Source organism: Anguilla rostrata, chromosome 6, assembly GCF_018555375.3.
Source record: "Anguilla rostrata isolate EN2019 chromosome 6, ASM1855537v3, whole genome shotgun sequence".
Lineage (NCBI taxonomy): Eukaryota > Metazoa > Chordata > Actinopteri > Anguilliformes > Anguillidae > Anguilla > Anguilla rostrata.
The window spans coordinates 11,523,486-11,664,485 of record NC_057938.1 but is presented as its reverse complement, the minus strand read 5'-3'; the positions used below and the strand labels follow the sequence as shown (position 1 = coordinate 11,664,485).

Genomic DNA, 141,000 nt, shown 5'->3' with positions numbered 1-141,000 from the left:
GAGGGTTGCCGGTTCAAACCCCACCCTGGGTGTGTCAAAGTGTCCTTGAGCAAGACACCTAACCCCTAACTGCTCTGGCGAATGAGAGGCATCAATTGTAAAGCGCTTTGGATAAAAGCGCTATATAAATGCAGTCCATTTACCATTTAAATACATTAACCATTTTAGAACATAGACATTTATTAAATGTCAGAGATATTAGATTAAGGTCAAATATGTGAACTTTTGAAAAAACACAAATGTGTGTTTGTATGGAGTGACATGTGGGTGTGTTTGGATTCAGTGTCAGGGGGGTATATTTGGATGCACTGTCTGCTGATTAATTCTGGCAGAGCCTGGGCTCTACTCTACCCATCTGCTTCAGTGCACAACAGTTCACCTCCTCAACAAAACACAAACTTAGTGAGAGCATAAGCCGCTCTAATTTACTGCTGGATAACCTTTTTACCATCAGAATGAATATTAACTCTTCCAGTGACTCCAGTGGCTGTCGGCTCATCTGGGCTCAACATATGGCTCTGAAATATAGTCTGCCAGAAATGGACTAATATCCCCCCTCTACCCACTACATGCACACATGCACGAATGCACAACACGGTAATAGGCAGGCATTGATTCCAACAGTGAACATTTAAAAAATAATGGAGGCTATAATGAATCTTGAATCTGTCATTTAGTTTATAGGTGTAAAGTAAATAGGAATCATTACTATTTTTGTTGTTTGGTTTCAGTCATAATTAGGAGTATTAAATGCAAAATGAGTTTGGCTGGTTTTCCATATGACATGAAGGAGCTTCAGCATAATCCCAGTTTTACACATTGCCATACAGTACGTCACTGTTGGACAGGGTGACCAGACTGACTAGAAGGTATAATAAACAATGATATTTTTATGTATTATGCAGTGATAGGGTGACATTACATTAGTATTTAAATCAGCACATTTAATACTGGTGTTTCAGCACCCTTGCTTTAGGGGTTAGTGTATTTTTTAATAATTTGCCTTTGCCTAGCCTGGTCTTTAACATCCCAATGGACTCTATTTCTCCTGCTGAGATATCCAATGTGTTGTGGGGGAAAAAAAATGTTTCAGAGTGTGGCGGTTTGTAAAATAGGGCAAGGAATCTCATGGAAAAAAGTTGTAAATTGAGTTTGTGATTTTTTCTTTTCTTTTCAGAAACCTCAAACTACAAGGTCTTGTCTCAGAGGGATTAAATATGGCACAGTAGGAAACCATTCAGATGCTAATTTGGTCTCCAACCTGCTGTGTTCATTGAGTCCTGAGTGGGTGTGATGCAGGATGGCAAGGTCATACAAACTGTTCTATGATGAGACCACTGCTCATCTTTTTCGCATTACCAGGTACAGTGTGTGTGTGCACCAGCGAACACACGTACTATTGGCAAAATGGCATGTCCATCACCACATTCCCTGAGGACCTGAGCCTGCGTTTCTTTTGAGATATAATCAGTTATATAATGTGTTTGTCTTGCAGTATTCTGTGTGACCCTACATCTTTAAAAGTATCTTTTTAAAATGTGGAAGGGAATCTCATCCTGTCATATTCTGAGGTGAGAATCTAGCTGGAGTACATTAACTAGGGCACAGCGATGTGCAATTGTATACCGATGTTACCATGTGTCATGGAGTGCAGTGTGTTTGGATGCAGTTTTATGACTAGGGGTATGATTTTTGGTAGGGAGGGAGGCCATCCCTGTCACATTTTGCGCCATCAACTGCCCTGCTCTGAATTACCTCCATTTCTGGTGGCTTATTATCTTAGGAGTTGTACTGTACTTTTGTATAAAAATAATCTAGTTCAGGATGTATTTTCTGTTATACATACTGTTGATAAATGAGGCCCTGGGACATACTTTAGTCCTTAAAACTCAAAGAGAAAAACACTCATCTTAGCTTAATGTACGAAATAATGGCAGATATAATCTCTCTACTGTCTTCCAATTTTCACATTTTCATTGCACTTATGCACACATTTTCATCTCGATGAACGAAGTGAAATTAAATGATCAAAATACGCATTTTAAAGAAGAGACGATGCATCCTGGAGAAGTAGTAGCCGTTTGGAAAGGTTACGTTTTGGCTGCGCGTGTTTGTTTCCGCAGATTGATCTGGGCCCTTCCGCGTAATTACCCGCGCCGCTCTGTTCTCGCGGCGGCGCGAGCAGTCGCCGTTACTGTGTTTTCCCAACGGCTCATAACTCAGTTAAGGTATAATGGTTCCGCAGTGACAGAGGAAGCGGCGAGAGAGAGGGAAAGCAGGTGCTGAGTCTGGTGTTTCGGTATTCCTGTCAGTCCCTCTGTGATTTCCCTGCGCCTCCTGAGATGCCTTGCGCTCGTAAGATCTATTGCACTGCATTACAGTAAAAGCTCATGCTAACTCCCGCCGGAAAAGCAAAGCTTTAACACAACTTAATCCTGCAGGAGGACTCACAGAACCGGAACTTTCACCTCCAGCAGTATTGGCACAAGATAAACATCTTTCCTGTGTCATGTCTTTCTTTTATCTGTGAGGTAAAAACCAGATTATTATACGTGCTGTTGTTTAAATGTTCCTGTTAGATATTGTTATTGCACATTCTTGCGCAAATATGAATTCACTATAACAAACACTTTTTCGTACACTTCCAGTATAAATTCTGCCTGTAATAATTATACAAATGGCTAGTAAGATTTTTCTTTGTTAGACCTGCGTTGCTGGAAGAGTACATAGTACTGCAAATATTGGCTGGGACAAAAGATGACCTCTAGTGAGCCTGTTTGATTTCTCACTGACAGGAAGAAGACTTCTCTTCTTTACATTCCTTATGTACCCGAGCTTGTGACATGAAAGATTAAATCAGTTTGGTAGTGCGTTCGTTTAGTTTTGCCTTAGTTTTGACCTCACATTTATCAGTCAGTTTGAATTAGCATAAGTAATGAAAGAAAGGCTGGCAGAAGCTGAGGGCTTGGCCCTGGCCCTGGGACTCTGCGTGCATCAGCGTTGCTGTTCATAACGCTCGCCCGTCTCTCTGTATCTCTCCATATGCCGCACCAGCAGCGACATGGAGGGCGGAGGCTGCTAATTGTGTGTTTTTATTTCTCTGGGGTTGTAAGTAGGTGTTTGTTGAGAAGGTGAGGCGAGACAGATGTTGGGGTAATTACTTACTGCTCTTCGAGGGAACCTGAGCCAGTTTGGCATTTAGACACCCAAACTCCCTCCCCTCACTCCCCCCCTCCCCTGCAGAGTAACACATCCAAGTTCCTCCCCAAATTGGCCAGATTGCAGGCTGAGGCCAGTTGATACAATAATATTGATGAGGAGCCAGTGGAGCAGGGTTGCCAGATTTCAGGCTGAGTGTTAAGGGCTGTATAACATTAATAATGGGCCGGTTGGGGGGGATGCACTTAAGGATTGATCTCTATGGCCTGTAGCAGTCCAATGTTTTAAATGTGATGTGTCATATTTTGCCTGGTTTTTAATTGAACTTTAAAACAACATTCCTGAAAAGGCAACAAAGGTATTCAATCCAAATCAATTTATTAATCCAATATTAATTATGAGGAAATAATTTTGGTTTTGTCTAAGGCATCCAGAAACATTAATTCTAACTAAAATGATTTCACTGATTAAATGATTTAAAATGATGTCAATGAGATCACCGTCAATACTTATGAAACAGTGGAGAATTAAATAAACCAAACAGCTGCATAAAGCATCCTGATGCAGAAATTGTGCTGACTAATGTGCACAACTTTTTGCAAAGTTGCAAAATACCACCAGTAAACCTGAGCATGCATTTGCCTTTAGTTTATTGTTTCACCGTGTGTTGGAACCAGCTGCACTTACAGTATGTGTGAAAATGTTATGTGATTGACACTTCCGGCTGAGGAGCCTGTTCTTTGCGCAGTGATGTGACCTGCAGTGCAGTCAAATCCTGACAGCAGCCCATGGAGCGTGTGCAGCTCCACTGTCTGGAATCAGACTGCAAACAGAGGAGAGCGTGTGCTCGTCTTTCCTTTCTGTAAACAGAGGGGAGTGTGTGCTCGTCTTTCCTTTCTGTAAATGGAGGAGACTGTGCTGGTCTTTCCTTTCTGTAAATGGAGGAGACTGTGCTCGTCTTTCCTTTCTGTAAACGGGGGTGACTGTGCTAGTCTTTCCTTTCTGTAAACAAAGGAGGCTGTGCTGGTCTTTCCTTTCTGTAAACAAAGGAGACTGTGCTGGTCTTTCCTTTCTGTAAATGGAGGAGACTGTGCTAGTCTTTCCTTTCTGTAAACAAAGGAGACTGTGCTGGTCTTTCCTTTCTGTAAATGGAGAAGATTGTGTGCTTGTCTTTCCTTTCTCTAAACGGAGGAGACTGCTAGTCTTTCCTTTCTGTAAACAAAGGAGACTGTGCTAGTCTTTCCTTTCTGTAAACAAAGGAGACTGTGCTAGTCTTTCCTTTCTGTGAAGAAAGGAGACTATGCTAGTCTTTCTTTTCTGTAAATGGAGAAGAGCTTGCAGTACTATACATAATAAGACTGCAATAAACACGACGGTAATGGGTTTCTGACGGCGCGGTTTCCGTGAAAACTGGCCGTAATCCCGGCAAAATAAGCCTGCAGACACGGAGCGACGCCGCACGCGGAGAAGTCCGCCGGCAGGAATGCGATTTCTGCGCGCCACGGATCCCCGCCGCGGTCAGTGCGCCGATTGTGAAATCGGACATTAGCGGCCCTGTCCGGGCCCCTGAAGGGCCCCCTTCATCCCGCGGGGCCGGAGCGGCACCGTGCATTTGCATGAGCGACACGGCGCAGGAAGGCGCGGCGGTGGACGGCCGGAGCGGATAGAATGGCTCCACACAGCCGGGCCAGCTGGGGGGGGACCGCACCTGCTTCTCCCCGACGCCGCGGCCCGCGCCAGCTGCAGCCACACAGGGTAGTGCTCGCCTCCGCGCATAAAGCCCTCCCTCAAAAGGCAGATACGCCGCCGGTCGCCCCCTCCCCCCCGCGCACAGCTGGGGCGCGCGTACAGTGTGAATGATGACGCCGGAGCGAATGAGAGAGGCTCTTTAAAAGATGGTCGGGCTCGCCCCCCTCTCAGGAAATCAGAATATTTTATATTCTTTCATCTGAAACAGGGGTTTTTTATCACAGTGCAGGCGGTATGACTGATGATAGCACTACTTCATTTTTTAATAGAACTGTGCAGCCTCTTAGCAAGACGTCTCACTCAAATATTTATCATTTTCTTAAAAGATTTCATTCGCCAACACAACCGATGCCAAATTATACAAGTAACTTCTGTGGGCGTGGTGCACGTGTTTGTTTAGACAGGTAAATATTATCCAGAGAATTATATTCTCAAATCATTAAGTGATGACATTGCTTCTTGTCTTCAGTGGAAAATCAATGCAAATCAGAAGCGACTATGCTGCCTACAACCTCAGACAGAATGACAGATAGTATGATGGAATGAAATCACAGATATGTAAAGACAGACCGTGCAATCATGTAATGATAGATGTCGTAGCAGTAGCAGTAGCAGCAGCAGCATTTGTTGTAGTTTTAACAGCATGATGAAAGCTGAGTGCTTGCCGCTTGCATTGGCCATACATCCAGAAACATTAGCTTTGCCCAGAAACATTAGATCAGTTTTATATTAACAGCTGAACCAGTGACTTAAATAGCTAAATATTGATCACATCTATTCTGTTCAACATGTTCTAGCGCGATATGAAATAATATTCTCTCCATTAGACACAAAGGGGAAGAATAAATTGTGTCCACAGTTAACTGTCTGTAAAGTTTTTTTTTCATTGCATCATGAATGAATCAATAACGTTCACAATGCCTACAGTGTCTGCACACGGTTTTAGAGAGTCTACAAATGATGAAAAACACAGGGAGAACCAGAGGATGACACTGGCCACATGTAAACCCCAGTGGGGCGGGGGGGTTGTGGGGGGCATGAGGTGCATTACATCCTCAGCTGCATCGTTGTGTTTATTTCCCCCTGTAATTTATGTCTGATAACATGCTGTTAAAATGCACAAATGCGTTTGGATTCAGCCGTGATTCAGGAGATTTCCCAAAGCAATGTCTTCATTGACTTGTTTAGCTACCTAATAGGCCTAATTATTTTTTAATCCTGAAGGCGGAATCTATTTGGCTTGGTTCCTGAGTCCTCCTGCTTTCTAGCCGCTGAATGATTTGTGGGAGGTTAACGACAATAGCCTGGTAATCGGAGCGCGCGCCGCTATTGCGAAATAAATAAATAAATGAATAAAATAAAACAGCTGGTTGCGTGAAAAAAAAATCTTTCCCCGTTCATTGCCACGACCCGGTAGAGCATGTGGCGTGATTGCAAAGCAGTGTGAAGCTGAAAGCTGTGTCAACCTGCAGCGTAGTCAGTTGTGCCCCCTCCCCGTCCCCCCTCCCCGTCCCCCTGCCCGTATTTCACAGACCCTCCTGTTGATTTCCTCCTGGCACAGGGTTTGGCCACATGTGGCGGCTCAACATCCCATTAAGAAACGTCGCATTGGTGCTTCCTTTTTTTTTTTGGATGACCTGCGTCTCTTGTGTCTTGCTGCTTGCGTGCCTTGTGATAGAATCTAGAAGCGCGTTGGCTTTAAGACCCTTTGGATAAGGGCTCTCGTTAATGGACCCTGATGAGTCCTCACGGACCCTGATCACTCTACGGCGGTGTGTCAGAATGGCAACACCGTCCAAGTGAGTCAATAGCTTCCATTACTGGCCCCTGTGTGGGGGTGTTTTCTTGTAATCATGCTACGTAATTACCAGAGACAGTTACGGACAAACTGTCTCAGGTAATTACGTGATTATGAATACATAAAAAATTATAATTTGTACAAAGTAAGCACTTGCTACTTGTTGCTTAGTTCTAAATGGACTCATGATGAGATAGTGAAGTCAGAAAGTATTTTAAATTGAAAGGTGGAAACGTTCAGGAATCGCATCAAAAATTAATCAGATTTAAATATTTCCCTCTGAATTATACATTTAATTGTGTTCTTTTTGAAAATCTCTTTATACAGTCGCTCTGCAATTACAGGTAGTACCTTTAGGCTGATTGAATGAATGGTAGCACTGTGTAGCGAATATGTACTTATAGCTTATATTTATTTAGGTCTACAGTGTACAGAGGAAGTGGTCTGTGTGGTGGAGGCCTATATGTAGTGCAGTGAGATAGAATACTGTGAATCCCACCCTGTGAGCATGTTGCTCTTACCTACTGCCCTCAACTGCACACACTTTACTCACCTTAGTACCCTCACCTGAACACACAACCCTGACCTGCACATTCTTCACTCACCTAAACACACTCAGCTAAACACACAACCCTAACCTGCACTCTTTTCACTCACCTGAACACACTGACCCAAATACACTCCCCTACCCTGACACACTTCACTCACCTTAACACCGTCACCCAAACACACAACCCTGACCTGCACACACTTCACTCACCTTAACACCATCAACCGAACACACTACCCTAACCTGCACACACTTTGCTCACCTTAACACCATCACCCAAACACACAACCCTGACCTGCACACACTTCACTCACCTTAACACCATCACCCGAACACACTACCCTAACCTGCACACTCTTCACTCCTGAATGCTCTTCACTCACCTTAACACCTTCATCCAAACACACTTCCCTAACCTGCACATTCTTCACTCGCCTTAACACACTCACCCAAACACACAGTCCTAACCTGCACACACGTCACTCACCTTAACACCCTCACCCAAACACACTCCCCTAACCTGCGCACACTGCACTCACATTAACACCCTCTCCTGAACACTTCCCTAACCTGCACCCTCACTTACACTCAATCCCCTCACTTGAATCCCCTAACCTGAACACCCTTGCTTCATAAACTTCCCCTGACTTGAGTTGCACGCATGTCTTTGCTTGACTCACCTTCACGAGCGGAACTTTATTTCAGGACAATAATGAACAAACTGCACCATTCATCACTTCTGCACAACCAAAATGTACATAAAGTGCCCAATAAACGGCAATGATCTGGAAGAGAACAGCTGAACTGGAACCCCGTGTTAAAATGTACCAGCCATCTGGGAGCATGTCCTCAGACGGAGGGAAAGTATTACTCGGCGCACACGACCACGTACTTCCCATTACACGAGCTACGCAGGTCCCTCTCTCAGGTCAGAATATACGCCTCCGATTCACTTAAAAACCATCGCAGCGAGATGTGTGACACTTTCGCTCAGCGCCCCTCGTCAGAAGAGCTCCCCTTAAACTCCTCTGATTTTATTGATCTGCCTGCCGTTCGATGTCAGTCCCCGTCACACGCGCGCGCGACCCTAAAACCACGACGGGAGGATTGGCGCCTTTAATCAAAAGGACCTTTTGGCGGATAATGATCCGGAGCCGGCGGCGTCTGGAGCCGATGTTAAAGCTGATAAAATGGAGCGGGTCGGGACGCCCGCCGAGCGCTTCCAATCCTCGTCTCGCCTCGAACTGCGTCTCGTCTCGTCCCCGACGCTCGCTCCGGCCCGCTGTCTCTCGGCCCCGCTGTCTCTCGGCCCCGCCGTCTCTCGGCCCCGCTGTCAGGCGTGTGAATATGAATCAGGTCCATTTGGCTCGGTGTGCGCTCGAGCGCCGCGTCGGAGGGCGAGATGGACCGACGGAGGCCATTAAAGGATTCTGCTGCCGGGAGCTCGGCCGGCGCGGCACGTCCTGAAGCTCAAAGGTGATTTTCCACATGCAGCAGGGCAGAATTGGGCAGTTTCTACTGTAGCTTCTGACTATCACTGTTTATTCCTCATTTAGCTCCCCTTTGCAAAGGATGAAAAAGATTATTTATGTAATGTTGGCCACAAAAATAAATAGGTGACAGCTACATCTGTATAGATACATACATACATACTGTACATACATACATACATATGTACATACTGTGCATACATGCAGTATTGCATACATACATGTACATACATACATACGTACATACTGTGGATACATACAGTAATACGTACATACATACTGTACATACATATGTACATACTGTGCATACATACAGTAATATGTACATACGTACTGTACATACATACATGGCTGCATGAATACACACACTCGCACACACTATTGTTAGTGGAGTGATCGTAACTGCCGAAGGGGTGTGGTGTAATGAAGTGGACATCTGGAGCATACCAGATGAATGGAGAGAACCCCTAAAGTATATATCATTACAAACTTCCACAATCCGAGACATGGAAAAATGGACTCCCCTCAGCTATAAGAAACAGTTTTCATGTCTACACCAGCCTGGCCTTCAGGCTTCTTCCAGGTTTTTTCCATTTTGCTGGTTTCCTCCTGTTTTTGTGCAGCCAAAAAAAAAAATCTTTTCAACATGGAGAAACAGTTTTGTTATCCTCAGACAACGCGAAGTAGTTTAATATTCAGTAGAAATTCTACTGTCCACAAAAAGGTGTTCACCAAAATGACACTACATCTTGGTGGATGACCATAATAAACTAAATCACTCCTGTTTTGTTGTAGACCCAAAACACACTACTGTGCAACAATTAGGCTACACAGGTGCTCAGAACTTAAGTTGGCAAAAAATGCATGACTGTTGAACATTATTCACAATTTTCTTTTGATCACTGCACAACCTGCTCTTCTGGCATGCGAAACAATATACAATAATCCCTTTGGAAGATATGTGTGCACACATCTTACTTTGCCATATGTACACACAATAAAACATAAATTATGTTTATGTGACACATGTCAGATCCCGCCTATGGAGCTAGATTAGGTCAGAGGTTTCGTTAATTCAAAACAAACAAGTGTTTATCCAAGTTAACAAAGTACATACTGTCATGATTACATATCAAGATAACATATTACAATGCAATGTTATATTTAGCATTAGCTATGTTGCACTGCAAATAACATAGTAGCTACCTTGTAGCTGATGATGATGTAATGTTAGTCCTAGCTAACGTTACATGTCCCCGGATCACAGCTCTGCATTGTTTACTGTAGGGCCATTCTGCCGCGGATGCAGGCAACACAGGGAGCCCATTTGGAGAGCTACGGCTGACATCCCTAGCTTGGCATACACAAAAGACAAGTTGGACCTCCATCTGGCGACGGAATGTACCAGATGTTTAACTGGTACTAATGTCCTCTTGACTTGTTCGAGTCTAATTTTTGAATGTATTTATCATTTGTTATTTTGGAATTAATATGTATTACTGTAATCAGCAAACTTCAGTGATTCATGGGACTTGATTAAAAAGATTATTGTTGAAATCTTTTATGTAATTTTCTGGACACAAGACCTTGACTTTCATTGGCACAGCTATGGTCCTCATGTCGACTAACGCCAATAACAAAGGCAATCAAAGGTCTAGATTCAAAACTAGATACCGAAAGCCCTCTTGTAGACGCACTAAGGAAGCAATTGAAAACACCTGACTAATCAGAAACACCTGTGAAGTCATTTGTTCTAAACATCATGACACTCTGAAATGGAAGGAACGATTTATAAAAAGTGATGTAATTTCTACATGATTAAACCAAAATGTATAAAAATACCCTTTACGAAAAATGAGCTGAAAATGAGGACTTGTGAATTGTTTGATGACAATCTAAAATTGTGGAGTACAGAGCCAAATCATGCTCAAATGTCTTTGTCTCAGATGTGTGTGTATGTATGTATGTATATATATATACCGATCAGCCACAACATTAAAACCACCTGTCTAATATTGTGTAGGTCCCCCTCGTGCTGCCAAAACAGCTCTGACCCGTCAAGAGTTTTTTGAATCATGTGGAAATAATTCACCCTCTACAATATCTTAGCTTGTTATAGCCCTGTAGCAACTAATAATGTAATAAACTACCAATAGTGTAATAACTCACAATAATGTAATCCCTTCAAATTTTTTTATGTAATAAAAACCAATAATGTAATAAGTAGTAGTAGTAGTAGTAGTAGTGACTTTATTGATCCCGGGGGGGGATTTGCACTGTTGCAGCATCAAAGACAACAAAGTAACACAATCAGATACAAATATACAGTAGATACAAATATATACAGAAATCCAAATATACCAGAGGAAACCTTCAGAGGTGGAGTCCATGCCTCGACGGGTCAGAGCTGTTTTGGCGGCACGAGGGGGACCTACACAACATTAGGTAGGTGGTTTTAATTTTGTGGCTGATCGGTATATATATATATATATATATACATATTCAATGGTTAGTAGCTATATACATTGTTTTCTTATCTTGAAGGGTACATGTCTTGGCATTTCACCACAGCAACATTAAAACTGTACAGTGTTCCTCCATCCCAAAAACAAAGCAAGAGAAAGCATGCACCTGCCCATTCTCCCACTGCCATCCCCAGGAGAACGAGGACAGGTGGATTGTGAGCAGACGGATCATTTAGGGTGAAATGAGTTTGAATAACGATGGGGATTCGGTGCTGTGCCTTTGTGCGATAAGGCAATGCGGGGGGAGTGCAGGTGGTGATTTGTATGGTCATATTCATTCCCAGGTGAGTGAAAGCTATGGTCACGCATGCATGTACAGCCACGGTTTTTGTTTCAATGCGCAATCCCTCCCAAAACCATTGCAGTAAACCACCGGTGTGATTTATATATAGCCTACAAATATAAACAATAGAATATGCTAAATGCTAAAATGCATTTTAACAAGGGAAAATAAAAGAATAAAAGGACAGGCAAGTTAATATAAAAGACAAAAAAAAACATGACCAAAAGTATATAAAATACACACAACAAAATAAAAACCAACATCGCTAACCTAATAACAGGTGAGCCACAAAAATGATATATTTTAATGGGCCACTAGTGAAGTAAAAAATCAAAAGCTATAAACCTTAAATCAAGCTTACAGCTGTATAGAAGCTCATACAGAGAAATGCCATAAAAAGAGTGAAGAATTGGCCAAATGCCACAACTGCCCTCCAAACTAAAGGGGGAAATGAATCTGTGTTACTCCCGTCATAGTTTCATAAGTCCAGTTAACTAAAACACACCCATATGGCCAGTAAGGGAAATAAAGAAAAAGGAAAAAATAATGTTGCAGGGAAATGTTGATTGATTTGTCTGTGGATAAGAAAAAAAACATCCAGATTTTGATTTATACAACCACAATTCCCCAGCCAGAAGACATTATTTACATTTGCATTTATCTGGTGCTTTAAGAAATCTATTTGAATTGAAGTATTACAGCTGACGAGCTCTAAATTATGTGTTTGAGGTATGTCATTTTTACACATTTTCATCCGAAATGAACAGATGACTGATTTCACCTCTTTAAAAACATGAAGAATAAAACATATTTTACATATATAGAAAAGTTGTTTTCCTTGATGTTCAATCAGCAGTTTTATCAGCCCCCTTGACCTATCCATTTAGTTTTTAACAATATTCTGTTCTGTTCCTCATATAAAAGCAAAGTAAAAAAAAAAAAAAAAACCATCGTATACCATTGTTCATTAATGATGGTTTAAATAAAGTTGAGTTTTGTATTCGAGGAAACAATCGGGCTAAGTTATCTGGCCTTTCGTAGGGTTGTGCCCCTCTACAGGAAGACTCTGAAAGCACTATGCACTCTGTATATGACCAAGCTGCTTTTCTGTATGTGGACTGTGATGAGAACACCCGCATATTTAACAGTTTATGAATATGAATGATATGTATATGAATGATACCAGTACAGATTCAACTGAAAAATGTCCAGTATGATAACATATTATAATTGGACAAGCTGGTTCGTTGATGGATATTTTTTAATATGTTGGATGACAGCACACTGGAAAAATGGGCGGCAGTGTAGTATAATGGCTAAGGAGTTGGTCTTGTAACCTAAAGGTCGCAGGTTCGATTCCCCAGTAGGACACTGCCGTTGTACCCTTGAGCAAGGTACTTAACCTGCATTGCTCCAGTATATATCCAGCTGTATAACTGGATACAATGTAAGTCGCTCTGGATAAGAGCGTCTGCTAAATGCCTGTAATGTTATGTAATGAAAAACCTGGCTCATCTCTAATACTCTGTAGCAACCTACAGGCTGAGAACACCACCCACATAAAAGTTAGTAATGTGTTCCCAGGTTGATTCTGGTTCACAACTTTTAATTACTTAGATCATTCTGGTAGGAAAAGTAAGAATGGGGGAAGTACTGTATATTTTCATTAGGTGGCTATTGAAATGGATCTGCAGTTCAGCTGGTGAAATCTGAATAAAGCACTGGGCTTGTATGAAACCTTTCACTCGTTAAATTAATTTTGGCCTTCCGCTTCCTGAAGAGGAGAGACCTAACCGTGGCGCAGTGCATTTATCAGCTACTTAGACATTTATACCGGCCAAAATAAGAAATGATACTTTAAATGTATAAATAACACGAGCACGTACGGGATATATAAATAATACCGGCCTAAATGTTTTGAGGTTTCCCCTAAAGAAACCAGAGAGGTAAGTGCTTCAGTAAAATGCAAATCACCTTTGATGATAGTCATCAAATGAAACTTTACCGGAGAAATACACACTGACTGTTGGGCAAGTTTTCAGAAGTGTGCGCGCACTTCAAAGGTAGCGCTGCCAGTGCAGGTGTGGGCGGCTCAGCCGTCACTTGAAAGGGAAACTTGGCATTTTCGAGCTGAAGAAAGGAGGAAAAAAAGACTGTCGGATTTGTTTTTTTAAGAATCCAAATATATCAGTAGTGTCTCACTCTATGAGCCTGATGTCTCTTCATAAGCCTCCAGCTGCTTCTCTGCTCCTTAACAATATCCCTCTCAGCAGTCAGTTAGTCAGTCGGTCATCAGCGTCACGGTCCCGAGTAACATTAAGGTCCTAAAAAACAACATGGTGCCAGCCAGCCCCCTTCCCTCCCACTGTGGTTAACTAAAGTGGGGTGATAATAGTTCCAGTTTGCCTGACAGCCGAATACTTCTAGTTTTGGAACACTGTTGGCTACCCTGTATTTGCCAACTGATCAGTCGTTTTTCCTCAGACAGTTTTGTCTTCTTTTGGGTTATGTAATATCACCCAACAGTTGTCCACATTGGCCTTTATAATGGTGCTTTTTCATGTCAACGATTAGTGTTGTGTTGATTGTCAGGCTAACTACTTAGCAATGAATGACAGTATTCCCATTGCAACATCTGAATCAACCCACTTATTCCATTAGAGGTCTGACTTGATGTACAGGCTTGACATCGGATGTAGAATTACTTAAGTGCTTCAGGATGTGTGTATTCTGACTAATCCTGTGACAGATTCAGATTATAAAAGTGCAGTCTTCGTGACAACGACATTGATTTTAGAGAAAGAGAAAGCTACAGTGAGGGACAAAAAATAATTCTCTGCCAATTGTCACCGATAATAGGAAAATACATATAAAGCGTTTGAAAATTTCAGCATCAGTTATGACTCTCAAGGGCAACATGCATATTTAAAAAGCTTCCTATATAACAGTCTGCACATTAAATGCTGCTGCATCATTAAACAATGATCCCCACCCACACCCATCTGCAAAATAGTATATACCTATAAAAAATACATGCCTTGTTAATTCTGCAGTCAGCAAAATAGTGACGGAGTCCAAGGAGGCAAAAGTCGCAGAGAACCTGGAAGCGTTGGTGCTAAACCAAACTAGATGCTTAGCTCTTTTGGGTGGGCTCACATTAGTGGGAGCATGGCAATAAAATAACTCTGGGTCAATAAGTCAATAAGGGATAAGCAATAAAGAAAGATAAGGAGCACTTTGGTGAGAAAACATATATAAGTATACAGTATGTGCAAAAAAAACCTTTAAAAAACATGTACAGCTTCCATTACTGAGCAAGGAGAATCATAAACCTATAAGTGCTATGCAAGCAATATAATAAATGAAGAATGTTATGGAGTTATGGAATGTTTCATAACATTTAACACTACTACTACTACTACTACTACTAATAATAATAATAATAATAATAATACTAATAAATAGTCATTTAAACTAGAATAATATAAAAACAATTAATTAGAATGAATTACTGAAAAAGGTGCGCTGACCTTTTTCAGTAAAACCAACTGATAAAATCTGTACAGTGACAGCTTTTATCAAGTACACTCATACAGTATCTCTAGAAAAGCACTGAAAGCATTCTGCACTAGAAAAACAATAGAGCACAATAACATCACATATGTAAATCTTGTCAGAATAGAGCCCTAGTAATGTAATACTTAATTCATGATTATTTTGACTTTTTATTACAGTATTAGGAGAACAGAATTCCTGAATCAGGATACGCATTGACATGTTTAAATATTAAACAAGATTATTTATTCATTAAAATGCCTATACATAATGAGTAAATCGTATTTCATTTAACTATTCTAAACTTTCAAAATGTCTAGATAGTACAAAAAGTTTCTTACAAAAGAGAAAATCTCAAAAACCTTAAACTGCTTGTTCCTTCATTACAGCCTTCATGCTTCCCCATCATTCACAATGCTTTTTAATATTTCTTCTTAAACTTTTTTTCACAAATAAGCCCTCGAGCTCAAAGTGATTGGAGTGGGTCCAGAAACACTGTACTGGCTGCTCGGGAAGTAGACAAGCATAAATACGCAGTCTCCGGCACGCTGGTATAGAAGTAGTCAGAAATGCAGCTCACAGCATTTCGATCCTTTATTTTACAATGGTGTTAATGGATGGCTGTTTCAGTTAGAATAATCCCCAGTCGCTGAGCCATGGCCATGATATCCTGTGGCAAAGATGGCAGTAAACACCTTCATCTCCATGATCTCTCTAGGCTATGTAAAGATAGGACATTTAAACACCAGAGAACACTCAAGATGACACAAAAAATGGGCAGTCCTTATTTACAGATGGTAAGATGAGGAAACAAATGGGCAAATTATAAATGAACAAATACGGGGAAATGTTGGTGGCATTCTTTCAGAATAATGCTTGTTTAAATTTGGGAAACAGTGGTGAACGTTTAGTTTTAATTTGCCGTCATATTTATGTCAAAATTGTTCTGCAAAAAGATTTAAGGAATTGTGTATTTTACGGATGCATGGAAAGTATGTGCTTTCTGTAGATGAGTACTTTTTTCATGTTAGAAATGCTATGTCAGTGTCTGAAAATGCTTGACTCTATAGCAATATCCAGATTTTATTAGCTACGGCTGAATTTTGATTCCTACAGGTTTTCTATGCCTCCTACATACCAAGTCAGCAGGTGTAACACACAGACGCATGTGCAGCACATACCTACACCCCCATGAGCATGGAAACACACACATTCACCACAGTCACACACAATGTCCTCCATGGTTATATTACACACAAATACACAGATGTTATATTACACGCACGTGCGCCATGCATGCGCAGAAGCATGCGCGCGCTCAAACAGATGCGCACATTCAGGCAGGCGTACTCACGCATTTGTGAAATGAAGGCCCTTCGAGATAAAGAGGGGCACGCTCGGGAGAGGAGGAGGAGAATAATCAATGTTGTGTCAGTCTGTATGAAGATTGAAGGAGCTTTTATCAAAATAATGTAAAGTCTTAACTGAAGGACCCTGGGGACACCCACGAATGTAAATAAGAGCAGGCATATACCGAGGAGAACATCTAACCTGACTTTGCTAATTTTCTCCCTCACTAACAAGGGTGGCTCTGTCATCAATCACCATCAAATTCACCTCAGCTAGAAAAAGGGGCAATTTATCCATTACTGCGTTCAGCCACAACTGAAACTTTCCACAACATGGAAATAAAGTGCAAGGTAATCAAAGTCTCCGGAAGATGCACTGGATCACTGCAAATGTTTGCCTCTCTTACCGAGGACGCAGATTTTAGGCTGCGGTACGAGGAACAGATGTTGGCCTGGACAGAAAACCATGTATCCATTTGACAGGTTCCATAATGAATGTACTTGTTTTTACTGCTGTGTGACGGACAGCAAAATAAGACGATCCTGTTTTTTTTGCTCAACAGAACATTATTGAGCAAAGTTTGTTGTACAATAAATTTGTTGTTGTGCAATAAAAGTCTGCGTTTGATACTTAAAAGTCGCAGTAAAACTTGATGAATGTTCAAACTGTCTGTCTCGCCGTGAAGGGCCCCCGATTCTCACTAGGTCTCCACAGGAGAATGTCACCTTCTGTGTCCTTCTCTGTTCCACCCCATCATTCAACTCTTCACTCATGTCCAATACTTCCAGCAAAATGTATTTGACATATTAAATTCAATGGAATAAGAAGTTTCTAAAAATAGGAAATAATGAACATTTATATAGTCTGGTACCCTGTAGAAAAATTAATTTCTGGAGAGTGTATAATATCATGTTGAGAGTTAGGGTAACGCAACCAACACTGGTGCCTGACAAAATGGTGCTGATGTATAGGCTAGCCAAAGCGTAGTTCAGAAGTTGAGAAAGCAAGGGGTTCCCTAGGGTCACCTGAGGATTCTTTGCCGTTTTTTTTATTTTTAATTTTTATATTTACATATTTCAAGATATAACAGATTTTTGACATTCAGATAGGAAAAACACTCAGATGAACTGTCTTGTGTACATATCCTTGGCAATGCTGTTATGATTGTAAATATTTATATTATGTTAAACGGCAAAATGTAAATCCATGATATAACGACATCACAATTTAAACATGCTTTCACACAGCAGTGTGTTAAAAACCACTGCATTGCAGCTTGTAGTGCAGATATACAATTTCCAATTGCTGTAGTATAAATGTAGCACACTGGTGTGAATGTACCAAACACCCACTCGCCAGCTTAATTGAGAAAGGAGAAATTAATTTCCGCCTACCAGGTAACAACAGCCAGACAGCCACAGCTGTCAAACAGATAAAAGAGACAAACCTTTGAATATGTAAGCCTCAAATAAAGATTAATAGCAAAATAGAGCACTACTTCTTATTGGTCCACAGGTTATGTATGTCCCTTAAAACTGTACATATCAATAGTTGGATACTAAAAGATAACCTCTCAAACTGGGGACCAGTCAATTAATCAGATCAGTAAAATGTATATATTTTTTATCTTTATAATGCAGTTGCACCTATTCTACGCCCGTCTGATAAAATATTCATGTTATGGACAGTGACAAACTTTAACAATTTAAAAGACTTAGGACATTAATTCTGAGCACTTAACCAGGCTCACAAGTAAAAAATAACAGATAGTCCTGGCTAGGGTTTGGAGCATTGTTCTTGGAAACCCCAGGCCTTTTAAAAATCATTCTTGACTGGTCTCTGGAAATGAAAAGCTATTTAATTTGGACTGTTTTCAAATACTTTTTCTGGTCATTATAAAAAGTTATAAGGCCTGTTTTCCTTTAAATGTTGAGCCAGACCCTATCCTGCAAATGAATTTAATTTTATGCCCTTTTCCATTTATTTCATTCCAGGAAAGCTGATTGGTCAAACAGCAGGCCACTGCACCAAATGGCCAAACAGCAAAGAAGGCTGTTTATCATGCTTCACGGGTCTAGCAGTATATGGCACTAATACATATTCTCACTCTTTTAAAAACAGGACCACAGGCCATCCTCTTACCAGAGATAATGAGACTCCCTCCCATGCACTTTTTAAGGGAAATTTAAGCAATGCCTTGGAGAAGCAGGCGAGAGGGGAGTGAGGTTATATCAGGCTACAGAGTCTGTAAAACACAAGTATAATTAAGAGGCATGAAGTGTCATGTTTTTTTCCGCGCATAGTGCTTAATAAGAAGTGAGCTGTTGAAGGAGGTCCTTTGACTTGATCTGAATTTCAATTTTCTCTAATCTGGGCGGTCAAATGCCACACAGGGTCTCGTAGACCGGAACAACTCAACTCTCGTTGACTTTGCCAATTATTGTGGTCTCCGTCCTGCGGAACCAATCTTTAAATGAAAGTATATATCGCATTACCCTTAAAATTAACAACGCATTTGACATTTAAATTGAACCTTTACAACGAACAGGCTTTTTCCTCACAATTATATTTTTAATGCAAATACTGTATTTTGATAATAGTTTTTAAATTAGGATACTTTGAGATCATTTAGGCTCATCTATTTACGTAGTATTTTTTAAATTATATTTATTACACGTTTATAGTATATTTGCATCATGTTGCTGTAGCTATTCCTATCAGCATTTATAATTTAACTCCCCCTTGAGAACTGAGCTCCGTCTCCACGCATTATCACTAGCAAAGCTAGTAAATTCTTAAGCCTGGAGGTGAGCCAGCGCATGAACCGCCGCTGCTCTCCGAGCTTGCCGGAGGTGGATGACAGGCTGTGCGTTTCGCGGGGAGCCGTGCGAAAAGCACAATGAAACAGGAGGACGTGTAGCCTGTTCCCTGTTTGTTGGTTTAATCGAGTGGATAAGGATCAAAAGATTATTGCTTTATTAATATCATGATAGTAAATTCAATAGCATAAATTACAGTATTAGAACATAAGGACAGCTTGCTGTTCACAGTAAGCTACACCCTCTATTTAGTTTGCCGAACAGAAAAAACTGAGACTCAGGATTAAATTGAAATGATTTGCTGTATCAAACTATGGATAGAGCGGGTTAAAAGTGTGGTTTGAGCAGAAGTGTGGCTTTGCAGGACCATCGTGACTGTCACGCACGGTTAGCTCTGAAAGTGGGGTCTTTGCAGCGCGAGGCTTGCATCCAAATATTTCGCAAAGAACAGTATTGGTGACAGGCGGGGAGGAGGAAGGTGGGGGCGCGTTTTTACGCCTTTCCTCGAGATGCTACCGGCGTCCGTTCAGCGAAATGTATTATCGCGGTGCAAAGTTTCACCTCTGAAAACTTGCCAGTGAAGAGCAGCATTTCTTTCCATTCAAAATGTTTGATACACGGGAGCAACCTGCGCTACGAGTCTGCCGGGGCTATGATCCATTCCATGGCGTTATGGGCGATATATTTTCCAAGTGAAACATTGCAAGTAGCCTACTTCAGAATTTGTGCGTTGGGATTCGGGGCTCGCCCCTCAACAGTCCGCAGTCGCCCCTGAAGAGTCGATTGACGCTGCGCTGTGAAATAAGCCTCGTCGAAAGGAGATTGTTTGATCGTCCACATTTAAATGAACTTGTAGGCATCGACGCATTCTGCCAACACTCAGGTAACATCACTAATTATCATCCATTGTAAATTGTTTGCTCGACACAGGTGAAATAAATTAAATAATTCCAAAATTGATTATCGTTTCTCAGTTTAAATGTAGATGCTCACAGTTTTTCAGGACTTCTTGGTGTCCCTTTGAATCGGCGAAATGCACGTTGGTTCATAGCGCAGTAAAAGGATATGCTCTTGAAATGCCCATGCCATAGTCTATGAATCGGGACCGGGCTGACTTCACATTCAGCATTTCTTACTCAACCTAAACATTTTTCAAGTAAATTAATTTTATGTACCCTGTACCTTTATGTGCCGATAACTGGTGATTGAGAATCATTTGGTCCTTCTTTGAAGTTCCACAATTCACAATAGTTTTATTAATTCGATTAGGTTGTGCATGGGATCACTGGGCTTTATGCAATTTTAATAGAAAAGCTGCATTTGTACGCGATATTACTATATATCTATATTGATATGTTTAGTTCTACGTTTTATTTTATAGTGGTGAAAGGGGCGCATGCTTACAGATCTTTTGGATACAAGACTGAGAGCGTACAACACATGTAATGATTTGTGCGGTTAGAATGTATCAGGTGATGACGATTTTCTGTTCAGGAGGCTTCCACGTGAGTGAAATGATGTAAGACATCTGTTAGTTCGGCTGACCTGGAAAGTGTTAAAAAAAAAAAAACTCAGATTCATTTCATTTTCAACTCTGTGATTGTGAAGTCAAATTCAGGACAAGTAGTGGACTGAATTGCTAACTGGAAAAGTGCCAGTCTTGTCTGAGGTGCACAACCTGAAATTGGCTTCGGTTATGCTACAGCTCCAAGAGTGAAAAGCAAACTCCCCCCCAATATGTTGCTATTTTGTCCGATGCTGTTTGAATGAATGATGTGCGATGCTAAGTGTGTTTCAGTATCATATCCAGTAATGCTGGTTAACTGTAAATTCCGCATTTTTTGAACGCTGTGCCTAGACGTAATCAATTACAATATTTATAATGTATATGACTGGAACATAAGATCTAATACCTATTTAAATACATGCATGTTATGATTATTTACATATTAATATTCATATATAAAGCTGTATAGTTCAATGTAGAAGTGACTGTTTCAGTCAGACATCTCGTATCTCTTTCCTTTGTCTTACACATCAGTAGCCTAAAATATTATTTCAGGAAATTGCCAGTTTAGTTATAATATTATAATTATAATAATAACAGATTCAGATTAATCTGTAAGCATGTATATAAGGTTTGACATGGTATACAAAAGGGGCAATCAGAATACAGAATGATATGCGTTATATGTTAAAAATCACAATAACAAAATGAAAACCTGACAGACAAATGTAGTAATGATAAAAACAATTGCAATATAAAAAGAATGACTGTATGTTCACTAAAAGCTAAAACAGAATCATATAAATGAAATGTACAATACCAACAGGAAAAACCACAGTAAACAGCAACAACTTTCAGTTGTAACAGTATATTATAAGTACAGTCAGAGCATACCATTCAAACAGTGAATTCAGTTTGGCCAGATATTGTATTACAATTAAATGTATACTGAACTTTAATTTTTTAAAAGACTTGTGTAATATTTCTAAATAGGCTGCATTTTGATAGCCTAAATTGTAATCATGTTTAAAAATGATACACATAACTCTATTATATTTGTTACATCAAAATCGAGAAGTTGGCAGAAAGCTGCTAAATGACCTTCAGAAGAGGGTGGAAACCTGGCCAACAACATTCAGTATAGATAAATTTACCGTTCTGCACTTGGGTGATAAAAATTAAGACAGGATTATTTAAAAAAACAAAAAAAAATTAGTACTTGTTCAATGTTAAAAATATGGGAGTAGTAGTTGATCAAAGTCTGTCCGGGTCCAGGAATGGTGCTGTGGCATTATAAAAAAAGGTGAACAGGATGATCTGATGTGAGATTAAAAAAGTTACACATAAATCAAAGGACAATATATTTATCTTTCTTGATACCTTTGTCAGACCATATGGGTAGTTCTGGGCCCCAGACTGTAAGTAAGATAGGGAAGCTCTTGAAAAAGTACCAAGAAGGGCAACTAAATTGGTTCCTAGTATGAAAAGTCCTGGTATTAAAAGACCTAAAGGGCCCTTAATTGATTTGTTAATTCCACACAGATGCAGTATCAGGAAGCATTTATTTACACTGATAACTGTCAATGTGTGGAACAGCTGGCCAGGTGATTTAGCAGAGGCAGAGAACCTTTGTTGTGTTCAAGTTCAGGCTTGACACAGCACTGGATACCATTGAGACCAGGTGTGCCTTATACATTGATTGCGATTGACCTGTCGATTGCTGGTAGTTCACGTATCTTTTTTAAAAATGCATCAGTTAAAATATTGATTCCTCCTGTTTTCATCCCTCTTCCCTATGGCTTTGGCCTGACAGACAGGTACACACGATTGACATGAAATGCGGCCAATCTGCTGTTGATGCCCATTCATGATATAGACACAATTGTCCACTCAAATTTCTCTGGTATGGTCAAGTAAACGTCCAATATTACTATATGTGATCGTGACACAATAACTTTGCCAATGCATTTTGTGGGGAAGAGCAGTCATGGAGGTGACACAATAAATCTGGTTCATTTTTAGGCAGGGAATTTCACTTTCAATATATGATACTAGCCTAATGATTTTACTTTCATGCCAGTACAGTTACAATTCTACTTATTTTGGAAATAGTTAAACTACACACATGCTACTGGAAAATGTAGTTAAGGTACTAGCTCTGCCCAACACATAGAAATAGAACACTACACTAAAGAAATGTTGGATAGTGGTTGTACGCAATATTATTAAGTAGACTCAAAAATAAATCACTGGATTTACAAGCTATGGGCTTGTAATGTCAGGTCGGAGTAATTGATGAGAGAAATTTACTGGTACTTTGTAATTTGTAATGAATTGTCAATGACTCCCTGGTACGACATCGGTTCCATCTGGTTGATAGATCACGTCGGTCTGGCCATTCTGAAATTAGATCGCAAGCAAAAAAAGTGTGGGCACCCCTGCTTTAGACTGACTGGTACTGACAAACTTACCTGGGTTGAGTGGACTGTTCTTATATTTAGTTATGTGTATTGACCTCATGTATTCTTTTATGTGTTCAGTTTATTAACATTCTGTTCTTCTTTTCAACCTTTGAATTCTATTATTTATCAGGAGTTCAATCATCTGTTAAGGATCAGTGAATGTGTTTTGACATTGGCACAAATGGGATTTTCCCTGTTATTTTGTTTGACAGTGGTATTATAAATGGTGCTGTAAAAATAAATATCAATGGATAAAAAGATCAGGACTGTTCAAGGCAGTATTGTGATGATGAATTGTTTACTTCAGTGTGCAGGTACTGCAGGTAAAAGCATATGAGTTAAGGATTTCCAGTATTATGTGCGTGAATACTCTCGCCCAATGCACGCTGGGATAGGCTCCAGCACCCCCTGCGACCCTGCTCAGGATAAGCGGGTATAGATAATGGATGGATGTGCATGAATATCATGCTCATAATAAATACTAAGCTTAACACTGTAAAAGCATTAACAAGATTTAAGGAAATGTTGAATGGTTTTGTTTTACACATTGTAGGAGTAGGATCTTGGTGTTTATGATGCTATTGAGTCTTGTTAATCTTTATAAATTTTAGCAGATGTCCTTGTGTCATGGACTTGTTGGAAATGAATGCAAACTTTTTGGGTTAAGAAACATATCTTGAAAGGTGCTTGATTTGCAGTGTCTTCAGCTAATATGTTTAATGGCAATTATAGGGCATTAAAAGCCCAGTACCCTAATGACTTAAGTCTTCGCTTGAATGTGGCCTTAAGGGAGCATCATTTGTGATGTGTTGCGTGAAATGCATTAGAGGAAGAGCAACTTCCACATTATAGAGATGGTATAGGCAACCCGGTCCTGAACTGGCAGTGATGTTTCTGCTTTTTGTTCAATCAGAAGTCAAAAGTGTCATTACTTGTGAGGTTTAGTGAACACAGACGTGCATATTCTGGAGGTACAGTACTCAGCATATTCAAACTAGTGTGAATAGCCTGTTTTAAGCTTAGAATAATAGGTAAAACCGAACCGTCATGCTTGGAAGGAACAAACACAAGTACAGTAACATATCTGTCTCTCCAGGACCAGGGTTGCTTACCGCTGGTGTGGATTCCCTGCTGGGGTTTCTTGAACATGTCTTTTTAATTAAGTTTTTGTATTGGAGTGTGTCTGCTTACTCTAGAGACTCTTTAGTGACTAGCTTGGCTGGTAAGTCAGTAGGAAGCCCGGTAGGGGTAGTGAATGCTCACAACAAAAGAGATCTTGTATTATGATAAAATATATTTAGATAATTTTTTCTTAAAATAGTTATGGTAGTGCCATTCTTTATTCTGGTCTGCACTATATTGCTACATGGCTATTTAATAGCCTAACTCAGTGAAGCTCATCTGTAAAATGTTTCCAAAAATTATGAGAAAGATTTTTTTTTTTGCTTATCAACCTTGCATTTATTGGTAACTTCAAATGATTTTGTGAATTAACTTGTCAATACAGTATGTCCGTACATCACAATATACACTTTATGGTTATTGCAGAAGAGATTGCCTTTGTAAATTTGTTATTCTGTTCTGGAGATGTTCGGTTTAGATTTATCTTTGTGCAGGTAATTATGTTGATTTACTATTGTGCAGGTGATGGCTGCTGGTGTAGATTACTCTGTGTTCATAATGGCTGGCTTACATTTCTGTATACTTGTAATGGCTGGTGTTGATTTCTCTGGACTTGTAATGGCTGGCATAGATTTTTCTCTATGTTGATAACTGGTATACATTTCTCTATGTGCTGGTATTTGGTGCACATTTCTCTATATGCTAGTATTTGATGTAGATTTCTCGATGTGTTGGTCCTGATTATTCCTGGCTATCAGAACATGCAGTGCCTCAGGTGTGGCAGACAGAAGTGTGCAGGTGTAGACAGCATGCCTAACAGGAAACAAGTGATTATCATGTAATATGACCTTATGAGAGATGCAGGAGAGAGCGAGAACTGAACAGGCCCAGACTCGTATGAATTATACATTTGCTGGAAGTGCAACAGCTTTAGAACCTTCAGTTCTCTGCAGCATGTATGTCATGACAGTTGTTCATGAGCTGTTCAGACTTTTGCAAAATATGACTGACAAAATCTGCTTCTAAGTCTGATTGTGTGTTTTGTGCAGACTGTGATTTTTCTGACCTTTGTAACATTTTCCACTCCTGAAAAGCCTTAACAAAGCAATGTCAGGATGATCAGCTCCTCCACTTCATTGCTTTACAAATCAACAACTGTATAGCACTTGAGGGAAAAACTACAGGATATAGTTCCAGTACAGGCAGCATATGTTTGGCCAAAATACAACTTTTAGCATGAGTCCTCAAATGCTGCAATAGGCTTGAGTCACCTTTTGTTGAGGGACAGTGAGGAGGCATTTCAAGGATGGACCTGGCCAAAATCTGCAGTCTTCTAACAGCAGCCAAACCAGGGCTGAAGTGAAGCATGACATTGACTGGCCTGGGGTGGGTGGGGAAGGACCTTCATATTAATTGCCTGAATCCCACCCTAAGAAGAGAAGTTACCACCAAACTTTAGGCTGCGTTCTGATATATCTGTCATAAATGGAAGCCATGCCACACAGATGCCTTCTCTCTGGAAACTTAGTTCTGCTTGCATGCTTATTCAGAAGAGCTGATTTGTCAGCATTTGGTTTTAAAGAAATGTATGCGAAAATACAGCCACCTTATCAGCATTAATTTTATCAGAGTGTTTGAAGAGGCTGATGTTAACCAACATGGGTGAATACAACTGAAATGCAGATGGGATTAGCTAAGTAGCTCTTCAAAAGCTTAACTGATTTCCAACTTTGCATTCTAGTGACACTCCGAAGTGGTGGATTAGATATTTAGCCAGGCAATTACACAGTTATCATATTCAATAATGTTGCAGTCAAAACATTGCAATGTTATCAGTGTTTATATTACAGAACCTTTAGTATTATGTTAGCGTTGTTTCCATGCAACGCTACTTTTTAGCTGCATTTTCAAACAATATTTTTTAAGATGCTATGCTATCCTGCAAGAATATCAGAATCATAATGTGAGTTTCAGTAATCATAGTAATGCAAGAAGCCTATTAAAAAGCAAATCCATATATTTATTTCTTTGGCAGACCATTTTGTTCAAAGTGCTTGATGAGTCAATATAGCAAAGGGCAAGTGCAAACACCTAGGGTAACTACAGGCACCAGAACACAGAGGAGGCAGTAACACAATAGGCATTTAGTGCAAAGCAGATCATCCTCAGTCCCTACTTTAGGGAATGAAATGAGATATTAAGCGCAAGTACGTGTCATGGTGCTCTTAGTACAAATCAATATCGCCATAAAAACGGAAGGAGCTTAAGTCAGATAGATAAAGCGGTGCGGTTGTAGCTGTAGCTGGCAACTTGATTTCCAGGGCTGCTGTGAATAAAGGAGGACAGGACGTGTCTGTAGAGGTGTGCTTCAGCCCACGCCAGCAGACCGCCGGGCGCTCTCCAGGGAGCCGAGAAGCAGAGGAGCTGCCTCATCCTGGACGAGCAGGATACGTTTAATGGCTCTGAGACCCACCAGTGAGCTGCATTAGTCCAGGAGACGTGGCGCAGAGCCCTGGACTAGGAGCGAGGTGGATACTGTTAAGGCTTAGTGATGATACGGGCTCCTTATCTTTTGCCACGGAAATTGCTAGATTGACTGGACGCCATTCATATTCACGGCCTATTAGGAAATATTAAATTACCCTTGCTACCAAAATGAACATTTCATGTGTTCTGGGAATGCCCTCTTATTATGTTTATCTGTGTAATTTATATAATATTTGCTGTGCTTTTCTGGTTGCTATCTGCGGATGTCCCCAAGTGCTCCTTTTATGGGGTGACAAACAGATTTTTATAAGAGACCTTTCTTTTGTCAACTTTATTTCCACAAAATCAATCCTGAAGGGCTGGGCGGCCATTCCTTTAAAATGTGCTTTTCTTATGTCCTTGATATTTTAGCTTTTCGAGAGGCTCATGGTGAGGCAACACAAGGCTATAGAGTTTGGGCATGTCAGACATTCCCAGGGTCGAGTCCTCTGTCAGAATCACAATAATGCCATTCTACAAAGTGAATGTTTCACACTGTGAGCTTATACCCTGGGAGATAAACCTGAACGACATGTGTTCTGCTTATCCTCGTGTGTCCAGGTTTTTATGCATTCACACATTCAGGTAAATACACATCCTGCTGTGCAGATCTTAGACAGCAGCATCCTCAGTCTTACTTCAGCTCCAAAAGTTCATATGAGTCCAACGGGGACCGCATGTACTCTATGAGAATTCAAATTTCCCTGTCAGAGGATATTTAATGCTGAACATTTGCTGTCTAACCACCACCCTGATGCGATGAGCTTTTAGAAGCAGCACAGCTGGAGTTCTGTCTGTAATCATACTAACAAAAGATCATCGGAATACCTAATTAACTGGCCATCCCGCCCACCCAGACCTGGCATTTACCTACAGTATGTGGACAGATAAACTTGCATACTCGATCAGTCGTATCATATGCATGTGTGCAAAACAGATTTGTGAACAAACGCAAATTTATCTTGGGAAAGGTCATTTCCCCCCGATCGCTGGCAGTGCCCTGCAGGGTTATGAAGGATATTTCCCTTGATTCCTGGCAATGCCCTTCAGGCTAAGGAGGGATTTTCCCCTTGATTGCTGGTAGTGCCCCGCAGTGTGATTTAAGATGTTTCCCCTCCACAGGTGCGGGATTGTCAGGAGAATGAAGGAGTTGGGGCCTGAGCTGAAGCATGTTCTGGTCGTGGAGAGGCCCTCCCGCTCCTAGATGGCTGGCCCTCATGGTGCTGTCCGAGTGGGCCACCCTGAGCCTGCACTGCTGGGTCCTGGCCGTCCACGGCTCCGCCGGTCTGCATGAGCCCCTGGACTGGCTCCTGTCGGAGAGGGGCCCCTTCCATCAGTCCCAGGAGTACACCGAGTTCGTCCAGCGCCACCAGCAGGGCTTCACCACACGCTACAAGATCTACAGGTGGGTACTGCCTGCCCATATCAGCTACACACTACTATATCTACACGTGGGTACTGCCTACCCATATCAGCTACACACTACTATATCTACAGGTGGATACTGCCTACCCATATCAGCTACACACTACTATATCTACAGGTGGGTAGTGCCTGCCTATATCAGCTACACACTACTATATCTACAGGTGGGTACTGCCTGCCCATATCAGCTACACACTACTATATCTAAAGGTGGGTACTGCCTGCCCATATCAGCTACACACTACTATATCTACAGGTGGGTACTGCCTGCCTATATCAGCTACACACTACTATATCTACAGGTGGGTACTGCCTGCCCATATCAGCTACACACTACTATATCTACAGGTGGGTACTGCCTGCCCATATCAGCTACACACTACTATATCTACAGGTGGGTACTGCCTGCCCATATCAGCTACACACTACTATATCTACAGGTGGGTACTGCCTGCCCAAATCAGCTACACACTACTATATCTACATGTCGGTACTCACTGCCTATGCCAACTACATGCTACAAAATCTACAGGTGGGTACTGCCTGTCTGTATTAACTACATGCTATAAGATTTCTAGGTGGATACTGCTTGTTTGTTTCAACTACATGCTAACAAGATCTATAGGTGGGTAGTCACTTCCTATGTCAATTACATATGACAAGATCTACAGGCGGGTCCTGCTTGCCCATATAAACTACATGCTACAAGATCTGCAGGTGGGTACTGACTGCCTCTGCCTATGTCCCTGCATCCACCACCTGTACACTACAAGATTTAGGTGTACTGTATGCCATGTTTTTCACTACAGTTGTATCATCTGAAATAATCCCATACTATTATAATATGTAGTTTTGGAAAAAAAATCTCATTTGTTTTGGGGCTGGTAAAACTGTTCAAAATGAATTTTCAGGCCATTCAGCCACAGTGTGTCAGAACTGTAGAAGGTTGTAGGTATTTGGCTCTGTACCCTCTACTCCATGCGTATCTTAAAAGCTCCTCTTTTATCTCTTCCTTACACTTGCCACACAAGACTGATGGCATCAGTGCGCGTGTGCATCAGGTCAAGATTGAATCTTGGCAGGACCATTAAGATGTTTATCCAATTAGATTGCACTCTGAAAGGTGGAGTGTCTATCACTTATCCCTTTGTTGTGAAGGTTGCAGATGTTTAAAGCTAAGCTAGATGGATGAGTTGTGTATGTGTCAAGTACTTGCAGCTTACTTACACTTTTTATTTGTAGCACATCTCACTGGAAGCAGCCTACTGCAGGAGCCAGTTCATACAATTTAGGGAGAATTATGTCAGTGGTTGGTTCTCTGGCAGTCTGCACTATACTGTGATCACTTTCCAATTAACTCAGTTTGCAGCAAGTTCAAAATTGCTGATGCATGTGTTTGAAATGATTCATAAAACTTTGTAAAAAAATACCTTGAAAATTATGGTTGAAGCACATTGTGGTTAGACTGAAGTTCGTTTGAGCTGAAAGTAATTAAATATGTTCTGTGAATTGTATAGAGTCTGTTCTTTGATACAAAAGTATTTGGACACCTGACATTCAACATCTCATCCAAAATTATGGGCATTAATATGGCGTTGGTCCACTCTTTGCTGCTATAACAATGTCCACTCTTCTGGGTTGACTTTATACTAGATGCTGGAGTATTGCTGCAGGGATTTGCTTCCATTCAGCCAGAAGAGCATTAGCGAGGTCAGGCACTTTATGGGCAATTAGGCCTGGTTCGCAGTGTGCTTTCCAATTAATCTCAGGCCAGTCAAGTTCTTCCACACCTTTCTGAACAAAACCATTTCTATGTAGACCTCGCTGTGTGCCCGAGGGCATTGCCATGCTGAAACAGGAAAGGGCCTTCCCGAAACTGTTGGGGAAGCACAGAATTGTCTCAAATGTGATTGTATTCTGTAGCATTAAGGTTTGCCTTCACTGGAACTAAGGGGTCTAGCCCAAACCATGAAAAACAGTCCCAGACCAAGGAGTGTCCAGGTACTTTTGGTGATATAGTGTATGTGTTCTATGCATAATGTGAATCTTGTGGAACTGTCATTTTTATTTGGTTGGTCAAAAACAGCTTCCATTTTGTTTACCAGTTTAGCAGCATGTTTTGTTATAAAAGGTGTGTGTGTGTACGTGTACATGTGTGTGTATGCACGTGTGTGTGTGTGTGTGTGTGTTTGTGGTTTTTTTTTTTTACAGGGAGTTTGGGCGATGGAAGGTGAACAGTCTGGCGGTGGAGAGACAGGACTTCTTGGATGCTCCCCTCCCCCTCGCCCCAGAGTTTGTGAGCAGCGTCCGGCTCCTGGGCCGCCGCCCCACCATGCAGCAAATCACAGAGAACATCATCAAGAAGTTTGGGACACACTTCCTGCTGTCTGCCACCCTGGGGGGTAAGGAACCGTGGAGTTAAGACATCCATCTATGTCGCACATGCTTTCACAATGTGTGAAAGTATAAGATCACGACTGTCTAATTAGGGATATATCTATGGTACATGACCTGTGGCCATGACAACGTAGTGGTGAGCTCATACTTTCACAATGTGTGAAAAAATTAATGACTACTGTCTAATTTGGGATATATTTATGGCACATGACCTGTGGCCATGACAACGTAGTAGTGCGAACACACAATATCAGAGTGCTATGCTCATAGACGGTTAAAACAGCATTCATTAGGACTGGCTGAATTGAACGAGGGTACATGTGAACATTCAGGACCTGCACTCAGCCTTGTCGAGGCTCCTTTGAATTCTCACCCCTGCTGGTGGAACAGGTTTCCAGCGAATGCTGGCCCAGCAGGGTCGCTCAAATAGCAACCTTTTCAGACTGCGTCTCGGTGCCTGTGCCCAGACCCTGCTCATCCCTGTAGCACTAACTAATAAACTGCAACCGCTGTGCTTACTGATGCACTTTTTGATTGCTGTAATAGCACTTTTACTGCTGGCTTCTTTTCGCTCTTCCCTATTCAGTGGCACTTGCGTGTGACAGTGTGTTTATCACAGCAATTCCTCATTATGATGACACTCACTTTCTATCCTCTACACCCCTGTGTTCGGTTTGGGTCAAATTGACCCATTTTAAACATTTAGGAAAGGAGTCATGACGCTTTTGAGAGACGTATTTCAAAACCGGTGACTGAAACAGTGTAAATTTGGTTTGTGTTACTAGTTTATATTGATTGGAATTGAGATAAAGATAATATACTTTGAGTATTTTTACATACATTTTATTTTTGTATAAATAAATTCCAATTATGTCCCTAGTATATTTGACCGGGTAAATTATTGCTGTCGATCTATAATTGGCTGCTATTTTACGAAATGTAAATGTCGATGTACTGACAGTAGGCTGTGTCCAGAGGGGCAGCTAAATAAACTGTAAGTTAGAATGGGAAATAAAAATGAGAAATTAGCTTTCAAGTGTGTTGTACCTTACAGCATACAGTGTATTATAAGAATCATTCCTGTGGTATTCTATGAATTACTTTTCCTTTAGGAAAACAAAGGGGGCAACGTTACTTCCCTATATTTAACTGGTAACTCTTTATTTTAACCTAGCTGCTAGCTATCGGTATGAATAGCACTGCATAGTTCAGCTGTCAGGTCCAAGTGGAATTGGATGATTGAGGCGGATGTGGACTGGGTGAGGTCTGCGCAAATAGGAAGGGTGAGTTGTGGGAGTAGTTGAAAGTTCAGGAAGTGGAGGCTGAGGATTAATGAGGGGACCAGCCAGTCCATACAGACCCCCCAGAGACTCAGAGCGAGGAGGTCTGAGAGAAATATGCTGACAGGTATGTGTCAGTGGCAAGCGTGGGCCAGGTGTAATTTAGTGGTAGGCAGAGGGTGACCTCGCTGTGTTTCCCCCGTATGAATCAAAATGGGCTCCAGACTGATGGCGTTTTTCTCTTTCCGTGCTTGTGTCTCCTTCAGTACCTCCACCTGTTCACTGACCATCTCGAGCTCGTGAAAGTAATTAATATGCTTAATTTAAAAAAATAAAGCTTCAAGCTTGAATGAGTTTAAAACTTTCACCCTGGTACGACACGGAATAGCTATCAGAAAAGAGGCCATTACTGTGATGTGCACATTATTTTACACGGAGTGAAGGAGGAACAGATAGATAAGATTGATGTGGAGCTGTTCGCCAGACTGGACAGCCTGGATTGATGGTTTTGAAGCGATAGCTGGAGGATAGGCTGTTTTTTAATTCCAGAAAAATAGAATGAAATGATTTATTACCACAGTAGGCACTCGCAATATTATGGTGACAGAGATGAATGAAGCAAACATGTCTCATGTTTGTTTCCTTTCTACGTTTTACATATATGCGCATGCCATGACAATGTCAGAATTATCTAACCACACTATATGATTACAACCGAATTTTGTAGTGCCTGTTTGGCTATGCCTTCTCTTGTTCAATGGTACGTCTTACACTTACTAATATGGTTTATCTGGAACTAATTTTCTTCTGGACAATTGTTGGTAAACCATCTCACACTGACTGAACTTTGACCTCTTGAAGGCTGTATAAGAAACCGATGCCATTGTGTAAGCTTAGCCTTTTAAAGGTTTTTTAAAAAAGAATAATTTGTAACTTCTTTATAACATCCTTATTTTGGAACTTTTTCCCCCGTATCAACTGAAAGCCTTAAAAACACTGTCTGTGTTAACAGATAAATGAACAAATGACAAATTAACACTGAAAGTTTTTAATTCAGCAATAAACTTATATACACAGGGTGTGACTATTCTGGGTAATTTATTACTTTTGATCCATTATTAGAGCCTGTAATCATATGTCAATCGTGAGTGATTGGTTTCTTGCATGTAATATCAGCATTACCTAATTATACATAATGAAGTGCAAACAGTTTATAGCAGGTTAAACTACGGTTTGCACACAGTTAATTACGGGTTGCACACAGTTAATTAACGTTTTCCTTTACTGAGGTACATTTAAACTTTGAGTTTAAAGGTACCTTACTAAAGGAAATAATAATAACCCTGGCTACACATTAATATAATTTTTCCAACTTTAATAGGTGATGTAAAAAATATTTATACACCGTTTATTATGAGGATCTGTAAAACACATAAATAATGAACATGTGTATTTATTCATGTTAATAAATGTTTACATAAGTATTCTCACATTAAATATGCCTTAAATAAATATGCTTGCATTATTATTTCTATATTTGGGCAGTGAACAGAACTTTATTTTATCGTGGTTATTTTTGACCTTCATTTATATGGTACATTTGTCTCAACAATAACCTCCTCTAACTTTAACCCAGTTCCCAATAAACTCAAGTCCTTGCCAAGTGCAGATTTATCAAAACGCTGAGAATGTGATCTAAGTCGTTGTTCTTGAAATGCGGTTACATGCATTAACAGACTTTTAAATGAGCAGCATATGGCTGGATACATAGGTTGCGTCATTCATCTCTGCCAGTACACTGTTGTGTGTAAGCCTGCTAAAGTAATCAATCATTTCATTCTATTTTTCTGAAATTAAAAAAACTGCCTATCCTCCAGCTATCGCTTCACAGCCATCAATCCAAACTGTCCGTGTTTGGCATGTAGCTGCACATCAATCTTATCCATCTGTTTCTCCCCTGCCTTGTGTAAAACAATGTGCAGAGAACCTCTGTTCTAATAACCGAGGCCTGCTGTATAAGGATATTGACACCCTTCTTGTGGGGTCATGGGAATGGTATTTCCCAACAGAACAGTCTGAAGGCCTTTCAGGTAATAGTATTTTTAGTTGCAATTTTCAGTGGCAATTGTTAATTATGATCATTATTAATATATGCAGTTTATTATTATTATGCCTTTTTATTAAAACTTTGTTGGCTTACAGTTTACTGCCAATTCATAAGGAATTAAAAAATGTTCCATCATATATTTTTCCTATACTACTAAATCACTCTATGCACTGTATTCTATATTTATCCAAATATGTTCATTAATGCTTTTATGCATTCAATAGTTTTCTCCCCAAGTCAGAATGCTCATTCGTAGTTTTAAGTGTATCCCATCAGTGCTGGTGTCCTCTGTCAGTTTGGGAAGGTTCTCACAAACACACACATCCTCCAAAATGCATGTAGCCATGCTGCAGCAATGCTGAAGCTTAGGCAGACTGTGAACCGCAGTGATGAGGGGAGGGTGCATTAAACTGCCACTGGCAACATGAAGGCTTACTGTGCATCACTACAAACACTACAGCCAGCTATGCATCAGAACAAACACTACAGCCAGCTATGCATCAGAACAAACACTACAGCCAGCTATGCATCAGAACAAACACTGTGGCCAGCTATGCATCGGAACAAACACTACAGCCAGCTATGCATCAGAACAAACACTACAACCAACTATACATCAGAACAAACACTACAGCCAGCTATGCATCAGAACAAACACTACAGCCAGTTATGCATCAGAACAAACACTACAGCCAGCTATGCATCAGAACAAACACTGTGGCCAGCTATGCATCAGAACAAACACTACAGCCAGTTATGCATCAGAACAAACACTACAGCCAGTTATGCATCAGTACAAACACTACATCTAGCTATGCATCAGAACAAACACTACAGCCAGCTATGCATCAGAACAAACACTACAGCCGGTTATGCATCAGTACAAACACTACATCTAGCTATGCATCAGTACAAACACTACAGCCAGTTATGCATCAGTACAAACACTACATCTAGCTATGCATCAGAACAAACACTACAGCCAGTTATGCATCAGAACAAACACTACAGCCAGCTATGCATCAGAACAAACACTACAGCCAGTTATGCATCAGTACAAACACTACATCTAGCTATGCATCAGAACAAACACTACAGCCAGCTACAGTATGCATAAGAACAAACACTACAGCCAGCTATGCATCAGAACAAACACTACAACTAGCTTTGCATCAGAACAAACACTAAACACTACAACCAGCTATGCACTTCCTGACCCTGACCCCTGCTCTGTTGCTCCCTCCTCCAGGGGAGGAGTCTCTCACAATCTTTGTGAATAAGAGGAAGCTGAGCCGGGAGGGCGTGGTGAAGGAGGGGGACGGAAACCGCACTGTGACCACGCTGGAGACCCTACACCAGCTCGCTGCTTCCTACTTCATAGACCGGGAGAGCACCCTTCGAAGACTGCACCACCTGCAGATAACCACCTCTGCTATCAAGGTAAATATTCACTCCTCCTATTCTATTTCACATTGCCCCATTCCTCATTCACTCCTGTTCCATTTCACACTGCCCCACTCCTCATTCACTCCTGTTCCATTTCACACTGCCCCACTCCTCATTCACTCCGGTTCCATTTCACACTGCCCCACTCCTCATTCACTCCTGTTCCATTTCACACTGCCCCACTCCTCATTCACTCCTGTTCCATTTCACGCCACCCCACTCCTCATTCACTCCGGTTCCATTTCACACTGCCCCAGTCCTCATTCACTCCGGTTCCATTTCACACTGCCCCACTCCTCATTCACTCCTGTTCCATTTCACACGGCTGTTATCTTTGTGTTACTCACTACATAGTGGTCTTGTGCTTCAGCTACCCAATGGCTGTGTAAGTTTATTTTGTGCACCATCCCTGTGTCTTATATTCAGGCCAGTGCTTGATGTCAAAAATAAATGTTTTTAGTAAATTATGACATAGCCTCTTTGCAGTCTAGTGTCTAATACCATCATTTTTTACCCTCTGAATGTCAAAGTAGATAAAGCAGGCCCTCCCAATCAAGAACATGCTGCAGAAAAGATCATTCACTCATACGCAAAGAGATGAACTGTGCTGTCAGGAGGATTGTGAGACCAGTCATGTCTGATAAGCAGCTTGTCTGAAAAAATTAATCTACATGAATGAAGGGTACACTGGAAGAAGTGCTGAGGTGTACTTCTGCTTCCCCCCCCCAAACTCCTGCTTACTCGCGTCCATTTGTCAGGGGCTGGTCCCTGCACATTTACTGCATCAACAGTTTTCTATCTTCTGTCTCTATAGCAACTGTAGTGTCTGCATGTTTGTGTGTATGCCTGTGGGTGTGCGTGTGTATGTGTGTATTTGTGTGTGTGCGTGTATGTGTGTGTGTGTTTTTTTTCTGCACCTCTGCGCCTTGAACGGATGCACTTGTTGTGCGTCTGCTAAATGCCTGTAATGTAATAATGTAATGTAATGTGTGTGTGTGTGTGTGTGTGGTAGAGAGAGAGAGAGAGAGTGTATGTGTGTGTTTGTGTGTATTCGTGTGTGCATGTGACAGACAGAGTTATATCTGACTGATTGGTGCATAATCTAAAAGGAGGGCAATGGAGAAATGCTCTGAATCAAATCTCCTCTGTTTTAAAAATATCCAGTTTGTACATTTGGAGAATGTCCAGTGAAAGAACGTGTTCAAAAGCAGAACAATTAAAGGATACCATGTCTGTACAGACTGTACTTGTTGTCCTGTGAGGATTGATACTGTACTCAGTACAACCTTGTGGGGAAGAGATCCACCATGAGCACATCACTTACACTGATGCTAATCCCCGGGGTGCACACTGCACTTGTTCTGGTACCACTTGTTCAGACATCACTTATGCCGGGCAGTGGTCTCATTTTATAGCCATCATCTACAGCCACAACCCAGTTATTTCAAATGGAGGATTTTTCCGGAGTGTTCTAACACACGGCGCTGCCGGTGTTCCTGCCTCTTGTTGCTGCAGCGGCTTAAGATCGGAACGCGGAGTGCTTGTAGGTGCAGGGTTCAGGCCGGCAGAGAAAGCGGGGCTTGGAGCAGGGGCCGGCAGCCGGAGGGTGGGTTGGCCGGTTACAGGCCGCTGATCACAGGCTGAATGAAAATGGATTTTGGGCAAAGGTCAGAACTCCAGGCAAACAGTATGCGCGGGTTTAAAGCGAGAGGTTAAATAGCATTTTATATGAGAGCCTTTGTGCCCCGTGCCATCAGTGAAATGATCCCGGCTCCTTGATTAATTTTAGCGGCGGCGAGATTGAGTTTAAAAGGGCTGTGACCTCAGTGCAGTAATGTGATTAAAATTACATCTGATAAAAAGGCCTGAACCACCATAGCTCAAAGCGAGGTTTCCATAGCCGCCATCCGTCAAATCAACACGAGGTTCCCATAACCGCATTCTTCAGCTCAACGCAAGGTTCCCATAACCGCATTCTTCAGCTCAACATGGGGTTCTCAACACCATCCATCTTTTCAGCACAGGGTTCCCATAAACCACATCCAACTGCTGAACGCAGGGTTCCCATAACTGCCATCTATCAGCTCAACACAAGGTTTTTTGTTGGATTATGGTTATGGGAACCCCATGTAGAATGTATATTGTGTTAAAGCAATATGTTTCGGTACCTCTTTAGATTCCTTTGATACTCTTCTTGCCTAGGTAACAGAAACAAGGACTGGTCCTCTTGGATGCAGCAACTACGACAACCTCGACTCTGTCAGTTCCGTCCTCGTACAGAGTCCTGAAAACAAAGTCCATTTACAAGGTATGTATAGTTCAAGCTGCTGTGTTTTTAGCGGCTAGGCTTTATGGCCTGCAGCTCATTCATCATGGTGAAAGATGGCACAACAGCCTCCTCATCAAGCCACCCTTTGTGCAATCACAAAAGTCATCACTTGATCCTTACCTGGATCATGCCCATTTATTCTAACTTCATAATAATTAAATACTCACATTTCCTGTAACAGCAGTATTCATAATGTGGCAACAACGTGATGTTTACCAGTAACAGAATATGATTTATCAGCTTTTTGTTTGTTAATAAAATATTCTTAATCAAAAATGCCCATTGACACTTGAATGCTTTGAAAATGTTTTGCTCTTACTAATAAGCAACAGTAAGACATTTCTGAGTTTGTCTATAAAGCAACTGAAAAACCATCTAACATCTAATGAAAATCTAACATCTCCTCTTCATGTACTTATCTCTCCCACATGCACAGCTCTCTCACATGCAAACATGCACACACACACACACACAAATGCTTGCAACACTGACAGGAGGGAAGCGGGCTTTGAGTTGGACAGATTAACGGTCACTAATGTGTCCTCTGTGGGGCTGTGGCAGAGAGCGTGTAGTATTCATGCTCATGTTGTTCCCTGTCTGTTTGGGAATTGGGTGTCAGTTCATCTAGAAACATGACACTATCTGCTTCATGGGCAGCATCGTGGTGGCCATTTTGGAATAAAATGTGGGCTAATTTGTTAACAGAGCAGCAGCAGTAAGTCTCTGGGCTGTATTTTTTATCACTGGGGTGGGCATATTGTGTGGGAGGACTGCAGCTGTAAATTTGCCCTCGTTCATTAGATTCACTGGAGAGGTTCACAAGCGGGCATTAAATCTCCCAGTGGCGTCTTCCTGACATTAGATTCCATTATCGCTAGGAGCCGTCACACAACGCGCTATGGCCGGTGTTAATCGTTCCGTCCTGTCACGGTGCTCAGTACATAGGGCATATTCCCACCTTTAAAAGCACTGTGTGTTGGGATACAATGTGTTTCTTGAATTTCTCTGCTTTTTCAGCTTTGTTAACTCTTAGGACTTGGTAGTGTATGCTTCTGAATTGCATTGCAGTACCATCATTTTTGGGGTTTGTGTCATTTTTACATTTGTTTGCGCAGGTCTGCAGCTGATTCTCCCTCTTTACCTGCGAGACAGCTTCATCAAAGCCGCCCTCAGCTACATCACCTGCAACTCTGCTGGGGACTTTGTGTGCAAGGACAATGACTGCTGGTGCCACTGCTCCCCCAACTTCCCAGAATGCAACTGTCCTTACACAGACATCCAGACCATAGAGTATAAGCTGTCCCAGCTGAGAGAGATGTGGGAAAGTCACAATACGGAGTTTGAGGGCTCAGGTGAGGACTTAACTGTGCTCAGATTACTGGTCACTTGGCTGTTGCAGTAACCAGTGCATTTGTTTTTTAATAGATTCAGAAAGGAAGCGACTAAGCAGCATTTATACTGAAATTTGTGGATTCCATCTTTTCAGAAGGAAGGTTCCACAGGACTCAAACACATGCTTATAACATTGTTCTCTTGGAGTGCTTTTTTTAGGTTTAAATGGCTGAAGTCACGTTTCATTTTACTATTTAAAGAACTGCTTCATTTGTGTGTGGCTTTATTATCTTGTTTGACTCTTGCTGCCCTCCCCATGTGAATCTACTGTTAATAAAGCTAGTTCTCACCTGTACCCACTGTTGGTAAATGGATGCAGATCAGGTCTATGTGTATCTCTTCTATGAAAGCCTACTGCAGATCCCACCTGAATCTGAAAGCTTTTTGTAATCTTTATAATGATGTACTGGAGTCTTTAACATTAACTAATACTATCAATATTGGATTAAATTTTAAAGAATTACACATTTAAAACTTAATCACATGAAAATTATGATTACATTTTATTGTCTGCACATTCTCTGTACTTGTTATTAAAATGAAAGTTCAATGGATCATGGTATAAACTTAATTGCAGAGGGAAGATTAACAGCGAACGGTGTATCTGTCTGTGGGGAAAAGAGATCATTGAGAATGTTTGTTTATGTTCTCATTCATCTGATGACATAATATTTTATCTTGGTGACTCACCCTGCCAGTGCTCTTCTATGATGTGGCTGTGCAGTTGGGTAACCAATCCTGACTTTATGGCATAATTGGCCATACATTTATTGCTGTAATAATTGACCTGGGAGCACAGGTTTCAGTCGATGAATAAACTGTCTCATCACACACCAGCGACCCCTTGTGGTGCAACGGATGCATGCAATCTGTCTGCACAAGCAGCAGAGGTGGAAAGTCCAGGGGTTAGAAGATGACAGTCCTGCCATGCATTTCTTCCACCCATGAACTCACTAATGATTTCACTAATTAGTCCTACCTAATCCTGGGGAGGACTTTAACTTTCTGAACCTGGAGTTTCCACCTCTGACAAGCAGAACATAAAGTGCACTTCACCAAAGCAGTTACTGTGCTCCTCTGGTGGACTGCAGAGTGAAAAGAAGCACCTTCTAAAATCAAGCTTTGATGGAGAGCAAGTGCTTGTCCATGCCCGCTAGATTGACTGAGGAGGTTGCAACAATGAGACTGGCTTATGTGTGGAAAGCGGTCTCTTGCAGCCTCTACGATTGCTGTCACTTTTTCCCCCAGATGAGTTCCGGGCCTTCGTGAAGAGACTGCCCCAGGACCACCTGCTCAACATGTCCGCCATTTTCCAGCTGTGGAATAAAGACATACATCTGCAGCGCCTCTACAAACAGCTCGAGGGCAACCTACAGCAGGTCTACAGCAAGACCCAGAGCATGATCCAGAAACTCTTCAGCATGAGCAAGCGCTGTGACAAGCAGCCCCAGTACCGGCTACCCAGAGAAAGGTGGGTGAAACCAACCAACCAGCTTATCAGTTGCTCTCAACATTACTGCTTGTTACCCAATCTGTATAACATATAGTACCCTGAAAAAACAGATCTGTGATGTGTGTATGTGTACTGGTGGTAGCAGTAGCACCAGTAGTAATTGTACTGGCAGCAGCAACAGTAGCTGAGGTAGAGGTGGTAGTATTCATGTTAGTAGTACCAGTAGTAGCAAGTGTATGTACTCTGCTGGTGTCTGATTTTCACAGGCCTCTGGCCTACTGGCTGAAGCTGGTTCAGTCCCTGCTGTACTGTAATAAGAATGGGCTGCTGGGCACATTTAACGAGGAACTGCAGACGTGCGCCTGCCCCTTGGAGCAGGAGTGCCAGGGACCGCTGCCCTGTCTGGTGGGCGAGGGACCCGGCTGCGCGGCGTGCACCCTGGACAGCCCAGCCACCTGCAGCGGCTGCAACCCGGGCTACGTGCTGGTCTCGGGGGCCTGCCGCCCCCAGGTGTCCCAGTCCCCGGAGCTCTACCTGGGCCTGGAGACGGACTTCCAGGACCTGGAGCTCCGGTACCTGCTGCAGAAGCACGACAGCCGCCTGGAGGTGCGGGCCATATTCATCAGCAACGACATGCGCCTGGGCAGCTGGTTCGACCCGTCCTGGAGGAAGCGCATGCTGCTCACGCTCAAGAGCAATAAGTACCGCACCAGCCTGGTGCACATGCTGCTGGGTCTGACCGTGCAGGTGTGCCTGACCCGCAACAGCACCCTGGAGCCTCTGCTCTCCATCTACATCAACCCGTTCGGGGGGAGCCACTCGGAGAGCTGGCTGGTCCCCGTGGGCCAGGGTTCCTTTCCGGACTGGGAGAGGACTAACCTGGACGGGGCCCCCCAGTGCACCAACTGGACCCTGACCCTGGGCAACCAGTGGAAAAGCTTCTTCGAGACGGTGCACATCTACCTGCGCAGCCGAATCAAGTCCACCAACGCCCTGGGCAACGAGACGGTGTACTACGAGCCGCTGGAGTTCACCGACCCGTCGCGCAACCTGGGCTACATGAGGATCAGCGGGGTGCAGTCGCTGGGCTACAGCATGCCCTTCGACCCCGAGGCCATCCACGAACTGATCCTGCAGCTGGACTACCCGTACACGCAGGGCTCCCAGCACTCGGCGCTGCTGCAGCTGCTGGACATGCGCGACCGCGTCAACATGCTGTCGCCGCCCGGCCCGCAGCGCCTCGACCTCTTCTCCTGCCTGCTCCGCCACCGGCTCAAGCTCTCCGCCAGCGAGGTGGCGCGCATTCGCGACGCCCTGCGCGGCTTCGCCAGGCAGCTGCCCCACGGCATGGACTACGAGACCGCCAAGCTGTGCAGCTAGCCGCGAGACCGCCAAGTTCTGCGGCAGACTGCCTGCTGGGATACAGTACTGGGGCTTGAGGACTCCTGCAAGTGTCTGTTAGAGTCTGAATGGGAACAAAATATTTTCACTTGACAATACATGGGATATATGGAAACCAGCCTCTGATTTCCATATTAAACAGGAGGTTTGTTGCCACTGCTTCTTTTGGATAAGAATGCCTTTGTGGTAGTACTCTGTGGGGCTACTTGGATGCCGTACAATAAAAAAAGATCCTGTCTGTCTGTAGCACTGGGCAGATTTGACCATTGCATAGTGAAAGTGCTATATGGTTCCGAAAAGCAGAATGCGAAGAACTACTACTTCAGTATTCTAACATGCATTGCGTGCGCAATAGTGTCAGCTTGCCCTGCATTTTTCTGAGTTGGTTTAATGTCCTAACAGTCTTTCAAAGGTATTACAGTGGTGTTTTATGCTGACGGCAGCTTTCCAGCAGTCGTTGTGTTTGGAAAGTTGTCAATTTATTTGTGTTGTCTTCATTCAGAGCACATTCCCTCAGTCTGGATTTTTTGCTACGAGATCACCCGTTAGAAACAAAGGCACCACATGCTGCAATGCTATGCTAATGCATTCATTTTGAGCTAGTTAGGCATTCTAAATAAAATGTGCAGAACCTTTAGAAGTCATGTTGTATGTGTTGATGCTAGAGTTATGATCTGCTGCTCATCAGATGCTGTTCCAGGACAGAATTGCTCCAGCTTTGAATAGCCGTCATGCTAATCGTTCTGTGTGAACACTGTTGCATCCTTCCAATAGGAGCTCAGTTCATCAGCCCTGGGAATTTTGACTTGATTTATATGGTTTATGGAGCGAACTAATTCAATAAAGTACATTCTTACAAAGTGTGTTGGTTCTGCTTTTTCACACTTCCACACACCTGACAGACATGACACAGGTCCAGGGTGTGGCTTTTTCTTCATTATGACATGTTTAACTTATCTGCCATCATGACATCATGCACAATGCATTGCTTTAAACAGATTGGATGGGTACCTTTGTTTTTAGTTTTTTTAGTTTTTTTTTTTGGGGGGGGTTCAATTGCAGCACACAGCAGACATGATTGATGACAATATAAGTAGGGATTTCATGTACCATGAACACTAAAGTATCACAACTTACAAAATATTTGAGGGAATATTCATGGTCCACACATAATGTACACAAAAATATTAAAAATAAAGTGACATAATCTATTTGCTCTACAGTTTATTTAACAAAATCCACATCCGCTTATGGCAAAATTATTGTACATAGCTAATTTCCATTCTCCATATATCTACAAGCCCTCAAATTCAAAAAGAGTTTTCAAGGAAAGATTAGGCTATTTCTCCTCGAAAATTCACTTTTGTTGAGTTCTCAATAACTTGGCCACAATAGAAACACATCTGAAGTGAGAACTGAAGAAAACTTACCACGTATTGATTGACAAGCACCAAACACACCACAGCCTGTTGGATCATTAGCTTACAAATAAAAGACTAGAGGGGTTGCCAAACAAATAAAACACATTTAACATAACGGGTAGCCTATACAGTGTACATCCTAAGTCAGTGTCCTAAATCAGTGTTTGAGAACTTCATTTCTTTCAGTGACCAGTACTGATTGTTAAATTAGCAAGAATGGTCAGTAAAGAACACTCTAATTAGTGGGCTTGCTTCCGGGCCAGCCCACTCTTGCTATCTTGCATATTTCTTTAAATTTTTTATTATCTGCACTTTATGCCCAATTTTTCTAGCTCTATCTACTCCTACAGTTTTTGCACTACATTCAAACTTTTTACACCAAAATGACCGGCTAGTTCCAGACATTGTTACTTTTATTCAGATTTTTAGAATATTTAAAACTTTTTGAAATATTCAACTTTTTTGTGGTTACTCCATAGAGAGTCACTCGGGACGTTTAGTCAAACGCTGTAGTAGGACGCATGCGCAGGTGGTCACTCTCATCGACGGTGCTGGCAGGTGTGGGCGCAAAGAATTGCGTGTTATTAGTCATATTATGGCATGCCATAGCGACAACCCGCGTACGGATGCTATCCTGCACGCATGAGTAGGAGCTAATGACACACAGCTACAACCACTGATACAGATGTATGGACACACGGACGCTACAACCACCGATACAGATGTATGGACACATGGAGGATAACAAATAACGTTACAGAGGTGAGGACATGCCATAGCTTGCTAGCTATATAGTTAGCCAAGTTTTACCCATGACACTTTTACGATATGACTAATCCCTGGAACATAATCGCTACTTGCTGATCCCCGGCTGTATATGTAACGCTACGGTGCGCCGTGGGTCTGGACCCAAGCGGCCTTCGTTTTTGAAGCTCATTTCCTGGTCTTGTTGTTCCTGGTTGCTCACTAGCGCCACTACGGTTGGCTCCAGTATAGGTGTTTTCATATCCGGTTTCCATGTTATTAACCGAATTAATCCGTTTGAATGTTTTAGTACGTAATATGCTGTCCCAGCACGAATGCTTAGCATTTTATAAAACGAATACTAAAGCAAGAAAAGAGCAGAAGAGCACACGTTATAATTCCAAGACGTTGGCAGGCTATAACCAAAAGTAGGCTACTGCGCCGCATAACATACAAGTTTGATTTGAAGTTATTATGACGGGTAATGGCGGAAAATAAATACAACACAAATTCTGCGAGTACTCGACCAATCAGAAATGTTCAGCGCTGCAAGCTCCACCCAAAAGGTTCCTGTACTTTCGGAAAGTACTACCCCCCGAGCAGGAACCTTTTGGGGGGTAAAAACAAAGCCCCAGGAACTAAATTTATACCCTAGTTCCTGCGGTGGAAACGCACTGAGTTCCTCAAAAGGTTCCTAGTTCCGGGGTATAGTTCCTGCGGTGGAAACGCGGCTTATGTCTACGGTACAAATGCGGTCAAAATACAAAGTCAATAATTTTTTCTCATGAGTACAAATAGTCACAATATGTGTATTTTATTCGTTTTATGACTGTCCATGGGTCGATTTCATGATTTATTGTGTCATTTGAGCACTGTTATTATATTTGTTGTGGACCAATGAGGTACAGTTTGCGTCACTTTCTGATTACTGCAACAGTAGGGGGCTACAGTCTATTGTCACTGGGGTGGGAGGTGGCGCCTCTTGGCCTTGACATTGTGGCTCCGACCATGGTCCACCTGTGCGAAGTCAGAAAATGCAGGCATCCCATTTCGTAGTGATTTCATTATGGCGTGTGCTATTTACAGCTGCAGTAGACGACCATAAAATAATCATCCTCTGAAGTTTTTCGGTAGGCGAGTCATTTTTACTATTTCCTTTAGCCTACTTAACCAAATAATTCGTTGGCAGAAAGCGTAATCAGCTTGCTATATTTGGTAGTCCAGTAGCCTATGCTAAAACTTCGCAACTTCGGCTACCAAGCTATTTGACTAGCTAGCTAACCCTAACCGGCAAATATTCAATCTGTCAAACGTGTTTGACGGCTTGTCAGTCGTGTACATTCCGTAAATGTCTACCTGGGCCATGCTTCACGCATGTGGCAAAGCTACTATAATCCCGATTTTGGGATAAACATTGCAAAATTTTCAGTTTCACGAAGCGAATTAAGAGTCTTAAGGTTTATTTGCTGAATAACATACAACACACGATGAAATCACACACACACAATTTAACGAAATTAACCATCTTTGTAAGACTGGCATTTAGAAAGGAACACGTTTTTAACATGTAAGAGACCGACAAGAGCATTTAAGACAGTGGTTCTCAGAATCGGTCCTGGGGGCTCCTTGTGTATATTGGCTTTTCTCCATTGGTTTTGATGATTTACAAGAAAAAAATAGCCTAATATAATAATTAGAAATTCAATTTACATTATTTTTGTCTTCATGCACCAGGTGGAAAACTTGCTGTGCAAATTGCGTTGTTATATTTACACGCCTGCAGATCAGTTATTAAAATACTTGGTAGATTTGTTAATCACCGCTGACAGTGTTAATTTTTATTCGGTAGAAAGCGAACGATCGGTCAGCTAGCGTCACCCAGCAAGGGAACACCACAAACGGCGATGCAGTAGCTAGTAGCAGTTACTGGCTCATTAACTGACTGTGGCGAAAACCTACGACGATAACTTGCTCGGTTAACAGCAGGTCTACCAGACAGTTATATGAAAATTAGCCTAGTCAAATCACCAGTAGCCTACACATCTCTGATTGATTGACCATCAGTGTAGTCGATGCTCTTCCCCTGTGGTTCATATTGCTAATGCGTGAGCTAACCACAGATAGCCTACCTAGCTCACTGGCAAGCTGATATGCTAGCTAAGCATATTCGTTTTGCTGAGAAACATAAATTGAAGATAACTGAACATAATTGTATTATTAATGTTATACATATAACGTGATTACATGACACAGTACAGTCACGGATGGAAATTAAACTCCGTAAACATTTGATAATATATTTTAAAACATAACGGCAGATAGTCAGCTAGCCTCAAGTTCGTTCTGCAATCGTTCGTTCAGGTTGATGAGCTTTTCCACACCGGACTGTCAATCACATTGTAAAAATCACAAGACTGCTTAACTCTATGGTTTTGGCTCCAAATCGAGAAAATGCCCGCGCCCGCCATTGAGCTCAAAACGTGTTATATAGAGACCCACGGAGAGGCAATGGGTGACGTCACAGTGGCTTTGTCCTTATTTTTTACAGTCTCTGGTCTAGACTCAGAAAAAAAAAAAACATGGACTGGATTTTTTTTAAAAACTGGACTGGACTAAAAAAAAACCTGGACTGGATTTTTTTTTAAAAACTGGACTGGACTCAAAAAAAAACCTGGACTGGATTTTTTTTTAAAAAACTGGACTGGACTCAAAAAAAAACCTGGACTGGATTTTTTTTTAAAACTGGACTGGACTCAAAAAAAACCTGGACTGGATTTTTTTAAAAAACTGGACTGGACTAAAAAAAAACCTGGACTGGATTTTTTAAAAAAAACTGGACTGGACTCAAAAAAAACCTGGACTGGATTTTTTTAAAAAACTGGACTGGACTCAAAAAAAACCTGGACTGGATTTTTTTAAAAAACTGGACTGGACTAAAAAAAACCTGGACTGGATTTTTTTTTAAAAAACTGGACTGGACTCAAAAAAAAACCTGGACTGGATTTTTGAAAAAAACTGGACTGGACTCGAAAAAAAAACCTGGACTGGATTTTTGAAAAAAACTGGACTGGACTCGGGGGGAAAAAAACCTGGACTGGACTTTTGAAAAAAAACTGGACTGGACTCGGCAAAAAAAACCTGGACTGGACTTTTGAAAAAAACTGGACTGGACTCCCAAAAAAAAACCTGGACTGGATTTTTGAAAAAAACTGGACTGGACTCGGGGGGAAAAAACCTGGACTGGATTTTTGAAAAAAAACTGGACTGGGCTCGGGGGAAAACAACCTGGACTGGATTTAAAAAAAAAAAAACTGGACTGGACCTATTTTTTACAGTCTCTGGACTGGACGGTTTCCTGCTTCTTCTGAGCTATGCGCCCTCATTGAAATGCATTGAGGCTTGAGGACAGTGCCAGTTAAAATTTGAAGCAAGCCCACACATTTCTAGTTACACGTTGTACACATACTGCTGGATATATTACTCTGGAGTAATGGAGTAATGGAGTAATACTCTAGCTTATTCTTCTGCCTAGTTTGGCTTTGCAGATGTTAGACCAGGATAGTGTTCTTTGTTCTCGGCTAGAAATAGCTTTACAAAATAAGTAATTGTACCTTACTGAACCCGTGTTCAGCAGTTGTCTACGATCATGAAAATGCACTTTTGTACGTCGCTTTGGATAAAAGCGTCTGCTAAATGAATGTAATGTAAATGTAATGCTGGATCGACTCACCACAGTAGACACCCCAGCACAGTAGATGGCGCTGCACACCTTTTAGTAAAGGGTACTCTGGCCACTCATCCACTGAAGAAGAAAATAAAATCTGCGGCCGACAGTCAGCCATCTTATGGGCTGTGTGTGCAGTGCGCCGGTTCATCACTGTTGAATACCTGGAGGTTACAGGTTAGTTCAGCAGTAATTTCCCCATACGCTATTTGTTATTATTTTTGTTGTGCATTCGTTTGTTAATTATCTTAGCCTGATTATCGCAGCCACTCATGCGAATGTTAGGCAGCAACACAGAATTTGAGATGTAACGTACCTAACTATAGCTTAGCTCACCCAGTGAACAAGAATGCTCACAGGCAAACCGTTTTATTCATAGACATCTGTGGTTTTATTAACCAGCCGTCGATAGCTATCTATGTTGCATGCTAACATTAGTCGTGTTAAATGACCCGCGACTCTGAAATGCCAAACGGGCTAAATAAATAAAAGCTTGCGGTCCTGCAGTGCTGGTGTCAAATAAACTATTTACAATATCTGTGGCCATAAGGTGTAGATGAAGCGTAGCCAGCTACTAAAAGTAAAGCTAGTAGACCTGAGCTGCAGGAAAAAACATGAAATTATCGTACTGATCTCAGTACCATGTATTTCAAGAACGTGAAATACTGTTAGACATCTGACGACATCTGATACTATTAGCGTGTACAAATTGTCCACAGCCAGCTTGTATTTTCCCTGTTGCTAGCATCATGTTCTGCATCTGTGTACCAATAATTAAAACAAGTCTGCAGCGCCGGCTTGCTTTTTTTACTCAATATATTTTTAATACTGTTATAGTCCATTATTGTTTAATAGGTTAAATTACTGATTTGACAGGTGAACCTCATCCAGAATGGGGGATATTAAGAATTTCCTTTATGCCTGGTGTGGGAAAAAGAAACTCACGCCTAACTATGATATCCGAGCTGCTGGAAACAAAAACAGACAGAAGTTCATGTGTGAGGTGAGTACGGTTAGTTTGTCTGTTTGTCAGTCATCCTCCGTTAGTCATTTAAAAACTTTTTTAAACCTTTAAGATTAAGAGTTTTATTATTGCAACATGGTGGGAAATTTCTCTGCATATTGTCAGTATCTGCGATACTATATGTTTAATGGTGTTTTCCATACCCTCAGGTTCGTGTGGAAGGTTTCAGCTACACTGGAATGGGAAATTCCACTAACAAGAAGGATGCCCAAGCCAACGCTGCCCGTGACTTCATCAATTACCTTGTCCGTGTTGGGCAAGTCAACCCCTCTGAGGTTCCTGCTTTAGGGGTTAGTTCTCAGTTACCTCATCTGTGGTGCTTGGAGATTCTGTAGCAATAACAATTCTGTGAATAAAAATGAAAAGTGTTAGGATTCTCCTTCTCAGTGTCTAATCTCCCAGCAGGCAAGTGTACCTGAGGCTGACGTAGCTGACAGCGGTGGGGGATTTGGCTCACTTCCTGAAAATGGCCCTGTTCCTCCACACTTGATGGTGAAAGCTGAGCAAGGTGAGTTCCCCTCACAATATTCAAAGGCTTTTGATGCTTGCTGACCAACTTTAACACTTATCCCACACTCTGGTTTTGCATTAATCCCAGTCAGTGCACTCATTTTCTCTGGTTAATTTCAGTTATGCAGAATGAGGAGGAACATATGAAAGAGCTCACTTTGAGCTTATTGCTGAATTATACCCTGTAATGACTTAATTGACAACAATGACTGACTTTATTTACATTTCCACAGCTATAATTAACCTACCAGTGGATTGTGTTTGGGCCCCAGGCCAGCACTTAATGCATTGTTGTTAACAATATGTGTTAACAATTATTCGTCAGTTTCTCATGTTGCCGTGTTACAGTCCCCTTTTCCCTTCTTTTTTTTCCCAGAGAGTGCTGATAGTGAGTCCAGCTCTGGGCCTGTTCCAGGAGTCACCGGATTGGGTTACTCTGGCTTCCCCGGTGCCCAGTGGGACCGTGGGGCCAACCTTAAGGACTATTATTCAAAGAAAGAAGAGCAGGAGGCACAGGCAGTGAGTCACAGTTCGTGCCTATCTGTATAAGTGTTTTAAACTGTTCAAATGGTGAGACTTTTACAGAGACATCCCTGTATATTTAAAAACTGTCATATTATCAATCTTTTTCTGTTAAAAAAACTCAATTGAGTGAACATATTTTGTTATTGTTGTTTTTTTCTGAAGACCTTGGAGTCTGAAGAGGTTGATTTAAATGCTGGTCTTCATGGGAACTGGACTTTGGAGAATGCAAAAGCTCGCCTGAACCAGTTCTTCCAGAAGGAGAGGAACCAGACCGATTACAAGTACAGCCAAGTTGGGCCTGAACACAACAGGTCAGGAAGAGTCTGGCAATGTTCTGTACCATGCCTCGCTGTACCACTTCCTGTTTCCTGCATGCTGTGCATTTCATGGGCATTTGTTTGCAACACATTTTTCCCCCTGTTCTCCTTTTATCCTGGTTGTATTTCTTAGCTTATTTTGTAGCCCAGTCTCATAGCTGCAGGATCCTGAGTGAGTCTGGGCCGGTGATCACAGAGGAACCTCATCTGCACAGCGTATATCCAGCCGGCGCTTTGTCTTTGCTCCGCAGCCCTCCCTCTGTAAAGCCATCGTGCCGGAGGATTTGGGGCTCATCGCTGCACAAAGCACAATATGGAAGGGGAACACTGTAGAGCCGCTCACTGGATAAAGTGGCCGTTGATTGTATCTATCTAGGCCGTAGATTCTATGGTGTCAACACTCTGAAGATTGATTCGGCAGCAGTGTGTTTCTCGGCCAGACTGATATGGAGACAGAGCCCTCCTGGGTGTGCTGATAGACCCTAGGAGATCTCGCTGGACACTTCCTGAAAATTCAACGTAGTTTTACAAAAAAACATCTGTTTGTAGTCCAGGCTTCGGTTGAGTAATTAGCAGCTGGACAATACAATCGAAGCATATGTGTAGGGAAATTTGGGGGAACCTCTACTGAGGCTGATGCGCTGGTAAACTTCAAAAGCATCAGCTGTGCTTAAGGATTTGCAGATAATCTCCATTAAACTGCTGGAGTACATATTCTGCGATAATAGACTGCCGTCACCAGATATCACAACCTTCCTGTTGGAAAACCTTGGGAAACATGTGGCGTCCCTTAGGCTGGTCTAAGCTGTCACATGGTTGCATCCGAAGTGGGGTGGGGGAGAGCAGTACTGTGTGGTTGTGATTTCTGGTGTCGCTGTTCCACTTAGGTGTAGGAGGAGCCTTCATGCCCCGAGCGGACTAAAGGCCAATAAGTCTGGCAGAGAAACTCACTGCTGTCCAGGGTTAAGATGAGACGAGTGGAGAATAGCCCTGTGTGTCACAGAGGCTCACTTCACTGTCTCAGGGCCACTGTGCTTCACAGGTTAGTTTCCCTTCAAAATGGTTCCCTTTTGAAAGTAGGCCTTTGGCGTCTGCTCAATATTTGTGTCCTTTTATCCAGTTTAACTCATTAGTTAAAGCTTGTACGTGTTTTTGCAGGGCTTTTTTCCGCTCTTGTAATTCTGTGCGCTCAAGGTGCTAATCTCTGCCCCTTCTCTTTCAGGAGTTTTATTGCCGAAATGAGTATTTTTGTAAGACAGCTCGGTAGAAGTAAGTACGGTTTTGGTATATCTTCAATAGTTCAGAAATTCTACTGTGAAGTTTTTCTGTTAATTAGCCTAATTGGTGGAGCTGCCACATCCTTGAGGGAGACAATAATTGTTAAAATGGTTCGTAAGCTGCTGGGGCTCGTGTTATTTTCATGTTTGTGCTTGGGCCGCATTCATTTACAAGAGCTGAATCGGTACGCTAAATGACACTCAGGCGTAATAATAATGCAACAACAACCATAATAAAACTAAAATCCCAGTACAGCAGTATTCACTAAGTGTAGAAGTCTGTGGCTGGCTCTGTATTGACCCCCCCAAAACAGTATTTTCATTCTAACAATAAAAAATTATAATTATAACCAGAAGTATACCGGCTTATACAAACAATAACGTAGTGATTGCAAAGTTAATTTGTGAGGGGAAAAGACTCATAAGATCAGGATTATCAGAAGGTAACGATGTGTTCAGTGTATCTATATTGATGAATATTTGATTGAAAATATGACATTAATCATTGTGGGCGGCATTATATTAACCCTTTGAATAGTAGGCTTTTTGGAATGTTTACATCAGAATTCAAAGTCAGTGTTCTAGAACTCCATTGCTTCAGTTACCAGTAATGATTGTTACATCAGCTTTAGAATGTTTAGGTAAGAACATTCCAATCGCGTATCTTACACCTTTAAAGGGTCCGTTGCTAACAATATCTGATTAAGCACCATGCCTGAATTTTGTAGAGATCTTTGCCCGTGAACACGGCTCCAACAAGAAGCTGGCCGCGCAGTCCTGCGCCCTGTCCACCGTGCGCCAGCTGTACCATCTCGGGGTGATCGAGGCCTACACGGGCCTGACCAAGAAGAAGGAAGGAGAGACCGTGAGTTTGAGATCGATTTAGCACACTGTGCCATTCTGAGGGACGTCTTCCTGTTTGCGGATTTGTCATTCTCTGTCTAACCTCGCTAGCCCTTCCCCTCTGGCTGTTGCTGACTGATCAGGGTACCCAGAGGTTGCTGGGCTGGGCCCGGCCGGGCCCTGCGGTCAGAGCTGACGAAGCCACGATTCTCTCTCCCGCAGCTGGAGGCGTTCGAGGTGAACGTGGCCCAGGACTTGAAGCAGCAGCTGCTGAGCGTGACCCAGGAGCTGGGGATTAGTGTTCCTCCTGTTGTGAGTGTTTGATGCTGGGGATCAGTTTCCTTTCGTCTGTACGTCTCTGTCGCTGGCGTCAGTGTTCCAGCGCCTGCTAGCTTCTCTAGAGCTGGGGATTAGTGTTCCTCCTGTTGTGAGTGTTTGATGCAGGGGATCAGTTTCATTTTGTCTCTACATCTGTATCGCTGGCGTCAGTGTTCCTGCACCTGATAGCTTCTCTAGTGCTGGGGATTAGTGTTCCTCCACCACTAAGTCAGTAAAATCTTCCCCCTCTATGGAAATGCTTCAGACTACTGGTCAGTACATCCCAATCGCAATGTGAAATCCCCTACTTTTCAGTGACCAGGAAATTACATATACACTTTTTGGCCTGGTTTGGAGTATTGGGGTGTTGTAACACTCTCATCCCCCCATAAATTGCACCCTGATTTGCACTGCACCTTATATTTTACATAGAGAAAGGATGTTGGGCAGATTAAAGTGACACACTTTTTCTCTCTGTTTTTTCCTCCCTCTCTCCTCCAGGATCCCAGCGGCCCTGTATCTCTGGTCCAGCCAAAGATGGCCCACTTTGAGCCGTCGCAGAAGCAGAGCATTGATGGGGTGGTGCCCTGGTCCCCCCCACAGGTCAACTGGAACCCTTGGACAAGTGCCAACATCGACGAGGGCCCTCTGGCCTTTGTGAGTCATTTTCCAAGCCATGCTTCTGCTCTTAAGCCTTATGTGCCAACCTGTTAGTAAGTGCTCTTATCCGTGAGTGACTTACACAGCTTATGTTCTTCATATCTGATGAGCTGTGAAAACCAGCTATTTTCTGTATTATAGTGGCCCCACTACATTAATCCTTTGTGCTTGTGTGAAACCGCTTGCTTGGTGCTCAGGATTGCTGCTTGCCGGTACATGAGTGTCGTCCTGGCTGAAATATGGACCCAAAGGTTTGAAACAAAGATCTTCTGTCTCCGCAGTGCACTCCAGAACAGATCAGTTCAGACCTCCAGAATGAACTGATGTATCAAATGAAAGAGGATCAGAATCTGCAAAAGGTGTGGAAGAGCCCCATGGTCCATTTGATCTGTGTCTAGCTGTTCAGTATTTACCAATTGTACTGAGCTCTCCGACTGCAGTATTTATCATTAGTACTGAGCTCTCCGATTGCTGTATTTATCATTAGTACTGAGCTCTCCGACTGCAGTATGTATCATTAGTACTGAGCTCTCCGACTGCAGTATTTATCATTAGTACTGAGCTCTCTGACTGCAGTATTTATCATTAGTACTGAGCTCTCAGACTGCAGTATTTATCATTAGTACTGAGCCCTCAAACTGCAGTATGTATCATTAGTACTGAGCTCTCAGACTGCAGTATTTATCATTAGTACTGAGCTCTCAGACTGCAGTATTTATCATTAGTACTGAGCTCTCAAACTGCAGTATGTATCATTAGTACTGAGCCCTCAAACTGCAGTATGTATCATTAGTACTGAGCGCTCAGACTGCAGTATTTATTATTAGTACTGCAGTATGTATCATTAGTACTGAGCTCCGTGTCTCTGTTGGCTCGTAGATCATAGAGGACCGTGATCAGCTGCCAGTGAAGAAGTTTGAGGATGAAATCCTGAGGGCCATAGGCAGCAGCCCGGTGGTGATCATCCGCGGTGCCACGGGCTGCGGCAAGACCACCCAGGTGCCGCAGTACATCCTGGACCAGTTCATCACCACCGGGAGGGCCTCCGACTGCAACATCGTCGTCACCCAGGTGAGATTTTATCTGCGAAGCGGGGGCCCTCTGGTCCTTAAGCGCCCGATTAGCGCCATCGCGGCTCCACAGTTTAAAGGGGAAAGGCATTTGTCTGCCTGCGAGCGGTTGTCACACACTGCCGCGGTTCTAGCGGCGCGATGGTTAATCATATTTCTATCCCCGAACAGTCCTATAAATTTCAGTTAATGTTGCTTCATAATGTAGCACTGCAGTATATTATTTATTGATGCGTACAGATGCCTTGCCAAATGAAATTAAGTGATGACTGTAAGGATTTATGAAGCGTAATTGTAGTATTAGCTTTTTTATGTTCGTTTGGCACGGTGACCGGTTTTTTCCTGCGGCAGCAGAAGTTGCTTCAGAAGAGGAGCCAGTTCCTTGCTGGTTTATTTCGTAGGGTTGTTCTTGTTTCTCTGAGACGTCGCGCACGCGGTTTGCGCGCGCATGTTCGTATGTCGTGTGCGTTTGTTGCTTGGCGCGTTTAACGGTGCTCTGCGTTCTCTCCGCTCTGCGTTGGACAGCCGCGGCGCATCAGCGCGGTGTCGGTGGCGGAGCGCGTGGCCTACGAGAGGGGCGAGGAGGTGGGGAAGTGCTGCGGGTACAGCGTGCGCTTCGAGTCGGTCCTGCCCCGCCCGCACGCCAGCGTGCTCTTCTGCACCGTGGGTGAGCGCGCCCTTCCTAAACGTGGGCCCGGTCTGCTCTCGTTTCCTCTGCTGCACCGTCTGGCCTTCGTTGAATTTGCTTCGAAATCAGAGCGAGTCTCTCCCTGCTCATGTACTCAGAGCTACTGCACTCACTGAAATGCTACCGTACTCACTGAAATGCTACTGCACTCACTGAAATGCTACCGTACTCACTGAAATGCTACTGCACTCACTGAAATGCTACCGTACTCACTGAAATGCTACTGCACTCACTGAAATGCTACCGTACTCACTGAAATGCTACTGTACTCACTGAAATGCTACCGTACTCACTGAAATGCTACTGTACTCACTGAAATGCTACTGTACTCACTGAAATGCTACTGTACTCACTGAAATGCTACCGTACTCACTGAAATGCTACTGTACTCACTGAAATGCTACCGTACTCACTGAAATGCACTTCAGTGCTGCTTTACACTACAGGCTTTCTGCTTTACACTTCATGCCCGCCGCCGAAACATTCTGTGCCGTTGGAATCCTGCATTCGCTGGTGTATATTTGCGAAAAGTTGGCTGCTTTTGTAACGATATGAAAGGTGTTTTACTAATGTCTTGTTCCTGTAGGCGTTCTTCTGAGGAAGTTGGAATCTGGCATCCGGGGAATTAGCCACGTGATCGTGGATGAAATCCACGAGAGAGACATCAACGTAAGTGCTGTGTGCCCGAAGCGAGCCGATCTTTCCTGCGATGTTTTGCGGGAGCGTCCCGTTTGTTTGCCTTCAAGGTCACTCTTAGGCTAAGGGCACTTAGCCTTTGGTAAAGCCAAAATGTAATCAAATATGTCATAAAACAAAACTAATTTAAAAAATTCATTTGCTGAGAAGCTCGTTCCCATCTGTTGTCAGACTACATGAGTGTGTGGGAACGTATTAGAATGATTAAGGGCGTGCGTCTTGTGTTGAGCACAGCGGTGTGCGTGTGCAGACAGCGATAGCATGCCGGGAGACGCTGGACTAACGGCCATTTTGCGGCTCCCCAGACGGACTTCCTCATGGTGGTGCTGCGAGACGTGGTCCAGGCCTACCCGGAGGTGCGCGTCATCCTCATGTCGGCCACCATCGACACCAGCATGTTCCGCGAGTACTTCTTCAACTGCCCCGTGATCGAGGTGTTCGGCCGCACCTTCCCCGTGCAGGGTAGGGGCTCAGCCTTGCCCACTTGGCTACCGAAGCCGTTCAGCGTTAGCGTCCTCTGTCCCTGTTTTACTCCAGACGGCGTGATGCGCAATGCCAGTGGAACGCTAGTATACATGAAGAAGTAGGAGCTGGGGACAGAGTGGAAACATTTTCATTTTTTGAATTGTGCACCGGTCTGCATTTTTACTCCAAAGTTGCAGTGGGAGCCATTGATGCTGCTATAGTTCACAGCAAATAGTATTGACACCAGCCTGTTCCAGGAGTACTTTTTCAACTGCCCCGTGATCAAGGTGGTGGGCTGCACGTTCCCTGTGGAGCTCCTTTCTCTGAGCCTGTTAGCCACTCGTTGGCCTGAAGCACAGCGTGCGTTTTGTATGGGACTGCAACCTCGGCCCCGCATCGCAGTAACAACCGATTCATTCAGGGTCCGCTGTTCAGCATTCCAGACGTCGCACACACAGTAAATCTGAAACATTTGCACCAAGTATGGGGCTGCTGTGATTCTGTAGTCAGATCACTGTTTTCTGGTATAAATCTAATTCCGTAACGTAAAGGATTTTGGCGGTTATGTGTTCAGATGCACATGAAAATGCAGCTCCTTTGTGATTTAGGATTCACGCCGGGCTTTCGGTGCTGTAAAGCTCCCGGTCCCGGGTGCGTGCGAGATGAAAGCTGAGCGGTAATTATTAGGAGCACGTACGCTTGACTGATCGCTTGTCTCGCGGCCAGTCCAGTGGCAGCAGGTGGTGTTGTTTGTTTCTTCAATGTGTGTGCGCGTGTGTGTGACTGTGTGTGTGTGTGTGTGTGTGCGCGTTTGTGTTTGTCTGCGTGTTTGTTCATGTCTGTGTGTGTGTGCGTGTGTGTGTGTGTGAGCGTGTCTGTGTGTGTGAGTGTTTATGTGTGTGCGTGCGTGTGTGTGTGCGTGTGTACGCGCGTTTGTGTGTGTCTTGTACGTGTGAGTTAATGTATCCTATATTTATTACTTGGTTTCAGAGGTTTGAGATGATTGATGTGTTAGCGACTGGGATATGATGCCCTTATTCTTGTGCTAATGGATGCTGCTGCGATGATGTACAGTCTAGTGAAGGGCTCCGTGTCCATTATGTTCAGAAATGCTGTAAAACATCACTCACCTCCCACCCCCCTCCTCCCCCAGAGTACTTCCTGGAGGACTGCATTCAGATGACCAAGTTCACTCCTCCCCCCATGGAGAAGAAGAGAAAGGACAAGGAAGAAGAGGGGGAAGGAGGAGACGAGGAGGTACTGCGACTTTGTTTTTGCGTGACTGACAGCCCACCAAACCAATGAGAATTATTCATTCCACCTCAACCCCCAAAAAACATTGCCTATGCACATATCTCATAAATGTGCTGGTGCTCTGAAACATGGTATCCTTATATCTACAGAACTTTGTCTCCCCCTATATTTAGCAGTCTTGTGGTGTAATGGTTGCTCATACAGCACACTTGTATTGTGCTGGGTAAGCAGTAGATTCGCCTCAAGCCCAGTGTTCAGGCTGCAGCGGGGTTAAGTCGCATTCCCGTCTCTCTGTTTTGCCGTGTTGCAGACTAACTGTAACACCATTTGCGGGCCTGAGTACGGCCCTCAGACCAAGAGCACTATGGGGCAGATGAATGAGAAGGAGACGTCCTTCGAGCTGATCGAGGCGCTGCTCAAGTACATCGAGACGCTGGGGGTCCCCGGGGCCGTGCTGGTGTTCCTGCCCGGCTGGAACCTCATCTACTCCATGCAGAAGCACCTGGAGATGAACCCTCACTTCAGTACGTCGCCCACGCGCAACGCACACACGCACGCACGCACACGCACATACTCGCACACACTCATATGTGCAGGGCACTCTGTCTCACACACACACACACACATACGTGCACACTCACACATGAACTCTCACGTGCACTCGCGCACACACACTCGTGTGTACACATGCACGCGTACACGCATAAACGTGCACGCACACGCGCAGCACTGCAACCTCCATACAAACCTACATCTGTGTTGTGCTACATACGGTCACGGGCCTGTGTTCTGTGATTTGTGTTGCAGGCAGCCATCGGTACAAAGTTCTTCCACTTCATTCCCAAATTCCCAGAGAAGAGCAGCGCAGGGTCTTTGAAAGCTTGCCAGAGAACATGACTAAAGTAAGAGTCTTCACAGCAGTGCCTGACAATATCACTAAGGGGATTACCTTCAAGCCCTCGAATGAAAGTGTAGCTTGTGTCTGTGCTTGTGCTTGCGGCAGAACTGGGGCTACTGTCTTTTAAATGGAGACGCTACCGAAGCTGTTTAACATTAGCGTCCTCTGTCCTCGTGATGCAGTATGCCAGTGGAATGCTAGTAGACATTCCTTATGTGGGGGAGTAGTAGCTGGGGACAGAGTGCAGCCATTTTCATTTTTTGAATTGTGCACTTGTCTGCATTGTTACACCAAAGTTGCAGTGGGAGCCATTGATGCTGCAGTAGTTTATAGCAAATAATACGGAGGACTTGCTATAATTGGCTTAGAGACGCCCCTAACAAGTGTTATGAGCCGGGTTGTACGATTCCCTTGCTATAAGAAATGAAAGCTGGCTACGTGGCTAATGTTCGTTTGCTATAGTTATTTAGCCATCTGTAAGTCGGCGAGCTGTGGTGCATCAAGATATCACGGATAGCTTTGGAGCCTTTGTGCTGTGGAGCTTGCCTTTCGTTTGTGTGGAATTCTTGTCTTAAAAATGATTTCTCTCTTTTGCTTGGTAAGCTTACGTTCTACAATTCAACTTTATAGGTTATCCTGTCAACCAATATTGCTGAGACAAGTATTACCATCAACGATGTTGTTTATGTCATTGACTCTTGCAAGTAAGTACTTTTCTCATTTCCACAGGCCTGTAAGGCTTGCTATTGATGGGCCTCGTTGTGCCATTCCTAGTAAATCTACCATTTGGACTTCCACCAAATCTAATTTGGAGCTTTTATGCCTTGCAATAACCGTAGGATTTGTTTTACCTCCAAAGGCAGAAGGTCAAGCTTTTCACGTCTCATAACAACATGACAAACTACGCCACTGTCTGGGCGTCCAAGACCAACCTGGAGCAGAGGAAGGGTCGGGCGGGCAGGGTGCGGCCTGGATTCTGCTTCCACCTGTGCAGCCGGGCCCGCTTCGACAAGTGAGCTGCCGCCAGGGGGCGGGGGGGGGTGTCGGTCACGATGAACGCAGCACCGGCGGTCGCTAATCTGTGCGCGTCGCCCCCTGCAGGCTGGAGACCCACATGACGCCGGAGATCTTCCGCACCCCCCTGCACGAGATCGCGCTGAGCATCAAGCTACTGCGCCTGGGTGCCATCGGCCACTTCCTGTCCAAAGCCATCGAGCCGCCGCCGCTGGACGCCGTCATCGAGGCCGAGCACACGCTGAGAGGTGCGCGCGGAGACTGCGACTGATTCGCTGCCTTAGCAACCAGAGATGAAAGGAGAAACTGTACCTATCATTGATCGATTGAGTTTTATTTGATGCTCATCTGAAAAATACAAGAGGAATTTCAAGTAGGAAGATCATCAAGTAGCAATCTTAAAACTATCAAGGAGAACATTGGAAAGCTTATTTTCATTGTGGGCCTTAAATACCTTAAAAACCTACGACTCAGCGATTATCTTGCAGATGTGAACGGTGAAATGGTTTGTGCGAATAACCTTTGATTTGTGTCTAGATCTGGATGCGCTGGACTCCAGTGATGAGTTGACTCCTCTGGGCCGAATCCTAGCCAAGCTGCCCATCGAACCCCGGCTCGGCAAGATGATGATTATGGGCTGCACTTTCAAGTGAGTCCCGTTGTGCTTCCCCAGCAGAGAGACTAATGGGGAGTGTTGCATCCTGCTGTCTCTAAGTGTGTATGAACTCCATAATTGGTGGCGCTACAGTGAGCTACTGCTTGAAAAGATGACTGATAAAACCAGTGGGATGCTAATAGCATGTGGTAGCTGTGCCAGTTCTCGGTTTCATTAAACCAGACTTTAGTCTCATTGCAAGCAGATGGATGTGAACATGGGAATGGTGATATTTAGGAAGGGAGCAGCATTTTCCATTTGTCTATATGCCAGAATTTTCTTGAGTGGTTCTTCGCTACACAGTGTGATTTAAGGTGTGAGAATTTTAGGCTATTTCTCCTGTGTTTATTCTATTCAGTGTAATAAATTCGATCCACAATTCCATTTCAGTACAAATCAAACACTGTCTCTGAAATCTGATTTAACTGTATTGTTCAATTGTGATAAAAGCAGCCACTAATTGAAAATGTGCTATGCTGGCTAGCAGGCTAAGTGCTGGTAGGTTGTAGGTCGGTAGTTGTACCGTGTATTCATTCATGCTAATCTTTACTCGGTAATATTGTACTAAACGGTCTGGTTTGTTGGCTTTAAATGTGAGTTTGTCATGCCTGACTAAGATTAACTAGATAATGTATAGACTGTGAGGGAGCATCTTGTGGTTTGTGTGTTGGTAGTTAATGTGGCAGCGATGTGGGAGGTTACATTTGGGTTAAGTTGCCAGTTGGTTAGCTTGTAATATTGTGTACAGTCCTCCTGAGGACATTCCCCCAGCGCTGACTGAATGTTGAGGTTCACTCTAATCAGGTGTGCTTGTTCCGTGTGCGTGTTCAGTCCAAGCCGAAAAGCAGGCAGCGTGAAATTGGCTCATTAATCACCGCTGTTGCCGCTGTTGTGTGGACAGCGATGTCATTTTTTATGTGCGTTTTCTATTTGGTATGATGCTCGCCATGTCAGTGTTAGCCAGCTGATTGTTCACTGAATATTACAAATACGTGCAGGTTTTGTGACCCAACAGATATATCGCAGCTGGAAACTGAATTGAACATTAGTCCTATCTGCATTTTCAATGTGCAGAACATTTGTTCCTGCATTCATTAAATGTGTTCTGTGTGAGAACTGCAGAATTCTTAATACAACCTCTGCAGTAGTTTAGCACAGTAGCTGTTACCCTCTAACGGTGGCTTGTGCGCTTCACTCGCGTATGTTTGCCCTGCAGTGTTGGGGACGCCATGTGCACCATCTCCGCCGCCTCCTGCTTCCCCGAGCCCTTTCTCAACGAGGGCAGGCGCCTGGGCTTCGTCCACAGGAACTTCGCAGGGTCGCGGTTCTCCGACCACGTGGCTCTCCTCTCAGTCTTCCAGGCCTGGGACGATGCACGGTAAGAGACTGAACCAAGCTCTGCTGTCTCATGCTTATTGTACTTACAGACAGTACAGGAGTGTACCATCTTGTGCTTTTACATAGGTCTACTGTCTCATGTTTATACACACAGAGATGTCTACTGTCTCATACTCATTATTAGGATGGTACAGGGATGTAGTCTGATGCTTATTATAATTACAGATGGGTCTGTCATCTCATTATTAATCATACAGTGGAGAGGTCTACTGACTTCCCACTATTAATAGGTCTACTGTCTCACCTTTATTAATACACTTACAGAGGAGACGATGATCTCACCACACTTACAGTTTTAATACTTTTACGCAGATTTACAGAGCAAAAGCACATACAGGGCCCATAAACCTACTTTGTTGTAAAACAATAAACATCCTGATAGGATGGATTATTTAAGGAGCTGCAGATGGAGTACGAGAGCAGTTTGACAGTGTGCTGTGTCCTCTGCTTTAGAATGGGAGGTGAAGATTCAGAAATCTCATTCTGCGAGCACAAGCGTCTCAACATGTCCACCCTGCGCATGACCTGGGAGGCCAAAGTCCAGCTCAAAGACATTCTCATCAACTCCGGCTTCCCCGAAGGTCCGCCCCTCCATTACCTCAGCCGCCACTTCCTCCTCTGTGAAGGAGAAACGGACCCCACGGCACGAGCACCCCATTAATTGAACTGGGTCCTATTAATCCCTCCTCGGAAAACTCATTCATTTATCTTCCCGCCGCTGTTTGTTTTTAAATTACATTTTCTACAAATGCAGATTTAATTATCCGTTTGGCGGCCTTTGATTAAATGCATAAATATTCCCGCGAGGAGGTTTTAGCTTCCTTAGTTTCACTCTGTCATAAAATCTTAAGATTATAAAGAATATGTGTGCAACGGGGTGTGGAGGTATCCTCTCTCAAGCACGTAACCGTACGAAATCTATGGTCTTGTTTCAGTTTGGCCATCGCTAGGCCCTGGCAAATTTCTGTTGGAATTGCCAGCGGCCTAACCATGGCAGCCTAAGACCTAACCATGTCTTAGCGGTACATGTCATCTGTCATAATGCGTTTTAAGACTGCGCCTTCACTTTGGATGACAGAATGCCTGATGACGCAAATGTTCAACAACGTCGGGCCGGATAACAACCTGGACGTGGTGATCTCTCTCCTGGCCTTCGGCTCCTACCCCAACGTGTGCTACCACAAGGAGAAGAGGAAGATCCTCACCACGGAGGGCCGCAACGCCCTCATCCACAAGTCCTCCGTCAACTGCCCCTTCAGCAGCCATGACATGAAGTACCCGTCGCCGTTCTTTGTGTTTGGGGAGAAGGCGAGTGAGCTGTGTCCATACCCACTGCCTGCGCAGAAACTTTCCTGTGTTTCCTTATTGTATGCTTTAAGATCAGGAAAATTAGCATGGGTGCCCAAATATGATACAGAAGTAGGCTTTGGCATGCTTAAATATAAAAGCTAATCATTATGTAAATTATTGAAGAGACTTTGATTTTGTGAGCACAAAATTCAAATGACAAGTTATCCGAGTAGTGAATGTGTGGGTATTGTGATGGATACATTAGTGTAGTGTTACCTACAGCTAAAAAGTAATTTGAAGATGTAATAACAGCATTTTTTTTTCAACTGAATTCATTATCAGATCCGGACTCGAGCCGTCTCTGCTAAAGGAATGACCTTGGTCAGCCCCCTGCAGCTGCTGCTTTTTGCTACAAAGAAAATCATGTCAGACGGTGAAATTGTTACACTGGATGACTGGTATGTTTCCGTAACACTGGGTGACTGGTATGTGTCTGTCACACTGGATGACTGGTATGTGTCTGTCACACTGGATGACTGGTATTTGTCTGTCACACTGGATGACTGGTATGTGTCTGTCACACTGGATGACTGGTATTTGTCCGTCACACTGGATGACTGGTATGTCCGTAACACTGGATGACTGGTATTTGTCTGTGACCCTGGATGACTGGTATTTGTCTGTGACACTGGATGACTGGTATGTGTCCGCAACACTGGATGACTGGTATGTGTCCATAACACTGGATGACTGGCGTGTCCATGACACTGGCTGACTGGTATGTGTCCATAGTACTGGTTGTGGTTTAGGCATGTGTGGCTTTCTCCAGTGTTTTTCCATTACAGAAAGGATGTGCATGTTTAAATTTGTTTTTGTTTAAGGATCAAACTGAAGATTGACCACGATGTGGCAGGCTGCATAGCTGGCCTAAGAGCCGGAATGGAGGCTCTAGTGGTGGAGGTGACTAAAGACCCAGAGTACATCCGTCAGATGGACCCTTTGAACGAGCGCATGCTCAATGTCATCCGCCTCATCTCCAAACCCTCTGCAGCCGGCCTGAACCTGATGGTCAACAACCCGCGGTAAGTATATGACTGCATCTCATAAGCCCAAAAAAACATTGCTCCAGACTGCGTTAAGACTGAAAAATACAAGTTCATGTCAGTTGCTCTCCTCATTGCATCTCGCTCCAAGAGCCAGTTGTAGATCATCTTTGACTTCCTGGTCTTGGGAGGCCTGTCTAACGATCTAGAGTTAGTCCAGTTTAAATGCAGACAATACTCAAAATATTATGAATACTTTAAAATGATTCTGTATTGTGTTTTGCATGCACTGATAACAAATTTCTCAGAATTAATCCTGTTTATATTCAAATAGAAAATATAGCAACGTCTTTTTTACATGAAAATGTGCCAACATTTCGGTTGTCTGCCAGTATTCCAGTTGCAACGTGTTGTAATTTTGACTTGTATTCTCAGCAGACCTTCAGCCATGATTATAATAACCGTGCTTCAAATGGGAAGATGGCGAGATGAAGCCATGCCAGAGCGTGCTTCATGGTAATGTGCCCTTTCCTGTATAGGCCATTCTCTTGGCTAAAAGGGTCTGTTCTTCCTCCTCAGGTTTGGAGACGGTCCACGGCCTCCCAAAATGCCGAGGTTTGATGGGGGAGGCGGAGGGTTCCAGGGGCGGGGAGGCTATCGTGGTGGAGGCGGCCTGGGGTACCAAGGAGGAGGAGGAGGATACAGGGGAGGTGGTGGGGGAGGCTACAGAGGAGGCGGTGGGGGAGGTTACAGGGGAGGTGGTGGGGGAGGCTACAGGGGAGGTGGTGGAGGAGGTTACAGGGGAGGTGGAGGGGGTGGTTACAGGGGAGGTGGAGGCTTTGGGGGGGGCGGTGGTTATGGAGGTGGAGGCAGGGGTGGGTATGGAGGTGGGGGCAGGGGCGGTTATGGAGGTGGAGACAGAGGTGGATTTTAGTTTTAAAAAAGAAAAAAACAGTAGGGTTTTTCACGAAGTATGTCTTGCCATTCGTCATGATTTAATAAATATTTTAGATGTTCAGTATTTGTTTATTTTTGATTCAGGGGTATAAGGGCAACTGAAACTGATGGCAAAAAGTACTCCTAATTTGACCCGTTAAAAGGAACAAGGTTCAGTAAATCGGGGCTTAAATTGAAAATGTAAAAATTACTTGCCTTTAAACCAAAGTTGTGCGTTTTTGCAATTAATGTGGTATCCCTTTTTTGAAGACTTGTGTTACTGAAGTTTGGCTAAATATGAATATGTGTAGATGTATAATAAACAAATGTCATTTGTACTACTTTTTTCTGACTGAATGCTCACAGTGCTTTCCACCAAAGGTCAGTGGGTAGCAAAAATAAAAGCATGGTTATAAAAGTACCTCTACAAAATTTATACATGTTGAATAAAAGAAATGCTGTTGCATAAATAACATTTATATTTTGTATTAAAATTGAATTAAACATTTCTATATTGATCCCCACAAATGTTAAATCGAAACGTAATTGAATTATTTACTAGTACTTCCACAAGAGGGCGGCAGACACCATTGAGAGATCACCACGATAAAAAGAATCACATTTTGCTGAAAGAGCCATTCCTACCATTTCCAACATGAGCTGAATACAGGTTTGTGCTGGATCCAAGACTCCCCTGTTGTGATGGTATGCAATTACTTGTTTGGAAAGGAAGGCACCATTATGATACACAGCACACCATGCAGTGTTCTTCAGCAGTGGGACAGGGAAACGAGAATAAGGAGACAGAAGGGCTTTGGGTACAGCTCCAAATAAATGTCCACAATTTCAGTACACTGATGTCTGGGTAATCACATTCCTATGCTGTTTCACATAGGGCTTACAGTATGCAGAAAAGCCATGGTCTCTGGTCACCTCTGATCAGACAAGTCTTTTGTTTTTCTTTTTAGGCCAGTTCATAAACTGTATGCAAAATTACTCCATAGTATATATCTCAATTCCAAACAATATAAACGAATATATACTATATGGTTAATGCTTGCCATGTACCCCTGCTAGATAACCATTAAAAAAGGATCGTTCATTCTTTGTGAAGTTGATTTATATTAAAAATCCACCATACTGAAGGCATGGGGGGCATAAATCATATTTATATGAAAAATTAAAATTTCATGCAGCAGATTGTTTATATTTATTGTTTGAACTGACATTCTCCATTTTTCATCTTCCATTCAAAGGAAAAAGACAAAGCAAATAATACATGATGAACAACAAATGGAAACAAAATCAAGAACCACATTTACACTGGTTTAGTCACTCGTTGTGAAATGAGTCTCAAAAAGTGTCATTCCTCTTACTAAAAGTTAAATGGGTAAATTTCAGACACACCAAACACAAGTGTTAATGGCCTGCTGGAGAAGTCATTGCATTTTCCCAGATAATCAGTGTTTCCTGGTTTTAGTTGTAGCTTCAGCTGAAAAACAAAATAACAGTTAAGCGATTGGGTGTAACTGCAGTGTTAGCATTCTAATTATTAGAGTAGAATGATTATGAAGCGATAACATCTCAGATCAACCAAAATGTGGGGAAAGGTGCATATTGCTCTGTGATACCAATTGTTTTTCTTGTCCAAAATGCTGTATTATGAAACTTGCATTTATTTCCATTTGACAGCTACATTGTGAAGTATTGAACTGGTGAAGATTCATCAAGCAACTTGATTATTCCAATTGGTATACCCAGAGTGAGATTGATGTTTTATTGCCATCTATCTGCCAGCTGTGCTTAATTTACTCTATAATCAATTGAATCGCCCCATTCTTTGGGCAGTTAGAGTAAAATATTACATCTGGTGACTAATGGAACCTGATTCTGATGATGGTCTGTCTGGAGAAAAATGTTTGTTGTATTTTGCTCATTTGCACTTTATCATATAGCCTGAAAAACATGCATTTTTTACAAGCTCCTGTTTAGCATTTGCTTTCCATTTTTTATAAAGGTGTGCAGGTCTGTCTTGTATTTAACATTTTGACTGACCTGTTTTGATATCTGAAGACAGGTCTACCCTGCAGTAACTTACACCTATATCTGAAAATGACTTGGAATGCAGAAATTAAATGTTACGGGAATTGTTCATATCAATGGATGAGGGATATGTGGTAACAGCTTGAAGTGTACCTGTAATAAAATGGGAGTTTGTTCATCACTGGTAGAACAACCAAATGGAAAAAATGAGAGCACTCACATGGAGCTGTGAGCTTAGCAAGAAGAGGGCTAAGAATGTTTTCCAGGTGCTTCTTTTGCTCAGTGAAATCTTGTACTGATGGATTTTTTGCATTCTGAATCCAATCTGCCTTTACTGAGCAGGAACTCATGAATAGGTTCTGAAATGTGAGAAATATGAAATATGTTCAACATAACTCAAATTCAGGGGCGTCAACCTACGAATGAAAATAAGGATATACTGAAACTTTTTGTGATGGTCACCATTAGTGACTAACCTGGAATAGTGTACACATTCAAAATTATATTTAAAAAATAGTTCATATAGTGAAAGTATTGAGAGGTGACAATAACATAAGGGTTTATGTAAAGGTGTAAAGTGGTTAATGGAAACAATTAGTAGTGTTTTGTGTCTTGGTAACTAGTATAGAACTAGCTTTAGAGTTATTTTAAAATTAAATTTGAAGGATTTGTGTACATATTCTGATACTAATCTACATTTAGTAACATTATTTCGTCACAATTTTATATGCGCCTAAGAGCATACTACTGGCATAGCGTGAACCCATGAACATATGCAGTATTTTTGTTTTCTTTTTAATAAACCACATAGTGGAGACATTTCAACGAATTAGCTTTGTTCCCTACAGTAGCCTACGTTGCTCTGCATACCTTGAAAGCCGCTAAAAGGCTCACGCAGTATTAGCTCCACTAACCCCTGAAAAGGATTGAAGTTAGAGAAGGGCTGGGCTCCGATAACAGGGAAGGACTAGTGAAATCAAAGAATATTTAAATTGATAATTTAATAAATACAATATACGTTTTCATTTGTGTAGCCTACAGGTTTTCATTTCAGAATTAATAAAATATTACATTTTCTCAAGATATAATCATTTAAAAGCCATTATTTACTTTGAGGGGGTACGTAAAAATGTGTTTGCAATATTTCGTTTATGCCAGAATGCAATACTACATACTGTTCTGTTTGAGAATATGTCAAACGAATCGATTACCTTTTCTTCTTTGTTGAGTTTGCCTTGAGCTTTCTCGTCACAAAATGCATCTCTTGCTTGAGTGATGTATTCTTCCAAGTTCTGCTTGGCTTCTAAAGAATGAGAAAGTAGTGTATCTTGTCAAAGTGCGTAATTACATTATTTCAGTAGGCACTAGTGACAACCTGTTTAAGGTGTATTTCGGATGTCATCCCCACTCTTACCTGCCCAAGAGAGATACTCGGCACAAGCGATCTTGGAATAGCGGCACGCGACCTCATTAGCCCTCTCCCCGCGGAAGTTTTGTGCATGCAAGTTGGCACCAAGTTCCACCAATGTTTTCACGGTGTCAAGATGACCCCAGAGAGCAGCATAATGTAATGGGGAGTAACCTGCATACAGATAGCAGTAGCGTTAACAGGTGAATATTCGGTTTTGCTACCAAGCAGTGTAAACCATAGTCTTATTAAATGAGTGAGGAGTTTAATTGCGTTTACCCCGGACCGTGAGTTCATTTACACTGGCTCCATATCTAAGTAGTTCTCGTATGATATCGCTTCTGCCAAGCATGCAGGATACAAACAAGGCATTTCTTCCAAATTCATCCTTTTCCTGGAACACGTCAAGCGTTTCACCCACATTTGAATTGCTTTTACACTCCAACAATTCTTGAAGAGCTTCGATATCTCCTGATAAAGAGCAGGTGAATATTGAGTTTTCTCCGTCCAATTCCATTGACTTTGAATGATGATTTACGTTTGTTTGTAGCAAGGTAATTTAGTAATGGTCGTTAAAGTTAGCTCAAAACAAACAAACAAAAAAACATTTTTTTCAGAAGTCCCCGTTGCGCTTTTAGCTGCCTGAACGTTTAGCAGTCTAGTGCAAGTAACGTTAACGTCTCGTGCGGTAGGCTACGTTATTCTACTGACATCTCATTTATTGAAACTTTCTAGTAATTGTCTTCAGTGGTTACCCACAACAACTTAGCTACCAAACAAGCTAATAATGGAACCAAATGTCCATTATTAACGATAGCTTCTCACTGAATCAAATTCGAAAGCCAGCTGGGTTTTGTTTGAACTGCTCCCTGCAGTCTCTGTTGTGTTGCTATAGTTACTGGTTGGTCCTTGTCGGTATTCTTCAGTCATGCAGTTCATTCGTCTAGCGTTGAGATATACTAACAGTGGTAGGTTAAGCTGATCTAGTTATTAAACGTAGCGCTACGTGGCTAAATTATTAATTACTGCATGCTTAATAAAACTGAAACACTTGTCATCAATGTTACTCCTTCGGAGCTATTTTTCAATGTAGATCTAACCGATTGATCAATATAACTAGCTCTTTTTAGTTTAGTTTAGTTTAGTTTAGTTTATTTATTTGACGATTCACTTTAAAAGGACAATTACATGGTTGCAAACACCAACTATCTACTCTTCTATATACATAATGGATTTTTCTGTATTACATACGAGTTATTTAGTTTACTAATAAAAAAAAGTATTATTATTGTTTTTTTGTTTTTTTTTTACGAATCGTGGCTTTGCAAGATCGTTTTGCTGTGTGCATATAGCAACTTGGTTTTAGTTGACTAGTGACGAATTTGATGTGGAACCATAAGTAGTAACTGGATGTGTGGTAGGGGGACTTTTCGCGTGCACGTTTCCTGTTTATAGGAATTTTCAATATGTGGTGGTTTTAGCACTTCTTTGTGCTTAATATTTCGTCGAAGCGTCAGAAAATAAAAATAAGCTTCGTTTTTACTCGTATAGATGGAAATATAAGGTGAGTGTACGTATTTATCTGTATAACCATTTCTATATAAGTACTGGAGCTTGCTTTGGCAATCCGCAAGAAGCGAAGTATGCCACTTAGCTAGCTACCGCTATCAAAACGTTCACAAGCCACTGCCGAGGACCAAATATGTCAAACAGTTTTCGTACATAGCAGTTAGCTAGATAAATACCTAAACGAAGTTCCTACGGCATCATTGACTCTATCTGCAATTTCTTCACAAACTGAAGTTAGCTAGTAAACTACCACCATTCACCTGCTTGTATGCATTTCAATGTTTCCATGTTAAAATCAAGGCCTTTTCATTGGAGGCCATATGCGGCTTGCTAAATTTCTAAATGGAGCTCGGTATTGAGAATTTTAATATAGAATTAAGGAGAAAGTCAGGTCATTTTTCTCATCCTGACGTGTCCATACAGCTGGATAAGTTAATTAAATACATGTTTGTGTTGCTGATTGCACCGCCTGGAATTTGCTGCCGAGCAAACGAACGTTAAGGAGCTCGCTCTAGATTTACATCGCTCAAGTTTAAGTTTATGTTAGCTATCGATATGAATTTGTCCAGCGAGTTGTTAACTAAAATTCATTTTGGCGCACGTTTAGCTGACTGTATCAGGAACGGAGAACGATGTGCATCTTAGATGGAAAGATTTATTTTTGACTAGTTCCTACTGTTGGTTTCGTAATTATGGTTCAGTAAATTTGGTGAACTAAGAGAATCAAAGCTGACAGTTTAAGTTCCAGTCGGCTACATTGACGTCCAGGAGATTCATTACCATTGTACCGTAATTACCAGTGGAATACCATTGAAATTTTTAAAATGGAATAATTCGCAACCTGTGTATAGATTAAAGTACGCTTTGAAAGTACTTTAATCTATACATAGATTGAAATAAATTGCATAGGCCGAAATTTTTCTTTGTAGGTTAAAAAACTCTCCAGATGTGCGTTGCATTTTAGGAAGAGCGAAAACAGCAATATAATAGCCGTTGAAAATCCATAAAAAGAATGTAATTAGTATATATTCACGAACAAGCAAATGATTACAATGACTTCACGTTTAGCTGACTGTATCAGGAACGGAGAACGATGTGCATCTTAGATGGAAAGATTTATTTTTGACTAGTTCCTACTGTTGGTTTCGTAATTATGGTTCCGTAAATTTGGTGAACTAAGAGAATCAAAGCTGACAGTTTAAGTTCCAGTCGGCTACATTGACGTCCAGGAGATTCATTACCATTGTACCATAATTACCAGTGGAATACCATTGAAATTTTTAAAATGAAATAATTCGCAACCTGTGTATAGATTAAAGTACGCTTTGAAAGTACTTTAATCTATACATAGATTGAAATAAATTGCATAGGCCGAAATTTTTCTTTGTAGGTTAAAAAACTCTCCAGATGTGCGTTGCATTTTAGGAAGAGCGAAAACAGCAATATAATAGCCGTTGAAAATCCATAAAAAATGTAATTAGTATATATTCACGAACAAGCAAATGATTACAATGGCTTTGAATGAAGATAGATGTATTATGCTTAAACAGGGCCTCTAGATGAGAGCATGTGAGCTAAAGTTTCGGTTTTCTGGCTGAATTGGCAGAAAAGATATGAATTGACCTGTCCATGCAACCAATGAAGAGATGTGCAGTGCTGCTACCGGAGATCCTTCAGTATATCACAATAAAAAATGTATATGTACAACTTCAGATTCAAATATTTATTTAAAGCCTGTATACATTTTAAGTAAAGAAACACAATACCTTAAGTATAGTCTGCTCCCTGTCCGTGCACTTGTCTCAGATATACAAATGGTGAAATGAATATATTTCACATCTGTGCTTATCAGTTCTTTTTATTTTCCGGTCATGTTTACCAAAACACTGCCAGTTGGAGAACAAAAGTATGTTCCACCTCTTGGCTCGACCTCTCAGTAATCAAACTAGAGACCAATGGGCTGCCCCAAAAACTGCAATGTTCTGAGGCCTGTTTCTGCTTTCTCTTTCGTTCCTTACAGTCTAACTGGGAGGTGCGACTGCAGGTTGTATTTTCTGTGCATGGATGCAAAACTAATGCGCAGGTAGGGTATTTAATTCTCCTTATATCTGGTTAACCTTGTAGGAAAGCTGAATGTTGTATACCATATTTATTGAAATATTACTTTCTGTCTCTATCCCATTCTTGAGTGACATTGTTTTATATGATATTTATTGATGTTGCTTGGCAACTACAGGCAATGGGAGTTTAACGATTAAAAATGATATAGCTTGGAGCGCTTCGGGGGTGGCAATTGAAAGAGTGCTCGGCCTTAAGTCATACAATACAAATATCACTTCCTGATCCTTCAGTCATTGAGTTTGTCTCACTTGCAGTAGTACAAGGCAGCTGCTGTGTCTGTTTACCTCAGTTTAATGCAACCATTTTTCAAGGCCAACACCTCTGCAGTCTCCCAAGTGTAATGGAATATAATGCACACCTCCTTGTCTTTTGATGCATGGTGAGCATCTTTATAATTACAGTAGTGGTGGTTAATTTCACTGTAACGCACTTTGATATCATGAAATGTGCAATATACATGCAGTCCATTGTTTGGCATTAGCTTGATGGCTTAGGCCTATCAGCTGCAGTGACTCATTTTGTTTTCATATGGTTTGAAAACTGGGACTGTGCCATGGGCTTTGGGCAGTTGTCTTATATGGACTGGGTCACTTAGTCTTTCTGAAGTGGTTGTAAAAAAAAAATAAAATAAAAGAAAGGGCTCTGTGTAGATCTATCTTCTCTCTGTCAGCTTTGGTATGTGCTTCTCAAAGGCTGTGCTAGCATATAGCCTACCTTTCAGTGACAGTTATAATTAGAACAACTGTCTGCAGTTAGATGAGAAAATTTATGCGGCCAAGTCGCTTAACTCCAGTCCAAGTAGAAGTTGCTGACTGCAGCTCTTGGACGGCTTGCAGGGGAATGAGAAGTCCCACTGGACCGTAGACAAGTGCGGGGCTTGCTATTTGTCGAGATGCCAGGGGTAGAGGTCAGGGATTGTGCTCTGGGCCAGGGAACCTGTCGGTACTGGTTTGTTTGATCAGAGTGAACAACTGTATTATGTTGGTGTGCTGTGACTGCATTGTGTCGAAGCCTGTCTGCTTGGCTGCGGTGCTATCCCCCAACACAGCATGATGCTCATTACTTCACCAGTTTATATTTGACATTTTGGTGTTTAGGGTGTTGGCAAGACAGATTTGGTTTTGTATTATTTTGAAAAGTTCATCAGACTCTTCTGTCTTGTAATATTAGCAAGACTTTTTATCTCTTAATGAAAATGCAATATCTTTAATTGGTACCATGTCACTGCGATTGAAATTTAATGTATTAGAACATTAGCATGACTTTGTCACTGTAAGCTAAATGTAATGCCTTGCAATATTAAGTCTTTGTCATTGTAATGGAATCGTAATATTTTAGAATATTAGCATGGCTTTGTTTTGGGAATGGGATGGAAATGTTGTCTTTGATAAACAATAGAATTTTGGAAACGTATTAATTGTATGACTGTCTTACCCCCCCGCCCCCCGCCCCCCCACCAAAGGGGTACCAGTGCTCGCCCAGACACCACCGGAATGGACATCACCAGTCGTTGCACCCTGGGTGACCCCAACAAGCTCCCGGAGGGCGTTCCCCAGCCGGCGCGGATGCCCTACGTGTCGGACAAGCACCCCCGGCAGACCCTGGAGGTGATCAACCTGCTGCGCAAGCACCGGGAGCTCTGCGACGTGGTGCTGGTGGTGGGAGCCAAGAAGATCTACGCCCACCGGGTGATCCTGTCGGCCTGCAGCCCCTACTTCCGCGCCATGTTCACGGGCGAGCTGGCCGAGAGCCGGCAGACGGAGGTGGTGATCCGCGACATCGACGAGCGGGCCATGGAGCTGCTCATCGACTTCGCCTACACGTCGCAGGTGACGGTGGAGGAGGGCAACGTGCAGACCCTGCTGCCCGCCGCCTGCCTGCTGCAGCTGGCCGAGATCCAGGAGGCGTGCTGCGAGTTCCTCAAGCGCCAGCTGGACCCCTCCAACTGCCTGGGCATCCGCGCCTTTGCCGACACGCACTCCTGCCGGGAGCTGCTGCGCATCGCTGACAAGTTCACCCAGCACAACTTCCAGGAGGTGAGCCTCTGCTCCAGGGCTGCCCAGCGATGGTCCTGGAGATTTTGCATCCTTTGGATCAGTGGTAGCCAACCCTGTTCCTGGAGATTTACCATCCTGTATATCAGTGGTAACCAACCCAGTTCCTGGAGATTTACCGCCCTGTAGGTTTTCACTACACCCCGTACAAAGGACACCTCATTCCACAGCTAGAGAGCTTGTTGAGCTGCTAATTAGTAGATTCAGGTGTGCCAAATTGGGGTGTTAGAGGTGTAACTCATTGCTCAGTGTGTGTGAGCATGGTGTGTTAGTGCTGTTACAGATGTAATGAGTGCTCATTGCTCAGTGTGAGTTATGTTTTGGCCTCTGGTTGCTTGGTGACCCATTTGTTGCTCTCTAAGGTGATGGAGAGCGAGGAGTTTATGCTGCTGCCGGCCAATCAGCTGATCGATATCATCTCCAGTGACGAATTGAACGTACGCAGTGAAGAGCAGGTGTTCAACGCTGTCATGGCCTGGGTCAAATACAGCATACAGGAACGCCGGCCACAGCTGCCGCAGGTATGACCCAAATCCATGTCTGTCGCCTACGTGTGCTGCAAAGCCCAACCCTCCACAGATCCACATCTATCACCTATATTTGGCACGGGTTCAACCCAACTCCACCACACCCACATCTGTTATGACCTACACCTTCCACAGTTACGGCCCAGCCCCAAAACCTACATCTGTCACCTACATATTTCATAAATACAACCCCAACACTATAACTTTCATCTATCACCCACCCGAACCCACCACTGCTACAGCTCAACCTTGTCAAACCCACATTTATCACCCACACCTTCCACAGATAAACCCAAACCCACACCATCCATAGCCTTGTGAATCCTGCGCGGTGTTTTTCTGGTTTCTGCTCCACTAGTCTGAGTGATGACACCTCTCTCTGATCTGCAGGTACTTCAGCACGTCCGCCTGCCTCTTCTAAGCCCCAAGTTCCTGGTGGGGACTGTGGGGTCTGACCCCCTCATCAAGAGCGACGAGGAGTGCAGGTGAGTTCATGAAGAGCAGTGCTGGTGAGTGAAGAGCAGTGTATGTGAGTGTAGAGCTGTACAGGAGTGAAGAGCAGTGTATGTGAGTGTAGAGCTGTACAGGTGAGTGAAGAGCAGTGTATGTGAGCAGTGCAGGTGAGTGAAGATCAGTACAGGTGAGTGAAGAGCAGTGTATGTGAGCAGTGCAGGTGAGTGAAGATCAGTACAGGTGAGTGAAGAGCAGTGTGAGTGTAGAGCTGTACAGGTGAGTGAAGATCAGTGCAGGTGAGTGAAGATCAGTGCAGGTGAGCAGTGCAAGGATCCTTCATTTGTCAAATGCTTTGTGGTTTTATTCAGAGACTTAGTTGATGAAGCCAAGAACTACCTCCTCTTGCCACAAGAGCGCCCCCTAATGCAAGGACCACGCACTCGTCCCCGCAAGCCAATCCGTTGCGGAGAGGTCCTGTTTGCAGGTGGGACCCATCTTCCATCCCTTCAACCATTATTTTCAGCACACAGAAAATTTGCACCAGATTATTCGCATGTCACACTGCACATCACTTTCTATTGTAAAGAATGCCCCCTTTAAAGGGTCTTTTAAAGAGACAGACACGCGCACACACACACACACACACACACACACACACCTCTGGCTTATAAAGGGACACGCCCTCTAAAGCGGTACGTGGCTTTGCAGTTGGAGGGTGGTGCAGCGGTGACGCCATCTCCAGCGTGGAGCGCTACGACCCCCAGACCAACGAGTGGCGCATGGTGGCCTCCATGAGCAAGAGGCGCTGCGGCGTGGGCGTGAGCGTCCTGGACGACCTCCTGTACGCCGTGGGGGGTCACGACGGATCCTCGTACCTCAACAGCGTGGAGAGGTGGGTTTGCCCCCCAACACTCAAATAACATTTATTAACAGTCCCTTTAAGGTGTATTTGTTGTGTTTGATCAGGGGTTGGAAAAAGTGTGTCCCCACCTTGTACACATGATGGTTTAAAATGTGAAATGCACACCTGCTTTTTGACAGGTACGACCCCAAAACCAACCAGTGGAGCAGCGATGTGGCCCCCACCAGCACCTGCAGGACTAGTGTTGGGGTGGCAGTGCTGGGAGGGTACCTGTATGCGGTCGGAGGCCAGGATGGAGTCTCCTGCCTCAACATTGTGGAAAGGTGCTGACCCATCATTTTCTAATGCCGCTAGAGCCATTCAACAGTGGCCAGGCAGCGGCACAAATAATCATTGGCCGCACATTTCAAAGTAGTCTGTTCAGTAGGAAAGGACTCGTGCTGGGAAAGCCAGGTGGGATTTGGCTCGAGCGCTAACGTGCTAACGTTTCCCGTCCCGCAGATACGACCCCAAGGAGAACAAGTGGACCCGAGTGGCATCCATGAGCACCCGGCGGCTGGGCGTGGCCGTAGCTGTGCTGGGGGGGTTTCTCTATGCAGTGGGGGGCTCGGACGGAACCTCCCCCCTCAACACAGGTAAAGAAAAGAAAAAAACTGCCATCGCGTCCGCTTCAATTTACTGTACATGTGGCGCATGTCTGTATCTTAACGTGTCCGTTCGTACGCAGTGGAGAGGTACAACCCCCAGGAGAACCGCTGGCACACGGTGGCGCCGATGGGCACGCGACGGAAGCACCTGGGCTGTGCCGTGTACCAGGACATGATCTACTCCGTGGGCGGCCGCGACGACACCACCGAGCTGAGCAGCGCCGAGCGCTACAACCCCAGGACCAACCAGTGGTCCCCCGTGGTCGCCATGACGTCTCGGCGGAGCGGGGTGGGTCCAGCCTGTAGACATGACTCAACGGTCTTGACGTGGTGCTGGGTGTTCTGAGTACTGAGTCATGACATAAGCCTAAATGGGAAGTGTCTTCTCATAAAACAGCACATTCATTTGATAGGTATCAGTATTTGTATATGAAATTGGCTTTTTTATATACATTTTTCAGGCAAAAGTAGCACTGACCAAACATATAAGAGTGTGCTAACTATACAGTGACTTTCATGGAGTTTAAGCAGTTGAAATGGTATTGAGCTTTTCTGTTTCAGCCACAGAGCTACGGCTGTATTGAATGGTGTGACGAGTTGGTTCAACTGTGGAAAATGCTTTTCTTTGGCAGGTTGGTTTAGCTGTGGTAAATGGACAGTTAATGGCTGTGGGAGGCTTTGATGGAACAACGTACCTGAAAACTATTGAGGTCTACGATCCCGATGCAAATACATGGAGGTGAGTTGTCAACGCTGTTATACTGGTATTTGTCTATACTCTTATACTATGCAGTGGAAAATGGGTATGGTTTGCTGATATTAACGTATGCTGTGCGCTGGTATAACCTGTTCTTGCACTTGGCAGTACATATACATACGGTATGTGTAGGAACAGGTTTGGTACCTGCCAGCGTTCAGGTATGGTATCTGCACATGTTCTGCTATGCGTGGGGTAGAGGTAGATGTATGTTTTTATACTTTCTACAGTAATGCTGGTATATATAGTACTATGGGATTGTATATTCACAGGAAGGTGCATTACTATTTCATACAGTCCTGCCCAATGTTAACCCTGCATTCTCTCTTCCTTCTCTAAGGCTGTATGGCGGTATGAACTATCGGAGGCTGGGAGGAGGTGTCGGAGTTATCAAAATGACGCACTGTGAATCGCATATATGGTAACCATGGTAACTCCCCAGGTGCCTCCCTGTAGCCTGTGCTTCCTCCAAAGACATTTGTGCGTCATGCAAGAATGAACTTATACTCCAACCATCAGCAACCATCCAGCCAGCAGTCTGAGAAGAATGTGAGGATCCTCCCTGAGAGGTTAACATGCAGGCAGTTTCTCATCACCTTCTGCTCGCTTTGGGACCTTGGGACCTGTAGTTCTTCTCATCATTGCTCTGCCTGTACTAAATGGATGGTCTGACACTTTGATCTCCATGGCTGGATGCTGCAGCTGTTATGCATTCACTCAGTGCTGCGTTTCTGCATGGCTGCAGTGACTCGCAGGAACGCAGCACAATGTCTTGCTTTTCCGATTCCGGCACTGTGCCCAACAGGAAAGTTCTCTGGGAAGGAAGACACTCAATGTTACTGGACATATAAAGAGCACATTGGGTTCCATGACGGTCACTTAGACTCTTAGGAGATGGATCATTAGTTACTCATGGTTGGATTCCGTTAATTTGTATTCCTTATGCCATTTATAGTTTGTATACAGAGCAGTCCAGGAAGACATTTCACCAATCGGCCATACATGTGGCCTGCTGTAACATTGGTATATGGGCAGTGATAATGATATAATATAGGCTGTGGCAACATTAGCATTTGGGCCTGGGTAACATTGGCCTGTGGGCAGTGGTAATGTTATCATATAGGCTATGGGCTGTGGCAACATTAGCATTTGAGCCTGTGTAACATTGGCCTGTGGGCAGTGGTAATGTTATCATATAGGCTGTGGCTACATTAGCATTTGGGCCTGGGTAACATTGGCCTGTGGGCAGTGGTAATGTTGTCATATAGGCTATAGGCTGTAGCAACATTAGTATTTGAGCCTCTGTAACACTGGCCTGTTGGCAGTGGTAATGTTGGCCTATGAGTATCAGAAACATTGGTCTATGGACAGTGGTAATGTGGACATCTTGGTACTGTAGAGCTCTTGAGGTCTTGGATGCATCGCTCCCTGAATGGGAGCGCTAAATGGGCAAATTAAGCCTGGAGGAAAGCCTTTGATCATATTTTACTGCTCTCGGTTCACTTTGAAAAGGTTAAGGTGTGTTTAACTTATTTTTTTAAATTTCATACTATCATTTTTGAAGAATAGGTGCACTTTATTGCCAATTTGGAAATGAAAGTACAAGGTGAGCCAATAGCAATTCGCGTTCAGTGAGTCTTTGGCCTGGTACTTCTGACGGCGATGAGAATATTAAATGTATTCATTGTATATTTTGGATACGTGTCAATCATGGACATGATGCATCGTGACCGTAATTACTACTTTCAATTTAAACATTGCCATTTTGAATAACTAGTAGTGTATCCATTCTTCAAACTCCTAATGCAAAAATTAGTGGACGGGTTATTTTGTGGACTTCATATGCATTTGAATGTCCATTTAATTAGAAAATGTACTGCCAGCTTTTATTGGATTGGCTCTAATTGGCATTACATCCACAGATGTTACTTCAAGTGTTGGCTGTATCATGAAGATGTAATCCCATGATTCTGCAAATGTGAGCTTATTTCTATTAAATCTAACCATTATTTAGTCCTTTATTGTACGATGACTGGAACTGGGAACGAGTTAGTTTGATTCAAAAGGTTTTTAGGTGAAATCAATTGGCTTGGAATCTCCTAGCTGGTTTTAAGGAATCTCTGTGCAGTTTATTGCTGGGGATGTTGTATTTTGCGGTTTTGTTGGCCAATGGAGCAATATTTGCACCTTTTATTCCTGGATATTTGTCAAACCAAACAATGCATTTCAATCTGCTTTCAACACAGACCAGTCAAAGCTGGTTGGCTGAAATGTTATTTTTTCCAAGCGTGCAAAGTCAGAGGGAAATGGGCTATAAGAGACTAATCTGTTGGCTATTCCAGTGTGCATGAAAGCCTGGGAATCCAGGAATCATTTCACCCACTTCAACACCAGAGCAATGTCTGCACTCTAACCTATGCAGTCAATAAACTGTTTTCAGTATTTGCTTTCATTTTTTTCCCCAAACACTTAAAAAGGAAGGGAGACTAGTATTCAGACTATAATTCAGATTTGCTAGTTTGATCATCTGAACTAGCATACAGGCCCTCTACATTCCCAAACATGTGCATCCTTGTGGTATGCAAGAGCTCGAGTCCCTGGGCACTATCGCATACTCTGGAGACTAACTCAACAGTTCATCAGTGACACTGATCCTAGAGGAGAGAATGACTCCTGGGATAACAAGGACTCCTGTGGTGCAGCTGCTACTGTTGATCAGAAAGGAAAAATGTCATAGAACTAAATCATCACTACATAAAATAAATTCTAAAGATTGGGTACATAAAAGAATAAGTATTCACCTATAAAAGTGCTTGTCATGCAGGTGAATAAATGGATTGCATTAAGTGTCTCAGGTCCATCTACTATTGATGTAATACAGAAGTTACTATTGAAGGTGTGACCTGTGTGATTATGGATGTGTGTATAATGTATAAATGCAAAGAACCATTTGGCAATTGTTTGAAATGGAATTGCATGTTTCCCTCAACCACAAATGCACACAAACAAAATCACAAGACAGGTTTCTGATTTATTTAATATAAATACACAAATATAGGTCAGGTGTCTCAAGAATTATAGAGAACATTGCCATTTTGGATTTAATACAAAACTGCCAAATATTTGCATTAGTCTGATGTACTAGAACCAAGCTGGGAATGATAGATCTCTAGGAATAGGGTTGGGCTGTGTTACAGAGTTACATAAGGGCTGTCTAATATTATCCAAAAAGCACTGGTGTGCGTGCAGCACTATGACACCCGATTCAACTAATCATGGTATAAAATGAAGAACTTGACAAGTAGAATCAGGTGTCTTTGTGCTAGGCCTGAACAAAAACCTGCACCCACACCAACACTGATGTAACTCAACACTCCCCAAAAGCCCAACCCTTTTCCTTGAGATCTATCATCCTGTAGGTTTTCATTCCAACCCCACCAAAGCACACCATTTAACAGCTAGATATTTTGATGGGCTGCTAATTAGAACCAGATGTGCTGAATTAGGGTTGAAATGAAAATCTACAGGACGGTAGATCTCCAGGAACAGGGCTGAGCAACCCTGTCCTAGAGGAAGTAGAATGGGCTAAAACCCTTGGTCTAGTCATCGGTGATTTAAGTTTAGATTGGTTCCTGAACTGCGGGAACCAAGAACTCCTGGGATAGGCTGCAGTATGAGAGTTCTCATTAATAGATGTTAATGTTGGTGTAATACACGCATACATGCAGACACATACAAAGGAAAGGTTCTAACCAACGTGAACTTTAATAACTAACTGCAGCATGTAGCCTTCTTTCCCAGTTACCATATGTAGTATATCACAGTTAAAAGCAGGACCCCTATTGCGTAGCTTAATTAGTATGTTGACATTAAAAGTTATGAAGAAATTTTGTACATATAAAATGCTATTTACAAACGCTGGGAAGACTTCCTAGGGTCAGATGGGCATTTTCAGAAGCGCACATTCAGTCAGCAGGGCAAGGACCGAGGTCATCATGTCACTGCTTGCAATCTGAAAGAGGGATAAAAGAATAAACATCACCGCTTTGCACACCTGCCTTATGTATTCAGCACATCAGAATACTTTATCACAGTCTACTGAGACATTTTCCCTTTAAAGGCATAATATGCAAGATTTTTTAGCCTTGCTGTGGTCCGGTGTTTACAATCAAGGAAGTTTTCTCCTCCGTCTTCAACCCCGCCCACTCACCCAGAATACCCCATCTAACGTAGGAAGCTGGATAGCTAGAGTGAACATTTGTACAGTGAAACGAGCGACCGTGAACAACAGTAAGAAGCAGATTAGATTGTAGCTTAATGCCATTATACTGAACGGATAGCTTAATTCATTCTGTTATGTTACAAGCAATAGTGGTTTTATCGTTGGGACTTATTTTGAAAATGTCAGACCCTCACGAAAGACGCTGTCGCTGGCGTCACACTGTAGATATCGTTTCTTACAGGTCCAACAGAAAACAAGCTAACTCAGTGTCACTTTTCATCCCCTTCATGAACTTCAGCTGAGGAAAAGCAATTCCAAGGTTAGCCTAACTGGTTTTTGAACGAGCTATATCACTGTGCCTTTTTTCCTTGCTGTATCTGGGCTTTTTCTGAAATCTGATCCCAAACCACAGACTTTGTACTAGCCACATCCACCCCTTGCCTCAGAAAAGAGCACCTCACCCAGAAATGTCCTGAACACATTTTAGAAAAACAAATGCAGGGAAAGGTGCATGAATTTAGTGAAAATGCATAATGCCAGACTGCTAAAGCATATCTGTGATGCACTGGCATTGTTATTTTATAATATTTTTAAGGTAAAAATCAAGCATAGTATGACTTTAATCTTCTAGCAAGGCTCTTCTAAAGGCTGCATTATTTTTCACTGAAATAAATAATGGCTCTTTGCTATCAGCAACACTTATATGCTTGCCTTCAAGTCTTGGGAATTATCTGCTCTCCCTCTCTCATGTCTTTGTCTCATATGATTTCCATGTTGTGAACATCACTAACCCATCAAGTAGTTACATTGTTGTTTCGGGTCTCCTGGGAGACTTCCTAGAGGACACCAGATGTATATCTAAGCTCCATCTCGAAGAAAGGAACCACTGTGTTCCTGTTGGGTGATTTCAGCTTTCACCTGTATTGCCCTCAGGTATCTGGCTTCCTACCCCACTTCCACTCTCCATGTCACAAGGCAGGCAATTGACTAGACCAGGACTTCTTAAGAGTCTGCCACAGTATTACATTTTTACTTTTAAAAGGATTAAAGCGTGAACGTACCCTGATTTTTCCGTCCTTGTGAGCAGAGCCCAGAGATGTGGCCACCTTAGTTAAGGTCCCAGCTGACAGGTAGATTCTGAAATGGCGAAAAAAATGGGATTCCAGCCCTCGGATGAAACAGTTGACCTCCTCAATGTCCACTGTGTCCCTCAGGCCACTCTCTTGCCGAATGCTGTCCCAGAGTTCCCAGGCGTCCTGTGGGTGAACGGTGTAAGAGACATCCAGAGGGGGTTGAGCTGGGACCGTCCATGCTAACTTCAGGTAGCGGATGTTGGTGTCAGAGTGGCACCCAGTCCATAGGGCAGCTAGCCACTCGAGGTTAGTGGAATTGATGCCCAAAGGGCCAAAGTAACAGTCAAATGTCCTCTCAAACCAGGACATGACCAAGGTGGTGAGGGACTCTGCCCCACTGGTGCCAAACAGAGGCAGGCAGGTGAAGTCGGGGGGCAGGGCCTTTAGGTACTCCACATCACCACTGACACAGCTCAGCCACCCGCTCCACACCACCTTGGCAGTTTCCCCCTCGGCAGGAAAAGCAGATTTTGACTGGATCTAACAGTAAATGACACATGCAGAAAAGGACTGTCAGTTTTCAAGAAACCATCACACTGCACTGTAGCATTAGATTAACTGAGGAAACCATCATACATCACTGTAGCATTAGAGCAGTGGTAGCCAACACTGTTCCCGGAGATCTACCATCCTGCAGGTTTTTTATTTCAACCCTAATTTGGCACACCTGACTCTACTAATTAGCAGCTGAACAAGATCTTTAGCTGTCAAATACGGGGGGTGCTTTGTTAGGGGTGGAGTGAAAACCTACAGGGCGGTAGATCACCAGGAACAGGGTTGGTTACCACTGCATTAGAATATTTGACAAAAATATAATTTGCATTGTGGTTTTAGAACAGTTCAAGAAAATATAATGGTACGGTCCAGTTGGCTGGTCAAAATCAAACCAAGATGGACTGATCCAAGTGCAATTTTTCTTTTTGATCGCTTCAGTACGTTTTTTAAATTATTTTTTTACAGTAATCAAAGCATATGTGCTTGTTCGATATAGAGAATATTCTTCGAATTCTCATCAGTGTGCCGAATGTGGCAGTCAGGTCATCTTATACAATCTTTTATTTCATGTTATTCAGCAGGTGGGCTGAATGACATGAGCAGTTTTTAAATAGGACGATATGAAAATGAATGATCATTACAGAATTTGGACTGCTTCTACCTGTATTAAAACCGTCTCGGCATCATCTTCAGTCTCTGCCAGTCCAAGAGCTGCGGTGAAGACCACTTTGAAGCCAAGCTCTTGACCAACTTCCACAGCAACTCCCTGCTGCTTTTCAGCCACTAAGAACGAGGCTAGTTGTTTTGAGTAAGACTGAAGCTGAGTATGTCTAAACTGATATAAAGGTGTAACGTAGGAAAGCTTCCATTCTTTCTTCACAATGAGAGCGACGTGTTCTGGGTCAACTTGTTCCTGCAAAGCAAACCAGGAAGATCATGTAATGATTATCACTAGCTAAGACAATAAAAAACATGAATACTGCCAAATAAAATACGTATGGCACCGACTGGCTACCTGTTATTTCCCTATTACCAGCAACCAAAATATTACCACAGCTTTATTAAGCATTTTATATGTAGCACCCGGGTGTAATTAAGTGCTAATACAAAGTTGCATTTCAAAAATGGCCAGCTCAACAGTGGGTATCACAGTTTGGTATATTCAGCAAGCAACATAGTTTATTTGTTCGGGACGTAAAACGTTGTACTTACTGTAAGGTTGCGTGGTTTGGGAATCCCTCTGCTTGTTGGTATTCGTACAGCAGTAAGTTGACCTGGTGTACACCCGAAATGAGATGTCAATTCAACACCAAGACTTCGGCGTGAAAACCCATAACTTTTGGTCCTTCTGTGTGGCGCGGTCTCATTTATAGGGGTCGTGATTGCGCTAAAACAAGAAATTGACATAATTCTGTTAGATGATACCTTCAAGATGAAGTCGCAAGATAAAAACAAGCTAACCTAATAACATTTGTACGAATATAAATCTAGATAAATACAGCCATATTGCTAGCTAAAATAAACTAGAAAGAAGGTTTAAAAGTTAAGATTAGCGGTTAGAGAGTAACACCTTAAATGACTAGTCTAATTAAGATAACGTTAGTTTGCTAGATTCATCTTGATATAGTCTAGTAGAAATTCGCTATCTGTATATGTCATCAAGCAGCAAACTCGTTTGTGATTAGCAGCGTTAGCTAGTAAATCGACGTTTATGCATGCTTTTTTCCCCACAGTTCGCGTTGATACCAAGCTATCAATTAATTAACGTTATCTTACTAGAGTATTTCTAGACATCAAGTTTAAAAAGCCACTCCTGTTGTTACCTTACTCGCGTCTCCATGACTGACAAAAAACAGCACAAGTAAAACAGGAAACAAATTTGAACGACGCGCGTTCCCATCAGGCATTGGGAAACAAGCAGGCCACACCAGCTAAGTACCGAGTGAATTATCTCGATTATCGTACAGCCGACGTTGATAATGTACTAATTTCAACAGTCGTGATTTCAACGGCTATGCCCACTCTTACAGCTAAGTACACATAGATACATGTATACTTAACGTTAATTTATAGCATATAATATATATATTTAGTCTAAAGAATCTATGTTGTGACATCCAATTGATTCTTTCTAGGTTTGACATATATAGTCTAGGTAGATTTGGTAAGGTTGTCCGTGTCTCCAGGAAGGACCTCTACACATGTTCTTGAAAATGCATGCAATTTATAGTTAGTTTATAAAGCTATTGTGAAATGTATTTTATTGCCAGCTTGCGCATTAACATTTTCATTAAGAAAATGTACACGTTGCTTAGGTGTCGTTGCGTTGTAATTAAATTACCTTCTCACTGAGTATTTCTGTTTCAGTTCGCCATATCAATAAGTACTTAGCAGCTGACGCCAGTGTTGTATGTTTTCCCTGGATATAGCAAAACAAACTACAATGGCAGCTTGGTAACTTAAGTTATTGGTCAAATATACTTCACAGCATCTTGGGAGAACCATGTCCTCGAAATTCGGAATGTTCCTTCAGCGGTTTGTAAACGCTGCCAGGTTGTCGCTGCCTCTAAGGTTGTCTTCGAAAGGGATGCATGTTCGTGTCACCAAAAATCCGGTATCTTTCGCAAAACATAGAAGCATTCCCTGGATTTTCACTCGCTACAGATTTTACAGCACTTGCACAGGTATCAATTCAGCTATAAACATGTATTTAATGAACTTGCCTATGAAACACGTTGGAAAGCTTTGGTAACACTAACAAGTATAGTGAGCTAAATCTAATCTTTAGTTCAGGATACCATGATTTTAGAAGAGGAACAAGACTAACGTCAATTATCCAACGTTCCACGTATACAATGTCAGACGAGTGGACCTAGTTGCTGATGACAGGCCGCAGTTTTACCATAGACACGACAGAGAAAGGAACGTACGGAGCAACCTGCTCTACTCAACTTGATGAACCCTCAGTGTTTTCTGCCCTTTTTAACAGGACAGAGCAGTTTCTCGCCCAGGACTCACGCCTGTGCGGAAATCCGCCCCAAACACGTTGGCGAGGAGGTGACCCTATGTGGGTGGATCCAGTACCGTAGGTAAAGATGGACGCACAGAGAGCTTTCGTCTGCTATAACTTGTTATAACATAACATACCATAATGACGAGAACAGGCCATTCAGCCCAACAATGCTCGACATTTTCCTAACTAAATTGTTCCTAGTGTTTGTATTACCTATTGACTAAATAGTACCTGACACCATAGGTCTGCAGTTTCTGTGTACAGCAGAAGTTACAGCTGCTGCCTAGTAAACTAACCAGGGAAAGGAGACAAGTCCTGCCAAAGTTCATCTGACCTGTTCTGGAAGACTGTGTGACAAGTCTGGGAAATCCATTTGTGTCTTTGTACTTCTTCACTTAGACATGACTTGTTTGTCATCCTGAGAGACTTCAGTGGTCTGATACAGCTCCTTATCCCACAAGATGAGGTATTGTAAATAATCTTGTTTCCCCCAAATGTACATGTATGATTTTTACTTTAATTGTTAATTATTTAAACTTACTATGTTAAAATAGTTATTTACTGCTATTTTTGTTACTGATTTGACTAGTTCTAAACCTCAGTAAATGGCAGCAATAAAATGTGTTGTTATTGTTGGACAAATGCCCTATTCTTATCAGTAAAATATTATGTTATGTGTTTTTCTGTAGTCTTTAGTGCATTTGAAGAACACTCTCTGTGGTCTACCACTTGAGTCTGTCATCAAGGTAACCGGAAAGGTCATCCATCGTCCACCAGGGCAGGAGAACAAGGTCAGTCTGAATCTGCCAGTCTGAATATGTCATTCAGCATTGTTCCAATGGACTGACTGCCTTGTTTGGGCAGTCAGTCTATTTTAATAATTTTTTAATTGAAAATCATTCTCAATATAAACTATCTTATCTCTAAATATGAATGTACAAATATGAGAAATTTCCAAATATTTTAATATTGGTCTGAAAATGGAGAAGGGCTGCTTTTCACTTCTGAATACTGGTTCATCTTTCAGTCTGATTATTTAGTGAAAGTAAATTGAATACTTGTTTTTTTCCCAATTTCTTATGATTCGTTGACTTTCTTCATCTGTTCCGCTTTCTGGCGTGATACTGCTACTCAGGAGATGCCCACTGGAGCGATTGAAGTCTGTGTTGGGAGTCTCAAGGTCTTAAATGTCTGCAAAAAGTTGCCCTTTGAAATCAAAGACTTTGTAAAAGTGAGTCATGAATATTCACTGTACATAAAGAAATGTTACTTTATGCAGATGTGACATGCACTGAAAGGATTCGGTAACTAAATCATACTGCGAGTGTGCAAATGTAAAAAGCTGCAACAATGGTCCAATGGTACCTTTTTAATAAATGCCTTCACCCAAATGTTAAAGTGTTAGGTTGTCTGCTTGCTAACTTGTTAATGATTTTGCATTGGATATTTCAGCATTGTACTCCGCAGCACGTTCACACATGTCTTAATTTGTATTTCGCAGAAGTCTGAGTCCCTGCGTATGCAGTACCGCTACCTGGACCTCCGTTCTGCTCAAATGCAGTCCAACCTTAGGCTGAGGTCTCAGCTTGTGATGAAAATGAGAGAGTTTCTTTGCAATATACACGGTATGTACATAGTATATTGTAAAACACTTTGAATGCCATTTTGTCAAGTCTAGTTAATATTTTCTTTTTTTTATCTTCGTATTGTAGGGTTCGTTGATGTTGAAACCCCCACCTTATTTAAGCGGACCCCTGGAGTAAGTGTCAACGCATTTCAGTGTGTGCTCTGAAGCCACTGCATTGACAGGTGTAGTGGGTACAATTACTCACTGCTGGTTGTTTCTGCCTTTACTATTTGGAGTTTTTGTGGTCATTTCCTATTTTTTTTAAGAGTTTTGAGGAGTGATGTCTATACTGAAATTATGTTTTTAGGGTGCAAAGGAGTTTTTGGTGCCCTCTCGGGATCCTGGTCGATTTTACTCACTCCCGCAGAGTCCACAGCAGTTTAAACAGCTGCTAATGGTGGCTGGCCTCGACAGGTAAACACGTCAGCTGTCATCAACTAGCAGATATTTTTTCTGATTAAAATAAAATTAATTTGTTCTGCTCTGTTGGTACATTTTATATTTTCTGCTTATTTTGAAATTTTTTATTTTTAGAAAATCTTTCAAGACTTATTTCTGTTATTTTTACTTATTTTAATTTAGTTTCCCCTGTGAAACATTGGGGCCTAGATCTTTGTGGTACTAGTAAAAATGATAATAGCAGTTGTTGTTTTGTTTAAGAGAACTTCTGTCCGTGTTCGAAGTATTGAATCTCTGGGGCTAAATAAAATATGAGCTTGAGACGAGTGCATTTATTTCATGTTACGATATTTTTCCTGGTGAATGTATTCAACTTAAAAAATAATGCAGATTTAAAAAAAAATAAAAAAAATTTTATTCAGACATATTGCTGGATTGCTCTTTTTAAACCCGGCAGATGCTCACTTGTCTATTCTGTGTCAGGTATTTCCAGGTGGCTCGCTGCTACAGAGATGAGGGTTCCAAGCCTGACAGACAGCCTGAATTCACACAGGTTATTCACTCATTCACTCAGTGTAATTCGAACAATGTGACTCTTTGGTTATTGCAATGATTCTGTAATGTGGTAGCTGCTGGGTTCTACTTGTCAAGTTTTGCAGCCAGTCAGACTGAGCCACCTGCACAGCTGCAGTGGTGCTGCAGGCGAGTGAGCCCCAGTTACGGTCGGCCTGGCTCTTTCGCAGGTGGACATAGAAATGTCCTTTGTGGATCAGACGGGGATCCAGACTCTGGTAGAGGGTCTAATTCAGCACTGCTGGCCGGAGGCGATGTGCCCTGTCTCTGTGCCCTTCCCCTCCCTCACCTACGCTGATGCGATGAGGGAGTACGGGGTGGATAAACCTGACACCCGATTCGGAATGAAGGTACGTTATGGTCATTATTACAATGGCCCTAACATCCTTGTTGTTTCCGTCCAGTGATTCTCTCTGGACAAGACCAGCTTCTTTCAAAACTTTAACTTTAACTAAGGCCTCTTGTAAAACTTTGCTCTCTTAAGTGTGGTACTGTGCATACTGTTGATGGGTAGATATCGCCATGCCCTCTTACAGATATCCAGTCTTTGCTTTTTGGAAGCGTTGGCCTTTGTGACAGGTTGTTAATGTTTCCTATGAATGCAGCTTGTGGATGTGAGTGAGACATTCCGTGGCACAGAGGTGGGGTTCCTGAGGGAAGCTGTCAATCACCCTGAGGGGTGTGTCCAGGCAATCTGTGTGCCTGGTGGGGCGGTAAGTACATGAAATATCAGGTGTGGGGTGACCCTCACAATTAGAGCAGCCAGTCAGCAAGAGATGTGTGTATGCATGAAATGAGTGTTCAGAAGTTCACAGTTTTTCTTCTTTGTTGTCAGACACATTTGAAGAATAAGGATTTGGAATCCATTAAACAAACAGCCCAGGCCCAGTTCAACCAGGCAAGTGTTCTTCCGACACATGTTAAAAACAGACACGCAACTTCTAAACGCATTGTTACAGTTCAAAAATGCACCTCCAATGAGACTGCTGGGCGGAACTGCCTCTTAGGGTACGGCCCTAGTGCATGGATGAGCCTTACGGTCTGGTGTCAAATCAGGACCATGACAGTGCCAGCTGTGCCTGGCTGTGCTACAGGGTGACAACATCAACCAAGAACGGGAGCATTCCAGTTGGCATTGTGATGGTGTCCAGTCACAAACAAGCAACACACGCTTGTTGATCGGACTTCCAAAAAACTGTGTGTTGAGCTGCATATGAAGCATCCTCTTCCCACTCATGTCTGCACAGGCCTTGCACACTAGAGTTGCACACTACTGTCTGATTAAAAAGTGGCTGCTGACATCACATGATTCGGAGGATAATGCATCCGTGCCTGTGCTTTCCTGAATTGATAACAGAGGTGGCACCGATGAAAGAAATGAAAAAAGTGGGAAAAGCACTGAAAAACATATTATTGATCATCCATACTGATAATTGAAAATAAATACACCTTAATTTACAGATGGCTCTGGAAACTCATGCTTAAGACAGAAAAATAAGGTAACTCGGGGAACGGAAGTAAATGTAAGTGTAGGCAACATCATTAAAAACTAGATAAAGCATTATGGTCTGTTTAATCCAACAGTTCTGTTTCATTATTTATCATGTCAAATTTTTTTTTCCCTGCTCTACAGTCACCTCACTTCTGTATGTTCACCTCGGATGCCTTATTTTCTCTTGAACTGAACAGTCATAAAGTCATACACAAACATATGAAGTGGTGTTTACTTGTAACCAGAGGTGCAAATGTCTGCTTTTCCCTATCTAAACAGTGAGTGACTGTGGTGTTCTCTTTTTTGAAACAGGAACTGAGTGTGGTTGTGCTGAAGGCAGACGGCTCATGGAAATCTCCCCTAAGCAAACACTTATCCGACTCGGTGAAGCAGCAGCTGCTTCAGAAAATGGAGGCTGAAGCTGGAGACCTGCTGCTTTTGGCCGCTGGTGCGGCAGAGGGTGTGGTGAGTGAACTTGCCACACCTTTGCTTTCCTCTACCTCTTGATATGAGCTCCCAGTCATGCTAGAAGTACACCACGTGTTTCTGTGTAATGTTTACAGAAGACTGTGGCTGCTGTTGTAACATGTTAGGCCTTGTTTTCGGTAGGCCTCTTGTTTTTAGAATGTTTATCTTCTCCAATGGAAAGTGAATAAGAGCAAAGCTATGGGTGAGGCTGTTTTTACATCCCTGCTGTTGTATATGAAGTTTTGTCTCTCCTCTTCATCTCTAGCGCCCCCTCCTGGGGAAACTGAGGCTGCAGTGCGCCGAGCTGCTGGAGGCCCAGGGAGTAGCCATCAGGGACCCTTCTGCCTTTCACTTCCTGTGGGTGGTGGACTTTCCCCTGTTCCTCCCCAAAGAGGAGGACCCAGGGCGGCTGGAGTCTGCTCACCACCCCTTCACCGCACCCCACCCTGAGGATGCAGCGCTCCTGTACTCTGAGCCACACAAGGTTAGAGCGGCCACTCTCACCCGACTGACTAAGCAATGCTACAGTGGCCCAGTGTCGCTGTGGTTCCTCTGTTAATCCTGAGTTAAGTTGGTGTGGAATAAGGGAACTGGGTGGTGTTTCATGAAGCTGGATTACAGAGTTAGCTGGATAACTGCTGAGTAAAAACCTGGAACAGCTCTTTTTTTACTTCAGTCCACGTTCTAGATTTGGGAGGGTCCCGGGCTTTTTGCTCAGTTCAGTTACCCAGCTAATCTCAATAATCCTGCTTGTGAAACAGGGTCCTGAACCTCTTCGTGGTTCCAAGGTTTGTTTGTTGTAATAGTGTGAATATAAAAATTTGGAGCACTCAAGAAATGACAGTGAAAATTCAAACAGACTTCTATTTTTATTTCTAAATATTACTGAGCGATTACAGTCAATCTGGCTTCAATATGATTAGAGTGCTGTCTGTAAGAAATCACCCACTCAGTAATGATTGTTAAACCCAGCCCAGTTAGTGACTGGTTAACGTGGTTGCACATGCTGGTCTTGCAGGTGTCTGATGTCATGAGACCTCTCATTAGCTTCTGCTTCCTTTGGCATTGTGTCAGGTCCGCAGCCAGCATTATGACTTGGTTCTGAATGGATCTGAGATCGGAGGGGGATCCATCCGCATTCACAGGGCCTCCATGCAGCAGTATGTGCTAGAGAAAGTCCTGAAGGTAACTGCAGCCTACTGACCTTCGCTTCTGGCCTCAGATACTGACCTCAACTACAGACTTCCACTGCTGACTGTGATACTGACATCAGCGACTGACCTACATCCTGATTGACAAGATATGACCAAACCCCAACACCCGTATGTACATCCTGTTATCAAACTCTGCAGCCGTACGTACAGGCTGTTGTCATACCCTGCACCCCATTCACAGACCTGTGAACAGACCACCTGGTGTTTCGGCCTCTTAGGGATGAAAGTGATGGTTATAGTTCACTTTTGCCCCCTAGTGGAGCCTCAAGTTGCCTACAGCAGTCAGAAAATCAGTGACTCTCCAAACTGCAATTCTCCAGCACTGAAAACCTACCTGTTTAATATGTCTCCCATCAACCCAGACTCACATCTCTTAGCTGATTTGATCTGCTGATCTTCAGCCAGTTTTTAAGTACTTAGTGCAAATACTGGTGTAGGTCTTTGACTCTGGACTTTTCCACACATCAATGTACTTGTCAGTATTTGTATCGGTATCAGTATGTTTGACAATTGACAATATGCTTGTTACAGCGTTGTTTCATACAGTGCACTTTTGTATTTTTTATAGTCCGCTAAATGAATTTAAACGTCGTCTTCTCTTCCAGGAGGATTCCTCCCTGCTCTCTCACCTGATGGAGGCGCTGGACTCTGGTGCTCCCCCGCACGGAGGGATTGCATTGGGTAAGCTTCTCTGACCAAACGTCGCGTTGCAAACCTCGAAATTCCAACGGAATTCAGGAAACGAACTGGAATCCAGTTCATTAACTGAGAAATCCTCATAGAACGTTATGGGCCTTAATTAGCTGACTTTTAATTCAATTACTGAACTGAAGTGCGATTGATCCCAGCCCTGTTATGTAATTAGTTAGCACTGGTCCAAATCCACCCTCTCCCAGGGAAGTTGTTCTTAACTTTACAGTCTGACCGCAGGAGCAAAGTCAGGCAGCTGACCTGTTTATAGCCTCATTGTCTTAGTTTATGATGCAACAGACTGATGAAAGCAGGAAATCTCAGAGTTCAGATTTGTGTGTAAACTGTTCAAGACTGTACTGAAAACAGTGATAAAATGGAACTGGTCTTGTCCGTTTGATGTGAAGCGTCATAAAAGCTACGCTTTGTATTGAGATTTGCTAGTGACCATTGTTTTGTCGCTGTTTTATCAGGCTTGGACCGCCTGGTGGCCATCATAGTGGGCGCTCCCAGCATTAGGGACGTGATCGCGTTCCCCAAATCCTTCCGGGGTCATGACCTTATGAGCGGCGCCCCAGACTTTGTCTCTGAGGAGGAGCTGAAGCCCTACCACATTAGTGTGAACTGGCCCACAGAGGACCAGGGAGTCGAGGGGAACTAGGCACCCAGACATTATGGACGGTGTGTAATTCTAATCAGTGCCTGTTGAGAATATCCTTTTATGATTAAATGTATAATTTTGATTTAATACAATTTCAGTTAAATCTTTTCATATAGGTTTTACTTATGTGTCATTCATTATTCTAGATGGGGAAACACGGAAAACGATACTGACAGCTGAAACTGACCAATAGCTTTAAACATTGGATGGAATTCCTGTTCATATTGAGCCAATCAGAAAAGGTTAGAAAATGGTATAAATGTTCCAGCACAATGCAGTGGATTACACTGTAGCGGGGAGTAAATGCATCTAGCGTTTGATGAATTACATTATTTTCCACAGCCTGAAAAGTGCTAACACAAGTTAGCACTATTGTTAATAAAGGTGTTGGTTTTATATTACCATGTGGTCCGGGTATTAAAAAAAGGTTGCACAAATATATTTTTACAAGATAAGTCAAAATGTATGGAAGTCCTGCTTTTTGTCTCCAGCAGTGAATAACATATTTATTAATGAATTTAATAGAAATATACAGGCCACACGTGCTGCGTAGCTCTATTCTATCACTATCCACCAGGGGGCAGTGTTAACCTATTGTAAATTTGGATTGCGAGATATATTAAATTACTGTCTTTTTCAGGCTTCTGTCAGCGTATTAGTGAGCAAGGCTGCATTTATTTTGGTAATAAAAAAAATTAAGTTAAGATTGTTGATAAGCCATATTTGTTCCAGATTTTAAATTATTATTTCTATTTTTTTATTCTGGATATGCAGGGTCCTGCGTTAGGGTATATTGATAAATTGATGCATCACTATGCAAATGTCTAGATACAACTGCATCAATGTGATGTATGAATCGATTGGTATCACATTGAATCGCTAGCTTTTATTTTGCCAGATTGAGGCACTGAAGTTATACTATTATTTCAATGATCTCTTGAGTGTTAGTGGGATGGGGGGAGGGGGGATCTGTCAAATCTAATAGTCACATCCATGAACTTGAATGGACTACTTGTCTCAAAAGTTGCGCATTATTGTGTAAGAAGGAAGTAGGAATAAATATAAAGTTTTCAGGAAAATTCAATAATTATTTGCTGATGTGCCTTCTTAAAAGTATTTAGCTCAATTAACAGCACTGCACAAAGTGACTTGCCCCTTTAAATGCATTCATCTGAATTAGATCCAGGGATTTTTTTCCTGTCAGAGAAGCACCCCGTGTGCAGTGATCATTAAAGAAATGAGCTTTCTTTTGATGAGAGCAGTTTGACAGGGAGCAAATGGCAGCATTTAAAATTCACAATGGAACAGGAGCTCCATGGTGCATTAAAAATATGATTTATCACCAGAGAGCGATCTTTTATTAGCTGCAGTTTGGAAGACAGAAAAACAACAACAAACCAATCAAAGGAGTCCAGGGTGTGTCCTCTCTCTGTCTGGCTGGCAGTTTGTCGGTTTGTAATGAAAACCAGAACTTCGTTAGCTCATTTCAGGCTTCATGGAGGTATTTTTAAATGGTTTTCTCGCAAGGACTTGATATAATCAAACTCTTCTCTAGGCTGCCACTGTAATTGTTCATTTGCCTGTATAAACAAACTAGGCCACTGTTCTTTGTGATAACGGTTATAAATGATGTTCCCATTGAATTCTAATCTTAATCTATGGTCCCATCTTGATTGTTTGAGCTGTGTGTGACATGGTCTTTACATTGTTACCACCTTTCTTTTGAAGCTTAAGGTTTAGCCTCTGTCTCTGACCATTTTTTCTTATTGTCAAAATGGCTGTCTTGACTCTGGTCCTCATGTTGACAAACAGCAACATTCAAAAGCCTAGAAACCTAAAATATTTCTTTGTTCCAAACATTACGGAGCTTGCTGTATGTAAATTAGAACTAGTATGTTAGAGCTTGGAATTCACAGTACCATTATACTTCTCCAGTGAATCTGTTGCCATTAGAGAATGAAGTTCAAAAAAAAGCCTGCACCAAATACAAAGATCTTACAAGGCAAGGACATAAATGCTCTGTATGGCCAAGAAAATGCGAACAAGTATTTCTGACACTGTGAGAGGTATCCGGTGTTCTTGGCGCTCCTTGTCTCCCTCTCTGAAGTGGATCCATGCCAGACGGATCGTGAGGGATCGCTTATCTCCGTTCAGAGCGCCTCACGTGACAGGCAGACGGGCTCCCGGGCGACGTCCCCGACCGGGCGCCTCTGGCCGCGGGGGAGCCGCTGTAATCCGGGCTGAGCCCGTCGCTGGGATTACGGGGCGTTTCGCTGGGCTCAGCGCACAGTGCAGCATGTGGATTAGAGCCGGGGGCGTAGCTTGCCTCCTAATCCGCAGCCCGTACCGGACCGCGGGCAGCGGAGCAATAATGGAATAATGTAGCGAGTGCTGGCATTGACCTGCTGTCTGGTAATCCACTTTCCTTTCGCTCTGCCATTTGGCACATTAACAGACTAAAACTGAGGGTTTAGCTTCGGAAGTATTACAAGGTTGGCTGCCATTTATCACTTGTGTCTGTAACATGAAATTCATTATTTTTAGGAGTGCGTCAAAAAGCATACAAGAATGAACCCCAGGCAAAGGGGTAAAGTGATAAGCACTCACAAAGAAAATGGGTTTTCTGACTGCTTGGTTTTAGTATGCCCACCTTTGAACTTTTCAGTTCTCTGTGCTCACCCATTGTTCACTTTAAGCAGAAAGAGCCCAGACTTGATTTGACATGCTACCTGAAATATAAAAGGGCTGTCATCTTATTGACATGTGTGTTTTAGATGAGGAGGTTATGAAAATGTAGAATGTGGTCTCTTGAGTTACTGAATTCGTAACCCTGATTGGAGAGAATATTACATAAACCCAGAGCCCTAGCAAGTGTAATCTATAAACAGACGCTAATAGCTTGTATTGCCATTGACCCATTTCCCCAGCCCTAGATGCTAACTGATCTCATTAAGCGCTTGACTTGACTCCATTCCTCTGTGGTGGACTCTCGTGCGCCCCCTAGGCTTCAGCAGACAGGCAGCAGGTACTTTAAATGCACTTCACGTCCACCACCCCGGAGCTGTTGACCACAGCTGGTGAGCGGGTCAGGGAGCTTTGTAAAAGTATGCTGGAATGGACATAATGCCCTGAAGGCTGTGGGACTAGATGCTGCCCACACTCCCACTATTAGGGACAAGTTGTTATTTTTCTAATATTAAGCAGTTTTTGTCATGCTTTGACCCTCCATTAAATGCATGACAGCCTATAGACAATTACTGCTGACAGTCTGTAACTGTCTCCACCTGCCTGGATGTGGGTGCGTGTGCATTATGAATTCATGATGTCTATGCATATCTTCAGAATAGCTTCTTCAGTTGTAAATTGCTCGCAGTATTGTTTCCTTGCCAGTTCAACAGCCAAATTCTTATACTTTTATTTAGGGCAAGGCAAAGATTCTTAAATGTCAATAGAAACAGTTTATTTATATACATTTTGTTTTAATTATCACTGTATCATTGAATACCCTCCCCCTCTCTCATAGACAGACAGACAGATAGATAGATAGATAGATAGATAGATAGATAGATAATTAGTAATACGTAATGTTTACCACTTAAGCTAATCCCATTGCTGAAAACAGCATAATTATGCATGTTAATTATCATGGGCTGCTTTTTCATTCCCAGACACAGACCCTCTGCAACTCATTATTCTCTGATAATGATGTTTTTAGATGTACTTCTACTCTGACTGTAAATATCCTGGAAGCATGCAGATGTTTTTTTTTTTTTTTTTTCAAAGATCTTTTTAAATAACATTCGTGATTAGATTTTTAGAGCCATGTTGCGTTAGGAATTTTATTAAGGCTTCCTGTTTTAAAGTAGTGTGCCCTTTATTGTTGATTCTTAACATTCCTGAATTTGAAGAATTTAGTTTGTCTCATTTGTTTATGGCTTTTTTTCACTCCAGATTTATAAAGTTGATACACAAAAAAGAAGATGGGAACATGCTGCATCAAAATGTGGGATGCGTGTTAATGCTATGTGAAAGGAAAGCAAAAGTCTAAAAGGGAAAATGAATTCTGAGGCTTAGTGTTGATTCTACACAGATCACAAAATAGAGGTCATAGCTTTACCATCAGCAGACATGCCAGGGGAGCTGGTTTACAGAGCGTCGGCTCGCTTATTTCATTATCTGTCTCTGAACATCACGTGCACGGGCCATGGGGTTATGTAAATCTCTGCAAGCTGCCAAACACACAAAGCAGTGCATCGTCGGGCACTTGCAGAAATGACAACCAAGTGAAACAAGTGAAAAGCCAAGTCAACAGTACGAGATGATATTGTACAGCTAATCGAGGCCACCCCACTCCTGAAAAGTACCTAGTTATTTTTTTTATGGTGAATAGCCCTCCTGTATTTATGGATCTTCATAAGTTCAGTCATGCTTGCAGGGAGAACTAAACCACCTTGGCCCTGTGAATGTCATGGATTAAATGTGCTGCTGATGGTGAATTATCTCGTAAGCTGAAAATGGTGTATGGTTCATTCCCCTAGTAATTAATTTTGTGTGGCATCTTTGCATGCACACATTTAATGTTTACTCCTTTAGGCAACAGGGGAGAGTGTGGTTTGAGCAATAGCGGCCAGCACTGGCCTTCTGAAGGGTATTTTAGATACAAGTATTAACAGCTTTGTCAATGGATATAGCCAGGAATAATGCTGTTTTGATGGCTTAAAATCCCTGACATATCTTCTGCATATTTCTGTGTGGATGTGTGTATGCCTGTGTGTGTTATGTATATTCGTGTGTATGGGGAGATTCCTATTGGTATATGTGATACCTGAGGCTTGGAGGACTAATCTGATTTAACGAAACAGAATCTCTCTTCAGATTAATCTAACATGGAGATCAAAGAACAGTAACGGGAGGAAGATCAGTGAGAAGAGCCCCCCCCCTCCTTCTGCTTATCAGATGATGAAACTGGACCCTCAGTGAAAACAGAGGTGCTCAGGGACTCTTTTGTTGGTGGAGTAATCCTTGTAGTAGAACACAAATTCCAGGAGATTAGGCCATTTCTACAGAGACCATGCTTGTTTCATCAGGACATTTATGCTTATGAAGATACAAACACTGCTCTACCAATGGAATTCAACATAGGGCCTTCAAAATGACTACATACGAGACTCTATGGTTCAAAAACATAGAATAAATATACAACACATAGTACATAAGCCCCTGAGTAATTCCCCTGAAGATATAAATACTGCTTGCTTCTGACTCATACATGGAAGACAAAGAACACGTAAAGTAAATGATAATTTTAGGGGTTTCGGCAACTATTATGAACGCAGTGTGTGGATTTTCTTTCCCTCCATTTGGTGGTCGCCCCTCCACTGAACTGATGGTGCCCAAGGCGAACGCACATGTGGCCTATGCCTAGAACTGGTCAGCGACCTTGGACAAAATGGCATACAGTTCTCCGGCCATTTACGAAATGTATTTATGTCACCCCCATCATTTTTATGTGCTATTTGTATTCCCATGCTTTGGCAAGGGGTTGGGTTGAGAGTGTCAGTCACCTGCCTTTAAGAGCATGTAGACCACTGGAGACAGTGATAGCTGCATGACTTGTACAACATTGTGAATGGAATATATTGGGCTACATTAATAAAGCTGCTGCACTGGCCCTGGCAGATAGTGGACAGCAGGGCCTTGGAGCAGAAACCGTATATTAATACTCCATCCCTATGTGACTTTAATCCTTCACTGTTGAAAACAGAATCATTTTTGCTGTGTGTGTGTGCGTGTGGACTTGTACTACTATTTTTGTCAGAACCAAATGTCCTCACAAGGATAGAAAGATGAGGAAAATTACAGAAAGTGGGGACCTTTTGCTAGTCCTCACAATTTCAAGAGGCTCTTTTAGGGTTAGGACTTAGGGTTAGGGTTAGAATTAGGTTACGGTTAGGGTTAGGGTTAGAGGTTACGGAATGAATGTAGTCAATGGAAATCAGTCGGAAGTCCTCACAAGTATAGCAGTACAATGCTGTGTGTATGCGTGTGTGTGTGTGTGTATGCTTGTGTGTGTGTACATGTGTGCGTCTGTGTGTGTATGTGTGTGCGTGTATAGGTGCGTGTGTCTGTGTGTGTCTGTATGTGCGTGTGTGTGTGTATAGGTGCGTGTGTCTGTATGTGCGTCTGTATGTGTGCGTGTGTGTGCGTGTATAGGTGCGTGTGTCTGTGTGTGTCTGTATGTGCGTGTGTGTGTGTGTATATGTGCGTGTGCCTGTGTGTGTCTGTATGTGCGTGTGTGTGTGTGTGTGTGTATAGGTGTGTGTGTCTGTGTGTGTCTGTATGTGCGTGCGTGTGTGTGTGTGTGTATATGTGCGTGTGCCTGTGTGTGTCTGTATGTGCGTGTGTGTGTGTGTGTGTATAGGTGCGTGTGTCTGTATGTGCGTGTGTGTGTGTGTATAGGTGCGTGTGTCTGTGTGTGTCTGTATGTGCGTGTGTGTGTGTGTGTGTATAGGTGCGTGTGTCTATGTGCGTGTGTGTGTGTGTGTGTGTATAGGTGCGTGTGTCTATGTGTGTGTGTGTGTCTGTATAGGTGTGTGTGTCTGTATGTGCGTGTGTGCATGTGTATAGGTGTGTGTGTGTGTATAGGTGCGTGTGTTTGTATGTGTGTGTGTGTGTTCGTGTGTGTCTGTCTAGTTCCCCACGGTCGGATGGGGATTTGCAGGGGCAACGTCAGCGCTCAGTGGGAGGGCGGTGTGCTCTTTCACGCTCCGATTGTTCCAGACAGGCATCACACTTCCTCTCCAGGAGAGCAGTGGCGCACGAGGGCCCGCTGGGCCGCCGCTCAGGGGCGCGCCGAAGGGCCCGGGACTCCCCGGGAGGACGGACGTGCGAAAGGCCGCCCTCGCGTTTCCCGTTTCCGGAGCATTGAGGCAGCCGCGGCGTCCGCTCCGGCCTCCTGCATGTGCCTGGAGGAGCACATGGTCTGGGCGGCGGCGCGTGGACGCGCGTCGAGCACGTGAGCTCGCTTCGGGCTCGAGGCGGGAGGCGCCCGGGCCCCCACCGGGCGCATTTCAGTTCTTTTGCGTCACTTTGCCGACAGGACGTGTCCCCTGCCTGGGGCGCTGGGCTGCAGATAACTCCTCGGAATCCGCGCCCTCACACGCTCGTCCGAGGAGCGCTGGAGTAACGTAACGCACGGTTACCGGCGGATGTGTCTGCAGGGTACGGCCACGTTCAGGTCTTACTGTAGGAGCTTCATCTTACTCAGTGCCCTCTATTACCTATAAGTCATTGTGCTTTCACTATCGTTGTGTCATTGGATGTGTGTGTTTTCATCACCCTTTGTAGGAGAGATTTGGGTTGAAAAACTTCTCTTGATCACTTGTTACATGACTCCAGGGCAGCGTATTCAATTTCAACTTCTGTACCATTCTGTGCCAATTGAATACTCACATACTGGTCTCTCTCTCTCTCTGAGGAAAATACATATTTCTTCAAGGATTATCAGAAATAGCTCCTGTTAAAACCAGTATACACTGAATTGGCGTTCATTTATTTAAACTCTGAACACATTCACTGTCGCCTTGAACTCAGTTCTGTTTGAGTAGATGTAGAAAATAAACAGTTGAAGGGTACTTTCAGCTAGCACACTGCAACATTTATCCAATAAAGGGCCCCCAGGTCAACTTAACAATTTTTTTTACTGGCTGAAAACAAGTTTAGTATATACATTCCACATTCAAGTACTGCTCAAAATAGCCCTGAATGCAGTATGGTCAGTGCAAGTCAAAAGTAAATGGAAAATACATTTTTAATGTAGGCCTACTTAATGTACTTCATAAAACAAATATTGAAATGCTTCTCCTATGCAGTTTCAGGCAATTTGGTCTACATGTTTATTTAAGAAAGCATATTCCTCCCAGTCCTGCCCATACAACCTGAAATAGATGTGATTATGCGATAAATGGTTAGATCACTACAAATACTGATTTAAAAGGAACACCATGTCTGCATGAACTTGCAGCCACCCACAGTAAGCATATTATAACTTCAAATAGCCATAACTCTTTAAATGTGGATGCTTACATTTTTTCAAATGATTTAACCACGCTCATTTTCGTTGAACCACCGTCGTTGTCACGTCTCGGGACAAGACAGTGATGCCCTGAAACAAGTGTGACAAGCAATATCCCGTAGAACGATCTACTTCTCAAATAAAAGCCAGGCTTATAAGTACTGCTGTACAGTGCGTACATCCTGACTATGTGCCACAGCTATTTCAAATAAATTGCTGCCTAGATGTAAAATGCTTTGAAAGTGGATAAAAACAAGGCAGACAGGCACTGGCATTTAGAGAGAGGGAAAAATCAATAGTGGTTTCTTTCAGTTCCTTGGTCTACCTGTTATTTAAGGTCGGTGTGTGCATGTTGGAAAATAAACAGTCTCCCTCCCACTGCTCCGGGGGGTGTCTGGTCTGAACGTGACTGCGTTGCTGCCAGCTCTCCTTTTCCTCTCAGTGCCCAACATTCGCCCATGATCATACATTTAAAAAAATCTCAGCATAAATGTATGATATTCACAATATTCAATGCAATGCATTGCATTTTTAATGCCTGATAAGGTATTATGTAAAATCAAAGATGAATCAAATTGACATACAGTGCAGTCAGCATACAGTACAGCTTTGGCTTATAAGCAGTGATACTGATCACCAAAATGGACTTGCCAAACTGTTCAAATCTCCAGTCAAATCTCCTCCCTGCTGTAGTAAGGGGAACCTCTGAAGGTTTACTTCAGGGGTTCCTCAGCTAAACCACTGCATTTTTCCCTCCTGTCTGTTCGTATAAGCCAGCTGGACCTGTCCCCCACACTCCATTTTACCCTCATTCAGCCCAATCTACTCCTCACTTTAATTGGGTTCAGACTGGGCAGAGGGGCATCCATGCTGAAGCTCTCAATAGGAGGTACGGGACTGAAAAAGTCAAAAGTCAATGAAGCCGTTGAATTAATAAGGAGTTTCCAGCTGATAAAGCTTAGTACAAAGAGAATCCAACAAGCATGTGTGTGCTTGTGCATACATGCGTGTGCATGCGCGTGTGTGTGTGTGTTTGTGTGTGTGAGCTTACAGTTACCCCGGCTGCTTGGTGCCAGAACTCCCTATATCCCATAATTATAGACACACAGTGGATAATAAAGGCTCTCCTGCCTCTGATTTCTAATCATACAGGGAAGAGAAGGAGTCCTACAATTTGCTTATTCTTTGCATGAATTATATTCTTTTTTTCAGGCTTTAAACGGTCTTAAGAGACTTTTACATTAGTACCTGAGTTTTTTTTACTTGAAATTTTAATGGTACTCTGTATTCTGTCCTGCACTGGAGGACAGCGGGTATGGGAGGGGCAGCTTGGGGAAGCTGGAATAGCAGGTGGCCCTCTCACACGTGGCATGGTCGAAACGCTGGGAGGGAGGGGGGGAGCAGAGAGGGCGGCCCCATTCAGAGCGCACCGCCACCCCCCACCTGGTGAGCCACCGTCTCCGGTAAAGCGCATTCATTCAGCCCGTCCAGCCCAGGGAAAGCACTTTCCCCACAGGTCACTGCGGTGCTTTGTGCTCATATGGTGACCAAAGCTTTTCTTTGAGCCAAGTCAATTCTCCCTGCAAAATTCCAAATAGGACTGACCTGACTGACTAACATTCAGCAGTCTACTAAATTGGTTTGTTTTTTTTAATTTGTTTTTTTTTTATCTTGCACTATATTTGGAAATTCGAGTTATGTGGAAAAATAAAGTACACCCTCTTTAAGTTCTGTGTTCTTTTACATTTTAGGACATAACTAAATCTAAGCTAACTAAACCTCACCTAGTCCTCACCAGGTCCTTTGTCATTATTTGTTGAAAAACAAGAACAACATGCTCACAAGTCTTCATTGGGCAAATTTGTTTTCTATTTTCTGAATTTTCACATACTGCTGTATCGCTCAAAAAAGAAAAAATTAGTTTAGAAGTTTCCGATCAAAGGATCTGAATCAGAATTAGGGTCCTGAATACAGTGTCACTCCTGGTGGACTGTACCAGGAGTAAACTTTCAGTGGAGTTAGATCTGGATCTATAGATCTAAGAGTTCCGTTGACTGACTTGGTTGTCTGATGACTGTTGGTTATCTGCATATATTTGTAAAAAAAAATCTCTTTTGCTGGCATGAGAGAGATGAACATAATGTGCATTTCACCTATGGCATGTTAGCTCAAGGTACTTTGTTTTTAACCACGCTATCAGCCAGCGGGGGTCGCCAGATAGCGATAAATGAGGACACTTAACCGACTGGACGCTCCCATACCCTGTGTGACACAATCGGCAATTATGCATCGCCCTATGGAGCTACTGGTCAGTCGCCAGTGGCACTGTCCAAATTAGGTCTGAGACAGTCGGACTCATCCATGCACCAGTGTGGTGCCTTGACCAAAAACGCAATCCAGCAGCCCAACTCAATGCTACTTTGCTTTTTTAGGCACAAGCCAATCGCATTCTCTAGAACTATAAAGGTCAGTAACAGAATCTAATTATACAGCCGGCGCAACCTGTACAACATGCTGCAAAGGTATAAATGATCTGCCCATTCGCACACAACGCAAATTACACAAAGTATGCAGACTCCGCAAAAGTGTAAAACAGCCTTTATGCTCATCTTGTCTAGGGCAACTGCATGGTTCCTGCAGTTCAGTCATGAAACAGATAATATCATGGTAGAACCTCTATGCTGTCCCGTACACATTGATGTCCCACAGGAGGGCATGGATGACTGACTAGAAAAGTAGGTCAGTTACAACAGGGACATGGGAGGTTAGTGATATGTCCCTCAGAATATATTTATGGTACAGTATATCAATGATATTAGATTATTTATTTAGTGTTTACTCTACAAACATGGTATAATTTCTCAGTTATTCAATTTTAGAAAGAGACCCTGCAGTTCATGATTAGACTCTTAAAGATTATTTTCATCTGAGGCCTTTTCACTGGGGGGGGCTACCTAGAGGCTGGTCATTTATCAGTACGTCATTACTGCAGGGCATTTGATTTTGGTTGTGAATTGTAACTGTAAGATATCTTTACTTAAGATTTTTGAACTTATTAAGAATGTGGGTCCAACAAGCCCTCTGGAGCCAACCTATGCTCTATTCACATTGCAAGAGTATAAATGAACCATGATGCCCAGTGACCGCTGGGGATTCCATGCACACATGGCTGTGTATTTTAAAGGTTAGAGAAAAAAGATTTGCTTTGTTTGAAGATGCTGGTTTGAAATGTCTTTGTGGAAATGTTGTTTTACCCCACAACCTATAAAAGTAATAAAGAGACTGGATAAGGGTGATGTTGAAGAGGAGATGTGCAATATGACTCACTTTTAAGAGCCTGTCCGTCCACCAGTCTGTGGCAGTCATGTTATCACCTATGCAGATGATACTGAAAGATATGCTGGCACAGCACCTGTCTTCCTCATCCATTCGGCAGCACAAAGGAGCCATTATTTCTGATGCAGACTGGGTAGTTTTCACAGCGGTGCTCTGGTAGCCGCAAAGGAGGCAAACTCTTACGGCTACGTCTGCTCCATTCCAAACAAAACAGTTGTCAGAGTCTCCCCAGGAAACACAGACAGTTTATGACCTCGTGCCCTGCAGTTCCACCAAAAAGTAGGTCAAATGCAGAATTTGAATTGTTTTGACATTTCTGTGGGACCACGCCCAGATGGTTTGATGGCTTTTGTTCTTTTGCTAAGTGTGCCACCTATACTGCTTTGCCATTTTCAACACATAGTTCTCACATCCTGTTCTTTCCCAGAAGCCTATTTGTAACATTCAATGCAATAAATTAACATTGAATAAGAAGTTGGAAAGGCCAAAAAAGGATAATGCATTTGAATGATGACTCAATCAAAATTAACTCATTTTTAAGCACCATGGAGAACCTATTCCATCATAAATCATTTCTCCCCCCGGCCATTTTGAACCTTTGAGGAGAAACATCCTGTGTGACAGCAGAACAAGACGTTGGAGGGGGGTGGGCCACATTTGCTGGCGAACAGACTGTGACAGAGCATTGAGCACTGCCTACAAGTTCTGTTTCCCTAAGCTATGCACATAGGCATAACCTAAGTGTCACATCACAAACATACGTGATCCAGATGCATTTCTGTTCTTGAAAATTATACAGGTGTAATATGTAGTTGCATACATATACTGCATCTGCATATGCAAATATGTAATTGCATACTAACCAAGTATCTATGTCATTTGTAAGTGAAATTATTCAAACGGTCTTCATGGCTGACCCATAGGGCAATGTACAGTTGGCTCCAGTGTCACCCGAGGATAGGAGGGATTCAGTCGGTCAGGTAGTAGCTGTCCTCAATCCTGCCCTTCTACCCTCCTCAGACAAACTCCATTTAATTGCGTTCGCACTAAGTTGCTAACAGGATGTCAGCCTAGTCATTTTCCTCAGCCCGGTGGCCCCGCCCACCGCCTCTCTGACTGCATATTCCCCCTCCTTCTCTGCAGCTCCTCACTCCAGCTGAAAGTAACAGCATGCTCACATTGTAGAGGCTGGGATGCTGATGAGCCATTTGGAGACTATCAGTCAAATGTAGTCTGCGGGTCATTATATTGGTCTGAGTGGCTCAGCAGGAATCATGAAAAGCTCAACTCTTCCACCCCCTCACCCACTTGCCAATTTCACCACTCAAAAGGTTACAAGACGGGCAGACAGAGCGGTTATTGTGCCCTGAAGAGAGCACATTTTGCCCAAATTTCTTTATAAATCTGAAGCTGGCTGTTCTGGTAAGACAAGGGTTTCTGCCAGGTCCTTCATCAGATGGGATGGATTGCGCTGAAAGATTTATATTGTTTCTGGCTTTGTTTTTTTGTTTCCACACCTCTACTTGATTCCTCTGCTGATTTCTATGAACAGGTGCATTGTGTTATTCTAAGGAGGACAGTCACAGCAGTTGCAGGTGCAGAGGTAAATGCATTATTTTATTATTTTAGGGGACAATGTGTACCCAGGGTTAGGTATATACCATATATGTTCTCCCGCATGTGCACAAGGATGCTGGGATTTAAGCGCGAGATCTTCTGCAGTCTACCTCCTGCTCAGTCGGAAAATCATGACACCACCGTTAGTGCCATTCTGTACATGAAACAGTAACACGGAGCAGTGGCCCACAAAAGCCATCCATCAATGTTGCAGAATAGCCAGCGCACAGCAGAGCGCGATCAATAGCACCGGCGGTGCCCTCCTTTCATCAGAAGAATGGCAGTTCTAATCTTCAAATCAATTAAAAGCAAAAATTGTGTACTAAATTGATATTACATTTGCGGCATGTTTATGATGTCCAACATTTCAGCGCTCGAAACTGAACAAACAACAGCTGCTAAATCATAGACCTCTCTGGGGATTTGATTAAAAATGACAACATATCTGGGTCACGCATGAGAGCCTCAGAGAGAAGATCAGTACATCCCTTCCCAACTGGCCACCCTATTTCATTGTACCTCAGTTGCCTTTATTTCTTTTCAAAGTTTTTTTTTTCTAGTTTGTGTCGAAACCATTTTGAGATGTCTTGAGGAGTTTCCCCTGTGAAGGGCCTTGTTTGAAGTCTGTGAGAGTAGAAAGTGTGGTCTCTTCCACAGCAGGGGCCGTTTTTTAAAGTGAGATTGAGATATAAAAGCCGAGCCTGGCTTTTATCTTTTTCGCAGCACAGGCTTGGCATGAGCCCACAGATAGAATGGCCACAGAACATTCCAGAAGTTTGGAGACAATAAAACATGTTTCATTGAAGTCTGGAGTTTAAGGAAAATCAACGTATATCAATAACTTTTGTTTACAAAAAATGATGACGTTGGTCCAACTTTGTTCACAAAAAGAAATTGTCAAGTTAATTTCGATTTTTGACCTCTGAACTGACCAAAGAGTATATTTGTTAGGAAACGCTAAAGAAAAATAAAAAATGAATATTAAATCCGGACCTGGATTTCAGGAGTAAAACAGGTGTTTCATACTGTTACAAATTTACCAAATGTCTGGTATATCTTGCCTTGGGTTAATTCATCAGTTCTTAAAAATCTTAAAGGGAAGCAGTTACCCAGTGTATTTAGCCTGCCAAGCCACGCAGATATTCATCTATTTACCTTGTCTTTGCATGTGGAGAACTACTGAGGACGTAACAATGGTGACCTACTTTCAGCTGTATTTATTGACAAAATTCTCCTTAATAATGCATGCAGTTCCGTTATGCGGAGTGTGAGGATGCGGAACGTGGAAACAGCCCTGTTGATCAGCTGAAACGGTGCTGTGGGCTGCAGAGAAACTTTCACCCTCTTAGACAGTGCTGACCTATTAACGCTCATACAGCACCAGACCAGGCAAAGAGCCGTGCTGTGCCAGCCTGCAGCACCCCTGGAGCAACTGCTTCAACCACCTTCCCTGACAGCTCGCTGCAGCTGTCAAAAGATGTGTTAGAAGCGCCATGAACCGCCGTTCTTTAAAGAAGAAGCCTTCCCACACCCAGAACCATGGGATCCTCAGTCTTTTACATATAGAGCAGTCAAATAATATAATAATATTAATATGATAAAAATAATATTATAATATTTTTTTTACTAGCAAATTGCAGGGTTTCCAGTGCTGTGACCTGCATTTCAAAAGACTGCTGAAATGAAGCTATGGTTAAACAGTTATCAGTTTAAAATATATAAAAGTATTTACAGAAAAGAAAACACAGACAATGAGGAAGGAAATCACTGCATCGAATAACACACTGATTTGGTGCTTCAGAGAAATGAGACTGTAAACTAAAAACAAATAAGATAAAGGAATAAGTCTGGTGCTCACAGATATTTATATTTCATTGTGAACATACTGCAGACAGAATTTCCACCACAGAACTATATCATAACAGTTCAGTTATTTCCACACACACACACTGTCTTCAGAGTCATTTGTTTAAGAAATATAAATTCATGTTTAACCCATGTCTATTATATGTATGAGGAATATATTTTGATGTGCACTAGACATATATTTTATATGTATAAAATGGGCCAATTTTTAGTATGTGACATAGCCTATATGTTTTGTTTATATGTAATGTACATACCAATATAGTATCTGCAGTAATCTGTTTGATTTACATATTGGCCCAAACCATCCATAATTAAATGCAAAAATATTGGGACTGTTGTGGAAAATGTCTTGCCTTTGCTCTGTACTTATCATATTTGTATTTCAAATCATACAATGATCAAGGCAAAATTCTGAATGTCTACATTTATTTCATGTCTTTTTAAAATAAACAGTATATTGTTGTAATTCAATGTCTGTTTAAAAAACTAAAATTAAATAAATGCAGTTAATCAAATACATGTAATCAACATACCCTCCAAAATGGCTGTAATCAGTGGGCCTAGGTTTTAAATAGGCTGTGTTAAAAGCTGGATTGCAGAGGCACTTTCGAGTTATGCCCTTTTCAGAAAAGGGACAAACAGGAGATGGCACATTCTGTATTGTGCTAAAAAGAGAAGAGTACTTTTGGTGCCCTCACTGTCACTATCACAGACAAATGCAGACTATGTGCGTGTGCTTATATGTTCATGAGCGTACAGTCTGTTTCTTTGCATATTGTATATGTCTGTCCATGTGTGTTTGTGTGACCGTGTGTGTTGTTTTTATGTGTAGGGTATGGGGGGAGCTGAGCTGTTGTTTGGCCAGTCTGTTTCCATTGCCATCGCCCCCCCCCACCCCCCCCGCACCAGCTAGCTCATTTTAGTCTGAAGCCATGGAAAAGTGAATAACACAGGAAACTCCTCTCAGAAACAACTTCACTTCCTGAAGGTCATGGTGATTGGGCCACAACAACAGGACGCCCTGGGGCACATTGTTCTGCTTTAGTCAGTGGTGGGACAATGCATATTTCTGCATGTTTTCCCCCCTAGCTTCCCCTGCATGGATAACCCAGTGCCTTTTTCCCAAAACTTAAATAAGTTAATTAATTAATTAATTAACATATAAATAAATAAGGTAATTCATCTATAAATGTTACTCAAAGCACCTATTTAATCAGATATTTAATATGAATACCTACTGATTTTTATCAGATCCTTTAAAAAAAATTTTTATAAAGCCATATATCATATTTTAGGAGATGACAAAATCAGAAATGTAATCCTAATGGGGGGAGGGGGGAGGTGGGGGTGTAATGCAAACTGCCTGGGGATCACTGATACTTTGTCTACTACTGATACGTGACAGCGTCTGTGAAGTTACATTTGAGAGCATCACACCATATCACTTTGTAAGATTCTACAGCACGCACGAGTTAATTATTACTGCTGTCGGATAGAAAAGTGAACACATAAGTACAGTCCTCTGCACATTCTTTCTATATTTTCATAATTATAAGACCCAAGAACAAAAATAATGCCTCCTGAACCAATGCATTCATGTGGACTTGGAGAACTGAACCGGTTTAGTAACAACTAAACATGTATGTGGATTGTGAATTTCACTTCATTGTACTTGCCTGTTACAATAATTGTAACTGTTTCTTCACTCCTGGACCAGAACCACAGGCCCCAGTCCAGGCTACACTTTAGGACTGTCCACTAGGTGGGAGCATAGACAAAGATGGAAGTTGTATTCTTTCGCCTGTCCACCCCCTCCACCCCTAAATCTTGTGTGAGCCCCCCCCCACCCCCCCCCTTGCTCTGTGAGACCCCTTCTTCAAACAGCAGTTGAGGTAGCACGGAGCTGAAGCCACCATCCTCCTGCCGCATACATAAGTGAGCGTAGACAGGAATCCATAAGACTATTTATGAGCTGTCCTTGACTGGAAATAGACTCACATGCCCGTATTTACACCCGTGGCACGTGCAAGGAATCTGCTTTGAAGTGACAAGAGGCGCATAGTTACGAGAAACCACACTTAAATGCATCATTTCACTCCTTTTTTTTTTTTTTTACAGCACATGTGATCAGGTATCATTAAGCATGTGGAAACCTACCTATACTTTGGAATTCTGAATTCTTTGTGCCTATTTTGACTCATACAAATTTGTTCCTGAATCATGCAGCATATTTTTAGGGTAGGCGATCATGTCAGTGTCTTCATTGGATCATCAGGAAAACTTATTGAAATTGACTCCCATGAATGAAACAGATAAGACCATAAACAGACCAATTGCTGAATTTTCAGACAATGGATTTCACCCTAATGTAATGGCAATGGAGGGGAGAAGATAAGCAGCTGAGCTTGTATCCTGTAACTTGTGTTGTAAAGGGCTTTTCTTGTCATACTCCAAGGTTCTCAACAAACCTGCTCAGGCCTGACAGCAAAGTTGATGGGTATGAAATATTTTGGAGGTCAGACTGCTAGCACACAGCTGTCTCGCTTAATCTGGCATTGCAAAGACATGGTAGGAGAGGAGAAGTGAATTCTGGGAACACCATGCCAAATAAGGCAATTAGATTCCGACTCTGAGTGTGGTTTTGCCTTGATGGATTGCTTCATGGTAGGGTCCAGTGTGGTTTGCCAACACTAACAGTCTGCAGCAAAGCTGAAGTTGGTTTCTTATTTACAGATTCATATTCAGTCAGTTCCATTTTTACATCCTCCTTATCAGCTGCTTGGTTAGACTGAAATTGGTTCCGTAGTAAAACTTGTTATTTTCTTGGTTCACTTCAGGATAGCTATTAATAATTTTGGTACCACATAGCAATTTATTTACTTTACATTTCTAATACACAGACATACCAATAAGACATTACATGTAAAACATTTTTTTTATTAGTAAATACAAAACGTCACTAGAAAAAGATGTTTTTGTTCCTGTTAGAATACATCCTCTCCTCCACATAGCTTGTAGTCTTGCCAGTTCATATTCATCATGCATGAGTAACAGCAATCAGGAAGGGTGAGCATGAGAGAAAAGCATTAACATAATCAATAATGTGCAAAATGAGATCACACGCAAGTAGACAGTCCAGCAGTTCACTGTTCAGGAGCCAGGAAACGTGATCTGCACAATATGGAAGCCATTGATTTCGAGTGCGTTTTTCAATTTACAGCGTGCAGAAATGACCACGGTATGACCCCCTGCAGTTCCTGTTTCATTTCTGAAGCTGATTTGCTTTGAATGTCCCCACCAGAGTAAACACTCGATGGATTGCGTTGCCGATATTATCATTTTGAAATTCAAATTCTTCCCTCTTATCCGCTTTAGCTAACACTTGTGTTTCTTTAACAGGGCACCAGCTAGTTCTTGAGGGACTCCATAACTAGATTGCGTATCTGTGCAATGTGGGGATGGACAGGGAGATGGATGTGCCTCCTGTGCAGCAAATTAAATAGGCCATGAAATTTGCTCACCTCCCACCCTCTGAGCATCTCAATCTACTGTTGTTTGGCCTTTACATGGGAAAATTGATTAGTTAGAATCAACACAGTTCCGTCATTACTGTGTAAGCCCTCCTGATGTCTGAAGCCTCCCTGTTTCGCCTAGCTTGCAGCTTAATTCAGAGAAATTCACGAGGCAGAACACTGAGATGGAAGTCTTAGATGAGGAGTATGAAAACGAATGGGTGGGAACGAAAGGCAGTCTTACATCGTCGGCCTCCCCTGGTCTGTTGCTGAGTGTGAGCACACTTCACGACTGAGTTAAAGCTAGGCTACATAAAAAGGAACGTAAACTGTGATTTATGCTGATGGCACTCTCTGAACTGTTTTCCATATTCCATAACAGACACTGTTAAAAGTGTTGTTTATGAGATTTTGAAGTATTGAGGCAAGCGTCAGCAAGTATGGGATAAATGAACACCATGATTTTTTATGCTCATAAGAATGATTAATGTCCAATCAAACCCTCTTCTTAGGTATCTATTTTCATAGAGAATAACCCTTGGCCTTCATGAATAGGGCAAATAAAATAAGTGTCACAAACTGCTTATTATTATTTGATTATTGTGCCCAAGGTTTTTTATTTTTGAAGAGGAGAGTAGCAGGTTGTAGATCTCTCACTTTTTTTTATTTAATCGTTATTTATTCAGTCTGAGTCTTATGGAGCACTGTCCTCTGAGAAAAACTGTAAAGCTGTCTGATGACATTCATATTCTGCAATGCCTTTGAGCTGAGCTGAAGGCATCCATCAAAAGACACCTATATCTCTTTTTATCACATGATAAGACACAGCAGACACTGAAGTGGTTTCCCTACTCTGTGATGAGGAAGAGCATTAATAAAAGTCTTTTCACAGTTGAGAGTAATACAGGGCACAAGCTGAGATCAAGATCATTTTTTTCCAGTGTAATCTAATAATAAAGAGCTGAAGCACAGCTGAATACCATGAGACTTCTGCCCTCGGAGCACCGTATAAAACATGAGAGTAGTAGCAAAAAAGGATAAAATAACGTTGTATTTTTTAATTTAAAAAAATAGAACTAAAACCACAAATGAATTGTTCCACTGCAAAATGAAACTGGAATGCCTACAAATTTATAGTAGCACTCCCTATTTTTCCTTCTAATGCTTTACCTCACAGTCTGAAGTTAGTTAAAAGCCACACAGTTGCTAACTTGATGTAGGGTCTGAATTGCCAGTGTTTGGAGGAGTCTGTTTCTCAACAGCATTGGGGAGGCAGGTGTAAAGTTTGAAGGTGCCTCATTATTGAGGAGGTAGGTGTAAAGTTTGAAGGTGCCTCATTATTGAGGAGGTAGGTGTAAAGTTTGAGGGTGCCTTATTATCGAGGAGGCAGATGTAAAGTTTGAAGGGGCCTCATTATTGGGGATGCAGGTGTAAAGTTTGAAGGTGTCTCATTATTGGGGAGGCAGGTGTAAAGTTTGAAGGTGCCCAATTATTGGGGAGGCAGATGTAAAGTTTGAAGGGGCCTCATTAACAGGAGATTTCACCTTCTGTGTGCTGTTGGATATGAGTGCCCATCTTCTGTTTCTAGCTGTTATCAGCTCCTAGAGATTTGGGAAACTGTAAGAAAAAAGTATGTATCTGTAATGGTCTCTTAGTTTTGTACCTCAACTGGGGGAATGGCCACAGCTGCTCTGTGTGGCAAGACCGGAGGAGCCCAGCCACAAAAATAACCGTATCTGGTCTGTGGAGAGGCAGTTGCCATGGCAGCACGATGCTTGCCAGGGCGGCTTTTATTCCGGGGACGGCTTCGTTCCAACAGGATTTTCATCCCTTAATCTCAGCCTCTGTGCAAATACCAAGAAGCAGGGCAAAGAAATGACTGAAGATAATGGGCCACATGTGCTCTAATTAAGTAGTGTAGGCCGCTGGACTATGATATCAAATACCCTAAAATACCATGTAGGATCAACTGAGGTTTGCATAAGATGGAGCGAAACACCGAGCCAGAGGCATTAGAATCAATGCCAGCACTGCTGTCCTGTAAGACTGATGAGCTTGACACTCCAAGGGTTTATGGTCGCTCAGTATGGAAAGTACTGATTTCTTTAGTCAACTGTGGCCTAACATAGAAAAACAGTTCCAGATGGCTTATTTGTCCATTTAAGTGCCTGGAGATGGCATATGAGAGATAAAGTGTTAAAACCTGCTAATATCATCAAGTTGAGAGATAAACAGTTTTCTAATGGCTATTAAGAGGCCAGATGTTATGCAGAGGGCTGCAGAAAGTGGTTTTTAGACTAAAGCACTTAAATTCTTAAAAATGATCATTTGGGTTAGCAGGCTGATGATTACAGTAGATTAGTTAAAGTACTGATAATTCCCTACAGCTCTATGTGCCAATGTGTGTGTGTGTGTGTGTGTGTTTTCATGGCCTCACAAAGCAGATGAGCTTTTCAGGTTGTCATCCACAGTGGGCTGAGGTCCTCTGACAGAATGGTTATTAATGATGAAACAAATCATTCCGCCCAAGCAATAGAGTTTCCCTCATACGTGAGGAATATTCATAGAAAGCTCATATGGTGTTGACTCACGTAGGACAGTGTTTGTGGACAGTCTCCACTCCACTTGGGGAGGATGTTGATTGAGGTTTTTTCGATTTCACCTCCTCTGAGGGCTTTGCTCCTGTCAAACTTAATCATGCCAACTGCGAAGTAGTATAATGGTGCAAAGGTTGTTTTAATTGCCGTTTGATTTCCTGTCAGGCCCAATTGTCTGAATCTACTTGTTTGTTGTAAGCCTTTGTCTCAATCAGGATTTTTAAAGAGAAATCAGGCATGCCAGAAGCACACCCCTTGTGTAGCGATAATTATAGCCAATGAAAGCTGTGGGAGCATTCACAGTAAATTACTTAGCACCTCATCCTGGCCCTGGAGCCAGTCATACTATGTGTAATGCATAATACACGGCACAGATCAGATAGCAAGATCTTGCATTTGTCCTTCACTTTTCTTAGAGGTTTAGAAGTTCAGCCTTAAACGGGACATGAAGAACTTGGTAATATGACACTGGTTAATTTGCTTTTTACCTTAGATAAGATCCTGCATAAAAATTACCTGTATTTGCTAAAAAAAATATATAGTTTTTGCAGATACTGGCACTAGGACAAAGCCATCTTGGAACATGCTAGGATGTGACATCACCAGGCTGGTTTGTCTGGGTTTGTAGGTTTGTGCTCGAACTATTACTAGCATGCTGATTTTCGATGAGTGTAATGAATTCTGAGGAAAAAACCTAATGGAGAATCTAAGGAGGGTCCTTTTGCATTTCCCCGGGATGCTTAAATCAGTATTAGTGAACAAAACTTATTAATTTTCTCACGAACTGCCTCACAAAACGGCAACAGCTGTGCAGCTCTGAAATTGCCACTGAATTAAACTGTGCAATGACTGGCAGTGGTGACTGGTCTGGAGCGACCAATTTATTATTTAACTAGATAACGTGGAGGGGCGTGTCTTCCATGAACACGGACAACTTGTTCTTTGGACCACAAACAAAGCCTGAAGACAAGAAGAATTTGTTCACATTCCTCATGCTACGGTGAGCCAGCACATTCAGCAGTCGACACCGAAGCAACCCGCTCTCAGAACTGCCGACGCTTAATTGCCGGAGGTGAGCTGTTCGTTCTCACACTGAGCCGTAACTCTGATGTATCAGCAGGGAAGACCTTGTTAGCGGCCGCTTATCTGGCAGCATCCTGTTCTTAAATTCTGCCCGTTTCGCTCTAGATGAAGCAAAAAAAAAAAAAAAGGATCCAAGGCAGAAAAAGTTAAATAAAGATGCTCAGGGAGACCCAAAGATTCATTGCTTGCATGCAGTCACCGGCTATACCTTGCTTTTCCCTTATTAAAACTTATAAAAATTCTTTGTCGTAAATACGCAACGTTTTTTTGCCCTTGTTTGGACAGGAATGCCATTTGCGTAAAAAGACAAATAAAATACCACTAGATTAAATATAGTTTTCTCCCAGAAAAATATGTGCCCTTATTGTCTTCAGGCATGGATTGGACAACTGCCCTTTCAAAGCGCACTCATCTGTTATTTGCAGACAGGCAGATGCGCAATTCCCCTTCTTCCAAAGCCAGCACAGACATGCCTCAGATACAGAGATGAATGGGCATAGAAAAATGCCTGAGAAATTAGGCTAAGGCATTGAAGTCTGTGACCATAGATCACCACAGTACTCCAGCTGATTGGCTAAAGCAGGACTGAGAGGTCAATGTGTGGCACAGTCCGGGTATTGCAAAGAAATGGGCTTGGACAGAGCGGATTATGGAAATCGTGTCCTAGCCCTGCATGGCATGTAGGTTTGGAGCTTATCCAGGTTTATGTGAGTGTGAAATAGCTTGACTAGCACAGTCCTTAGACAGGACACTAGTTCATCTCAGGCTGGATGCATGTAAACATCTGTTTTGCTGATGAGTGCCAAACACAGTGGAAGGGGCAATGGGTTCCCTTTTTTTAATAAATATCTTTAATGCAACCCAGCAGGGAATGAACTCAATCCCTGCCTGGCCATGTTGGACACTTGAACCATAAAGCCATTGAACCAATGGGGATTATCCAGGGATTATTTATAGCGTTCATCATTTCAGTCATGTGAGGAAGCGGAAGCAAAAATAAAATAAAAAATAAAATGAAATTCTACAGAAGAGAAGAGATACTCTGAGTATGTTCTGAGGTTTACAGGGCATGATACCAGCTGGTGTTGCAATACCTGTGATGGGCATTTTTCACATAAAGTTCTGTGAGATGTGTTCTCTTATTTGAGGGCAGGATAATTCACTATTTAATGTTTTATGGCATAATTTTGTTATACCAATATGGCATTTTGTTTAACAAAATGCTGTATTTTCTGGCAGAAATGTTTTGGTAAACAGGATTTGAGGTAAAGCTGATTTCTGAGAGGCCATTCTTCCAGCCCTTTGTTATTTCAATCTCAGATTGACAGGGGTAAAATAATAAAGACAATAATTTTTACAACTGCGGCAATAATGAAGTGGTGTTCCCCAGATTTTGCATCATCTCATTTTCTCATAATCACAAGTCAAATCAGATGAAGCTGACCCTTAATTAAATCAGACTGGCTGAGGCTCTTGTTTGTAGTGAATTATAAAATATTTGGTGTTTTATTATTCAAAACTGTGGCCAAAAGTAAACCACACCAAATACAGACTTTAACATAACAAGGATTGCTTGCAGTCAGCACTTTTACTGGATGCATGTTCTTGTTTGTGTAAGGCACACAGCCACTTGTCACTTAATTTGCGGTGTGTTCGCCCTCGCGGTTCTTTTACATCTCTGTGTTAGGCCTGAGTCAGTGAGGCTGACCTGACACAGGGCTGGTAAATGAGGGCGATCGCCAGCTCTGGCCACCCCTCGCCAGCAGCGCTCCTCCGTCATCTCGGCGAACTGACGCATCCAGGCGAATGAGAATCGCGTTGGTCGCCGGTAGAGGATTCTCGCGCGGACCTGAGGAGAGCGGCGGTTGGTCCGGGCGGCGGGGTGGCGGAACGGTCACGCGGAGCAGACCGCGTCGCTGGGCGAGCAGACGGCCGAAGCTCTCGCGCAGGTGTCCCGGTCTGGTGCCACCACGCCCGCGCTATCCCTGCAGAGAAGTGTCATACCGAGGTCATTCAGATTACTCGCTCAGGAAGTACATCTGCTCAGCCATCTTTCCTAACGTAGCCCCGGGGTGTGTTTTATAAGAGTTTTTTCTTCTGTGCAGACATAAAATATGTGTTAACTCATTTGAGTGTGAGGAAGCGAAACAGAAGGAGGAAATATCTGCCAAGGGAGAGTATGAGCGAATGTTCTTTTTACAGAGAATTTACTAGCCGGCTTCATGAGCGCTACCTTACTCGTTTGTACCAGCTGGGTATGTCCAACCCAACGCTTAGCGTGCAGAGTCTTGTTCTTCAGCGTCTGTCCCTGCAGTGAACCTGCACAGCTTTGATGAGCTCCACAGTTTCAAGATAGATAAAACTCCTGTGAGGGGTGCCACACCGTAGAGGCCCTGTCTTCCTGATTCTGTAGACAAGGCTCTATCACATATCTAGTGAGAGCTATTGACCTATGTCTGAATTACTGCCATGCCTGTCCACTGGATATGGAAGCAGTTGAACTTCAAATATGTGTGAGCCAGCCTTTGAAAAAGCAAAACAAACAAAAAAACCTCAAATGCTTATTGACATTACTGGTCTGTTTGTTTGGCCGTAATGAAAGGATTACAGAGACAATGCGGTCTGAAAGGTCTCTTTCTGTGGGGATATAACAACTAATATTAATAACAAAACCTCAACTTTTAAAAAAAATCAGCTGAAAAGTATGAGCATTATAAATATATAAAATTCTTGTTGGATGCTGAGGAGTATATTTAGTTCCTAAATTATGGAGATTCAAGGCTAATTAGCAGTGCACATTTAAACGGAGAACACCTGAACTCTGCTCACAGTGAGATCAACCATCATCGCACACTCAAGCCAAATGATAGCTTCGGTTCTAATGAGCCTTTGATGAGCGTGTCAGGAAAGGCAGCAATAAATCAATGGTTTCCTTCTATCTTCAGACTCCTCTGGCTCAGAGCATCAGCAGTGGCAGGGAACGAACGCAAAAATAGAGCAAGAAAATCAGTGGTCCTTGTGATACACGTGCAGCAAGTGTTCACATGCACGCAACAAAGTCTCCAGCGTGCATGCAAATATGTGCGAACAGCTGTAATGTGCAGTATATGCCCACATAAAGACATTTATGAGAGAAAGTTAAGTGGAAACTAAAGTACCCAAAAGTACTAAAAAGTACTAAAGTACATCCTACATCCCCCATAAGGATTTTTGCCCCTATGGCGTATAGGCCTGCACCTTATTTTATCAGTATGAAGGTTTGACAGTGCAACAGTTTGACAGCACAGGAACAGAGAGGTCTCCTCCAGTGTGACATGTTGCACCAGCTGCCCAATCAGTACCACAGGTGACCTAACACAGGGTTACTTCCACGGAGGCTTCTGCCTTTTATTCCTGTTTTGTATTCCTTAAGAGGTTGATTGCGCAGTCTGAGCTGATTAGGGGTCTGAGCCTAAGCGATACACAGTATCAGTATTCATCATATTCATTAATGCTGAAATGGTAGGCGCTTCCAGCACATGGCCGTGGTCCCCTGAGTTCATTAAGCCAGACAATTAATCCAATTATGCCCCAATGGTTTGAAAGGAGGAGAATATGTGAAACATCTATGGCACGGCATGAACAAGGTTGCCAGAGAGTGGCTGTTCAGACAGAAGGCCATGGATCTCTACAGCATATCTTTAACAAATGTCAAAAGATAGCTCAGCATTCCAGTGCATAATAGAAAGTCAATCACAAAACTTTTTTCTTAAATTATTCTTACTTTTGTTCTTACAAATGTTCCTACATAAAACCAAAACGGGATTCATGACACATGTGCAGACCTTTGTTTTTGTGCATATCCCAGGTATATGAGAAGATGAATGCTGACTGTTTTTTAAATTTTTTTTAATTTTAAATTTTATGTTCAACCCTGTTTATGTGATTAGCATAAGGAAACAGCCATGAACAAATACAAATAAGAAAAAAATTATGAATACCAAAATGTTCTTGGAAACGTTCTTACACACAGTTTATGATCAAATGTGATCGTACACGTTTCCTGAATGAGGCCCAAGAAGTGGACATGGAATGGTTTCTGTATGCTTTAGAAAGAATGCTTTGTGAAGCATTTAGACATATTTGGATAACCACTAACAATGGCTTGACAAATGCAATAAAACAAAGCATAAAGAAATATGCCTCTCTCCACATTCTTATACCTGTAAAGACTTGCATGTAACAAGGTCCTCCATGACTGTCTGCACATGGCAGTTGAAAATGTTTCAAAGTTTCCCTTTCGGTGTCTTTCCTGGCCGGGTCATATGGCCTCATTTCAGAGATTGTTCTGCAGTGGGAAACGGGTACTTACTGGAACACAAGGAGTTCAACATTCCAAAGCTCTTCAACAAATGTTTCCTGTCTGCCGTTACTGAATAATTTTCCCCCCTTTGGTTGTGTTTCTCCTTAGAATTATGGAATGGTGTGCAGTGTTGACACCCTGTCATGAAGGCTGTGTTAAATTTGGACCAGCACGTGGAGTCTAGCCTGGTTTTTCACCGCAAACGTGTGTTTAACCACAGATCTGGCTACCCTCCTGTCCCATGTAGACTATGCAACAAAGAAATTGATAATATTACAAACACCATAAGCAAGAGTAGGCATTAAGTATGGCACAACTTTAATGTGTCTGCATTGTAAATAGGAATTTGTTGCAGTTGAGTGGCTGTAGTTGTTTGAGTTTTGCATGAGGACGAGGCTTATCTTAGTTGTAGTAGATCAAAAAAAAAAATTTTTTTAATTCCCTAGTTAGCTTCTGCTCTTATTTTTATGGATGATTCAGTCCACTACTCTGTAGTTTTAATGAATTGATTAGTGACAGCGTCAGAAATGTGGTACTGGTTATTTAAAAAAAATGTGTGAAGACATAAATGTAGCTCTGACTCCCCATGTGCAAGCAAATTCATTTCAAGTTACACCCTCAAATTATTTTTAGTAATATTTATTCTTTGACCTTTAATGGTGTCAAACCTGCCTGTAGTTGTAATGCGTCATATTCACTGTGTAGCCTGGAATAGCAATATCAGTTTGAGATTTTGATTAAAAAGTATGCAGAAAGGAACATCTTAATTGTTCATATTAATGTGGTTATACAGACAATTTAAACCTTACATTCTAACAATTTATATTTCAGTTTCTTTACTTAATTGATGTTCTTACCAGACAAATTATGAATCCATTTTTATTTTTAAAAAATGGAGCTATACTGTAGAAATTCATCTTTATTACCTCATGGGTTCAATAGCAGGACCCTGTGTAGATCTGTCTGAAAGCCTTTGGGTGCCAATCCAGTTCCTCCACTTCAGAACTGTATAGTGAATGTTGTATGCCAAGTATATGCAGTGTACAGTACAGTGTTTATTATATGAAAGCTACCTGTACAAAGACAGGAAGTTGCCTTAAACTAATCACTCATCAGTCCCATTCTACCGATGTCTTGGGTCACTGCTGTGGTGGCAATATCAGGTATGTTGTATGAGAAGCATAATTGCAGCTTGTACTGTAGCTATTTTTGCATTCACAATATATGGCCATACTATACTGCTCCAAAGTAGACATACCATTCTCGAAATATGCCATTACTGAGCAAATTGTGACATCAGTGAAAAAGAAGAAAGCTGGAATATACATATACTCCTTATTGGTATTGATTTGTTGTGCTCGTGCATTATGCATTGCTCTACACCTCAGCCTGGCTCCCGGAGAAGGAAGACAGGAGATAAGATGTCCGCGTAGCCCTCGTATCACACGGACACAGGACAGCCCACAGCCCGCCGTGTCTGATAAAGCTCCGGGATTAAGACCAGTGTATCAAACAGGAAGGTACGAGGAAATAAACCTTCCTATCGTGCGGTGAAGTTGTCCCTGGCTTCTCGAAGTGGAGTTCGAATGCCGGGAGGTTTGTGCATTTGTCATGTAATGTCATGTCAATGTCCCTGTTGGTTCAGTAGTGCTGTATTTTTACTCACATTTAAGACGACGAGGCACCATCATGTCAGACGTGCAATGGCAGGACGGACAGACACGTGTTTGAACTAAATACTTATGTTGGAGTCATGAAAAAAAAAAAACTACAAGATGCAGTATGAGTACTAATGAATCATTAATTATCTATTAAGGAGCGGGGCAGTTTGGAGGCCAGATTGTGGTATTTCATGATGCGCATCTGTAGCAGAAATAAGAATACATAAAGACCAGATCTGTGGGGTTTGGGTTTTGGGACCAGAACCACAGGCAGTGGGCTGAAATGACCAATCCAAAGCTATCACAATGAGTAAAGAATCCTTACAGGAAGGAGTCCGAACTAATCTGGAAAAAAAAGTATTTTTCATTTTTTGTAATCTGTGCTTTGTCACTTCAATCTTATTGAAGCTCTGACAGGCTCACCAAAATCTGACAAGGAGGACAAATGGAAAATTTAGAGGGTTTTAATGTAAATTTATTGGATTTTTTCCCCCCTGTTCTAAAGTTGCTGCACGTGAGGAATTAAATGGACAATCTCTGATCGTTCTGTCGTCAGCGAGAGCAAAGCCAGCAGCTGGTTTAATGCCACGCGTTTAAAGGAGGGCTCACCTTAATACCACCAGACACTGGCCCCAGGGGGCTTATCCGCTTTTGATAATGTCATACTGAAGAGATGAATAAATCTCTGTGGATAATGCACTGGGGAGGGCCGGGGTCCAGCCCTGAACCAGAGCACGTGGATGGGGGGCACAGCGAAACGGACCTGGCCCTGCCCTCATATCACACGCGTGACCAGAGCACAGCTGAGTATGGGACAGGGACAGCTTTAGAACACGGGTATAAAGGGCTGAACCAGTGAACTCTGTTTTTAACTTGAAAGCTGGCTTCTGATCTGCAATATTTGACATGGGCATTCCACTGTTAATAGGGTTCAGGGGTCAAGGATTAGGTCCTGGGTAAGCTCATTGGTAAAAAAAAAAAAAACCTGAATCCGTGCTGCTGTTGAATTATGTGCATTTGTCTGAACCCCACAGGCGACACAGAACAACAGGAGAACTAGGGGTGGAGGAGAGGCATGTCTCTCACTTAAAACCACTGGTAGCCTATGGGCACTAGGGGGATGGTAGGGAGTAGGCAGTGCGATGGTAACTCGATGGTTACCCACACTACCCCAGAGCGGATGAACTCTTTGTCATAGTCAGCTAATTACATAGGCCAAGCTGGTGCCTGTAATGACGAGACCGTAGGGCCCAGTTTAATCTGGAGAACATGAGCTTGTACTGACATCAATTAAGTCTTAGAAAAAAGAGATTGTATCTCAATAGAAAATATTATAAAAAGAATATTTGGGAATGTTCCACCCCATTAATATCTGGACTTAAGTAATTTTCAGTTTTTTGGACTCCTGTTGCATTATTATGTACACATCACAATGTTAAATGAGATTTACAAATTTAGATAAAATATCAAAAAGCCTAATGCAGCCTTCAAAGGGAATTAAGCAATGAAATGATGAACATGTGGCCGTGTTGTTCTCAAGGCTGAATGTAAGTGAGCAAGTAAATATTTAAGATCTTTTTTAAACGTGCTGGTCAGGAAATATATTACCGTAGACTTTTCTTTACAATATTGCAGTGAGAGTATGGCTGTGCTAGTAAATTCTCTTTTCACTGAGTCTGCTCACACCCCAATTTTGCAGCTTTGCCAGCATTACAGTACAGTATAGCCCAGTACATTACGCTTCTTCCTGTTAATTCCTGTGTGGTTGCAGCTGTACTTCTTGACTCCACAGAAGACATAGCGATAATATATTCTGCTTATCTGAGTTCCTTCTATTCTGCAGAAAGTCAAAATAAACTTATGTCAATATAAATCAGCATAGACCTTTGCCACATTGCACATGTGGGTCATATGAATGAACTGTGTTACAGCTTTGCCACCCAGTTTAGTTTAAACACGGCTCAGTGGCTAGAATGATGAAGCTGCACTAAAATAGGCGGGGAAAAAATAAATACTGTATACTCAGTGGTTGTAAAGCATTGTAATTAAAACAGTTATTAAATTAGCTTAAAACCATTATTAGAAGTGGTAAGATTGAACCAAACAGGAAAGGAAGTGTATGTGTACCCAGAAAACATCTCTCATGAAGAAGGCAGTATTTGTTCACTGCTAGGGCAGAACTGAAAAATGAAAAGTGAATGTAAACCAGGACCATAATTCACGGGCCAACATTTCAATCTTTGGTAAGGAATACACCCTAGATGTGTTCGCCTTCTGTAGATATTCCTAGTTATGAGGAATTGGTTGCTGTGTGGATGGCCTATATATCTGGGCAGTAGAGCAAGCTCTGCATATTTGAGTGATGCGTTTCATGCATTAATATTTCATACCTAACAGTTGTTGGAGGGGATGACCCACATTTTTATGGTTTACTTTGGTTTTATGGGTTAGATATTCGCTGGTGCCTGCTGATGAAAAAGTGCTTGTTGGGTGATGGCAGACACATCTCTCAGCACTGTTATTGCGTTTTTAAAGCAGCTTTGCCACGGGGAGGCAGAGACGCGGACGCTAAAGCGCACAGATAAATAACAATGAAACACATTTTCGCTCTGAAATAAAACATAAGGAATGACTCTGACCGTGATTTCCTTTCTTTTCACCGAAGTGTGACAGCTGTCTGGTTCACAGCGCCTGTCTCCTCTCGCATAGTAACGCGCTGTTGCTGGGCAGCGAGAGAAGCACGGAGCACAGCTGTGCAGAGATCCACGCAGAGGACATGTTTCTTTCATATAATTCTATTTAAGGTACGGCGGCGCTTTTGAGATTAATGGGGAAAACACACTGTGAAGCCGGCGCAGACGGAACGCTCAGCCGAAAGTTTCAACACCAAAAACACAAATCGGCCTTTGTTTATCCTCATAAACATCTGATAATTACCGTAGACTATGAAGCTGATACTGTATTTTTGCTTAAGATACTGGGAAACAAATCACAATCTAAAGAACAGAAGGGAAGCCATGTCCAATTCCTTATGGTGTGAACTAATTTGCAATGCATCCATTTAAATAAAATTACGATATGGGAGAGCACAGAATGTGCATTCCAATGAGTCATGTAAATCCTGTCATAGTGGGTTGATAAATGTCAAATACATCAATTTTAGCTACTGCCAAAGCCTGTGTTAATTGTGGCAACCCAGGTGCCGAAAGGCAAGAGCCATTTCTGGTTTTTCTTTCATTCAAACCCTTAACAAACATATCACTGAAAGCATTTGCCACCCTTGAATTTAAGGTAGTTATGTGATTATGAGTAAACTCCACCTGAATAGACACAATAATGTCTGTGGTCAGTATCTTTACAGTGACTGTAAACAAAACCTCCATCAGAAATGGACCAACATTTTTTTTTGTATCTGCAAGCACAGCCAGTCTGAACAATTCAGCATGTCTCCTGCTCACTCTACAGGAAAGTAGATTGGGTTTCACCATGTTAAATTTGCATGTCATTGGCTGTATTCAGTTCAGAAATGTACATTGACATGTGATGAATAACACTGAAATAAATCTCTGCTTCTCAGATTCCCCCAAAAATGTCAAAACTACCAGTGGTAGGGAATGAAAGGGTACTCTGCCTCTATTCAGAGAAGCAATTTGAATGTTTTTAGCCACCTCTGATCGTCACCTTAGTCAATGCACACTGAGCAGCTTTCTTTCATTAAACATGGTACAGCAGATGGCAGGTTTTTTTGAGGGCGCACTGAAGTAGAAAATACAATATATAACAAGGAATTCAAAAGGCACAATACTAAGAGCTCAGACCGGCTTACAACAACTTATGAAAAGAATAAAACACTGACCATTCTGCATTGCGCAATGCTTCAGACAGTATCGAAAGCTAATGCTTGAAATGAAATGCTCGTTTTCTTCATTTGAAACCTGCACAGAGATTGAATTAAATCAGAAAGCGTAAAGAAATCCTCAGTGAGATTGCACATGTAAAAGATTTATAAAGACAGAGTCTCAACTCTGAAATCCCTGTACATGAGGTTCTACTTCAGGGTCTACTTCGCATCTGTGCTCCAGGTAGCATATTGTTGGACAGTTTCTGCCCTGTCTGTCCTCCAAAGGAACCAGGGATTCATTTCAGCTGAGGCGATCATTTTGTTTCTATCCTTCAGAGTGCTTGCTTTATTTTCTGGTGTCAAAGCACTGTCCTTCAGATATAGTTCGTGCGCCTGTGGAATGGTCAATGTGTCACAGTCTGAGGAAATAATTTTCAGGGTTTCAACCAGCTGACATTCATTATTTTCTGCAACATCCAAAAATAAATTTTTCAGCCAGTCAGTCCCAGCAGAGCAAATGAAATGCGGTCGCAAAATATTACCAATTGTTCATGTGGCAGGATGACTTGGCTTGGATTTCCTGAGCTCTACTTGAGACAAGGAAAATGACACTTAATAATGCGCTGTTGGTATGACCTCCAGCCACCAGGAGCACTGCAGCGGGGGAATGGGAATGGGTTGTAAGTGGTGCTCGGTCAGAGCCATGGTTCTGTATGCACAAGCTGGATTCTGAATGACCCTGAAGTTGCCAAATGTAACACTGAGTGGCAACCACAAAGGAAGCTTGTTGGGTGAGGTGAATATGGTGGAATATGAACTGGCAGAATTAGACTCGGGGTCATGGGAGGGATTAACCAGTCTGAATCTGAATGACTTTTTCTAGATGAGACTTGAAGAGAATATGTAGCAGATATGTTTTGGTCTGTGTTGGTATAGTCAGTGCACCTCTGAGTTGTCAGAGGTCTGTGGTTATGAGTTTGGCCGCTTGCCTTCGGTCTTTTCCTGTTTTTCTTCTCCTTTCCCTGCTGTGTCACACCTGGCCATGGGCTTTCCCTCATGCCTTCACTCATTTCCTTTCCATGCTCTAAAAGCAAAACATTTGTAACACGGGAATAAGCCATATTCATTCCATAATCACCAGCTTGAGAGAACGTCCCTCATGCTTACGGCTTGGATGCTGAAATTAAATTAGCCGTTGTCATCTATCATCTATCAAGAAAAGTATTCTAAACTATTTACAGCTTCTTGTCAGCTTGTTTATTCCTAAGCAACACACAGTTTTTGAACTGGAATGAATTCTTCAGTGCATTTTTGAAAAGATGAAATTTGGTTTTTAGCATCCTTTTGCCTTTCAGGCAACTATTTCGGATAATGATTGTTTACCATATGCTGTTAGCTACATCTAGCTAGCAAGCTGCTTCTTGGAAAGTGGGTTAGTGGCACACATCTGGTTGTAAATGTGGGTAGGCCAGGGCATATTGGGATATTGTTGGCAATAATCTCCCTGGGGTCAGGCTTTCCCCATTAACACATTTTGTTGGTGAAGAGAGTAATGTGCCCCATTCGACCAGTCCATTTCGCTCACTGTTAACACTCAAGTGGATAACAGCCAATAACATGACCTATGACTGTCCTCTGTATGTCCTAATGTACAGCTGACGCTTGGTCCTCGTTCAGTGTAATGCATTAGTGCTCATTTGGTCTATGATTGCTTTAAAAATTACACTTGATGCGAAACTATGAATTTTCAGTATGTATGAGAGAACTCCATAAAAGTTCATTTTACAGTGAAGCATGCATCAATCAAATACTGTTCACAGATAAAAGACATGCGATTTTTCATGAATTTAGGGGATGCTCATATTTAGAGTGGCTCTCTTTGAAGGAGGCCTAGCTAAATCCACTGCTCAGTGTGCCACAGTAGTAGCAGTACATGTCGAGCGCCTGAACCACTGCCCCACATGGCAGTTAGTCAGCGCTGTAGGCTGCAATGTGCCCATTGTTACAGTGCTGTCTCAGCTGTGCTGCCAGGAGGTGCTGGAGCAGAACTTCCTGTGGGATCAGCCTCCTGCTTCACAAACCACAAAGGACGACAGGCTGTTATTCTTGGCTTGTTAAGTTTTTGTGTTGCCATCCAAGGAACAAACAACAAAGCTTCAGGCAGGTTTTTTGCCAAGTGCCGTTAAAACTTCTTCAAAAGCCAGCTGCACTACAAATGACATTGAATGCGTTGGATATCAAACGGAATCATAATGTATTAAGATTTTTTGTGTTTTGCTCTTTTTTTGTTACGAGTTCAATGAACCTCTCGTTTTCATTTTATGTTTTCATTGTTCAATATGTGTCAGCTGGCTAGTAGCTTATGAATGCACTTCATAAGTTAATTTGTTCCTTATTGTCATCATCATACATTTTATTTATCTTTATCATGTATTTATTCCTTATCTTTCCTTCTCCTTGTGCACCTCAAAGTCCCTCCACCACTCCCCCAAGGTCAACCAACAGCATGTGGGAGCCCTGCTCTGCTCCTCCCCAGAGATGAGGGTGCCCCATGGGGTGGTTCCTGTTCAGTGGGGTCCCTGCGATGGAGGCTTTGAACTTCCTGAAGTTTGAAGGTAAAAGCGCTGTTCCTCACTTCTTCCTTTGCCTCTCCTCACTCTAAAAAGCAAGAGTCTGTCAATCAGAGAGACTGCCATCCATGTAGGTGAAAAGAAAAGGCGGGGTTGCATTTTGTGCTGTTCTGCATAAATGAACTGCAAAAGGCTTGATTGGAAATTTACGTCTTTAAAGATAATACAGCAAAATAATGGTATTTAATGCAAATTCATTATTTGCATTAAATAATGAAGGGTCATTATGGTCCTGCTAGATGTACATGAGAAGTACATATATACTTGTACTGTAATTGTTAAAATATCAATCAGAGCAATCAATCAACAAATGTGTTTGATAAACATTTTTGCACCTATTAAATGTGTAGTGTGCATATAGACACATTATGCATTTAAGACAATGTAGACACTTTCTCATTAATTTCCTAATGGCTCCTGTGTTCACTTTAGAAAGATCAGACACAGAAGATCTTTGTATGATCCATTATTCAGCAGTTACCCAGTTTTTCCTCCTGAAGGATAAATATTACAATGCTGAGCAACAAATTCTCTTTTAGGTTCATTAAATATTTTTGATTTGCTGAGTTGGCACATTTATTCAGAGTGACTGGCATTTATTGTATTATATACTATATACCTGGATATTTACTGAACAAGCTGGGCTATTTTGCAGGTATACTCCAGGATCATGTGGTTAGGGTGGGCACCGCCTACGCTGTGAAAATCGAATAAAAAATAAAACACGGCGTATAAACGTTCATCAACCTTCATTTTTCCAATGCAATTTTGGCATGGGGTTAACATTCTTTGGTCATACGAACACCGGTATTGTGCAGTGAGGTGTCATTGAGAAGACACTCGGGTAGACTCGACCCAGCAGCTACGGCAGCAGCTCCGCAGCTCGGAATAGAAAGTGTAACCTATGGGTTGTAAGCATTGCTCTCTAGCAGCTATGACGCTCTGTCACCCCAGCCGTCGCAGTGCGGCCCCTTCGCTATGGCATTTCACTGCCTTACTGACCCACATTTCAGCGTGTGAAATTATGAATGGACTGGATGTTTTCAAACCTGTGACAGCCCCGGTGGAAGAATGCCCTCAATCTGAATCCAGTAACTCAGGAGTGCGCCACTCTCGTATTTGTAGTGATTTTTAGGGAGCAGGAGAGAGAAACTGAAGAGACGCTGATTCATTAACTTTCCCGAGCTGCTACAAATGTAGGTCAGAACAGCCGGCAAAACAAAGCTGCTCCAGATACAGTGACTTTGGACTACTTCCTCTCTACGGGTAGTGATGACCCTTGAGTAAAAAAGGAGGCATAAAGTCTAACTTTATACCGATAAATCATCCTATGCCTATATATTTTTATCTATTTAGTTATTTTTGCCACATGTGTATCAATAGTAACAAACATTAGAAGACAATAAAAAAGCTAAAGGTAAAGAATTTAATTCTAAAATGTGTGCAATAATTACAAATTATATAAATGAAAACAGTGATCCCAGATAGATCCCAACACTATCAGGGAGGCTGCAAAAGCCATATTAAGAGGACTAATAATCTCATATGCATCATTTAAGAAACACAAAAGACTAACACAAAGACAAGAACTTAAGAGGGAAGTAATAAGATGGTGAAGCATCTCATAAGATCCTGCCGACAGCAAACCCAACACAGTGTTTATAAAACACATTAATAAGATAAAAAATATATATAACGATGTATCACAGCTTTAAAACTGTGAAGGATTGCATTAAGAAACTGGACATTACCACTTGTACCTCCATATACTCTTTCAACACAAATTGTCAACAAGTATCTACAGAATACAGATTATTATTTGTTCACCTTCCAAGGAGGAAAAAAAAACAGAGGTTCGAATTATCTGAAGTAGAGGATATAATAATTTCTTAAAATACAATAAAAAGTAAAATTTGTATATTTTATGGAGCATATCTTACTCCTCTTTTCCCATCTTTACTAAAAGTTTGGGAAGAAGACCTTGGTGAGACTATTGAAAAAGATACATGATGAATCGTTTGTGAAAAAATCCATTTCAAAGTAACAAAATCAAAGGAGCTACAGTAGCTTTAAGTTATCAATTCTATCTCACTCCCATAAGGATACATAGCAACTCTAAAGGCAATTCACCAAGCTGTCCAAGATGTAAATCTGAAAAAGGAACATTTATGCATTTCTTTTGGGGATGTGAGAGGTTTATTAACTTTTTATTAACTAACTGGAGTTCTATTCATACTCTGACTAAATCAATTTTAGATATAGAAAGTCATGTAAACCCTTTTTCTGCATAGGAGAGTACGTATAAGTGGGTATGTATATGCATGTGTTGTATGCAGTATATATAATTTTTTTGCACATTATTTATAAACTAACCCTTTGTTTGTACAGTGAGATTCATGGGATAACTCATGATCACATTCATTATAATTCTGTCAGTGGCTAGTTTTACTTGTTGATTTGTTTGTATGTTTATTTGTGAGTGGGTATGCTTGTGTTTGTTATACAACCTGGGCCTGTGCTTGAGTCTGTGTGTGTGACTGTCCGTGTACGTAGGTGTCTGTTTACGTGTACAAGGGAAGGGAAGGGATGGGGGACATGCAGACATTTTGTGTACCTTTACGTTTTTATGTTTACTCATTGTTACTGGCTGTTGTATGTTTTTTTAAGGGGTGGAATAGTTGGGGGGTGGGACGACAGGGGATGACAGGAATGGTATAAAAGAGCTAAAAAACCTTGTCTTTTTGTGCAACGATTCAATATGGAACTTTCCCTGTGTGTCTGTGAGGCTCACCTATCAACATGGAAGTAAATTTTGTCACATCAAATTTTATTACTTGAAATTTTAAGGATACCATAATTAGACGAGCGTTGATATAATTTTATATAAACATCAATAATGCTGTTACATTTTGTTATCTTTTACATGCATTATTACCAAATGACGTCTTTACCACACATAGAGTTATTGTGAGTCACACAGTTTTCTGTGGAAAGGCCCACACTCACGCTGTTTTGCCATTTCATGGATGATGCTTTTTAATGGGAAAACAAGTTTGAGGTTTGCTCACAGAAATGGATGGATTTGAGTGAACAATAAGTGACCTATTTCTTCATAACACCTACTGACCTAGTTTTGAAAGGTTACTTCCTTGGACATCACATTATAAATACAGATGTCATTTTTGTCATCCTGGCAATTATTAAAATCAGATTACCTTTATTTTCATTCTTATGTTTATTTCCACTTTAAAATTGGATGGTTTTGTGCGTCAGAACAAATTTCTAAGTCATTTCTAGAATCATGTCTTCACTTGAGAGTTCATTCCTTTTCAATTCATTTATTTAACCATTTGATTTATTATATGGCCTTTTTATCATTGCAAGATGATTGATATTTCCACAAATGTGATTAAGGGCGAGGAAGCTATATAATTTAAGGAATAAGGAGTAACTGCTATTGCTTTTAAATTGACAAGCAGAGGCAAGGAAGTAAATGGTAGCTACTTTGTCATTTGTGCATAACGGTCATCTAAACATATTTCTGTTCTGTAAAAAGTAGCCAGTAGTTCACCTGAATAATACAGAATGACCTCCCTCATGTGATTAGTCAATTAGGCTCAGCATTTTGATGTCAGCTGCCCTAATACTATGTGTCCTGTGCCCACAGGGTGTGTGACGCAGGTTCTTCATTTTGCTTGCAGAATTGTTAGGAGAAGTAAGAATACATCTAATGGACAAGTTGTGGAGAGTGGGAGTGAGTCCCTCTTTACATTACATTAAATGGCTACAGCATGAGCCACTGGTGAAGGCTGGGTTTCACACGTGTGACGTACCAGTTTTCTCCCACAATGGACACATCAACAAATTAGTCCTGTATCCAGCACCATACCATGTTGTAGCACAGAGGACTCAGATATTAAACTGACCTGCTAATGTCATGTGTCACATTACTGTAAAGTATGGTGTTGAATTTCTCCGTCCAGTGAACTATAATTCTTGCCTCTGCTAAGAGATTTATGGACAGTGTAATTGAATTTCATGTCAACGCCTTGTTTCTGGGCTTAAGAAATACTTTTATCCAAGGCAAATGTTGCTGCTCATATTTTGCATTTTAGCTATTTATCGGTCATTTAATTAAGCAATAAAGGACCGTGCTTTGCTGCCACTGTGTACTGGTGCCCAAATACTGGTTAGTGTAACCATGTCTGGTGAGAACAGTGCTGTTGCTGCTGTTCAGTTTACTGATGCAACTGTTCTCTCTGCTTCCCCTCGTATTCAAAATTCTGCCCCAGGGCTAAATAATTTAGTCAGGTGAAGGAGTTATGTGCTCTGCACTTGATTTGTATCCCTGTTGTTTCTACTTTCTATGCTCGGCTTGCCCACCTGGCAACAGGTTCTGGGGCTGCTTCTCTTCTGTCTGGCTTTCTCCTCGGTGCCAGCAGGGCGGCACCACACTGTCTCCATTTCTTAGCCTACCGGAGGCCAGTTCCGCTGAATTAAGAAAATGAGGATAAAAGATAATACATAGGCCTTTGTTAGCACAGTCATTTCTGAGTCTAAGTGAACTGGGGATGAGTGATCTCTGGATTCTTGCCAAACGAAAGGCACCATTATTCTTTTCTGAGAACTATAATCAAGCCTTTGTAAATTAAAGAACAGACAATGATATGGGGTTTAATGGAAAGGTGAAAGCTTTCAGATGCAAACAGGCATACTTATCATTTCCCTAATATATTACACATTGCATTTGCCTTTGAGAAACCAGTCAATTTCACCCCTTATTTATTTGTAATTTTTCGTGTCTCCTGCATGCTGAATTACTGCTATGATTTCCCCCCTTTGTGTACTCTCCAAGCCACTGTGCCTGTCTTTAGATGAGGATGTCTGGGAACGATAGTGGCCTTCAGTGATGTGGAACGGTGTAAATAAAGCCCGCAGCTGCTCCAGCTTCAGACGTTTGAGAACTTCCGGCAGTGTGGGCTGCAGACCAGGGCTGTCGCCACCCTGTCCTTGTAAGCCACAGGACTTTTCCCTCAATGAAAGTGTAGGGGCCGAAGGACAAATCCTCTCTCGCACACAATGTTCTGGCAAGAAGGGGAAAAGCTTACTGAACAAGTGAAGGTTGTTTTTCTCTGGTCTAATGCACTTGTTGCAGCCATATGTGCTCAGAATCAGGAACGTTTCAAATAATACATAATATGTTTTTTCTATTGTGAACTCAAGCATTTATACTATGAGGAACTATAGGCAGACTGTTAAAAGAGATACCTATTAGTAATCCACTAAAACCGCTCTGATGTGGTTCTTCTGCACCAATTTAGAAATGTTCCCCAATGGAAATGAATCACCAGTGGATCTGTGATTAATGCAAACTGTGAATATGGAAATGAAACCGGAAGAGTCTACACTCAGATGGTATGGATCTGACCCAAAAGGCTGGCTGGAGTAACTGCAGGTTTTCACACAGCCAGACGGATCGACAGTGAGCACAGAGTTTCAGAGTTGTACCAGGAATTTACAGATTAGCCCATTGTTGCATTCCCTTGCTAATCCTGCAGGTGGGGCTGATTGGGGCTTAATTGCTTGACAATGCGCACCTGTGTTCACCTAACAGTCAACTGGAATTTACTGACTAGCTCATAAATCAGTGGTCTCCAACCCTGGTCCTGGAGAGGGACAGGGTCTGCTGTTTTTCATAGTGACTTCATGAATCAATTAGAGCACTTGATTACACAGTTAACTCAACTCACCTGGTGTCTTGGGCCTCAATTGGGTGCTGATTTTAAGGTGAAAACAAAAAACAGCAAACCCTGTAGCTCTCCAGGACCAGGGTTGGAGACCACTGCCATAAATGATATTTGCATCAATAGCAGTCTAGTTCATTCCTATAATGAGCATTTTTTAAGTGTCTCTACAGTGTGGCTTAAATGCAACAAACTGTGATGCCGTGGAGAGTGGTGGACCCAAGCGCAGAGGAAGACTTTTCTTAATAAAGAACAAAATACAAAATACCAAACAATAGCCTTGGAACTACAAAGTGCAGAAGCAAGAAACAAGGCTGAGGAGGAAGGAAGCAACAAAACCAAGCAAAGAAACAGCAAACACAGTGAACTTAAACACAGAGCACATTCCGGTGAGACCAATGACTAACAACAAACAGGTGAGGAAAACTGATCAACCAATAAAACAATAATGGAACAACTAACAAGGGAACAAGCTAAACAACCGGACACGTGGGAAGCAGGTAAGGACAGCGTCACACAGGCCTAGGTTAGGAGACCAGAAGTACTCTGGCTTCCAGGTGCCCTGGCTCAAACCTCTGTGAAAGCTCTGGGGTCAGGATGTAGCCTCATTGTACTTGTCATGTGAATGGCTTAGGTGCGTAGTCTTTCTTCCGTTCGTTAACAAAGCACCTGTCTCTCTCATGCGGCTACAGTCAGATAGGCTCTTCATTGTAGTTGTAGCACCAACACACCGCCTGGAAAAGATGTAATCTCACTAATGCAACACGCAAGGTGTCTGCGGTGGGTAAGGTACGTGCTGTTTGTCCACGGGCGGTACCAGGTGAGGAGGCCACTGAAATGAACTGTCACCGCGGAGCTATGATCGAACAAGTTTCATAATGCGTCTGTGCATACGTGCAGTGGAATAATTACCATTGGGACTGCAGAGCTGTGACGACTTTTGTCAACGGCAGATGACAGCTTTCATTAACTTGCCACAGTCACGAAGGCACTGTTAGCCCACCAGACCTTAAATGATAACAAAACTGAAACAATATTGCATCGCATTTTTGGGATTTCATTAAAAGGAACCTGGAGCATTTTTATGGAAATATGAAATGCGGGGAAAGCACGGGTACGAGAAGTGGGCTTGATGAATAGTAGATGGAGGAGATAATGACTTGGTGACAACATCAGCTTTAACTTGCATAACCCAAAACAAAGAACAGCTGCATAAATTAAAGTTAAGCATTGAAATACTTCATTTGCTATTTGTATTTTTTAATCTCTCGCATCTAGACTGGGGGTGGTAGAAAGTAATTTGAAAAGGAAACAAAAGCTGAAAGAATGAGTTCTGTATGCACATGCAATTTTCCGTTTTTTTTTTGTTCATCTACGACATGATTGCAAACGACAAGAGGATTTGTATGGTACACACTGAGTGCACTTCAAAGCATGGAAAATAGACACCTCAAATGGGTCACTATTCCATTTCATGTCTACTGAAATAATCAGAAAGCACTCAGTCACAAAAAATGCAATTTGCATCCTTTTTTCCTTGAAAGGCTGCGTTGGGGTGATATTCAAGATTGGGGGCTGGGGTGATATTCCTTGGGGGCTGCGTTGGGGTGATATTCAAGATTGGTTTGATTACTATTGATTTTTGAAGGAACAGGCCAATTTAAAAGTACCTGCCACTTCTATAGTTTACCGACAGCAAGATATAGGAAGATTGGCATGATTACTTTTAGTTTTAGAAGGAACAGGCATATTCTTACATGCAAAACAAAGAAAATGAACTGACTTCCAAGGTCTTGATATTAACTTTTTTTTAAAAATATGACTGCATGTTATTAGTGGGAAATTGTTCATTTTATTGTTAATTATGATTTCCTCTCTCTCCAGGGAAATAGTGTTGTGTAATAAATCATTATTGTAGTACTCACTGTGCCATGCCTGTACATTCGTTGCTAATGACGTTTGGGAGTGCTATGACTCATTACGGCTCATCACCTGACCAGTAACAGTGTTGGAAACTGATTAGGACAGATTTCAGGCACCGGTTGGATTTATTGTTCAGTACATGCTAAATGGTAGATGCCAATTATTTCTGATCAGAACAATTCAAGGTTTGTTTCCAAAGGCACAGTGCTGAATGCTGACTAAGTGAATCATCTCTAGCTGTCATCAGTGAGGGTGTTTGAAGGGAAGCCACTTTCATTTAAGCTGTTTTTTTTTCTTTCACCCCCAGTGCCTTCATTTCTTAATCAATTTCCCTATCTTCCCAATCTTCTCTATTTTACGTTGTTCTAGTGGCCTACCTCACCAACCCCTCCCCTCAGCTTAAATAACACCTTGTGAATGTCAAATATACTATATTTGTCATCACTATAGTTTGGTGCACAATTTTCATTTAAAAGTCTCTCCCACTTCTATAGTTTACCGACAGCAAGATGTATTCTGGAGTGTGTAATCCATGTATTTATATTCTGCTTAAACTTTCAGAAACGGGCATTTTCATGAATAATAAAACCAATGTCCATATCTGAATTGCCTTGGGGTAACTTTTGAATCTGTTAAATTCTGTACCCATTTCTGTCAACATCTAACTGCCTGCTTGACCAAGCTGTACATAAGCTCTCAGGATCCAGGAACAGTCAAGCTGAGAGGTAAATATTTCAGTAGCAGTGAATGGATTAAGACTCCCAGAGCACACAACGATTACCCCCACTGATAGGCTGTGGTAAGACAACGCGATGATGAGAGGGAAAATGAGAGTCCAAGGGTGTCTGAAACAAAGCCCTGTTGCCAGTGATGGGCCTTGAAGATTGTTTTACTAAACGCCATTAAACGGTACACTGTGGTCTGACCTAACAAGCCACAGATCTATAAGTTTTTTCACTGAAACATTAGAAGCCATTAGAAGCACTGTGTGTGAAGCTATATGCTCTTCAGTAGCTGTGACGGATGATAATAAGGCACAGATCTTCATTGCTGAACATGGAAACTGGCATATTTGTTTTCCTGCTGGCTGTGTCCACCTTGCCTGAACATAAACCTGCAGGAAGGGCATGTCAAATCAAAGCTGAATGCCTGGAATCATCTTAGGCAACCTCAGGTAGCCAGATCTAATCAGTCTCTCTCTACGGGAAGAGGGAGTGTTCAGTAACGCTGCTGCAGGTATCAGGTGGATTGTACAGCGTCACAGATGGGAAATGTGCGTCATTCATGGGGAGCACATGTGTTCAGACAGGGGCACAGAGGTGAATAAGCATTAGCTTTTGGGAGGTATGAATACCTGGGAGGGGCGGCACAGAGGTGCAGTGAGTAGCACTGTTGCCTCACTGCAAGAATCGAATCCTGGGTTCAAATACCGGCCTGGGGCTTTCTGTGTGGAGTTTGCATGTTCTCCCTGTGTCCGCGTGGGTTTTCTCCAGGTACTCAGGTTTCCTCCCACAGTCCAAAGACATGCAGGTAGGCTGATTGGAGACTCTAAATTGCCCATAGGTATGAGTGTGTGGGTGAATGGAGAGTGAATGGTATCTGTGCCCTGTGATAGATTGGGTCCACTGTCCAGGGTGTGTTACTGCCTTTTGCCTAATGCACACTGGCTTAGGCTCCAGCACCCCCTGCGACCCTGCCGAGGATAAGCAGGTATAGATAATGGATGGATGGAAGGATGGATGGATGAATACTTAGGCGTGCATAAGTACAAAGGGATCACAGAGCTTCTCCACCCTAGCTCCCCAGTGGTGGAACGAACTCCCCATCCCTCTCCGAACCTCCCCTCACTATCCATCTTCCGCCGTGGCCTGAAGACTCATCTCTTCAGACTATACCCAGAATAACCACCACCACGCTGTGTATATATATATATTAAAAATAAATAAATAAAAAAAAACACTTGTTACATGTTGCCCCATCCCTGCACTTCCTGGTAAATTGTATTTGTCCTAATACTCTAGCTTATTCTTCTGCCTAGTTTGGCTTTGCAGATGTTAGACCAGGATAGTGTTCTTTGTTCTCGGCTAGAAATAGCTTTACAAAATAAGTAATTGTACCTTACTGAACCCGTGTTCAGCAGTTGTCTACGATCATGAAAATGCACTTTTTGTACGTCGCTTTGGATAAAAGCGTCTGCTAAATGAATGTAATGTAATGTAATGCATATGTAGGTGTTTGTGAGTGTGTGTATGAGTTCAAAGACCTGAGCCTTGGTCTTTGGCTCATGTGGGGGTGGGGGTGGGGGGGGTTTGTCAGGCCAGCCCAGGAACACTGTTCATCCCTGACTTTGCACCTTTTATGCTAAAAAATGCCCTGCTTTGTATATGCACTGTAATTGGGTGTAGTGTGTAGAGAGTGTTTACAGGGAGTAGAGAAAGCACGTCCACACCCACATCCACTACATAACTCCAGCAGGAGAAAGTGGGTCACGCTGCTGAGGCCTCTCTAGGAAATGGAAAAAGTCTTCCAGAAGCCCACAATTTTCTTCCTGGGTGTCCTCAGCACAGCTGTGCTTATGTAGGTAAGCTATTTTCAGAGAACAAATGGCCGCCCTGCGGATTTAACTTCTGAGCAGGAGACTGTTTGATCATTTAAAATGCTGTTAAATGTGAATAATCAATCCATGTGTCCTGTTGCTGTTTCAAAAACAGAGAGTATTTACATTAATACTGTACTCTCATTCTATACGTTATATCAGATCCAGTATCTATAAGAGAGAAAATGCAGAAATTCTCTAACCTGGAGACATAGTGCGGTGCGTAAGTATTTGGACAGTGACACTTTTTGTTGTTCTGCTCAAAATTTGTTGCTTGTGTGCTCCAGCACTTTGGATTTGAAATAAAACAATGAATGTGAGGTGAAAGTGCAGACTTTAATATAAGAGTGTGTTGAAGCATAGAGCCAAAACAACAATTGTGTCTCTGTCCAAATAGTTATGCAGTGCCCGCTAGCTGTGTACGATCTGGTTCATAGATCTTATTATCTGAACCACATCGGATCTCCTCCAATCAAAGCGAGGATCCTGTGCAGATCCTTCCATGCTTTGTTACACAGAGGACATGTTCCATTTTTTTAACTTCTTGCATCTTCCTTCTTTTGTCCTGCGCATTATTACTGTAAGGATAAGGTTGCCAAACATCACAAACCCACTGGTTTGGACTAGTTGTAATATGCGGGTCCATCCAGGTATTCTTGTAATTATGCTTTTACATCTTTCACAAAAGCTAAGTTTTGCAAAGCATGCCCTGATTACAGGTAGTGCTAGTAACACAGCTCAGTGAGAGAGAAAAGCCTGCTCCAGGAGTCACTAGGACCCATGGGCAGTAATCCAAATACCAGTAATATGTTATCGTATTGCATGGGCTGAAGTTCCCATTCACAGAGGCTTATTTCAGGAAGGACACACACAAAAAAAAAGTCCTGTTTTGCTGTTCAGTACATGTTGTCACTACATGTGTTTAATAGAAACATGATTAGATTTGTATAGAAGTGTACAGTTCTTCCAAGAGCACCGTGCGGCATGAAACACAGTTGTATAATATTGGGGACATTGTTGTCTGGTTCACCCACTTCACTGTTATACTGACATTGTTGGTATTATTCTCGAAAGAGGCAATATGCTGCTTATATTGGGTGGTGGTAATGCATCTATGTTGAAGAGCACAGGTTTGATTTAAGTCTTTGTACATGGCAGACAGCCCTATTCTATGTTTGTAACAGACAATGGCAACACCTGCCACTGCAGATATTGCAACATAGTATTCCTAAAATTTCTACTAGGGCAATTTATGTAGACCCTGATGAAAGCACACTGTGCTGAAATGTTGGCTGCATTTAGCAATATTACGGAGCAAAACATGTAGTCTTTCTTTTGAATGTTTGTCCTCCATTCATCTGTACCTCTCTAATAACTGAGTGTACATGTTCATGTTTACAAGTTTAAAAAGTAAAAAAAAAAGTTCCGATAGTTCTTCATTGAAAATATTTTTACTAAAAGCTATATTACTAATAAAAATTCGAAAACTGGCAATACTGGTATATCCAGTAATTGTAGCACTTATAGCAGAATTAGTAGCTTTAGGAGGCAGTTGTGCAGATGTAATGAAGATGTAATGAATTGTGATATGATGATTATTATAATTGCTTTTATTGTTGGAGTAAACATTAGCATGATTAACTGTATTTGTCAAAAACAATAAAGCATTTACAAAACTGAACATTATGCAATTCCACAAACACAACAGTTATAATACACCAGAAAAAAAAAATCAAATCTTCTGTTGAACTACATCGGTTTGACATGATCTGAACTGTAAAACTCTATGCCGGTCATTTTTGTGCAATCACCCAGTCAAAGTGCAGACTCGTGATTGAATGGTTGTGGTGTAATAGAAGTTCATTTTCGGTGAAAGATGCTAAACAGTTATGAACAGAGGGATTAAGACTAAGATTAATAATCAGTGAAACAACGCCAGCTAGGATGGGAAAAAACTAGAACTGTGGGACTTCAGTCCATTTGATTTTTTTTTGTTACCCCTACTCGTATATGCCTCATCTGCAACCAACTGCAAAAGGAACAACCTGGAAAATCAGCATTACCGATTCATGTCCTTCACAGAACCGAGTGTTTCTTAAGAGCAGACGCACGTGTGTGTCAATGAGACCCCGGCGTCTTGCACAGAGCTCTCATAACCATGCTTCCTGAGCAGAATTCTAATCCGCCGATCTGGTCCATTTCCCAGCGGATGACTTGAATCTTAAAGATCTATGGCATGCCATCTTCATCAGATTCCCTTCGCACATAAATGTGTCCCGTTGCTGTTTGTTGAAGAGGCCTTGGGGAAAAGTGAGAAGGAGGCACAGGGAGGAGTCTTACATTTCCCAGTGTTTTTGTGTGTCTTGATTCTGTACTAACTAAAGATCCCGTGACCCCATGTTAACTCAAAAATTTCCAAACTTTTCAGTCTATGAAATCCCCTACAGCTCATTGGTTGCACAATCCCTCATGTTCCCAACACACTTTGATTCCCAGGCTGCAACTGACAACTCCTGGCCTATTGCAACAGATTAAATAAAGGATGAAGTGGTGAAGTGTCTTTCTGTTTATGAACTAAAAATATAAAACAGATGCTTCTTTGCAAGTCTCAGATGAAAACTCACTTCTTTAAAATTGCTTTTATGTATTATTTTTAATTTTACCAATTTTTCTGTTCTATTATATGAATCTGTTTGACTTTGTGTATTATTTTACCCATATTTGTTAATGTTTTCTCTCTTTACTCCATTGTGAAAAACTAAGAGCTAATTCTTGCTTCCATTTATGAAAAGTGCTCTATAAAGTTTATCACATAATTATTGGAAAATGAATGTCTGTGTTATCTATAGACT

At 42.3% G+C, this 141,000-nt stretch overlaps 6 protein-coding genes across 12 annotated transcripts; 4 read left to right on the top strand and 2 right to left on the bottom strand.

Annotated features, from left to right (window-relative positions):
- Nucleotides 1-19,312: 19,312 nt before the first annotated feature.
- On the top strand, nt 19,313-42,985 carry LOC135256525 (BMP/retinoic acid-inducible neural-specific protein 3-like). The gene is made up of 8 exons (XM_064338369.1): nt 19,313-20,161; nt 28,018-28,300; nt 30,532-30,722; nt 35,354-35,544; nt 37,753-37,858; nt 38,995-39,231; nt 40,520-40,742; nt 40,991-42,985. The coding sequence occupies exons 2-8, from the start codon at nt 28,065-28,067 to the stop codon at nt 42,102-42,104; spliced, it is 2,298 nt and encodes a 765-aa protein (XP_064194439.1). The 5' UTR covers nt 19,313-20,161; nt 28,018-28,064; the 3' UTR covers nt 42,105-42,985.
- Nucleotides 42,986-48,042: 5,057 nt separating this feature from the next.
- Nucleotides 48,043-65,233, top strand: dhx9 (DEAH (Asp-Glu-Ala-His) box helicase 9). 4 transcript variants are annotated; one of them, XM_064338359.1, is made up of 28 exons: nt 48,043-48,191; nt 48,891-49,017; nt 49,188-49,328; nt 49,444-49,546; nt 49,925-50,067; nt 50,236-50,384; nt 51,613-51,659; nt 52,396-52,532; nt 52,733-52,822; nt 53,330-53,485; nt 53,770-53,847; nt 54,368-54,559; nt 55,084-55,225; nt 55,833-55,915; nt 56,248-56,404; nt 57,561-57,664; nt 57,972-58,185; nt 58,469-58,563; nt 59,190-59,263; nt 59,419-59,571; nt 59,661-59,821; nt 60,111-60,222; nt 61,445-61,606; nt 62,080-62,207; nt 62,705-62,934; nt 63,259-63,374; nt 63,798-63,998; nt 64,539-65,233. In XM_064338359.1, exons 2-28 carry the CDS (start codon nt 48,907-48,909, stop codon nt 64,891-64,893), a joined length of 3,834 nt encoding a protein of 1,277 aa, XP_064194429.1. In that variant the 5' UTR covers nt 48,043-48,191; nt 48,891-48,906; the 3' UTR covers nt 64,894-65,233. The 4 variants fall into 4 exon arrangements, with proteins under 4 accessions (XP_064194429.1, XP_064194427.1, XP_064194428.1 ...); XM_064338357.1 differs by having other exon boundaries at nt 49,441-49,546; XM_064338358.1 differs by lacking the exon at nt 48,043-48,191 and adding an exon at nt 48,213-48,321 and having other exon boundaries at nt 49,441-49,546.
- An 848-nt stretch (nt 65,234-66,081) lies between these two features.
- Nucleotides 66,082-69,409, bottom strand: ankrd45 (ankyrin repeat domain 45). The gene is made up of 5 exons (XM_064338368.1): nt 68,626-69,409; nt 68,353-68,520; nt 68,150-68,241; nt 67,159-67,297; nt 66,082-66,387 (listed from the first exon to the last, which is right to left on the bottom strand). Exons 1-5 carry the CDS (start codon nt 68,861-68,863, stop codon nt 66,356-66,358), a joined length of 669 nt encoding a protein of 222 aa, XP_064194438.1. The 5' UTR covers nt 68,864-69,409; the 3' UTR covers nt 66,082-66,355.
- Nucleotides 68,698-79,778, top strand: klhl20 (kelch-like family member 20). 2 transcript variants are annotated; one of them, XM_064338366.1, is made up of 12 exons: nt 68,698-68,831; nt 71,936-71,998; nt 73,499-74,072; nt 74,453-74,611; nt 75,008-75,102; nt 75,439-75,554; nt 75,779-75,962; nt 76,112-76,255; nt 76,434-76,567; nt 76,660-76,868; nt 77,212-77,318; nt 77,677-79,778. In XM_064338366.1, the coding sequence occupies exons 2-12, from the start codon at nt 71,976-71,978 to the stop codon at nt 77,759-77,761; spliced, it is 1,830 nt and encodes a 609-aa protein (XP_064194436.1). In that variant the 5' UTR covers nt 68,698-68,831; nt 71,936-71,975; the 3' UTR covers nt 77,762-79,778. The 2 variants fall into 2 exon arrangements, with proteins under 2 accessions (XP_064194436.1, XP_064194435.1); XM_064338365.1 differs by lacking the exon at nt 68,698-68,831 and adding an exon at nt 69,603-69,910.
- A 569-nt stretch (nt 79,779-80,347) lies between these two features.
- Nucleotides 80,348-85,154, bottom strand: cenpl (centromere protein L). Its single transcript, XM_064338367.1, has 5 exons — nt 85,010-85,154; nt 84,399-84,573; nt 83,848-84,099; nt 82,620-83,171; nt 80,348-81,348 (listed from the first exon to the last, which is right to left on the bottom strand). Exons 1-5 carry the CDS (start codon nt 85,084-85,086, stop codon nt 81,274-81,276), a joined length of 1,131 nt encoding a protein of 376 aa, XP_064194437.1. The 5' UTR covers nt 85,087-85,154; the 3' UTR covers nt 80,348-81,273.
- On the top strand, nt 83,530-93,724 carry dars2 (aspartyl-tRNA synthetase 2, mitochondrial). Of its 3 annotated transcripts, XM_064338362.1 has the most exons (18): nt 85,282-85,870; nt 86,176-86,275; nt 86,599-86,665; nt 86,889-86,990; nt 87,335-87,430; nt 87,701-87,824; nt 87,912-87,958; nt 88,134-88,240; nt 88,709-88,778; nt 88,969-89,148; nt 89,404-89,511; nt 89,634-89,696; nt 90,603-90,755; nt 91,024-91,242; nt 91,833-91,943; nt 92,578-92,653; nt 93,136-93,343; nt 93,470-93,724. In XM_064338362.1, the coding sequence occupies exons 1-17, from the start codon at nt 85,690-85,692 to the stop codon at nt 93,321-93,323; spliced, it is 1,992 nt and encodes a 663-aa protein (XP_064194432.1). In that variant the 5' UTR covers nt 85,282-85,689; the 3' UTR covers nt 93,324-93,343; nt 93,470-93,724. The 3 variants fall into 3 exon arrangements, with proteins under 3 accessions (XP_064194433.1, XP_064194432.1, XP_064194431.1); XM_064338363.1 differs by lacking the exon at nt 85,282-85,870 and adding an exon at nt 83,530-83,623 and having other exon boundaries at nt 93,136-93,724; XM_064338361.1 differs by having other exon boundaries at nt 85,283-85,870; nt 93,136-93,724.
- Nucleotides 93,725-141,000: the final 47,276 nt, after the last annotated feature.

What these genes read in the sequence shown, in the direction of transcription:
- LOC135256525 (XM_064338369.1), top strand. Translation starts at nt 28,065, where the DNA reads ATGTTCTGGTCGTGGAGAGGCCCTCCCGCTCCTAGATGGCTGGCCCTC. An exon ending in TACGGAGTTTGAGGGCTCAG is followed by an intron (nt 39,232 to 40,519) that starts GTGAGGACTTAA and finishes TTTTTCCCCCAG; the next exon opens with ATGAGTTCCGGGCCTTCGTG. An exon ending in TACCGGCTACCCAGAGAAAG is followed by an intron (nt 40,743 to 40,990) that starts GTGGGTGAAACC and finishes TGATTTTCACAG; the next exon opens with GCCTCTGGCCTACTGGCTGA.
- dhx9 (XM_064338357.1), top strand. Translation starts at nt 48,907, where the DNA reads ATGGGGGATATTAAGAATTTCCTTTATGCCTGGTGTGGGAAAAAGAAA. An exon ending in GCAACATCGTCGTCACCCAG is followed by an intron (nt 54,560 to 55,083) that starts GTGAGATTTTAT and finishes TGCGTTGGACAG; the next exon opens with CCGCGGCGCATCAGCGCGGT. An exon ending in CAGGCCTGGGACGATGCACG is followed by an intron (nt 61,607 to 62,079) that starts GTAAGAGACTGA and finishes CCTCTGCTTTAG; the next exon opens with AATGGGAGGTGAAGATTCAG.
- ankrd45 (XM_064338368.1), bottom strand. Translation starts at nt 68,863, where the DNA reads ATGGAATTGGACGGAGAAAACTCAATATTCACCTGCTCTTTATCAGGA. An exon ending in AAATGAACTCACGGTCCGGG is followed by an intron (nt 68,521 to 68,625) that starts GTAAACGCAATT and finishes ATCTGTATGCAG; the next exon opens with GTTACTCCCCATTACATTAT. An exon ending in TGCTAAGCTCACAGCTCCAT is followed by an intron (nt 66,388 to 67,158) that starts GTGAGTGCTCTC and finishes TTTGTTTTTCAG; the next exon opens with CTGAAGCTACAACTAAAACC.
- klhl20 (XM_064338366.1), top strand. Translation starts at nt 71,976, where the DNA reads ATGGATGCAAAACTAATGCGCAG. An exon ending in CGGAGAGGTCCTGTTTGCAG is followed by an intron (nt 75,555 to 75,778) that starts GTGGGACCCATC and finishes GTGGCTTTGCAG; the next exon opens with TTGGAGGGTGGTGCAGCGGT. An exon ending in TGCCTCAACATTGTGGAAAG is followed by an intron (nt 76,256 to 76,433) that starts GTGCTGACCCAT and finishes CCCGTCCCGCAG; the next exon opens with ATACGACCCCAAGGAGAACA.
- cenpl (XM_064338367.1), bottom strand. Translation starts at nt 85,086, where the DNA reads ATGGGAACGCGCGTCGTTCAAATTTGTTTCCTGTTTTACTTGTGCTGT. An exon ending in CCAAACCACGCAACCTTACA is followed by an intron (nt 84,100 to 84,398) that starts GTAAGTACAACG and finishes TTTGCTTTGCAG; the next exon opens with GAACAAGTTGACCCAGAACA. An exon ending in ACAAGGACGGAAAAATCAGG is followed by an intron (nt 81,349 to 82,619) that starts GTACGTTCACGC and finishes TCCCTCTTTCAG; the next exon opens with ATTGCAAGCAGTGACATGAT.
- dars2 (XM_064338362.1), top strand. Translation starts at nt 85,690, where the DNA reads ATGTCCTCGAAATTCGGAATGTTCCTTCAGCGGTTTGTAAACGCTGCC. An exon ending in GACAGCCTGAATTCACACAG is followed by an intron (nt 88,779 to 88,968) that starts GTTATTCACTCA and finishes GCTCTTTCGCAG; the next exon opens with GTGGACATAGAAATGTCCTT. An exon ending in TGCTAGAGAAAGTCCTGAAG is followed by an intron (nt 91,944 to 92,577) that starts GTAACTGCAGCC and finishes CTTCTCTTCCAG; the next exon opens with GAGGATTCCTCCCTGCTCTC.